Source organism: Vanessa cardui, chromosome 19, assembly GCF_905220365.1.
Source record: "Vanessa cardui chromosome 19, ilVanCard2.1, whole genome shotgun sequence".
Classification (NCBI taxonomy): Eukaryota; Metazoa; Arthropoda; class Insecta; order Lepidoptera; family Nymphalidae; genus Vanessa; species Vanessa cardui.
In genome coordinates, this window is record NC_061141.1 from 11,760,020 (window position 1) to 11,881,915 (window position 121,896).

General features: G+C 32.6%; 2 protein-coding genes across 15 annotated transcripts; one reads left to right on the top strand and one right to left on the bottom strand.

The window, feature by feature from the left end:
* Nucleotides 1–8,696: 8,696 nt before the first annotated feature.
* Nucleotides 8,697–24,113, top strand: LOC124537811 (yemanuclein-like). 6 transcript variants are annotated; one of them, XM_047114726.1, is made up of 16 exons: nucleotides 8,697–8,948; nucleotides 11,497–11,631; nucleotides 11,985–12,092; nucleotides 12,446–12,580; nucleotides 12,834–12,968; nucleotides 13,079–13,166; nucleotides 13,501–13,612; nucleotides 14,114–14,245; nucleotides 14,483–14,592; nucleotides 15,116–15,365; nucleotides 16,108–16,389; nucleotides 16,916–17,939; nucleotides 18,694–18,751; nucleotides 18,939–19,017; nucleotides 20,879–20,923; nucleotides 21,466–24,113. In XM_047114726.1, exons 1-15 carry the CDS (start codon nucleotides 8,790–8,792, stop codon nucleotides 20,886–20,888), a joined length of 2,817 nt encoding a protein of 938 aa, XP_046970682.1. In that variant the 5' UTR covers nucleotides 8,697–8,789; the 3' UTR covers nucleotides 20,889–20,923; nucleotides 21,466–24,113. The 6 variants fall into 6 exon arrangements, with proteins under 6 accessions (XP_046970682.1, XP_046970681.1, XP_046970683.1 ...); XM_047114725.1 differs by having other exon boundaries at nucleotides 20,884–20,923; XM_047114729.1 differs by lacking the exon at nucleotides 8,697–8,948 and adding an exon at nucleotides 9,660–9,683 and having other exon boundaries at nucleotides 20,884–20,923.
* Nucleotides 24,114–27,292: 3,179 nt separating this feature from the next.
* On the bottom strand, nucleotides 27,293–119,517 carry LOC124537835 (protein Fe65 homolog). 9 transcript variants are annotated; one of them, XM_047114762.1, is made up of 14 exons: nucleotides 119,293–119,517; nucleotides 101,730–101,908; nucleotides 63,116–63,257; nucleotides 37,964–38,002; nucleotides 37,293–37,507; nucleotides 36,412–36,652; nucleotides 35,835–36,027; nucleotides 35,089–35,216; nucleotides 34,921–34,926; nucleotides 34,073–34,266; nucleotides 33,260–33,462; nucleotides 32,063–32,239; nucleotides 31,168–31,334; nucleotides 27,293–30,912 (listed from the first exon to the last, which is right to left on the bottom strand). In XM_047114762.1, the coding sequence occupies exons 2-13, from the start codon at nucleotides 101,863–101,865 to the stop codon at nucleotides 31,182–31,184; spliced, it is 1,827 nt and encodes a 608-aa protein (XP_046970718.1). In that variant the 5' UTR covers nucleotides 101,866–101,908; nucleotides 119,293–119,517; the 3' UTR covers nucleotides 27,293–30,912; nucleotides 31,168–31,181. The 9 variants fall into 9 exon arrangements, with proteins under 9 accessions (XP_046970718.1, XP_046970726.1, XP_046970725.1 ...); XM_047114770.1 differs by lacking the exons at nucleotides 101,730–101,908; nucleotides 119,293–119,517 and adding exons at nucleotides 71,021–71,196; nucleotides 83,765–83,894; XM_047114769.1 differs by lacking the exons at nucleotides 101,730–101,908; nucleotides 119,293–119,517 and adding exons at nucleotides 71,021–71,199; nucleotides 83,765–83,894.
* Between the last annotated feature and the right edge of the window lie 2,379 nt (nucleotides 119,518–121,896).

Below are 121,896 nucleotides of genomic sequence, written 5' to 3' on the forward strand. Positions count from 1 at the left end.
GAATTTTGCTAAGATTATCTTCAAAAACTAATTTATTTTCATTTACCTGAATGGGCAGAGTTTTACAAAAACAAATCACATATATATGTGTGTCATATAGTATATACATTACAGCCTATTATTACTTAACGTTAATCCCATCTTAAATATTGCTAATTAATTGAAAATTACGGTATGAGCGTCTACAATTTCTGCGTCTTGCTCTGGTAAATATTAGACATAGCTGTATAAATAATCCAGCTCGCTACTAAATTCCAGAAGCGTTGTATTGTCCAAATATAATTTTAGCGTAATTGCAAATTATTGTGGTACGTAATTTACTCGGAAATTATATCTACGAATCGTAAATTTAGTCAGATTATTTACTTCGAAACCAACGTCTTGAAATAATTCATTTGAGTAGTTATAAATGTACACTAGTTTTAATTATATTTTATCCAAATTTTGCACTATTTATGAAAGCTGAGATGGCCCAGTGGTTAGAACGCATACATCTTAACCGATGATTGCAGATTAAAATCCACGCAATCGGTATTAAATTTTCATATATTATTTGTGATTATTATTCATTTAGTGCTCGACGGTGAATAAAAACATCGTAAAAAAACTGCCACATATGAATCCTCCAAACCGCATTCAAACAGCGTGCTCCGAACATTCCTTCGATATAAGGAATTAAAATAGTCAAGCTCATTGGTTACTTGAGAGTGTTACCTCTTGTGATTCATGGAATGTTCCTCGGAAATCGATTATCAGATATTGAATATCTGATGAGGCAAAGTATATAAACAATAATATTTCAATTAAATATTATTTCATTGGAATGCACCTTAAAAACAAAACGTACAACAAACATTTCGAACACAACCCAAGTTTCAATCAATCCAAAACGTTTCTAGCGAAATTCATCTCAAGGAAAACATCGACACTGTAGATATGGCAGGTAAAATAAATAAAATATTGCGACCCTAGCCTAAGGTTCCCATACCCGAGTTATCGGATGTTCCTCTATCTCAGGGCTCAATTGAACTGCAAAATATCCAATGCAAATATACCATTCAGGTGTTGGAAAACAGAATGTTAGGATGCGGTATGTCAAGATAACATAAACAAATATCGACAACCGTGCGAAACGCCCCGGCTTCGCACGGGTTAATTGTACCTATTTAAATATACTACAGAATTTGTGTATTTACGAAATCACATTAGAAATTTGACAGCATTTCTTTACAATTTTGTTCATGTATTACATGCAAAAATCTTCCTCGCGAATCACTCTATCTATTAAAAAAACCGCATGAAAATCAGTTTCGTAATTTTGAATATCTAAGCAAACATAGGGACAGAGCGATAAGTAGCTTTGTCTTATATGTACAATGTAAAGATAACTACATTTGTAACTTATATTAAAATATGGGATATAAACGATATATAAAAAGCTCAAAATTAATATTCGATGTTCAAACAGAATATTTTTGTTTCACTATATAAAAATATATTTCGTTTTAAATTAATTATAAGACATTACGATATGTATAATTTCATTTTGATATGATATGAATATTTTTTTACGACCTTCGTCTAACCATAGAAGAACTACAGATTATTATATGTTAAGTATAAAAAACTAAGAGTGACTTGGACTGTATAGAAAAGAGAAATTAAGTTTATAAAACTGTTCAGGTATATATATCACAACTAAATGTATATAGGTTTGATTAATGAAAATCTCTTGAGTTTCTTGACAACTTTCCTCGGTTTCCAGGTTACGATCTAGTACTATCTTTACATCAAAGTTAACCCTGTAAAATGATGAATGAAAAGTAATCAGACATTCATACACGAAGTAGAAATACAAGTACTGATTAAAGAAAAATATTTATTAGGATTTATATTTGAGTGTTAACGCTGATTAAAAGGAATGCCACGTCGATATTTTTTTCTCACATCTTAAATAATTGCGAAGTGGCGTTTGGAAGAAAGGGTGGAATTTCAGTCACGATCCAAGCAGGGAAGCTCTCATAAATATTGTAATCGGGCGCAAGTGTATTTCGTTCATGATGAAATTTATTTAAATGACTGCTTATATTGAATTCGATGCATAAATGAGTTATTAATATTCCTCAACGGGATTTATGGTTGTGGCGATAAAGGGAATATTTCGTGAAAAGTTTAGATATACCTGTTTCGTTCTGTGCTTCACGTAAAATATTGTTACTCTGTATGCAATACAGACAAATAAAGTTGTAATGAAATTTTAATTGAGAAATAATAAGTATGCACTTATATTTTTTTATCTGTGTTGGTATAAGTGATTATTCTGATGACATCCATGGTCGAATAGTGTGTACACTACGGTTTTCATAGGTACACACAACACTTCGAGTTCCTGGGTTCGACTAACGCCCGAGTCGATTTAGAAAAAAAAGTCATTAGTTTTATATGTTATCTTGAGTTTGGATGTTTGTGGTACCGTCTTTAATTCTGATTTTCCATAACACAAGTGATTTATCTACTCACATTGGAAACAGAGTAATAATATATGTGATGTTTTCAAACATTTATTTATTGAAAAAAAATGTTCATATAAAAGCATGATGAGTGTATAGTCAAAACAAAAAGTCCTTTTTAATTGTAAGTCTCCTTACAATATGACTTTTGCCAAGCAAAAAAATAACCGAATATTTACACTTACAATATTTGACAATGTCCCATGGCAATTAAATCAAGAGCTAATGAGGGACATAATATCTTAGTTAACAAGATTATCAATATGCCTATTTGTTAATAAGCTTACCAATTGAAATTAAAAAAAAATACAAATTCAATTTCATTATCACTTATCCTACATGGGAAGAGCAACGTGTCACTCTTTCATCTTCGTCAAATAAGCTTGAGGCTTTGCTCTGTAAGACATTTACGGATTGTTACGTAATTATAATCTCTCACGTTAATAATTATTGTAGAACAACCGTAATACACACACGGGTGGTAAATTTAATAATCGTTTAATTAATTGTACACAAATATAAACTTGCAAACAGAAAACTTAACAAGTGTACAGAGGCGGATTAATCCCAATCAAGGGATCAGTTCCAATTAAAGTTTAAGATGCCGAGAGATGTTTTTTTTTTTTTCGTTAACAAGATTGTTTTTTTTATACAGACTTGCATTCGTGCCCAAGTTTATTTTTTCTATATTGCACGAAGTTTTATTAATAAAATACGTCTTAATCAATGAACCCAGACAATCACTGAATTTTCATGTACTTCATTTGTGTTTAAGAAATTGACGGTGAAGGAAAATATCGTAAGGTATCCTCCATTTGATAAAATGTGCTACATGTGTGTCCAAACACATATTGGAGCAACTTGTTAAATTATATTTAAACCTTCATATTTTGCGAGAGTTTGGAGACCCAATAATAGGACTTTTACAGAGTGTTACTTTTATTTATAGTATACAAGAAACATAAAACAGACGTACTCTAAATATTGTCTATTATTATAAATATTATTATTGAGATTATATAATATTGAGATTGTCTAATTTAATAGTTATTATCTCTTCTCTTTTATCTGCACCTACCGGTTTCTTCATCAAAACTTCTACCCCCAAAGGTTATCTTTGAACGCTCTTTATATGCGATAAAATCGCCTTTGCGCACCATTTGTTGATTATTATACAGCTAGGTTTCTCACGACATAATTGTCAACTAGCTGAATCTGCGGAAAACCTCAATTTATCCATTACGAAATTTATAAAACACAAACCCCGGGAGGACTTTCTTATAATCTGTTCTTAGCGAATCTATACCATATAAGGATCTTATCTGCTCAATCTCAAGTTTGTAGGTGTTAGTTACTAAGATTCCGTGATTAATATATACGTAGATTTATATGGGTACTAGTGGTTGCTAGCGGCTTCGCTCGTGTTAGAGTGTTGATTGTCATGTGTTGGGCAAATAAAGTAGCCTATGTCCTTTCTTGAAGTTCAAGTTTGTTTCATACCCAATTTCATCAAATTCGGTTTAGCGGTTTGGTTGCGAAAGAGCGCCAGACAGACAAACAGAACTACTTTAAATACATATATTGATACGAGGTTTTTTCCTTATCTTATGTAATGACAAAGTTCTTGAAGTTATTTTAAATGAGCCATTCCGAATGCACTCTTTAACTGCCGCTCCCTATCTCGCGTCTGAAGTTTTTTAACGTCCCCCGTTATTTGGCAGGCGTTCGTTATTTAAATGAACCGTTAAACCAAAGATACGTCGTTTCGATAAATTGAAATGTCAATTAGAACCGCAGCATTTCGTTAAAATTGTTCATTTTCATTAAATAGTGGTAGGAAATAGAAATGATTTATTCGTGTGTTCGCGAGTTAACAATTTATGCCCAATGTTTGACAGCTCCCTAAATATGTGGTGTTCTCAGTTCTTTTAGCGTCACTTTCTATGTAAACCACGGACGATATACGTAATCCAAATTTTAATATGTTTTGTCTACAAAAAATACGAAGATCTTTTGGGAAAACTTAGTAATACCTACTGTTAAAGTAACGTAACAGCCTGTAAATGTCAAACTACTAGGCTATTGCCTCCTCTCCTTTTCGAAGATAAGTTGTTGGAGCTTATTCCACTACGCTGTTCCAACGCCAGTTGATAGAAACACATGTGGTAGAATTTCAAATTAGATTTATGCAGGTTTCCTCACAACAACTTTAGTAAGTATGAGATCATCATCATCAGCCCGTACCCGTCCACTGCTGGACATAGGCCTCTCCAAGTGCATGCCACTGTGGTCTTTCTCCGGCTACTCGCATCCAGCTCCTGCCGCCTTGCGTAAATCGTCACCCCACCGTGCCTTTTCAAAGTATGAGATAAATTACATGAATGTACTACTTGCCTGGGTTTGAAATCGGAATCATCGACTAAGATGCACACATTCTAATTACTGGGTCATGTCGATTTTGACTGTACTGTAATAAAAATACTGAACAATTAGAAATGTAACAATCTTTGCTAATATTTTAAACAGGAAAGTAACTCTGTATGCCTCTATTACTCTTTCACGGCCTAACCCTGAACATATTTTAATGTAATTTTTTATGTAGCAAGCTTTAAATCCAAGGAAGTAAATAGGCTCCTTTTATGTCTAGCATTTTATGGCGAACACCTAAAAGCGAGCAAAGGAGAGAACGACAATTGTAAATAAATATCATAACGCATCGCAAGCGCCATCTTTTAAATTACTAGGAAACAAGATTTGACAGCTAGTCGGTCTGGTGAAGCGTCGTATCGATGGTTGGCGGGAATATTGAAAGCCGCCATTATTTTGGGGTAGTCAACTGTAAGCTCTACCACGTCTGCAAAGAATCACCTTTATTCCTCATAATTCTTATCCTGATAGAGGTGATCTGCCCCTAAATATATTCATTAAATTAGTTTAACTAAAAAATAATAAATGTTCAAAAAACAAAAATTTAGAATCACTTTTTTCTAAGGAAGATTACATTTATCATAAAATAATCTTGGTAATTCCGTGTAAATGACCCAAATTAAATCGCTTTCAACTCCTGGGCGCCGTTTCAAACCTAAAATAAAAGGGAATCCGTTTGAACAAACTAGGTCCATAAATCGACCTTTAACGATGATTCAGAAATTAAATCGAGGTTATTTCCGTGAAACCAAATCGCGTGATGATAACATTTTGAGGATTTCAATCAATTTACTGTTAAAAATTCCCTTCACGAATCTTCAAAATTTTCGCCGCAATATTGGGACTCCGAGCGATTTAATTTACAAATAATTTAAAGGCGACGTTAAAATAAAAGCTATTTTAATATACGAGATCATTTTGGCTATAACTAAGAGCTTGATGCTGGTAACAAAGTTCTTTATTAACATAAGAATTAACAACATTAAATGCTTTTTCTCAGAAAAATCAGCTTTACGAACCGTTGGTAACTTTCATCAAACGTACATTTATCTATTGACATACGAATTATTAATATTAGGTCCTTAAATACATTTACTGTTACATGACTAAAATGCGCTTTATGCCTTGAATAAAGAATATTTTGAATTCGACTTTTTTTACTATTGTCGTTTAGAGAAGAAACTCAGAACTCATATAAGTTCACTTCACGGTCAGGATTCACGTTCCGAAACACTGACAGCTTAAACTAAATATTTTATGAAACTAAGCTTACAAAGTGCTTGTGAAAACGACTACAACAAAGTTGTCGTTTTAATTCGATCATTTGAATTAAATTTATCCACGCATGCATTTTATTTTACACAAGACGATAACTTTTATCTAACATTTAACTTAAGATCTTAGATATCCGATGACTATTTCCGAACGGTGAAACGATGGTATAATAACGCGGAGTTGAGGCAGAATTTCATTTTTCCTAATGAATAATATCTGGAAACGCCACCGTATATCTTAGAATTCCTAAAATAACGTCTCCTTTGTGCTTTGTTTGAGTTAGGTATATTTATTTACTTGAAGACTATGTAATAAAATTAAAATAAAATTATTGTGGGATACATATAGATAATTATTTAGTATTTCAATTATTATTTTTAAAAAATTTGGTCTTTACTTGTCTTTTAAAATTGCGTCTCCACTAAAAGGTTTTTTTTTAGTTCCTTGTTAAGAATAATAAGTAAACGTTTCTAATGTAACGACTAACTAAAAAAATATATTTTACAGTAATATCTATTACTCCTAAGGGTAAAAGTACAGTTATTTTTACCCTTAGGGCTGGTATTTTTTTTACAAATTTAAATCGGGCTAGTGAGAAGTACGTACATCCTACCAAACCAAAAAAATAGATCAATATATAAAGGAATTTTGAGATAACATACATTAAAAAATAAAGCCGTAATAAGTTGAGCACCTCCTTTTTTATAGTCAGTTAATAATAGGTTACTCGCATCTAACTATCGCATCTACTAACATCCAGGCACTGGAACGATCTAAACGAGGCCCAAGTGAGACTAATGTCCTTTATCTTAATAGGAATCTCGGCTTCATAATGTCCAACTCATCAACGTTTTCGAAAACCCCCTCCTTAAGACACCCCATTTTGCTGATAGTGTCCCTTTTTTTAATAACCACACTCCGTTAAATCTGAATGGAGTTTGTAATTACTCGAGAGCTTAGTTTTTTTTTCCATTAAGAGCTCAGTCGCGGGCAAATTGTTGGATTAAATTGAATTTTATTTATTGTCACATTTATTGGACGAATTTGCCTGAATGTTAATCAGTCTAATTTTTTTTTATTTAAAATATATTTTTGTCACACAGAATAAAAATTATGAATAAAAAAAGACATGAAATATTCACGGCCAAAGATCAAAATATACTATATCGCAAACAGACAGATGGAATATATACATCTTATAATCTACCAAAATTTATCCGTATATCTACGTTTTCCTCAGATCCATCATTGCAGAGCTATCACCACTTGAAACGTCTAAAATGATAATATTATGCACGCTTACGTCCGATGATATATATCATCCGTATATAGGTACATACATTCATACATATATATAGCTTGTCCGGTACATTAAAGGAAACCTAACAAACAATGTCAAGGCGTTCTCATCAACTACCTCATAAAAAATATGCTTAGGTACTACCTAATCTTCGTATTTTGCAATTTTAAATAAAAGTACATTTTGTTTCGCATTATTGGGCACTGTTTCCACAGACTGCCGAAATATTCTTATTTTAAATTATATTTACAATGTAAATTAAAATAATTATAATAAAAAAATAATAAACAAATTTATTATACCCTATTGCACCTAAGGGAGACCTATAGATTAAGGTACTTAATTATTATCATCATATATAATACCCTTAATTATCATTTTACAATTATCAGATGAGGAGCTATTTTGCATAGGTCTTTGGTAGATATTTATATTAAGCTGCCTTTTTGCATTTTATAAAAACATATATCATAGTAGGTATGTCCCGAGATATAAAAAAATTCTAAGGACTTTTATACAATATACATTATATCTAAATGTAAATAATTTTAATATTGTTTGTAATATATATTATAACAACTCAGGCAAAATTATACTCTATACCTATGTTTTTAGATAAATATTTACTCCTATCTCAACTCTCAGATACAAACTCTAAGTCAATTGTTAAACTATTTAACTGAGCCGCCCATTTAGGTACTATAAATACTAGTAATTAATTATTTTAGAATAAAAAATACACTTTTAAGAATTATCGTAATTAAAAAGAATTCATTTAAAAAAATGTTTTTAAAAAATAATATTAAAATCGGTAAAACAGTCAGACAACACATGACACATAAACTTAAAGTGCCATCTATTTAAATATTTATGAATTAAAAGGGTTGCTCAAGTCGTATCGTTTGACATATGTGGCTCATATTTAAGCCCTTTTTGAAAAAAAGCCATTATCAGTAGGAACATACCAAATGAACATGAAATCACGTGCAAAATTTTTTTTAACTAAAAAAGCATAACAAGGGTTACCTCTCCAAACATATTGTTTAAGATTATTGCTATAAATTAAAATAATGTGGTGACATCTATCGTAAGAAATGAATATTTTTAACGACATCTAGCGGTGGTACACGTAAAATAATGCGAAGTTCTTATTCTGTCCGTAGCGCTCAGAACCCAAACAATAAATTCCAACATGGTGGCAATGTGGTACACAGTTTGAAAATGCAGGCCGTGTCATGCTTTGAAAAAAATCATTTTATACTTGAATTTGGTGGAAAATGTCGGACCCTAAACGTGCTACTCTTATAACAGTGGGTGCTCCAAAAAGTGCAAAGAATAATGTGAACAAATCAATGAGATTATTTATAAATTTAGACGAAAGCAACGAAAGTAAATATCCAGAGCTGAATTACAAGGAGCTACTCTTAGCAGCAGTGGTAAGTTATAACAGAAAATCATAGTAATTTACGCAACCATACTGGTTTTTCAGCTCTTTGTGTCGTAGGGAATCATGTGAAAAAATCTAGCACTGATATCATATTCCATTTGGCGGCTAGAGACAGTTGTAAACGAGCCCTGATGAAATCGTTTAGGATATTTTTTGCTTACGTTACACAGCATTTGCATTAGGTTTGTTACATGATTTTGCGTCCACGGACTGTGCGAGAAGCCCAGATATCGGTCGCCATGTTTGCAACAATCTAAGAAGAACGTTGTCAACCTAGGACATCTTTTAGCGTAGGCAATGTTTTGATTCGTGACACAAGTGACTATCTCATTTTTATGCGAAAACGAATAACTTATTAAAATGAATGCCCTAAAATTATTATGCTGATTAATTGCTGACGACACCGGTAGATTATTATGATAGCTAGCCAAGCGAAAGTAGAAGACTTGGATGACCTAGGTTAACCCGCCTCTAACATTGTTGCTTCCGGCTAAAGAGCCTATTTTTAGGTTACATTCTAATTATGATTAAGTTTATATTATTTATGCGGATTTTATGAAACATATGTAGGCACTTTTTTATATACCTACGTAAATGGAATTCATTAAAAGAGATAGCGTGCGGATGTGTGCGTAAATATATTTATTTACGTGTGGCAGAACTGGCGCTACTCTGATGTTGGAATAGGGGATTATTTTTGCAATAATTCGAGGCTTGATTTATGGTAATTGTATTAGCACTTTGTATGTACTAGGTATTATGATTGTGCATTTGTTGGAAACTTGATTTGCAATGTTGCCAAATGCTGTCATAGCGAATACATACTATTTCGCTCGGGCAGAATGTTTAGCGATCTTTGTGTGTAGATGAAGCTTTTTGTGAGCCATTTAACTTCAATCGATAGATCTTTTAGGTAAATAACCGTATAGGTTATGATATATTATATTACGTGTGCAATCTGTGTATGTGTGTGTGATTCTATATATTATGTATATTCGTGTGTTGTAGTGTTTGATGAATTATAGTTCTGTTGTATATTGGTGTGCGTTTTACTGCATTAAATAAACTTTGGGTTGTTTTTTTACTTTTGTGTTTGTGTTATTTATAGATAAATAGTGTCGCGCGCGCTTCGTAAGAACTTTTGCATTTTATACAGAGTGTTTCTTTTCATTGTTTTTTCGCTGATAAAGAATTCTAATTAGCATTTCTGTTGTAATTACGTTTGAAAAATGAGTAATTATGATACAACATTTTACATTAATGTTTTTTTTTTTTCTTTTGCACTGTATAGAAACTAATGTTATATAATTTTTCGGAGTTATTTTTATTGGACGGCTTTTACGATTATTGATTGCAATTCTATATTTTATTATGTGTTTTTTTTTATTATATCAACTCATAGAAGTGTTTTGGTATCTATCAAGATAAAAATTTTATCGTATATATCTATTTAAATAATATTTCTTGTCTTTTCAAGTAAATTGATTAGTTGATATGTATTATTTATGTTAATTACATTGAGATGTGCATTTTTATTCTTATTTTGTTTATTTTTTTATTTAAATCTTTTATGATAAATCAAATATATTATATATTATAGTGAAAGATTTATGAGTTTCTTATGTTTATCTTTTACGGGAATTGTTTTTATTTATATTTTTATGTAAATTAAATTTATTTTGTCCAAATAAAAATCTTTTTTTATTATATTTTGTTTTTAGATTTTATACCTATTTATGTTCTTATATAAATATGAATATTGTTTATATTTTGGTTAAAATGAAATATCTAATATTACACAATTATTTAATCCAAAAACAAGAATCAAGGATGGCATGTACCATTTTTAAAATGCATGAATTATATATTACATCTATATAACATAAACCTAAAGAAGGCTTCTGACTGTTGACTATATATTGTTACAGAGTTGTAGAGGTTTAAAAGTATAGTATAATGATAATTATTTGATAGCCTTTAATTGACACAGATATTCATTGCCGTAGTAAACTTAGATTTTAACATAACATATAAGATTTTTTTTTCAAATTAAAGAAAATACCTTTTTCTTTACATATACACAGTCACAAAAATTGTTTTAAATTTTATTCATATTAAATATTTACATTTTTTTGAATTTGCTAACCTTTTATCAGATGTAATTAATTCATTAAGCATTTGTAAATTTAAATCGCATTTTGTATGAAGTTGTTATCAGATCTCTGGAAGTATAATGAAAGTGTATCAATAGTTAATAGTGTTGTATCATAAGTGTAGTATGTGTGTATAGTGTATGTATTAATTAAAGTTGGTTTGTAGTGTATAACATAGATGAGCTACTGAAAGAACCATGTCTAATGTTATTATCTAATAGTTGTTTATCTATATACTATAAACTGATGATATAGTACAAGTATAACACATATACATCAAATAATAATGATGTATCTTTATATTTAATCTCATATTGACTTAATGAAATTGTTAAAAGTAATGATTGAATAATGTATTAATGAATTGTTTTTATTTTTTTACAGAATAAAGAGAGACAACTAGATAATCGTCTTTCTTTATTTAGTAACTTGCCAATAAGCAAGACAACAGGGCTGGACCCGCATTCGGATAATGATGATGATGTCGAGAGAGTTGCAAGGAAATTTGAACAGAAATATGTAAGTAGTTTCAATAGTAATATATTGGCACAATATCAAATTAATTCTACATTCATATTTTTTATAACATTTAATGACACTAGTATAATTATAAAAAAAGTTTAAAAAAATAGTTTTTTGTTTTTAGTATTAATTTGTAGTTATATTGGTCTTGTCTTGAGAGAAATGGTTGCTTATGTCACCATACCGCTCTTATTTGAGTCGTAGATTACTTAAAACCTTGTGCAGAATGTATAAAATTTATATTATGTATATAAACTAATTACTAACTGGCTGATTATTTAGTTGCCAGAATTGATAATTAGTGAAATTAAATGTATTAATGTTAATAAGTAATATTTATATTTTTACAGGGTGGAAAAAGTACCTACGGCAGGAAGGGTCGATCTAAATATGATGAATATGCAGACATTGGTGCCGGTTACGATGAAAATGATTCTTTTATCGATAACACTGATGGTGTAAGTTAATCTTATTCTATTTATCTTGAATAAAAGTGTTTAATAATAAAACATGTATGTAAATAGATATTTTGGCAATAATTAATAATACTATTTATTAAAAAACAATATTGTTTTCTCACGTTACTAAAACATAAATAGACAATGTGATTTCAAATAAAGTAGTATATTTTCGAGAATTTTCACAAATTATTATGTTTAAAAAAATAATTATACAATTCAAGCTCCATTTATTACTCGACTATATTGACAGTACCGAGTTATAAAATTCATGTTTCAAACAGAACTATGTTCAAATCCAAATCAGTAATAGAATGTTTATTAGCTATAATTACTAATATTATTTCCATCAGTACGACGAGATGATCCCGCCGGGCAGCGACACCTTGTACGGTGGTTTCTACATCAACTGTGGCTCGCTAGAATTCAAGGCTGTGCCAGAAAACCAATCAGCTGCTACGGAAAGAGATTCCAACAGACGAAATAAGGTTCATTTACATTTATTTAAAACTTAGAATTATTTTCTTTTTAATATAAACAAACATATAACATATATATAAACATAAAATTTTCGTACAGAATTGAAATATGTTTTTACAGAGAATATGAATGATAATTTCACACAGCTTACCTAGGATAAATTCCAGTTTCAAATCAAAGATTAAGTGTTAAGTTTTCTATATAAGTTGAAAATAAATTTTGAATTGGCAAACTTACTAAATGCATGTAATTTTTCAACAGCGGGCACATATATCCTCGAGCAGTAGTGAAGCGGATTCGGAAAGTTTATCAGATTCAGACAGTCAAGAGCCAAAAGATCCGAAAGTCATCACTAATGGAACTGTAGACTCGCATGAGACTGAACATCGAAAGAAGGTATGTTATATTATGAGAAATATATCATGAAATTTTCATAATTAATGTAATAACTAATATATATTTTAAAATTTGGAAACTTTATATATAATTGTCTTTTTCTATTTTAGAAAAACAAAAAGATTGATAAGAAAAAAGCCAAAAAGAAACGCAGAACAGATTCTTCTGCAGCCACTTCCTGTAAACATACTTCAGATGGTAATTTACAAATTTTCTTTATTTCATATTATAGAGATAGTCATTTAATTTCCACAGCCTTAGCCTTAGGATGTGTTTTCTAAACATTAAAAATACATTAGTCACCATAGCTTTGGGGTATAATGGTAAGAGACTATGGTATGGTACGTCCCATAGGATTTTCCAGCTATAGCATCCACGGACAGACATGACATCACTAATTGCATATTCTTATTTTAATAATAATAAAAGTTTAGTTGTATTGTATATACCATAGTTCTTTTTAACAATATATCAGAGCAACAAAAAAATAACTTTCTGACATTTTCATGAGTGCAATATTTTTGTGCTACAGATAATGCTCAAGGCGACGCAGAGAGTGCTGACTCACGGACTTCCCAGTCAGACTCCTTGACTTCGAAGCCTGCGCCGAGCTCTGAGAATGCCATCACATCCGACAGTTCAAGGTCATTGGATATTTAATTATTTATAACCAGGCTCTTACTCTTATTTCAATCTCACACATAAAAAAGAACCACGTTGAAGTAAATGAAAAAAAATATATAGTTCGTGAGCGAAGGAGCGTTAGCAGAGAATTTTTGAACAATAATTATACGACTTTGTAAAGCCTGACTACAGCACTGGCAAAGGACCGTGCCTGCCTCAGTCGCAAAAGGTCGTATAATATAGTGATCGGGTGCGGATTATGGCTCTTCATAAAAATTCAGCTTAGCTATAAGCAAACTTGTTTAAGAATTTTTGATGATTTAATTTACATGGAATGTGTAAATTAAAATATAGTTATTGGAATATAGTTTAGGTATAACCTAATAACTATACTCCTGTCTTCTATGTTTCTAGTTTGTATATAATTTCAGGTGGAACATAAATTCCTTAATCAAATACATTGACACATAATTGTGCATGGTATAGTTTATATAACTAATATATCTTATTTTTTCAAACAGAGATGCAGAAGCAAAGGTTGATATGAAACTACCAGAAGCTGTGACTAAGGTCCTAGAAGAGTTGGAAGCATTTAGTCAGCAATCAAGAGACAAACCCAAGGATGATAACAAGACTGATCAGTTTATTAATATGTAAGCCAATTTTATTTATTGTAATTCATTAATATTTTAAAAATTTAATAAGTAAATTGCATAATTTTAATTTTTTTTTGAAATTCTTATTCAATGTACGTGGTAATGTACATTGACAGACCATTAAGCTACTTTATTACTCATTACATATTGGTAATTGTTATGTTAGTGAAAATATTATTTACCACCAATTGGTAGCTTGTTTGTCGATGTCTGTAATGTGTCGCTTGCTGGCAGGCTGGAGCGCGCACTGCGCACGAGTGGCGCGTCGGGCGGCGCGGCTGCGCATGCGCGGGCCAGAGCTGCGCGCGCCTTACGCCTGCCCAGCGCCGCGCTGCAACCCACGGGTGAGGTCACTGGCCACAACAATGGCCATATACCTCAACTTTTGCTATTTCACTAAATAATTGTCTACATCAAGTAGTGTACCGTCTATGGACGGTTCAAATTAACTGCAATATACTTTTTATATTATTATAAATTTTCTCTTTGCATTGGGGTAAATTGGAATTTTTTTGTAAATTTAATGCTAAGGCCCTTTAGAGCCAGCTTAAGAAGCAGTTCATATGATCTTTGGAATACAATAACTATGCTATTTTCGAATTTCGACATCTACTATTATTTAAACTATTTCAAATTAGAAAATAAACTAAATATTTAATTGATTTTCTTAGCTTTATTACAATTTTGAATATCTGTTCGATTTTGTTTATTTATATCAAAATATATTAAGTAAATTGAATACAATTAATTTTATAACCTTATACAATACAAAGCTACATTTTTCAATTGGGAAAATGTATTAAAAATATTCCAAATATTAATTATTAATCTGTTTATACTATAACATATATGTTTATTCTTTTACAGCCGTACCAACAACAACTACCTCTGAAATTGCTCAATCCAGTACTGCCAATACAACCACTACTATCACCACTACCACTACAACCACAAGCTCTACAACCAATAATACAACTACAACAACAACTACAAGTGTTACTACTACAACTAATATAACAAACAATAAACGGAAAGCAGAGGAATTGTTGGATAACATAGACATAAGTAAATTAACTCCAGATGAGAGAGAAGCAAAGATTGTGGAGACTTTACAAAGGTATGATTGGTTTTAAAGTAATAATGACATTATTTGCTCAGTGATGAGGAAAATTTTTGTAAAAGTTATTAATAATAGGACACATATAAATTGGTCTATTTATTTTGTTGTATTTTCTTACATTTCTAATATTATTTAAGTAGTTCAGCAGTATAGATCATATATATATGTGTTATTTATAGTAGTAGGTTACATAAAAATGTTATATAATTTATTGAAATTTCTTCAAAAAACTGTCATTAAAAGTGGAAAAGAGTAACATCGAACTGTGGTTCTTATCATTACAATAAACTTTTCGAACTGATAGTATTTCTCAATTTAAATCAATATTATTACTTATTTTAGTCGTCATGACTAAAATATGCCTCTATGAGTCTACTAGAATAAAGAATATTTTAATTCAGTCATGCAAGAATAATCTCGTACCGTTTCAGACTCGAGAGTCGAGATGGCCCAGTGGTTAGAACGCGTGCATCTTAACCGATGATTGCGGGTTCAAATGCAGGCCGGCACCGCTGTTTCATGTGCTTAATTTGTCTTTATAATTCATCTCATGCTCAGCGGTGAAGGAAAACATCGTGAGGAAACCTGCATGTGACAAATTTCATAGAAATTCTGTCACATGTGTATTCTACCAACCCGCATTGGAACAGCGTGGTGGAATATGTTCCAAACCTTCTCCTCGAAGGGAGAGGAGGCCTTTAGCCCAGCAGTGGGAATTTACAGGCTGTTGTTGTTTCAGACTAAAGGTGTTAATAGAGGAGCGCAAGCCGGGCATGATGGCGTCGTACAACGCGGAGTGCACGCGCGTGCAAGAGGAGAAGAAGAAGCAGGCGGCTCCCAGCGCGGACCGGCGCCTGCCCAAGCGCCGCTTTCCGTGGTGCGCTCGTGCGCGGGCTCTTTTGGTGCGCGCGGCGGCGCTGGCGGGCGCGCCCGACGCCGGCGCCGCGCTGCTGTGCGCGCGCGCGTTGCCGCTCTTCCCCGCCGGCTTCGTGCGCGTGCCCACGCTGCTGCGCCAGGCCAAGTGAGCACTGCCCGCACTACTAGTCGCCATTTAATCGTTCACATGTTTCTCTCTCTTATCCATCCTCATACACTATCTATTTCTTCTTATATCGTTCTCTTCCTCTCGACGACCTATCTATAGTACGACACAAATTAGATGTAGCATCGGAATATGCAATGGAATGAAAATAAAACCGATTCATGCCGATTTACACAACCAATAGAAATAGCTCCCTATCGCACCATTCGACGCTATTCGTCGCTATGGATTCTCGCGTCAAAGAACGCAAGTGCATTCGACGAGTCAAATTGACGAATATATTAGATCATATGATATTACAAGTTATTACGTTTGTACAAAGATCATATTCGCATGAGAAATAAATATTGATAGTTTGGAATAGCGTGCTTAATTTGGATGTGATCGGTTTTACGAATTTTGCCGATGCTACATCTAAGTTGTGTCGTACTATACGCTAATGGTTTCATCAATTTAATTGGTTATGTTTTAAAAATAAATACTATATTTTGTTTTTTGTTTGCAGTTTAAGCAAGGATGTCAAAGCGTCAGATCTCAAGCGACAGAGGGTCGTGCCGCCTGCCCAGTCCGTTATAACGAGCACTCAGTTCACGGAACCGATTCAGTTTCCCAGCTCCCTGACGGTTACGACGTCGGTGAAATCTTACGAAAAACCTGAGGAGGAGAAGGATTCAAAATACAAAGTGAACCCTGCAGCCGTCTTTGGATCCATAATGAATTCCTACACCCTTAACAAGGACCTGGTGATAGAAACGCCTGAAGATCGAAAGAAGGAATCAGATAGAAGTAAAGAAGACTCATACATTCCAAACAACATTGGCAGTATAACAATAACTCCCGTTGTAAACAATCAAAAAGACAAAAAAGTCAACAGTACAGTGAATGATAAAGGAAAGGAACCCCTCATACGAGTCAAGTCACCGGCAGCTCTTAATGAAATGATTCATAAAAAAGAGAAGGAGAAACACAAAAAGCCAGAGAAACCTGCTCCCCCTGCCCGTGAGAAGAGTGTACAATCTCCCCTTCACATAGATACAAACTATCAAACCAAAAAAAGTTCACCCAGCCCAAAAACTAAGGATGAAATAACTCAGAAGCAAATTGAAAGTATGAGGATAGCAGAGAATAATATACCGAGACCTGGGTTAGTTTCGGTAAACCATTCACCAACATTCGCTAAACCGGACAAGAGGCCTCCTGAAGTGAAGAAGAAGAAGGACATTGTAATTATATCCGATATGGATCCATTAGCCGATGTCCCCCAAGAGCCACTGGCTGTTGACGACAGTAGCAGTGATGTTGAAGTAGTCGAGGATAAATCGGACAAGATTGAACTAAAAGCTAGTGAGAATAAGAGTGTTACAGTGCCTTTGAAGGACAAAGTGAGTGAAAATCATCGGAAAGTGAATAGTTTGAAACAGAAAAGTGAAAAAAGTGTTAATTCTTTTAGGGAGTGTAGGAAGGAGCAGTTAGATGAAGCAACTAAGGAAGATTTTGATGCAGTTATGAGGAATCTCAGAGAAATGGAGGTATGTATTCATATGTATCTAGTTATGTATCTAGTTATGTATCATCAGCATAAGTTAGTTCTCAAATAGAGTTTGTTCCTAAAAGTCTGAATAACACATAAATGAAATACTTGTTGTAGTGAACACATTTGTAGAATTAAGTGCTCTTATTATTGCATAATAGTAATCTTTTTCCTACATTAAATATTAAGTTCTTTAAATGTGTTTTATAATTACTTTAACATTGAAATGATATTGAATGACATCACTGGAGGAAATAGTTAAGTGAATAATATTATATTGTAAATAGTGATATATTCATCAACAAATCATTACAATGCATAACACTGCAGAGATTTAAGCAAATCATATAAAATATGTGATTCAAAGGTTTTATTATTTTTAATCATACAATTTGACTAGGCTTTCTGTATTTTCCAAATTTGATAGTTCTGTTAGGTACTGAGATTATCTTCACATTTAATCCAAGACATTTTACATAACCCAACCCAGGTATTGATCACAGGACTGTACTCTCATTCTCATATGGTGTATTTTACACTAAAAATGCTAATGTCCTTTTTTTCTCAGATATTTCATCTATTAAAAAAGCTATATTCGCCATTGTTAATAATCATTTTTGAGGTATAGTCAGCAAAAGAATTATAATTATAAAAAAAAAAAAATAGTCGTAATCAAACATCTTTAATAGTTCCCTGAGGATAAATAATTGTTTGTACAATGTATAATTTAAAATGTCATTATACCATTTCAGCATTCACAAGAGCCAACGAAGTTGAACTGCAATTCATATGGAGGTGTTATAACTAGTGGTGAGTTCTATATTCGACAATATAAATACACAATTATTTTTTAATAAAAATTCAAATCATATTACAAATCGAAACGAATAACTGTAAAACATCGTCTTAGATATATGAAAGTATTTTGTTTAAAAAAAAAAAAATCGAATTCGAGTGTCAATAATACAAAGATAAATGAGTTGTTTCTGTCGCCCAGCTAAGCGCGAGATGTCTTCCAAACAAAAGTTCAGCCGGCCCGCCATATTCGGCGAAACGCGTAGCGATAGAGACAAGTTGTAAGTCTGGCTGGATTACTTAACGGCTAACGCCATCTGTTGAGGTAGAGACAGATTTACACGTCGGCGCGACTTCGATTCCCTTACCTTACCCTTGATTAAGATTAATATTATACGACTTTGAAATTTGATAATAAACAAAAACCAAGCAAGTTTCCAACTTTTAAAACTTTATAAATGGTAGTTGCTTATATGTCTGACAAACCTAACAAGTTTTATATAACGTTATTTATTAACGTTACATAATTTTTCTCTAAGCCCATTGTAGTTATATACGTTTATATTTATATTATTCTCAATAATCTGAAAGAGCTAAACCTATTAATACTAGTTGAGTTAGATGGTCGATAAATTTCAAAACTAATTGTCGTCTGTAAAGCCTGCGTATATTGCTATATTTTTCAATTATTAAAGTACCTAATTGTGTCCCGTACTTATATGATCGGTGAGCTATTAATTTTTAAGGTCATTTAAAATTTGAATAATAGCTTATTATATATTTATATCGGCTCATAATATAAAAATAAATGGAAAATATCGACGCATAATCAATATGTCTCTACCTCAACATCCAAAGCTTCCCACGCACTGTCCAATCAGCCTTGCATAGCACAGAAAGCTTTATTCCTTCTCGATAAATATCGTCTACTTCATTACTTATGGCTTTTGTAATACCGAAACCCTATCATGGCTTCAAAGAACATCCTCTATAACTATTTCTATTATACTTCATAACGTTACTCAAAAATAACGAATTCGTGTAACGATAACTACAATATCGATTGAGTTTCGTTACAGAGTAATTTTTTTTAATTTAATTTATTTAATTGTGATAAAATGTTTCATCATTCTGCTTAATTAACATTTGCTTTAAATCCCTATTTTATATCCATCGCTTCGTATTTAATATCTAACATTAATAATAATAATAGTAACTTAAAAAAAAATCAATATAACTAATTAGTTATTTCTACATTATATTATAACGTCGTATATTATCGCGTAATAAGTTTTCTTAATATAAAGCCGGGTATGCGTGCCGTTTTAAAATTTAAAAACATAAATATTTACTAGTTATATCCCGCGGCTCCACTCGAATTTTATAAGCTGATTGTCAGGTTGGGCATAGAAAGATACTTATTGATTTTTTAACTAGATACTACCACCGGTTCGGGAAATAAATCAATATAATATAACTAAAATTAACCACAACCAATATAGCTGATTTTATAGTACTAATATAACTCTTATATATATATATATACTTATATAATACTATAAACTCTTTGTGGTGGTTGTGTGGTGATGGTTCTTCATCATCTAAATTTCTCAAAGTTTTTAGTAGCAGTCGATAAAGCCCAATCAGTAAAACGAATAAAATCATAAATAATATAATCAAATATTAATAAAAATAACTCCAAAAGTACGGTCGCGAATTATCGGAAATGTGTTAATTAGTATATAATAAGTAATATTTAAATTTCGAACCCATCCAGTCCAGTAGCCTTTCGGTTCTAGCGTTTATCCACACCGATCAAAGTATTCGTCCGCTTTACATTTGTCAGTGACCCCGTTAATGTTAATTACTGTGTGTTTTTTTTATCATTGTGAAGTTAACAGTACAAATTTTTCGTCTCGTATTTCTTGGCCTTCTGTGCAATACGTACGTCGCCATAAAAAATGATTATATCTTATAAGATACATATTTTTCAGCGTAACGTATTTAATCGATGGCTTTTGATAAATGATATATGTCGTGCGATTTCTATCACGCTTTTTTTGTAATTCATGTTTATGTAATGTTCATTTAGATGTATGTATATATAGTAAATAGTTTTCTATAGATGGTCAATTGTTTCAGCGCAGAATGAACTTCTTTGAACAAAATGGATGGATGCAGCCAAAGGTTTGTTTATTTATATGTATTAGTTTAAACGTGTAACGATAGATGGCGTTGATAGTAAAAATTTAATTGTACTAAAATTTTATGATTTTAAGGTAAATGTCCTATTATAGAGGTCAAAAGTTATATTTATTTAAACTTGAGCTATGATATATATCAATAGCTCACAACTAAGCTCTTTAAGTACATAAAATTATGTAACTGTGCAATTGCTGTTAAAGATCAAGAAGACCACTTGAGTTAGACAAGATTTGATGCATATTTTGATTACTTGAATAACACGGAATCAATTTAGCTACCAAATATACAAACTGCCATTTCATAGTCTAGTTGTATAAATCAAAAGAAATACTGATTGCTAATTGGTCCAATGAGTTTATATAACATTGAATTATGTTTGAAAAACTGATAGTTCATGGTAAAGAACAACTTCTTGTTTCCTTGTTAGGTTCTTGTTATAGATTTTTTACATTTCACACTACTAGCAGCTATAAATATAATTTATTTTCTAAGAGCATATTTCATAATGTATACTTTTGTTCCAGGCTGACGTTTAAACATAGCTGCGAGGTGAGGAGATCATGAAATGATATAATTGTTAACAATGATAGTATATTTATAAAAGATGGCCGCTTATCACTACAAGATCTATAAAGAAAAGAATTATATTAACAAGTGGTTTGCCGAGCTCTTGTTAGCAAAAGTATTATATATTAATAAGATAATACTATCACTGATATCCTATTATATAAGGTCAAATTCTTTTAATAGTATTTCAGTGTTAACAGAATTTGCAGGCCTAGTGCTAAATAGGGACAAAGCACATCTTACCATTTGCCAAATTATTTAGGATAATAAAATAATTTGTGCTAATAATTTCATAACCTTAACATTATTAATAAAAGTATGCTAAAGGGCATATGTTATGTCAAAGTAATACTTGCTTATTGATTGACACAAATTTAGCACCAATTCTAATATAAACACTTCAGACTTGTGATAAGGGCCAACATCTGATTAGTTTAAAATTATTTTGAATTAAAAACTTAGTTATTTTAAAAAGGGCAATATCTTTAACACTTGTTGAAAATAGCCCTTTTTTAAGCAGTCCACAGAATTATAAATATTATTTTAATCATCATGTGTAATATTAACAAATATAAGGCTTAAAGAAAAATAGATTATAATACACAATTGAACTTTAGTCAGTTCTGTTTACATTTAACAGTTTATTATTTTATTATTATATTTGCAAGGGATTTTGTCCAATCAGTTCAATTTAAAACGTGATTCTATCTTTATCGATCACTGATTGGTCCTCTTCTAATGTCATTTGGTTGTGTCAATGAGCCAACCAATCACAACGCGCCTGACCTATATCATCCTAGTGTTGCTATTAATAAGTAACAATTATCCTAAGAACCAGTGTTGATGTCAGATGACAATGAATTATGTATAGCGTCGTAGTCATTAAATCGTCATTTTAAGGAACATATGAATATTCGTTTGAAGATCTTAATTTTAAGTTTGTATTGAAATTTACCAAAATTTGTTGTAATCATATATGAATAAACATGTACATTTTAGAGTATATTATTTTTTTTACTATTTAAGATTTTGTCGCCATTGAGTCAAGTGTTTGTTCCTCGAGAAAGTCACTAAGGCATTAAATGACCTTGAAAAATTTGTCAGTCACGTGATTCGCGGATAATTTTTGTTCGTAGTGTAATTAGTAATTAATAAATAGTGCTTTCGCTACGAGCTCGGCCTATAAGGTAGTATGTAACTATAAATCTTTTAGTTTTAAGGTAATATAAGACCTATTTAAAACCGACCGCAACACGTGTGCCCCACTGTGCCATATTTAATTATTCAGAGCTTGATGTATTACAATTTAATTTTAAACTAAAAGTCGTTGCTTTATAAATATAAAAAATATAAACGTATTTTGATTATACTTGTGTGATCTGATTGTTAATCTTTCTTTTCTATTTCATACATAAATACTACCTTTCATAGCAGTCGATAATAATGAGTCAATTTGTATAAGTAACATATGTTTGTATTAAAATTGTTGAGAACATTTTTGAAAATATAAAATTAATATTGAATTTATTAATATGGCGCAGTGTGTGACTGGCAACATTCAACCTACTCTTGTCTCTGGCTGTACTAATTTTATAGCAATAAACAATGCCTTATTTTCAATCTAACCTACACGTGGTTGAAACGAATGTGTGCTGAATGTGGTCGGTTTGAGATATGGTCGAGGCAAAACTAAGACGCTTACAACAAGGAAATACAGTAATAAGATATTGCAAGATATGTTCCTATTGCGTCTTGATAATGTTGGTATATGATGAATGATTTTTTGAACCAAATTACTGTACACATGCGATTGATTTTTATAAATACTAGGCCTGTATAGACTACTGTATTTTGTATAAAAGGTTAGATTATATAGTTTTACAAATTTTCATTTTGAAACACACTGTATAATAGATGTTCGCTGCTCCACGTTTAAATTCACAGTTTTTCCTATTATTTTATCGTAATTGTCTTAATTTGAGATATTGATAAATAAATATATATGTATATACATTTTTCATTCCTTGATATTGTTTAGATTCTTAATTGGAATCTTAATAGATTTTGTATGATAAAGATATGTTTCTCTTGTTCTGATTTCGTTTAGTGATTTAATTTTTACATAATCTTGTCTAGTTTGGAATGTATAAAGCCTATATAAGATTATAAATGGAAATGAGGAACGGTTAACTGTCGTACATATAATTGTTGTATATAAGCTTGAAAGTTTGTTTTAAATATTCGTTTTTGGCTTTATATACTTTAATTTTTTCTTATTAGGAGTGATATAAATAGAGTACATGTATTGTCTTTCATTTTTTTTAGTGGTATATGTACTGCCTTAATGTGTATGTACCATAATGTAGTTGACATTTTGTTTTTTTTTCTATCTCTTGTCTCTTTCTAATTGACACTGCCAGTATTCTCCCTCGTCCAAAGCAACGTGGAGCAGTTTATTTTAATACTTATGCGAGATGTTATAAAGGTTTATTTATGGACGGAATATTTAGGTTCAGTTTGTAATTATGATGTAAAGTTTTTTTAACCTGAAATCCCAAATTATGTCCAATGTAATGTAATGAATAAATATTTATAATGAATAGAATTACTGTGGTTTGTTTTTTTTATGTCCACCCGCTAACTTGATATTGTTAAACACGTTATTATTAATTTGTGTTGACGTAACACGTTCAGTGCCAGCGACACGCCTAGCGTGTTCATGCGAATTTCTATAGCCACGCCGCGAACACGCTAGGCTTGTTCTAAGAATTTCAGTGATATCTTAAAAACTAGGCTAAATTATTCATTCAAACTAATTGTGTCCAATCTTCAAGCGATAAGCTACTGAGTTTTTAAGTTAAAAATAATATTTTTTTTTTATTTTACAAAAAAATGTCTTTCGTAATGCCGGCGACACGCTAGGCTTGTTCACTTATTAAGGATAATCATAGATTGTCAAACTGTTTTTTCAACAAACCACATTTTATTTATGGCTTATTACCAATTTGTTGAAAATTGAACTAATTTTGTTATTGTTTTCTCAAATTTGCGGAACTTTGTTACATTTTTTTTTGTACAAATATCTATTATTATAAAAATTTATACACCTTTGTAGTATAAATAAAAATTTTAACAAAAAGAAAAACCGACTTCAAACAAAACACTATTTTAAAACAAATTAATATGCACGAAAAAGTAATAAAAATAATTGCGTATTCAACATATTTTTTAGAGTCTTCCTAAGTTAAATGAAATGAAAAATATTAGACTACTTAAAAGTCGATTTACGATTATATAATGTAGTTATAGTTATTGAATCGAATTGATAACCTCCTCCTTTTGGAAGTCGGTTGAAAACTATATAAGCCGTAATTCTGCCATTCCTATTTAATGACAAAGTTTATACAAAATTGTCTTACTTTGTGTTATGTTGATACTGATTATGTATTACAAGTACCTATATGTTAGTTCGATTAATCATTAACTACCACATACATACACCAAATATATAAAATTAAACACTAAATAAGGCTGATTTACCTTAAAAATGTAAACTCATGTCAACTTCAAATTCGTGTTACAAGAATTGAAGTAATGAAACAATAAAACGAGTTTAGCTTACAAGAAGCTTGATTATTTTTTAATTATTTGTTTATTAATTATAACTTATTTAATTGTTCTTTATTATTATATCAAGACATGTGCACCGAATCGATATCCTATGACCTTTGAACGTTTCTAGCAACTAATAAGAAAGTGAACGAAACAAGTGAGATAAAAATTGATTTTAGAAATTAATAAGTATGTATTTGAGAAAACAAAAAAAGAAGGTGGATTTTTATGGACACTTTATGAAGCGAAATTTAAACTCTGTTTTAATTTGTATTGAAAGTTCTATTTTATTTTATTTGATTATACCTTGCTAATTTCAAACTGACCCGCGTCCTTTGCAGGGATACAACAGTAGATAACAGGTAACAGTATATATCATGAACAATTTTTTATTGAAATACGAACTAAATCATAACGCGATAAAAAGTATATATCAAATTCGACACCAATATAAATATGATATGTGGGAATTTATTAAAAAGTTTTACAACCACTGATTACATTATGATGTTTACTTACCATAAAAGCGGTTTTTTGTCATAATTCCAGGATAAAACACTGACAACATTATTCTAAACACCTTAATTATTGCATAACACAAGAAATATTAACTAACAAAGACCGTTTTAACAAAAAAATTATCATTTTTTTGTTCCTGTGCCAGTGGACACGCTACGCTTGTCCATGCAATTTATCTAGCGATGCCGGGGACACGCTTAGCGTGTTCGCGGCATTATGTATGGCGGCATCGCTATGAGCATAGGAAAAATTTAGGTGGCAGTGAACGTGTTAAAAGAGGCGACATGGCTCCTACGAACATTTATAGGTAAATGAATGAGGATAGTAAACCAGTATTAATTATTTAAGTTTTAAAATTGGCTTATTTCTTGTAGTTCAAGCTTAAGTTATTTAACATCTTTAATTTTGGTGGGTCATGGATGGTTTAGCCTTGACAGACAGGACTGGTCGTTACCATAAAGTAAAGAGTATATAATGGGAATATTCTTTATAAATTTGTTTCGTTATATAGTATTTTCCCGTTGGGTTCGTCTGAAGTCTCACCCCGAAGTCAAGAGAATACAGAGTTACTAGGTCATACGCAGTGGCGGCGTTAGGCGTGGGCGGTGCAAAGGGCCTCGCGCCCGAAATTAAAAAAATGAAGGGCCTCGCAAACTCTAGCCCACATTAAGATTTGTGATCACGATCTTACGGCGCCACTGGTAACAAAGAGCCACGGCCTCGCGCTCGAAATTTGAACAAGTACAACATAACATTGGGATCAGAGTACTGAAGAAAAGATAAAACATGGGTCTCGCAAACTGTGTCTTGCCCACATTAAGATTCGATCTTGCACCGCTACTGGTAATACGGCAGCCCAGACCTTGAAGATGCTAGTAGAACTGTACTCCCGTGTTAGAGAATGCACATATATATCTATCTACTTGGCGCGCCTTTCTACGGTTATTTATTATTATTTTTTAATGAAATTGTGTTGCACATTTACACTTATATAATATTCTCCTACGCGGTTAACTCTATTAAAAATATAATTTATCATCAGATGATACCATGATTAATATACATAAATTTTATTTTATTTAGGTTAGTTTATTTTGAAACGAGCATATAAATAACTTGGCTTGATACAGTTACACAGGTTTTTCTGGCTTATAAGAAAAGCGGATTTGTTTATTGAATAACTGGGAGAGCAGAGTCGGATTAAAAGGTCTGGGGGCCCCCGGGCCACAAAGTAGTCGGGGTCCTAGACGAACAGAAGCGTGAACAACCTAATAATTATATTATCATGAATTAATTACTTTTTTATTTCAATCAGAAAGCTATGATTATATGATTTATTTACTTGTATCGTTAACTTTTAAAATACTAAATAATAACATTATTATAATTTGACTATATCTCGGTTTTTGTTAACTTGCTGAAAACTGTGGCCCCCAGTGATATGTGGAGGCCCCAGGGCAGTTGCCCCGGATGCCCTCCCCTAAATACGGCCCTGTAGTAGAGACAACAGTAACTTAACTTTTTAACTTCTTAACTTTTTGGATCAAACCAAGATTGTCTTTCGGTGATTCTTATTTCCCTACTACATAAACGGCCATAAATGGACCAACTAAACGATTAATAAATCAAAAGGAATAAAATGAAACAACAGCGTGTGTTTATAATTATTTTTTTATTAATTTCACAAAATTATTTATTAAAAGCCACAATCTTTAAGGCTTTTAAGCTGTCAAAGCGATGACGGTTCGAATTTTAACTCCCATCATTACCAATCCATCGGTGAGCTAGAAACTTGAATTGTAAAGCTATCTATAAACTACTTTATAAATGTTTTATATTTTATAGAAAATATTGACATATACTTCGTCCGATAAGGGGCAGTCAAGCTTGCAATCGACCTATTGCGTAAGGGCGTCCACACGAGCGGCTGAAACGCAGCTTTCAAACGCCGCTTCATAAACGTTGCATTTTCTTTTTGTGTAACGCTGATTTGTTATTTAGAAATATCTTAATCATTAATCTGTGTATTTATTACAAACTTTGTGATTAATAATAGATTGTTTAGTTACTATGAAACTTTAGGCCAGCTCGCGTTGACGACCAGTTATATATGAATATCATCTTGTATAAACAATGGCATTAGATTACTTACTGTTAACAGGTGAATAAAACTATATTTACGTATAATAAGAACAGCTCCGTGTAATCATTTATATTATGACGTATTTATACGACAAGCAACATTGATCACTAATAATAGGTATTTTGAAATATGTATATTTTGAAGCTAATTTGTGATATCTAACGAACGCCTTAGTCTATGTCGAGCCACGAAAATGACCTTTTAGCGAACAAATAGAATACTAGTTTTACACCACATAATGTTTGAAATAAATAATTCGACGGAACACATTCAAGATGGCGGCAAAAGGTCATTGACGCGCCTCTCTACGTACATTTAGATCTATTTTAAGTGATATAGACACAGAAGACAATATTATTATACTTTTTCAGATTCAGTGCTTTCAAATTTATTCGCTTTCGGCTTTTGTGGGTCCCACATTGCTTTATATACAGAAATAATTATTCGCTTGATTTTAGAAAAACTATTTAAGCTGTTTTAATGCAACAGCTGTCATTTAATTATCGTTTTGTGTAAACTATTCACAAAATGGTGTTTAGAACATTTTAGCTTGTATCTACATATCGCGAATAATTTAAAACTTTTAATACAAATATATAATTATTGAAAGCTCAACGATTTCAGACACCCTTGTAGTATGAGGCTTGCGTTATAAAATATCTTTCTGATTCTAGCCAAATTTAGTGTTGTACCGACACAAACACTTTGAATACCTTATTTCTTGAACTAAACTATTCGGATGGACAAAACTCGAATAAGGAATTCGTTTATATATTCTAAAAAATAAGAGTCGAATGCTGAATCGAGTGATAAATTGCAACTTTTTGATTTTGCTTTATAGTGCAATATTTAAAATAGGACTGATTATATTGATTTCAGTTTTATGATAATTATTTTATTATTGCATTAAGGAACTCGATCGTAATAATCGATTCAGTGAGGCGACTTCTAGGATAATTATTTTTAAAAAGTAAAAGTTAGGTGGGCATTCGACTGTTTACGTTAAAATATTAACTGTCAAAAATGTCTGTACGGCACACCACTAGCCTAATTGGCAAATAAATAGATCTGTGAACAGTTATTAAATATTACATCGTCTGTATATGACATTTTAATGTCAAAAACTAATTTAGATAAGCTACGCGTCGTAAATATATGAATATAACGATATCCATCGCGATGTTTTACCAAAAATATTTATCTTTTGCAATTCAATACATTTTTATACAAGCCTAAGCAAAAATAAACTCTTTACCTATACACGTAGGGTCCTATTTGTATAAACTATTCTACATCCAACGTGAAATACCAATCAGATTTCAGAAATCAAGAAAGAGTGAACGCTTATTAAGCTACTGATGACAATTTTAAGAACATTTTTTATTTGACTAATAAAATGTAAAAATAATCAAAGAATTTCGAATTTCGAACGAATATCTAAATAAATCATTAATTAAATAATTTTTTAAATAAACGCAATCAGTAGCAAAATTCGCGTCCACCCTCAGTGACAAAATTTCTTCATACCGTGCTCACAATAAAACATTTTCGACCGGAAACATCAAAACACTCGTGACTTTCATATTTCCAGTCGAAAATTACCAAATATCAATCCATTAGCTACACTAAAATTATTCGAATTCCATCCAAGCTTACAACTGTATTTACATTCTCCCATCGCCTCCATTTATTATCTATCCATATTTACTGACTAATGTCCATTTTTATAATTATTAAAACATGTATTAAATACTGCAACTGTTACATCTGTGCATTTGAGTGGCTGAAATTTTGAAGTTCTTACGTGAATAGTCAATGTTCAATAATAGACGACATTTAATCTTCTTATTTGACATATGTCAAATATTCTTTTTAATTCTTTCCCTTGAAAAAGGCAAAGATATTACACTGAACAGACAATACCAATTCTTCTATTTAAATGTCAAATATTTATTTCAAGTGACTATTTATATTACTTTAGATTTATTCTGTATCTATTCGACTGGACCAATACGAATAGAAATATCGTTTAAAATTATTTATATCGCCTTAAAATTTACAAAACCATAACGCTCTACGACTAGTTTATTATAAGGTAACTATTATGAGACCAACTTAATATGAATGCAATATTCCTAAACACCAATGCATACGGCAGATTATTATTACAAGAAGTGACATTGCAGGCTTTTTACAAATAGGCTAAAATAACGCGTGGTCGATATCGAAGTGTGAACGAATCCTAACTTTGTGTGAAAGCGTGAGTCTTGTGAATGATATATGTTTATATAATGCTTATTCGATTACTAACAAAATTAATTTATCGTATTATTAGATATGTATATAAAATGTATTTAATCAAAACATTTCGTATGAATACATTTATAAATTATTTAAATTTCAATTTTGTATTGTTTTAACAATTCATTCAAATTCTAGTAATATAATTTGAAATTCGAAGAACAGCAAACGGCATGATTGTAAACTTTTTATTTGTGCTATAATAACTTATCCACACTTGAGTTTTGTAACAGGAATGCGCAGCAAAATCATAACATAACCCGAAACTATTTCTGACTTACTTTTAAACGTTGTTTAGCAACTGTTCAATTAAACATTTATCCCTTTCTTTAAGCATTGATTTGACATTCAAAAGACGGAGACAGCATTATTTCATAAGTCATCATCAAAACAACATTTAAAGGTTAAGCCTTTATGTTTAAAAACGAAACAATTAAACAAGTTTGCAACATTTGGAATACAATCAGTCACAATTATTTACTTTATCAATTACAAATGTCAACAAATATTCAAGTTCTATATTTAAAATGTATATTATAAAGCCCTGAAAGATTATTAATATATTTTGATAATACATTATATCATACGGTATACCGCGTACACATTCGAAACGAGAACGTAAAATTATTACATCGGTATATCATTAACTTATAATACTAATATCTTAACCGCATTGATGGTACATCGTGAAATAATAACGGAGCGATACTTGTCGCGGGAAGCGAGTCAGCGGTGCGGCGCGAGGTGCGCGGGAGATGCGCGGGAGTGGCGCGGGAGTGGCGCGGGCGGCTACGCGGTGCGCTCCTCGTCGTGGATCGCTGGGAGTTGACTGGGAAAACATGCTTTACTTGAGTATTGAAGTCGTTAAATAACTAAGTACTCTTTCTTTAGGGTCGTCTGGTAGAGATCACTGTTCAGTGATAAGACCGCCCTTTGCACGCTTTGTATGTTTGTGTTAAGTTTGCTTCTTGCTGTATCTGTGTGACTTTATTTGATTGTATTATGTGTGCAATAAAGTTATTTATTATTATTATTATTAAGTACTCATCGTCGACGACTAGAGGTGTGGTGGGCGGCCTCTTACCCGTCAGTCGCCGCTCAGGAGGCGCGGCGGCCCGTGAGCGAGCCCACGAGCGACTTGAGCGCCTGGCCGAGCGACGCGCGCGCCGCGTCCCCCCCCGCGCCCGCCGCCGCCGCCGCGCCCCCGCCCGCGCCGCCGCCGTGCGCGTCCAGACACTTCTGGTAGCGCAGCTGCGGGGACACCACGTTACCAGGGCCGTATGTGGAGGCCCCGGGGCAACTGCCCTGGGGCCTCCACATGAAAGGGGGCCACAGTTTTCAGCAAGTTAACAAATACTGAGATATAGTCAAATTATAATAATGTTACTATTTAATATTTTAAAAGTTACCGATACAAATACGAAACAATTCATAGCTTACTGATTGAAATAAAAAAAAAAAAACTAATTAATTCATAATAATATAATTATTAGGGTGTTCACGCTTGTTTGTCTAGGGCCCTCACTGCTTTGTGGCCCCGGGGCCTCCACACCTTTAAATCCGACTCTGCACGTTACCATTACTACCATTGATTTTACGACTACATTCTACAGTAGTAGAAAATATTTTTAATGCCCTAATAAATTGACCCCTTTTTATTATTTTTGTCACTAGAAAAATGAAAGGTAAATTCGAATCCAATAATGAAAACGCTAACATTTTTGGAGGAGCTTTTGCTTCCTATCACCCATCATGCAGGTCCCCTCGATCAGGTTTACCATGAGATGCGGTTATAACATGGTAACAAAAAAAAAAAAAAAATAACAGAAAAAAAAGACCCGCTGAGTTTCTTTCGCCGGTTCTTCTCAGGTCAGGGTGTTCCTTTTTCCGAACCGGTGGTAGTGTTTATTTGACAATCAATAAGTAAGTGTAATGCTTTTATATTGAATAAAGGAATTTGAGTTTGAGTTTGAACAGACCTTGCAGGCGGCCTCGATGGTCTTGCAGAGCGCGCCGGAGGAGGGCTCGGCGTGGAAGGCGTGGGCCACGAACTGGTCCTGCGGCGTGTGCACGATGAACGCGCAGCGCCGCACGTCGCGCCCTATGCCCAGGAACGACAGGTAGCGCACGCGACACTCCACCAGCGGACTGCTCTCCTGCGAGACCACGGCATGTTAGTCACTATAGTTTGCGTTAAGAATACAGTGAGTTGTCATTGTTTACCGGCTTTACTCCGCCCCCTTTGACCAATCAAATCTTTTCAAATTACAAAGTCAAGTTCACATTTAATTAATTATTAACTGATATTTTTATTTTTATAATTTAAATTTTGCAAACAACAGTACTAGGTATTGTTGTGTTCCGGTTTGAAGGGTGAGTGAGCCAGTGTAACTACAGGCACAAGGGACATAATATCTTAGTTCCCAAGGTTGGTGGCGCATTGACGATTTAAGGAATACTTAATATTTCTTACAGAGTCATTGTCAATGGGTAATGGTGACCAATTACCATCAGGTGGCCCATATGCTCGTCCGTCAACCTATACCATAAATACTGTTGTCATTGTTTACCGGCTTTACTCTGCCCCCTGACCAATCAAATCTTTTTTAACAGCAGGGTGAAGGTGTATGCATATTTGTGTTAAAATTACAACAAATTATATTTGTTTTAAATACTAAGTATAATGAATTTAAAAAATACACATTAATATAAAAAATCGAATCGGGGTGTTTAATCAACAAAATTCTTAACACTATATACAATCGTTTGCGAATCTCCCCATCGCGATGTAAAAATTTACATATTTTGACATAACGTCATCTAGTAGCTAGAGGTTACATTAATTATTACGTGTACAATTTGAATATATTAAATATAAATATATAAATAAACAAAATTTAAATTATAAAAATATCAGTTAATAATTAATTAAATGTGAACTTGACTTTGTAATTTGAAAAGATTTGATTGGTCAAAGGGGGCGGAGTCAGGCCGATAAAGAATGACAACTCACTGCATTCTTAACGCGAACAGACTATAGTATTAATAACATTCACCATAGGATTTAATCGTTGTGGCGTTTTTCCTTTCAGTCGTTAATGAAACCATGGTAAACACAACATCTATCTTTTATATGAGTTGTACATTTTGATAAGTGACCGGTTACAAGGACTCACCCCTTCTTCTGTAATCGTGATCATGGAGGGTGCGACCGCGACGGCGACCGGTCTCCAAGCAGAGGGCGCTCGGGCCGCCGCCAGTCTGTCGATGGCGTCGTTGAGGACGTCCATTCCAGTGGCTCGCGGGACTTCCGCGCTGCCCAGATATCTCGCCCTCACTGTCTTCCGTGGCTCCTCCATGGGAGTTGGGAACGACGCTCCTAAATAACAGTAGTCTTTAAATAATCGATGCTCACGATTTTAAGGAGATTTTTACAATAAAGAACAAGATTTCTGGTTTAGAAAATCTCCAGATTGGTTGCCAATTATGATATATTAAATCTCATCACGTTACTTACTTGGTGGTAGGGCTTTGTGCAAGCCCGACTGGGTAGGTACCACCCACTCACCAGTTATTCTACCGCCAAATAACAGTACTCAGTATTGTTGTGTTCCGGTTTGAAGGGTGAGTGAGCCAGTGTAACTACAGGCACAAGGGACATAACATCTTAGTTCCCAAGGTTGGTGGCACATTGACGATGTAAGGAATAGTTAATATTTCTTATAGCGTCATTGTCTATGGGTAATGGTGACCACTTACCATCAGGTGGCCCATATGCTCATCCGCCAACCTATTCCATAAAAACAAAAAAAAAAAAAAACAAAAACGTTACATATATGTTCAGCACCAATGAATATAAATCAAAATATTATCTCAAGTATAAGATCATCTTATGGTTTGTCGTGATTTCGGAATGAGGTAAAGCTTAAGTCATCAAGTAAGCACTAGGCTTACGTTTGGTGTTCGACCAGTGTGATTAAAGCACTAACCGGACAGCGGGCGCGGTCGGCGCGCGGCGGGCAGGTCGGTGGGGCGCGGCGGCGGCTGCAGCGAGCGCTCGATCATGATGCGCTTGCAGATGTCGCGCAGCGCGTTCGCGATGGAGCGCGCGGGCGCCTCGCAGCGGAACACGTGACACATGTGCTTGCGAGTCACGCGGTCGCGGGCCACGTACGCGAAGTCTCTGCGTTGAGACATTCGATAAATAAGTAAGGATCAAGAACTGATCATGAAATCAAACAATTATTTGTCATATTAACAATTCGAGACCTTAATATATACTATTATGCAGTTTCTCAAGTTAAATCTAAATTCCTACAATCTTAATTTGGAATTTCGGTATTTACTGTACTGATTTATAGAAAGCACATGATTTCAGCGTTCGGATTGTAGGTGAAAATTTATTGCGTTGAATCATTTAATGATTTGGTAATTAACCGAAAGCACTTAATTAATAAAGAAATATTACTATTATCAAGTAGCTAATATAAATGAGTTCTTTTTTAGTATTTAAATAATTTATCAAATAACGCCAAGGTTTGTGTTTATTAATTGATCCATAAGACTGAACGCGAACTGAAAAATACGTCCGATAACAATCAACATAACCTAAAAACTTTGATATCGAAATTTCGTCATCATAAATAATGACCAGCTCAATTATATTGGACACTAATTTCTGAGTATAGTAAAAAAACACAAAGTAACTCTGCTATTATTTTCATTATCTGTCAAAATTAAGATTTAAACGATTTTCGTCTACTGGGACTATCACAATATCTTCATCTACTGCGTCTACTGGATGATCTCTACAAACTTTATGCATTTTATTTCATACCTTTCACTAATCCCAGAATGCGTAATGAAAAAGATTTTTATTAGTCAATTAATTGCAAGTTTATTTCATGACAAACTAAGGTACAATAGCTGTTTTATGGTAAGACGTCACAAAGTTTTGTCTACTTAGCTGACACAGAAAACATTATAGTATTCTTGGTCTATTCACCGTCCATTATCCCTGCCCACTCCCCACACACGGATCGTGTGTATGGGTTGTGTGTGCAACGTGTTCAGACTCTCCGGGTCGATCAACTTAAGGGCGCCGTCATCTAGATCCATGAATAGATCCTTGCCCTGAAATTAGAAGAAAACGCTCCAGCTTATTCATCAGCTACTTGGTGCCAAAAGCAGTTACATCTAAACTAAACTAGTTACATGATAATTTATAGTTGCAGTAATAAACAGGTATATTGCTTTTTTGTTCTCCTATTAGTTCAATTTGCTAAATATGGTTATACTACTTTAACAACAGTTTTCAATTTTTCATTGCAAGTAATTAGATATGTCTCATCTTTTAAGTTATTCATTCACCCAATGTTTAATAGTTGGAGTAATAAACAAGTACATTGCTTTTGTGCTCTTACTAGTTCTATTTGCTTAATATGGTTAACCTTAATTTAACAACAGTTTTAAATTTTTCATTGCAAGTAATTAGATATGTCTCATCTTTTAAGTTATCCATTCACCCAATGTTTACTATTATACGAAGTTAAAGAGTTTGTTTTTGTGAATACGCTATTCAAGGATCTACCAAGACGATTTAAATATAACCTTAAGTTAGATGTCCCATTATTGACTATACCACATCAGTCTACAACTTATGAAGATGGAGCTGTAACTTTTCAATACATATCTAGATAATAAAAGTTTTAGCGTACAGGAAATTGGGTAAGTCAAAATCTATCAACTCACATCGCCCCAGCGGCCGACTTGATCCAGCAAGTCATTACGACCGAGGCTCAAATCCACGATACACTTATTAACTGCACGACTTGAGCGCTCCGGTGTGAGGTCAGCCTCGGAGATCTCGACCCAGCCGAGAGATCTAACGAAGAAACGTACAGCGCGCCCATCTTGCTCAGGACGGACGGGATAGCTGCGGCGTCTATGGATAGAAGAAAATGCCAAAACCAATTACTATAACGTCCTTTACTGAAAAGCAAACAATCAGAGACACATATTTATTTATACTTGTTGATGAGAAACTGTCTTTACTAATTAATATATTTATTTATTTTCATAAAGGTAAAATAATGGTGAATTGGGTCACCTGATGATAAAGGGTCGTCCAATACTGGCGCTGCTCACTACGGGATTAAAGATAATATATCTTCGTTGTGCTATTTAAATAAACTGGCTCACGCGTGAGCCAGATTGTGGCGATAGAATAAGTTAGTGGGTAGATATAGGTCTGCACAATGTAAAACTATGTAAAAATTAAAGGTCAATTAAGACATTATAGAGAAGTAAGCTTCAAGACCATACTTACTTGTAAGCTACTTCCTCTCTTCGTTTCCTTTCATAATCTTGATCGACATGATCCAAAGCACCACTGGTGGTACTCCTGGTGACGGATGACGTCATAGCCCCTTCATACTTGATATCTGACAAGTTAGAACAGTCTCGCACCATGGATATGCGAGACTCCCTGGCCTCTATGGGTGGCATTTTTGGTATTTCTCTCTGAATGGTCCCACTTTTTATGTGCCAATAGTAGGGACCATCGTTGTCTGTAAACAAAGAAAAATGAATACATTAAGGAATACTTTATGATTGTGTTTCGATATAACTTCCACATTGTTTAGCTAAGCGTTGCTCCATGTGGCTGTGAACCGCATATTTTGGCCTTGGTTTACAATTCTCTTAAATTCATTGGAGTTAGAAATGAGACTTGGCAAGCATTTTATGGACCTGAACTCTATCCTATCCTATTGGTGCCGTCTCCGCAAATTAAGAGACAGAAAATAGGAAGAGCATATGTGTTTATATGATAATATGTCCTAGTGTCTGTGTGTTTTGAGCAAAACCGGCCAGATTTAATTCGGTCATAAGGACATCATTATCTATTTGATATTGAACATTTTAATTGTATTTGGATAAATTTTTTCACAAAGATAAGTCAATGTGACTTCGGCATTATTTCACTCGAGGTTCCGCCATAAGGCCGAGATATATTATTCAGTATTGTTGATACGTCAAAAGTGCAAATCAAATCTTAATTATTTTATTTATCGCCGTATTAACTGTTTCATTACTACACGCTACCGGGATTTCGTATTCGCCTTTGTGTTTAACTATAATGTTGCGAGCGCTTCTTATCTTTTGTTTAACAATTTTTTTGGTAAACTGATTATTTCTGAAATTTATTACCTTCATGTTTCTCCCATCCTGGTGGCAGTGTTTCTTTCTTGGGACGCAATTTGACTGGTATGGCGTACAGGTCGTCGTTGGGTCCCTCCGCACAGTGGGGGACTGGACCGGAGTGACTCTTTTCATTGTCCTCCTGATCAGCCCTCTCTTTTTCCGGAGGGGGAGAATCCCCGCCGCCATTCTGTTGGGGCGGCGTGATGAGGCCGCTTTTGTCGCTGTAATAAATTAAAAAAACACATTTCAATTATTTTGTTCAATATATATTAAGATTCTAAGAAATGGTGACGCTATTGTATCTAAGGAATTATAAATGGCTCCTATTCATGTACATTTATAATCAGGATTAAACGATTGGATATATATGTACACCGGTTTTCATGGGTACGCCATACCGAAATCCCAGGTTCGATTCCCGGCCGAGTCAATGTAGAAAATTTTCATTACTTTTCTATGTTGTCTTGGGTCTGAGTGTTTGTGGTATCTTCGTTACTTCTGATTTTCCATACCACAAGTGCATTGGGATCAGAGTAATGTATATGATGTTATGTGATGTGTCCAATATTTATTTGTTTATTTATAAACTATGGAACTACTAAGTTGTTCATGCCGAGAGATGCCTATTTCTGCATATAGCATTAATGATTAGACTAATTAGATAATAGATTACTCACTTTACTTTGTTAACGGGCGAAGACGCTTCGTCTTCGACTCTGGAAGTAAAGAAAACAATCTATTAATATAGATACGTTTTTAATATCTAACCCTCAATTTAAGCATAAAGCTGATACTGTAAGTAAGAGAAAAAATTCCAAAAGAACGCGATCGAACTACGATTTTTATATCGCATGGCAGTTCATAATCCATTGCTCTATTAATCCTTTATAATAGGTGATTTTATATAACAGATAAGACGATGAACATCGATTATAAAAATTGGTATTGATTACTGTTTAGTACGCTCACTTTACGGATTTGAGGTAGTGAACTTGAGTTCTACTCCACTAAGTACAGAGAATGTGTGTTTGTTATTTCTGTACCATAATTTCGATGGGGGACAAAAGTCGTTATCATTACGAAATTACCTTATATAATATAGACGCTTATACACGTTTAGTATTCTTTTATACCTATGATATGTAAATTTAATACGTTATTGACACACTCTATAACTAAAATGGTAGAAAAGAAGAACTACCAAATTTCTTAGGTGGTGGTGGCGGCGATGGTTTATCTAATTCAATGTAATATGACGATTTAAAGGTGCCTTTATGAGCGTACTTAAATAAAGAATACTTTGACTTGGTACATATTACTTTAGAAAGACTTTCAGATAATCCTTATACAAAAATAAACGATATATGTATATAATAGTTATGATCTTTCTGAAATGCGATTACTTCCAGTATCAAATGAAAATGTCCTCAAAACATTGCAAAAGCGTGGTGGAATTAATTACCAATCATTATTCTTAAATGAGAAGTAAAATGAGACTTGACCAGAAGTGGGACACTTATGAACTCTCGCACTTCACAAAAAGTTAAACTTATATTTCCATTCATAAAAATTAACGGAAAAGGTTGGTTCAAACATTATCTGGTCAGCTAATAACACGAGTTGGGCCAACTTAGGCCATTCCCAAACGAACAGACCGCCAAATTAGCCGCGTACCGGCTTTATTACCAATCTGGGTGTTAATGGGTCCAATTTGAACATTTTATGAGTGTACAGTTAACAAAAACGCCAGCGAACATGTCCAACAATTAACGGGACAGGGGACGGGACGGGACGGGACGGGACGCTTAAATGTTTATTTTACTTTTAAACAGACGATGCTGTGGATGTTATATTTACTGCTTAATTTGTTTGAAGTTTGAAGTGTTATGTGTTAAGAGTTTTATATGACAAAGATTATGGATGTTTGATATAAGGTCTGTCTGATGTCCTTTTGGACATTGATCCAGTGTTCTATCATTAAAATCCTAATATAAAAGAAACTACGGAGCCTGAGTCTGAATATTGTATGTTTTTATAATCCTCACCCAGTGTTCTGTAGATTTTCTCTTCTCAAGCTATGTACTATTAGTAAATCACAATCAGATATCCTAGTCTACATAATTTACATAAAGACTGCAAACGGATACTACAGTTGCATAATCCAAAAATATTTTCATCTAAATAATTTTCTCCAGTCACCTTTCTCAAGCGTGGGCTTGAAAAGGATAAAATATTCAAATTTTTATTTTATTTTGGTGGAAATAGTTTTGAACTAATTAAAAATTAAGTTAAGATCTATCAATTACGTTATAGCTTATACAAAATAATCTCCCCATATGTGCCCCTTTATAAAGATACATCGATTCGATTCGGATTATCGAGGAAATCTCGTCCCGACAGCGTGTAAGCGTGCTCCGTTTTTATGTCCGCAGTTTGCATAGAAACAGGTCGTAAACGGACGCAGTCGAGGAGCATTCCGCTTGAATTTAACACAGGATGCACGTTTGTTTTGAAAACGCCAGCTAGAATTTTTGATTCCAATGCATACTTAATCAGGGGGAATGTTATTTCGTCTGCTTCCGCCTACATATATATAGTATTATGTACACATTAGTATAGCTGATCGTCTATCATAATAGTATACGCTATGCTAATACTAAGTATATGATGTATGTGTTTTATTATCATAAATACAGACATTGTAAAGGGTGCTTTATCATTACATAGTAAAAACACAGTCGCTCACCGCTGTCTGTCCCTATGTATGCTTAGATCTTCAAATTACGCAGGTGTATAGAAATATACACTGATTATTTTACAGTTTCTAACGTGATGTCGTAAATAAGCATGTTTATTTGCACTTACATTGCAAACGCTGCCTAACCCTACGAAATAGATAACAAATAATTGATGTGCTTCAGTATTATACACTTAATTTTTTTTTTAAGTCAGCGATAGTATCTATATCCCTATCTTCTAGGGGTAATTCATTGGGGGGCAAAAGGGGGGCATTTTTTATGTTTTATATATATCCTTCTGTAGTATATTTAGTATCAGTATTGCACCTGTGCGAAGACCGGGCGGGTTGCTAGTATCTTTTACAATGTAGAGGATACTATTACACATATGTTATCTTTCTTAGATTTTCATATCACTGCAATCGCGACATCTGTGTGTTTCTATAATTTCGATGTATCGTAATATTTTAAGTGCTTTTAACGGTTGTATTTCCAAACACAATGACAAGCTAAATATAAGATCTTTGATGACTTAACAATTTTGAATTTAAACGTATGTCTTAGGATTTGAGGTGTTTTTAAAAACTTTCACAGAATATTAACTTTTTTAGTACTGACTTAAAAAAGTAAAAATAATAGATTATAAATATCCCACACATGGACCAATATCTCGTCTTCTTTGAAGAAGAAGATTTGGAACTCAGCCTAGTATGCTTCTCCAATGGCGGTTGGTGAAAACACATGTAGAAAACTAATTAATCACAAGAAAACACAATCGTGTTACATGATTTGAACCCGTAGTCTTGGGTACGATACACTGGAGCTTCTCGACTGGTATCTCAATACACGTGTAAGATTGTACTTTATATGTAATGATCTTTAACAATTTACTGAGAGATTGGATGCTGTTGATGTGACGGCTATAATGACTTTTTGATACTTGAATGCGTTGTGATAGTGATAACTGTCACATGATGACATTTCTCTTACACGCGAGTCATTAGGCGATGTAAGGTATGTTTCAAATTGTTTATGTCGTGTCTTTAAGAGCAGTGGTGATACTTACCATCAGATGGGCGATTTTCTATTAAAAACTTAATAATATCAACGATAGCAAATCGAACTGAAAAATCCTTTAAATTACCATCAATATAGTTATTTAGTAGAGTTGAGTTGATTTTTCAGTAGAATTAATTGGGGACAATAAAAAAAAAAATTGAAATAAATAATAAAAAATTGTTAATATTTAATTATTGTCTGTCACTCTTTCACGAACAAACCGTTTAACCGAATTTGATGAAATTTGGTATGAAGCAAACTTGAAGAAAGAACTCCAAGAAAGGACATATATATACATAGGCATAGCCTATATATATATATATATATATATATATATATATATATATATATATATATATACATATATACATATATATATATATATATATACATACATATATACATATATATATATGTATATATATATATAGGCTACTTTTTTGCCTGACACGTGACAACCAGAATGCCTAATATGCAGTTAAATTTATATATTATGACAATATACTTATTATACTTCAAATAATTTCATATGTACAGAAGTATACCTAGTTATTGTATTGTGTGCCGATTATATGATATATTTTTAATTGTTCTATTTGTATCTCAACAGACATATTTAATTTTACTTTAATTTGCTAACGAAGTTCTTTTAACACAACTTATAGAAATCATCATGCAAGGGAAAAGCGTTATTTCAGGCGTTCTTTCCCTATTTTTCACAGACATAAAGATATTTGTCTCTTTCTTTTATTTTGTTGTTATTTTTTTGTTATTTAAATTTATATATACATAATATATATAGCGAAAGCATGTTCGTTTTAACCTCGAACCTTCGTCTTACGACAGATTCCTTTTTTTCTTCTGTCCATGTATGATATTATTATGCAATATAAATATCTGTCTGCAAAGATATAGATTCCGGACGACATATTCATTGTTTCGGAATGTGCCCTCGAAGGGTTGTCATTTGTCTTATTGGTATAATGGATTCCTTGGCCGGTCTGGATGGAGTCCGACCTGTTCGATTATATGGAATTGATATAATTCAAGTGAGAAATATTAACAAAACGATAGCAACTTCATAAATTGTTATGTTGAATATCGTAAGAATATATTAAAGGAAAATACATATATTTTCATGCTCGCGTAGAAAATAAGAATATATTTACAAATTAATTTAAAATACTACATTGATGTAAGACCTCTTTGTTTACAAAACTTTTTTCCAATTAAAACGTTGTCTATTCTCATTCTCTATTTGTGCACCAAATTCCATTTAAACTAGTTCAGTAGTTTTAGCGTGAAAACGAGACAGACACACAAACAGGCAAAGTTACTTTCGAATTCATAATATTAGTATGTATTAGTATGGATAAAAATTATTCGATTTTTACCAAAAGAAAAACAGTAGGAGAATTAAACATTGATAGAATTCACGTAAGAAAAATGCTCATCGAATATTTACTTTCAACTCATCGCTTCCGATATGGATTGTTATGTAAGCAAGAAAGCAATGTGATGTCGTATGCACAAAGCGTTATCCGATCTCCCTTGTGCAAACGCACGCTTGCAATTTATATCAGATGAAAGTTTATTTAAAGATCATTTAGTGAATTTATTTTGTAATACGTGACCAAATTCTGCAACACATTATTTACAATATGAGTCTAGAGTATTATGAGAACGGAAGGTTTTTTAAGATTTCCTGAACGAATTCTTGACTGATATTTTGTCAGAAAAACCCAATGACTTTTTGATGACCCTATTCGGTGTAATAGGTCAGGATATCAGGATCTGCGGCCTTCACTAGATAGTGTAATTTCAGTAGTTCGGGATGGCCAAAATAATATTATCGTTATACAATGGTGCTCCAATCTCTCTATCTTTTGTTGCAATTCCACGCTATCGTCCAATTGTTTTCTAAAGACAGCTCAATCATATTTAAAATAAGAAATAGTGTTACATGCCAGTATTAAATGCTATGCTATATAAAATAATATTAATTACAGTTTTACAAATTATTGATCAATTAATTACAATAATAATTGTATATAATAAAGTAAATTCAATAGCCACTGCTATATTTATAATATGCAATAATAATGTGATATAAATAATATATTGAATTAAATGTCATAACACCAATGATGATCTAGTAAACAGATATGTTATTAACGCGCTAAAGGGGGGACTAGAAAACGTCCTAATTGGGACGTTTGCCTTTAATCGTTTTCATCGTAATCATGCCAGTAATACGTTATAATACATTATAATTATGTAGTAATACGTTTTGCGTGATTAAAACATCTAGTTATCCCTTTTACTTATTGTTTTTATAAAGCTATCCTTTTTATTTTTAACGAAATGTAAAATAAGCGTTCCCCGGCGCGGCACACTTTTTTCTGTTGTTTAGTATGGGTATAACATATCTGTTTATTAGAATATCATTGCATAACACCGTATTTAAGGCTAAGGTTGCTCTCGTAACACTAGCCAAGTAGACTAATGAGAAAGTTCCTCTTATACCTAACATTGAATACGCATTGATATTCAGTTGACGTAAGTCGATTTGTCTCATCGGATTATTTTACAAAGAAAATAATATATTACTCTTTTGACATCGGAATGACTTTGATTTCTTCTTTTATATAATTTAATACTAGAATAAATTAATGTATGTCTTAATAATTGTATTTTAGTACTTAGTTAATTGTTTAATCTTTAAATTTACGTTTACTTTTAGTAGTCTAAATATCAGTACAAACTTTATTTTTTCTTTTGTTTCTTTTTCGTTTTATTAACGTATGTTGCCGTAGCAAGCAATATTAGTAGTAGTAAGTAGTTAGTAAGATAATTAATGTCGTGTTTGATTTTAAACGATTTTACATAATCTATGGATCTATAAATGTATATTTATGTAAGAATGACAAATCAAAAAAATAGCTAGCAAACCATTATATTACACATTATATTAAATAAATAAATACACAATTGTATTTATCTTAAGTGTATTCTAAGTAATCTGAGGAATCATTTCTGCAAGTCATTTACTTATTTTACGAGTATCTTTACCATCATTACTTAATCTTATGGTGACTATGAAAATGATTTCAGTGATAAGTCATATTTTGTTACTCTTACAAGAATCACCTGCACAATTTTAATAAAATTCTTTATATATTACATAGAAGCATTACACTTGCTAATTGTTAGTTAACATGTTAACACTGGTACAGAAATAAGCTTACCGGATTTGCGAAACTCAGCGGGATTTTTTTAATGTTTTATTTTACAATTACTCTTTTCATACAATCATAAAAAATATTTTTTACGTTATTTGAAATAGTCTAAAGACGATCTTATTTTCAAGGTGTTAATAAACTAAAAATGTATACAATATTAGACTATACTTAAAGACTTAAATCAAATCAAATATATTTAAAGTTAATAACTCATATTACATACATTAAATAGTCCCTGTACCCCTAAAACAGAAACTCCGTATCCTAGGGGCCAGTGGTTTCCCAATCAGTGAATCAGTCTTCAAAACAATGGCAAAAACAAAATACTATCTGCAAAGATAAATTGTATTATTAATTTATTTATTTATTTTATTTTAATGCTTTATTGTAAAATACAAAAGTATTAACAAAAGGCGGGCTTAATGCTACTGCATTCTCTACCAGCCAATTATTATAAGGATAATATATCATTTACAGTGTGAAGAAGTAGCACATTTCAAATACAAAGCAAATCCTTCACTAATACGAGTAAATATTTCACTTTAAGAGTATAACATATTAAAAAGGGGTGGATCGCTTCAGATTCTAGGTATAAATTGTTTGAGCTGTCGAGGAAACAAATGGACTGTTTCCAAGAGATATGTAAAAAAATAGTCTGGAATCAAGGTTTACGGAGCTGTAAATATCACTGACGACGAAAGATTTACCAAAGCCTTCGATAAATTCAATCTTTTGTGAATTTTGTATCAGTATTCAAATTAAAATACATATAATCATAGTTAAAGTGAAACTAAATATTTCGCTAATCAACATTGCATTCTTTATGTCCTTACATAAAACTCTTCGATATATTACGTGCGCACGGTTCAAGCGCCAAGGTACCGATAATGACATTATTTCATACACAAAGATAGAATACCAAAGTGCATCCGAAGATATCTCGCAATAATATTCTACAATGTTCATTTCCAGGCAATTTTCCACTGGCTTCTGATTGCGTTCACGTTCCGATTTCATTTCAGAGGGCACCCGTGGCTGCATTTCGTAATATAGATATTAAACTTCACCATTGGCTGTCTGGATCTGTCTAATTTATGGCTTGAGTTTTGATATAATTTCCTCTTTGGTTTCGTATTTCATTGGTATGTATAGTTATTAAACTATACGGGAAAAAGTTTTGCTAATTAATTCATTATTTCAATGGTAGTTTTTTTTCGTACGGCTTCTGACTAGCATGACCCGGCGCTTATACCTTTAATAGATTGATTTAAGTTGGTAACAAAAATGCCTTTTTGAAATCAAATAGAGCTCATTTCTCGTACGCCCCTACATTACAATACAAAACTTTTTATAAATGTTTCTGGTCTAAGTGTTACAGAGACAGTGCGACTATCAGTCATTTTATAAATAACTTTTGGTGGCAGAATAGAAAATCCTAAACACTAATATGAGGTGCGTACTTGAGTTATAATGGCCAGAGTTATATGTATTTAATAGTCTAATAATATAACAATAAAGACGCGACTTAATGTCTATATCACTATTGATTTAGTTGACTACTTGTAGTATCAGGTGTACTAATATATATTAATAGTTGAGATGGCCCAGTGGTCAAACGCGTGCTTGACTAACAATTTACGAGTATGTGTGCTCAGCATTGAAAGAAAATTCTTGAAGAAACTTGTATGTGAGTAATTCTAATGACATTTGTCATATGGGTCTACCTACTCCTATTTTAGCAGCATTGTCGAATAAGCTCTAAAACTTCTCCTTAAAGAGAGAGTAGGCCTTAGCCCAGCATTGTTGCATTTATATGCTGATTCTTTACGTTGTAGAAAAGTGTAGTAAAAATACTAAGTCTTCTCAAAAGCATATAAGATATTTTAGAAACAATATATTACTTGCTTATCATTCCTTACTTGTTACAATACGAATTTGTTAACATAGAAAATGAAAAACAAACATATTACTCTTCACGTCTATGTTATACATAGTTTCAAAACAAATATACTCTGGCACGCAGTAAAGTAACTTTAACAGTTATCGGTAGCAACGGCAGTGCCAGTAAGTTCGGGTTAAGTAAACAGTCACATAAATTTGCAACCCAATTTAAACTTCTCCGAAAATAACCTCAGAAACACCATTAATATCGCATTCGAAGTGAAAAGGTTCTTTCTTATTTAAAATTTCATCACTTTTATAAATTAAATTGTAAAGTTTTATGTATTTGCAATTAAACTTTTTTTATTTGCACATGCCTTCTAGAAGAGGGTTCATCGAGGCAGTTTTAATTTATACTTATTAATTTTTTTGCAATGTCGAATTGAAAAAAGCTACTACACTACGCGTTCATAACAAAAAACAAAAGAATTTATTATCTTATTTGTATATACATATAATTTTAACGTCTTTATTCTTACAAAATTAATAACACACATACTAAGGCATCTTATAATTCCGGGCTTCACTATATAGGTATATATATATTTAAATAAAAATTTTAAAATTAGAATTTTCTATTCTCGATGGAAGTCTACCCTCAATTATGTTAGCATGTCAAACGAGCTGGATTTTTTAATACCGGTGCAAGTTTTAATAAAAATTTACGAGAGATCGTAACTCGTAGCATTACACTAGTCGAGGGTAGTTTGAAGTTTGTTTAAAGAGGCGGCGCGCTGTAAAGCACGTTTTGATTGCGATAAACTTTTAACACGTTGATTTTATATTCGACTTATATTTAATACAGTTTCAAAGGCAATCAATTACGTTGATATGATTACATCGTTTTTAATTTATTAGTCAGCAGCCTGTAAATTCCCACTGCTGGGCTAAAGGCCTCCTCTCCCTTTGAGGAGAAGGTTTGGAACATATTCCACCACGCTGTTCCAATGCGGGTTGGTGGAATACACACGTGGCAAAATTTCTATGAAATTTGTCACATGCAAGTTTATTCACGATGTTTTCCTTCACCACAAGCACGAGATAAATTATAAAGACAAATTAAGCACATGAATCAGCGGTGCTTGTCTGGATTTGAACCCGCAATCATCGGTTAAGATGCACGCGTTCTAACCACTGGGCCATCTCGACTCTTCAATTTATTAGTGCTTAACGCAAATTGAAATAATTCGTTGAAATCTGGATGTATAGACAAAGATGCATACACAACACACAACACACATGTCTATTAATGTCATATGCACCCTTTGTATTAAGTAGTTTTGGAGCTTATTTCATCAAGACCTTTCTAAGGGAACCATGATACAACTTTTGTTGGTCTGACTTGTTTTGGCGGTAGAATAGGTAATGAAGAACCAAGTTACTCTTGTAAGAAGATCTAACACCGAGTTACTTTAACAAAAACAAAAGTACTAACTTTTGTTTAATTTGTAAATTTTATATAGAATTTTTTAGAAGTTAAGTAGGCATTATCAACGAACCAAGGTATAATTATTAACTTAGATCTACTATAATATTGATATGTATGTTGCACGAAATATGTCACTTTTAAATTCGAATAAAAACTCAAATTCAACCTCTATATTGACGAACAAACATACAAAAAACATTCATTACTATTTATTAAGATAAATAATTAAACTTATTTTTAATTTCTATTTAATTTATTATTCGATTTCAATGAACTCTGACCGTTTTAATTACATAGTCTTTTCATAAATATGTAAGATTATATTTTGAATATCAAAGCAGACTAAAACAGTCTATAGTTGGAATATTCTGAAGAACGCCCCTGTACATTGAAAGGAGTCTCGGCGCGTACTCTGTACCGTGGAACGTAAATAGGACACTCACAAGTCATAAGCGACGAGCGATTTAATGTAATTTGATTGTAATTAATTACCTTTAATTAATCTGCATATTTCAATATAATTATTATTGATATACAATAAACAAACCAATACTATAAATATGTTTTTTTTTAAATAATTACTCATAAATTATACTAAGAGTAAAAATTTTTTTTAATAAATTAGTAGGAAAAAGATGAATAATCGATGATATTGAATTTTTATAATCAATTATAAAACAAATGATAGTAAAACTAATAATAGCATCAGGTAATTTTCTATATTTTTAAAGGTAAGTGATAGAATAGAATCTTTGTAATTATTTTATAATTCTTCAAATCAAAGGAAATTCATAAAACTAAAACTCAAATTGTTTTATTCAATATAGAAGTATTACACTTTTTTATTGATGGTCAATTGAAACAGTTCAACCAACGGTTCGGAAAAGAAAACACCCTGACCTGAGAAGAACCGGCGAAAGAGACTCAGCGGATTTTTTTTGTCATATATTTAGTATTTAGTTATGGAAGCATTATGTTATTTATTTATTGTTAAATTAAACACTACCTTCAAAAGTATATACTGTAGCTACTACTAGGATCTACATAAAACGTTTTTATCATAACACATATAATTCCATCGGTTTACGCGGCGCACGCAAGTAAAGCATTATCAAAATTACGTTATATTTCAGTCAAATTATTATTCAAAGATTTATACAAATATACACGCCTTCCTCATAAGTCACTCCATCAATTTGTAATAACCGTATAAAAATCCATTCGGTACTTTTTATTGGATTATTATTTCAGACAGACAGAGGCGACCTGGTTGGAATTTGAAGTGACTTAAAAAGAAATTATAGGATATTATTATTTATAACAAATAAAAACAATATTTATATCTACTCGGTAATTAGAATTAAACATCAAGGTAATCATTATAATTGTATACTAGTATCACAAGTGCCTTATTTAAGTTCACCTCTCGTTTATATAAATCTATATATTTCGTTAGTTGCGATACTATACTGCTGCATTGAAGTAGTTTCCTGTAGTTTGCTGAAAGGCTTAAGAATCTAGTTTCCAGCGCATCGTCACGTAACGCAATAAACTGAGATAAGCCTCGTACAAGTTAAAAGCGACTAGCGATTTATATCCTTAGTTAAAGTTCTAACACTGTAACCACACCATTACAATCTATATATAAATACAGATAATAAAATAGTCATGATTATAAATAATTGTAATAAAAATAAAATATGTCAGCTCATTACAAAAAAGTATGTTATTAAATTGTGGTATTATGTAATGTAAAATAAAAAGTTACAATTAATGATACTTGTTCGCGTTTCTCTAATCGCTATAAGCTTACAACTTATACGGTCGCAACATTATATTCTGCACCAGCGGGCACACATCGGTCCGGATGCTTGGGGCCATTAAATGGGCTTAGCGTCAGTTTTATAGGCCGCCAACTTAAACGCTACCAAACAACGTTGCACGTTGCATATTTTTATCGTCTCTTTACTTCCATAGACTTAATTTGTCAAGGGCGTTCGAATTTCTAATTTTAAAAAAGAATTTCGAACGTTTAAAAAAAAAAAAAACAAATGAATATTTGTTTAATACAAATCTGTTCGATTATATGCAAGTTCTTTTTGTTTTCATATTAAAGCAATAATAACCAAATGTATTACCTCAATAACCTAACCAAGTAGACGAATACATATCTTCGTAACACCGGTAGTCCATAGTATTGCGTCAAACACATCGGTCTGGAGGCGGTGCACTGGCGATCGATGCACTGCGACTGCGCAGTGCGCAGGTCGCCGCACCCGTGACGTAATGGGCGCCATTGTTGGAGTATGGGTGTAAAAATTGCATACGATATTTTTGGTTACCGTTTTTTAGGTTATGTTGAACCTTTCAAGGATTAATCGATCGCATCGGTTTCATTGTATTTTCGATTCAATAATCGAACTCAAAATTTCGAAAAATATTTTACAATAGCTTAGGACATGTATACATTTGTACATAATTATATGGTCAACTGGATTTATGGAATTTACACTAATTATTTTTATAAAAATATGAGTTATATATTATAAAATACATATAACTTTGTATCTATGTAAGAAAATATATTTGTCTCACTCTTTTAAAGGTAAGCCAGTAAGCCAGTGACGAAGCCACTTGATGGTAAATTGTCACCGCTGTAACCATTGGATTTCCCCCATATTAACCAATGGCGTAGTTAAAGCCTAGCCAAAAGACCGACGGCGGTAATTTCAATGTTTCGCACTCAATAAAAATTCAACCAATTATGACATTCATATAATTAATAAAAAAATTACATAGCTCCTATTTATATGTGTCCTGCTCATTTTCATTTATATTAGTAGGCGTTTACAAGCTTTTTGAATGTCATTTAACAACGATATTAAGTGAAGCTACCACCGATTCGGAAAGCAGATTCTACCGAGAAGAATCGGCAACATTACTCTTTCAACATTTTAAAGAGCCTTTGATTCACTTTATGAAATGTATGATGCGTAACAGTATTGCAGTGTATTTTATCGTAACTTGGAGTTGTCAGGAAAATCAAACATGGGCAACCAATAGAATGCACTCAGGGAATTGAGAATTTATGTTGCCCCTTGTAACAGTACACTGGCTCACTTACCTTTTAAATCGGAACAAAACAATATTACTATTTAGATTTAATTACGAATGGTTGGAATTCCCAGACGAGTTTGAACAAAGTCAAAATAAATTTACATTAGGAAACGAAATTATGTTTTTTTTTTTAATATTAAAATAAATACTTCTAAAAAAAATATACAAGTAGTTTACCTTTATATTAAATAATAGCAGTTTATACGTTATTCGATCACAGCCGCTTGCAACGGTTTGTTATAAGCGCTTTACGCTCGAAGGGATCAATGAAACGTTTGATCGTATATTAATAACGGTTGTATATCTGCTTTCTTTACGGATTTTAAATAGTGAGGTATTATGTTTGTCTGTATGTTTACATATGTGTTATAAATATAATCGCACTCAGAAACAAAGTAGCTTGCGATTGGATAAATTATTTTTTAGAATTACTTCATGAGATTACCAGCACATACAAAAAGACAATTTCTACCTCTTTATATTATTACTATAGACATAAAAAATAAAATATTAAGGTTCCTTTCGTCAGTTTTATCGATGCTAGATGTTGCCACATTTAAAAACAACTGCTACAAAAGCAACTTGGAACCAGAGCCTCTACTACATCATCGCAGAAATCATTCCAACCTTAAGCCCAAAGCGGCAAATACCAAATCACTGCGTACATTACAGTATAGTACACGAGTACTTACAATCAGATTGGAAGGTTAATGTGACAGAGATGCAAGTACAGAACTTTACGAGGCATTATGTAACACTGTCGTCCTAGAGATTTTGTTGATTATCTACAGGAAAGTTTTCAGACAGCTATGACATAAACAACTAGTTGTTACCCACGGCTACGCTCGCGTTTTAGGGGTTTAGTTATCATTTTTTTTATGGTATAGGTTGGCGGACGAGCATATGAGCCACCTGATGGTAAGTGGTCACCATCACCCATAGATAATGACGCTGTAAGAAATATTAACTACTCCTTACAATGTCAACGTGCCACCAACCTTGGGAACTAAGATGTTATGTCCCTTGTGCCTGTAGTTACACTGGCTCACTCATTCTTCAAACTGGAACACAATAATGCTGAGTACTGTTATTTGGCGGTAGAATAACTGGTGAGTGGGTGGTACCTACCCAGACGGGCTTGCACAGAGCCCTACCACCAAGCAGTGTTACGTAGTGTAGTGTTATCACGCGTTAGACTATCTCATTCCTTGGAATTCTTGGTTGCTTCATAACAACTTTCATCAAATTTATTTCAGCGGTTTGGTATTAAAAGTGCGACATACAGGCATAAAGAGTTACTTTCATATTTATAATATTAAGTATAAAAGTCTATACTCATTTAGAAAATGTATGAATTGGAATCTCATTGCATTATAAAAGCAAATTAATTAACTATTAAAAGATAATGTGACATCACTTTTGACCTATTATAGTACACTGTAAAATGTTGGACGTGCTCCACCTGCCTTGCTCTATATGAGATTGTAAAATACACATAACAAAATATAAGCTTCAACAAACAAACTAATTTTCACATTTATATTAGTAATCAATAATGTTATGTGAACAGTGTAACGATATATAATTGAATTACGTGTTCTGATTGTGGAAATCATTAGTTTTAATGATATTTACTAATTATAATGATTATACGATTTTATAATATACATTGTGTAATATTAATCATTATTTCGTTTAAATAAATTAAAAATGACGACCTTCGTGGTCGAGTAGTGTGTACACCGGTTTTCATGGTTACGCCATACCGAGGACCGAGGTTCGATTCCCGGCCGAATCGATGAAGAAAAATTTCACTAGTGTTCTATGTTGTCTTAGGTCTGGGTGTTTGTGGTACCGTCGTTACTTCTGATTTTCTATACCACAAGTGCTTTAGCTGCTTACATTGGGATCAGAGTAATGTATGTGATGTTGTCCTGCGAATATTTATTTATTTAAATTATTTAAACAGTTATGCTTATTGGTCACAATTTTCAGCAATTTTTTGTGCAGGTTGGTTGGGAGAATTGTAATCGTATTTAAGTGTCGGAAAATAAGCTTTAGTTTGACAAAAAAGATCTGCTGAGTTTCATTCGCAGGTTCTTCTAAGGTCAGGGTGTTTCCTTTTCCGAACCGGTGGTAATATTTAATTTGACCATCAATAAGTAAGTGTAATACTTCTATATTGAATAAAGAAATTTGAGTTTGAGCTTTGTATAACTAAATAAATATGTGCGATCCAATTTCAAAAGGTTATAATTCACGATTTTGAATCAAACGAATGAATTGTTTGAGAATTTCTAGCAGAGTTTAATACAAAGGAGTTTATACATTCGTTTTTATTATTTCTCCTTTGTGTATATTGTTCAATAGGTTCGCCAGTTGTGAAATTCTTTTTTTTTCGTTAGTATGCTGCCTTTTATAAAATAGGCGGTCGAGAATACGCCGTCAACCTTGGAAACGAAGATGTTCTGTCCAGTAAGAATAAGAATACTAAGTATTGCAGTTTGGCGGTAGAATATCTGATGAGTGAGTGTTACGTAACCAAATTGGCTTGCACAGCGTCGTATGACCAAATTAATGCTTATTTTCAAAAAGACATATCGCTCATCCAGAACGACATCGTCACAATTGCAAATGACAAATCTCTAAAATGACTGATGTTATATAGATGTCAATCAAAAACTATTGAAACAATAATTATGACAAAATTACACTAGAAAGTATGTACGAAATGAGATCGTTTGGAATGAAAAAGTCATTTTAGAGATTTTTGCTCGTTCTGGATGAGCGATATGTGAATCAACTGCGCGACAAAAATCTGTTAACATTTCATAAAGATCCCAGCCCGAGGTTTAAACCTGGGAATCCCCTTATTAAGTGCCACCGTGATTAAAGTCTAACTAAGAGTCCAATAGCGACAGATAATCGTTTCAACGTGTCGTGTTTAAAATAGGAACAACTAATAATGACGATCATATGTGTAAAAAAAACTGTCAGAGGTCTTATTTATTCGTGTCCTGCTTTAAAATGATATCAGCTCGATTCACGCTTGAGGGCCTTTATTAATTGTTTGACACGTAACGGTATTGCAGTGTATTTTGGCTCAACATAACACACATTACATTGTCTAACTATTGATGTACATAACGATATTATGATTGGTGTTCATTTTGCTATAATAATATTATAAATGTGAAAGTAGCTCTGTCTGTATGTCGCTCTCCACAACCAAACCAATGAATCGAGTTTGATGAAACTTTGTGTGAAGCAAATTTAAACTTCAAGAAAGGACATAGGTTATTTTTTTTTGCCTAAAATATGGGAAAAACCCCTAAAACGCGAGCGACAACTATTCTTACACATTTTCGAAATACCCGTATAAAGGGTCTAAGAAAAGCTGAAATTCTTGGATTTTCTTTACTATAATATGCATTTGTTAAATAGTAATCCTTCCTCTTGAATCACTCTATCTATTGATGAAAACCGCATTAAAATGCGTTGCGTAGATAAAAAGATCCATGTGACCAAAGGAAAGAAGCGACTTTGTTGTACAAAATTTTGTTAAATAAAGTCATATAAAATCAACATTTATTTAATTTAAGTAAGTTCTCTTGTACAGTCTCGTCATCGTTCAAGATAAATTTCCAAGTAACCACTGCTTTGGAAAGTAGGTTCTATCAGGAGAAACCGACAATCAATTCATTAGTTTCTCAATAATTAAGTTACTTAAGTAAAACATACAGAACACTGATGTCCGATAATACTATTATGTTTTAAATTTGCAATAAGCCTATTTATACAAATAAATATGTCCTGCCTACCATTTTACCCATGGGAATGTTATTAGAGAAATTATATTAATTTTTATGAGATACCTCACGTAATCAGTCAGGCAGTTAAGATTATCTGATGCGTATACGGAAGTCAAGGGTCACTTAGACAGGCTATCTATCGGGGCGTCATGCGTGGGTAAGCGATACGGTGGCGTCCCATAACGACAAGGGTACCGTTTGTTTTTAGAAGGTTGCTGCTACAAGTCCAGGAATTCCCCCATTCCTCATCTGTTAATGTCGGTTGCATAAAAGTAAAGTTAATTTGAGTCAAGTAGGCCCAGTGCTTAGAACGCGTGCATCTTAACCGATGATTGCGGGTTCAAACCCAGGCAAGCACCGCTGATTCATGTGCTTAATTTGTCTTTATAATTCATCTCGTGCTCAGCGGTGAAGGAAAACATCGTGAGGAAACCTGCATGTGACAAATTTCATAGAAATTCTGCCACATGTGTATTCCACCAACCCGCATTGGAACAGCGTGGTGGAATATGTTCCAAAACCTTCTCCTCAAAGGGAGAGGAGGCCTTTAGCCTAGCAGTGGGAATTTACAGGCTGTTGTTTTTGTTGTTGTAAAGTGAATTTGCTGTTTCAAACGTCTTATTAGCTGAGTATTTTTTTAATAAACGAAATAGAACTCGAGAAATATCTTCTAAATTTATAAGACTTGCATTAATTATTATTCACCAAAGTCATATTAAAGATCATTTTGCAAGTTGCCGAAAAAAGGACTAAAAAGTGTCACATCCATGGACAATGTTATCGCGGTAAGGGGGTCTTGGTAAGAGGAGTGATAGCGACCGTCATTCAGGTGGCGAGTGAAGCACTCTCCAAGCGAAGCTGTGTAGTGTCATCGATAAGACTTTGGCCTCATCTATGTTACTAAGCGAGATAACAATGAAGTAACAATCGCAAAGGTGTGCCTCTTACTTTAGCTTTACATAAATGATCAAATGATTTAAGTAAGTAAATCTTTATTTGGGACATAAATATTTGACAAAAATTGAAGACCAGAAATTTCCTATGTTGGAAATAGTATTGATTATTTGAAAAATGTTTAATTAACAATGTCCTATGTACCAATTCTCGACTACGACGGAAAATCTTAGATACTAGCCCGCACAGGAGACATTATATACAGATTTAAAAATCGTTTATATTATTTCTTTGATTAGATCATTTTTTAACATTGTTGACAAGAGTCATAAGCTTACAAAATAAGTAGGTAAATATATTAGAATTAAAATTATTAATAAACTTACTTATTATTAAACTTATTAGAAGTCTAAAATTTTCTCGGAAAAAAATTGAAAACAGCACCATATTAAGGTTAGCAAACGTCAAATTCCGTGAAACTGTTAACCGAATAAGGCTGAATAAAACCAAACATTGCCTTTGAAAGGTAGAAAGCATTTTTTATTCTTTGAAAACCATTCTTCTAGTTTATATAAATTAACTAAACTTGGAATGTTATAAAAATATTTATTAACCACCGCAATGACGTCAACGTTTTTATTTCAAAGGAAGGCAATGGCAGATAGGCCACATAGAGGTATAGTACGACACAAATTAGATGTAGCATCGGAAAATGCAATGGAATGAAAATAAAACCGATTACTGCCGATTTACACAACCAATACAAATAGCTCCCTATCGCGCCATTCGACGCTATTGGTCGCTATAGATTCACGCGTCAGAGAAAGCAAGTGCATGTAAATCGACGCATCAAATTGACGAATATATTGGGTCATATGATATTACAAGTTATTACGTTTATGAAAAGATCATATTTGCATCAGAAATAAATTTTGATAATTTGGAATAGCGTACTCAATTCGGATGTGATCGGTTTTACGAATTTTGCCGATGTGACATCTAAGTGGTGTCGTACTATAAATGGTCACTATAGTAGAGTTTGTCATTGTGAATATTAACCATCCCTTACATAGTAAATGAGCTACCAACCTGGGAATGAAGATGTAATCTAATTCTTTCCACCCTCAAACGGAAATCCACAGAACACATATAAGTTTAAATCTGCATTAAATCCTAATATTTAAATATATTCTGTATTTTATGTAAACTGTTCAAGTTACTCACTAATTGCTTTGCAACCCTGAACTTAACATTTTAAGTTATTCAAACAATCGGCATTCGGAGAACGGAATCGTTCAGAATGTTCGTGCGTCACAACGATTCAAACGTGCATTTCTTTTAGGTCATGAATGAATCATGCGATGTCAAGGGGCAATATTTAATTAAATAAATACATTTGTACATTATACCAACTTCATCCTTCCTGGACGATTACAAATATGGGGATTTGTTTTTTCGGTCTCCTGGGACTATTATAGTCCCTGAAGTATAATAAATACCATATTTGAAAATTATTTATATGATACTTATTTTGGTACTAGTTGTAGCCCGTGGCTTCGCTTACGTTTTAGAGGTTGGTAGTCATGTGTTAGACGAAACCAGTAGCCTATGTTTTTTGGAGTTCAAATTTGCTGCATACCAAATTTCATCAAATTCAGTTCAGCGGTTTGGTAGTAAAACAGTGAAACACAGACAGACAGAGTTACTTTCACATTTATAATATTAGTATATATTAAATGTTTGTGTATTATATACCATGCCATATACTATGCCATATACTATGCTGTATGATTTCCGAAAATAAATAAATAAATATTGTATATGTATTTATATATTCAAATTGAAACAATATATTCCACGTGTTGCAAGACAATTTTGTGAAATGTTGGTCCTCTCTCCCCGGATGTTAGTGCTATAATCCATTTTTGGATATCCCAGAGCGCGAATAAAACAACCGACTACTTAAAATATTATGCAACACTATAGCTGATATGTTGTAGTTATATATAAAGTACTGTTAGATTTAAAAGTATAAGTTGAATATTATTAAGAAGAATATATTTGTTCTCTGAAACTACTCTATATATTGTAAAAGACTTTCAATTTATCTGAATCTTAAAAAATAACAGTGTCTTTAAACCAACATGTGCTAATAAATCAGATTCTTATCAACATTAAAACATACAAATTTAAAACAACCCTAAAAGCCAAGGGTGTAATGTCGTTAACCCTTCACGGCTTTATTAATGATGTGTGTACGTCCAAAGTCAACTTTAAAAAAAAAGTCAAAATAATGCTTTCATACTCGATTTTCTTAAACTGTAAATAGAAGGTTAACGAACTTTACTATTTTCATTTACTTTTTTGAAGAAGTCAAGTCATTGAGCTGAAAACAGTTATTATAAAAGTAACTTAGTAGTTACGCTGAATTCCGGTGACAAATTTCTTTCTATTTAGTAAAATAATTTTAGTCGTACAGATTTTTTTATCGATTCATATTCACAATCTAAATAAATCAAGTGTTCAGATGATCGAGAACACGATCCAATTGCAAAAGAAGTTGAAAAGGTCAAGTTTATAAAATATGTTAACACAAAAAGTATTAGTGAATCAAAATATGAATTGCGAAATAGCTGCCAAAACTGAGATCTTGGAACGTTTTTCTAGGTCATTCGTGAATCATGCTGAAAACATTTTTAACTTTAAGTGTAAAATTTAATCTTTTGTAAAAATTCAATCAAATATCTATTTACTCAATGCGTTTCTAAATCATTAATCCGATTCAGATGGAAATTTCGTGTAATGAAAACATACTGTATACGCCGAAGGCAGGTAGCCCAAAAATATTCAAGGTTTTATTCTTTTTATATTTGTCCATTAATATAAACGTTTTATGGAGATCCTTATTCTATCCGTGCATTAATAAACCTCTTTAGCTTTTTCTTTGATCCATGAACAAAAACGAGAGAATACAAAATTTCATCTGAAATTGTTCCACCCAAACGATTTAACAATTATTTACAACAGCTGACCTCCATATACTAATAGGATATGTTAAATATGAAGGCTCTACAACAAAGCCACTGCAGTCTACAACAGTGTAATTAGTTATATAAAATGTAAGACGCACTATCTTGTTATTACAAGTATGACCACTTATATTTCAGCACAAGTTATTGGCAAACCTTACACCGGAATATTGAAGATCAGCAATAGACTGATGGAAAATTAATATATGATGAGGATTTAATGATGTCCATTGAGTTCAGTAATAATTGTTACAGGAAATCGGAAGGTGTGAATTATTCTTAATAAGAATTGAAATTGGTGCACGTTTCGAAGGTCAAAAATAATATATTTCAATAGTATCATACGAAGTTAAATATCTCAAACTGTTTGCGTCAAGACGATCGATCGAGGGGTGCGGTATAAAAGAAGGACAAACAAACTTACTTTTACATATATATATTTTTTGCTGGCGTTGCCTAAAAGTGGTAAGAAACTAGATTACTTTATGCGTCAACTTCTAAACATTAGTCTGAACCAAAGGTATGTAATCGTGAAACAATGCATCGTAAAGAAAAACCGCTTTAGAGAAGCGTACCTTTTCCTCAAAAGCTCAAAAGGACATTAAAAGGCTGTTAATTTATTACAATATTTGTTATAAATTTCACTTGAAGATATAAGAATTAATATTATAACAATATATGCATTGGATTGCATTGTTAATTCGTAGAGAAGAGTACTTTACGACGAAGTATTTTTTCAAAATGAAAAAGTATCCATTCCAGGCCTGCATGAGGAATTGTTCGGATTTTCCTTTGTGATTTCTCGTTCTAGGTGGGATTAACTCGGCTTGCTTTCAGGAAGTCAGGACACATTGGCTAGAGTCCAGCTTAGTCTGGGAATTTTGCATTTCAAAGTAGTTTTCGGATAGCATCATTCAGGTCAGTATTTACGTATCACCTTTGCTTTTTCTATGTACATACATATATGTATGGATTTCAAAAATTACATGTAAATTAGTGCCTTAAGGATACGGGTACAAGAAGGTTACATTGATAGCTACATTCACAATAGAAGGGAAACTGTAGCTGAACATTTTGGCAAATGTTTGGAATACCAATTTTTAAGAACATTTATTCTTTGCACGCTTGTCGTAATTTTACGAAACTAAGCATAATAATACATAAAATCCAGAAAACAGTGTTTGTTTAGCTAAATTTCCTAATACAAAATTACAATACATAAAAAAGCCGACTTAAGATATACCTAGTAATTTCAACTTATATTTGTTTTTCGCATTTACCAAGTTGTTTTTTTTTAACTGGCATATACATAAAGCGAGAGGTACAAAAGAGATGACCCTGGCAAGGTGCCAAGTAAATATTACGAAGAAAGTCACCTCCACAATACGTATAGGCTTTATTCTTATAGGCCTTTTATAATTACTCTGTAATTACATGACTAACGAGCTCGTGTTCTCGACTTGGCATACGAGTTGAATATATAGAAAAAGAAAAATATTTAAAAACCGTGTTGGAAGTAGTAGAATGGAATCCTCGTACGTTCAAGTGATGCATGAGTTGGTCCAACTTTAGTTGGAAAAAAAAGACGAAATTATGTATTTAATTATATAACTATATTTCTGAGTCTACTCTAGATTCTACGTTTCGATGATTTGTATTCAATTTCATCTCGTAGCTTGTGATTTTAATGTGCCTTGAATATTTTAATTTTGTATATAAAGGTTAAAAGCTGTAAGGTTTGGTTAGACATATCTTTCAATGAATATTTAATAACAAGGCGCATAAACACTACCAATTTTATTTCTTTAGTAAATCTTTAGCAATATTTGTAACAAAAAATATTCTGATAGCAGTCAATAAACTAAATGAAACAAATATACAAAAAAATCCCGAATGAGTTACCATCAACATAGTCAAACTACGTATATGTCCAAAGATTTCAAACTTCGAAGCATTGTGATTAATTTACGGCTATTTTAATGTATTTTTTCCAAAGAATATGAAACTGTACTCAAAAATTATTTAGCTTAAACGAAACAAACAGTTACATCACGATAAGTCTATCCATAACGATCGTATTGTTAACGGCATTAGCCATTACTGACATTCCTAATGCGCTGTTGAGCGTAGGATCTGCTTAGCCATCTATAATTATACCTTATCGCTTTCTGTAACAACTCGGCTTAGTACAGAAACTAAAGTAGGTGATAAACAGCTAAGTCACTACCAAGAGGTGATCCTCTGTGTTTAATTATTTATATTCATACCAGTAGTCGCCCCCAGCTTCGTTCGCTTTTTAGGGTATTATTTGTCATGTGTTAGGCAAAAAAGTAACTTATGTCCTTTCTGTCTTCCTTTGAGTCGAGATGGCCCAGTGGTTAGAACGCGTGCATCTTAATCGATGATTGCGGGTTCAAACCCAGGCAAGCACCGCTGTTTCATGTGCTTAATATGTCGTTATAATTCATCTCGTGCTCAGCGGTGAAGGAAAACATCGTGAAGAAACCTGCATGTGACACATTTCATAGAAATTTTACCACATGTGTATTCCACCAACCCGCATTGGAACAGCGTGGTGGAATATGTTCCAAACCTTCTCCTATAAGGGAGAGGAGGCCTTTAGCCCAGCAGTGGTAATTTACAGGCTGTTGTTGTTGTTGTTGTTGTCCTTTCTTGAAGTACATATTTGCTTCACACCAAATTTCATGAAATTCGGTTGAGTGATTTGGTTTAGTGTAAGTGCGACAGACAGACAGACATTCAGTCTGTACTTTCACATCTATAATATTAATATAGATAACATAGATTGATATTAATAACGTTACGAAAAACAGCATCCATTGGCGCTACATACTGTTACGAAAGCTGTATCTATTATAATAACGAGACAAATACTTATTGAAATTTACACAGGCTATTTTGTTTGGTCAAGTTTGACATTTATTGTTATTAACATATTACATGTTATGTCAATACTAAGTATTTCTACTTGGGCGGTTGGATATATGATGAGTGGGTGGTACCCAAACGGGACTGTCTGCCCTGACACCAGTATAAAATGTCATTGTATAATGCGATTAAAATAAGAATAAGATTATTTTTATTGTGACGTCTTTGAGAGAAAAATAAGGTATGAAAAACGAACCTAGAGATATTTTTTTTCTTCGACTCAGCCAGTTTCGTGCACTTTTGATAGAAACGATTCCTAATCAGATGTGTAAAATAAGTGTTTCACCCTATTGTCTATTATATAACTTTTTGTAAAATCCACAATAGATTCAAATTTTAATATAGATCCGTATACAGCATAGATTTTTTGCATGTTGTACACGCCTCTAAGTGGCATACATATTAGTATTTAAGACTTCGATGATTAAGATTTTATTGTGAATGCTGTATATGTTATGCTGTTGGTGTGTCTAAGTAAATAAATAAATAAAAAAAGAAAGTGTGAGCACTGATGGCCCAGTGCTTAGAACGCGTACATCTTAACCTATAATTACGGGTTCAAACCCAAGTAATCACCACCAAATTTTCATATTTCCCATCATCGGTTGACTAAATTCAACGAAATTCTGCCAGATCAAAATCCACCGACCCGCTTTGGAGCAGCGTGGTGGAATATGCTCCAAACCTTCTCCTCAAAGTGACAGCGAGGCGTTAGCCCAGGAGTGGAAAATTCACAGGCTGTTTTTATTGTTGTTATAGTATGAGCTGGAATATCACGTACAATTAACGTGATGTAGAAAAACATAACGAATATTTCCTTGTTTTTTGTGCTAGGATTAAATCATAAAGATCTTTGTTTATTATTTTGCGTTTTTAAAGCAGCACAATCGTGCTTGTTGTATGAGACTAAAGTAACATTTTACTCGGTAACATTTTCGTAGCTAACTTCCTTGATCGTTAAATTACATATGACGGAAATGTAAATGCAGCATTATTTCAGTTTTAGTAACTTATTTTAGTATCAGATTTTTTAGTTCTTATAAATCCTTTTTTATTTATATCGTTTGTAATACATAAATTTTGAACTCATTGATGAGAAGATATACTATATTATTTCGTATTAATTTTGAGACATGTAAAGTAATAAAATAAATAGTATAGAGAAGATGATTCTTCTATTTTTTTTTTTCAACATCACATTAAACTTATTTTTACTTAACTATATTGTCTGTGCTTAATATACAAAAATCTTCCTCTCGAATTTACTAAAACGACCGCATCAAAATCAGTTGCGTAATTTTATGGGTCTTTTCTGTCCCTATGTATATGTATGCTACATTGTTTTTATACAATGTAATATTGACTCATAATATTTAATTGGCAACGATTTAGATCAGAATGCTAAATTATAGCACCTGCATTTCAAAAATCGAACAACTAGAGAACAAAATACATCTCATTGTTCGATGAGAATTATGCGAGACTAATCCGGCATGTGAGCCAATCTTAAGAAATGGTTTGGCCAGTGAAGGTCACTCGCATTAGCCAATCAGAGCACAAGGGCAGTTACCATTGGGAGTTCGTTTCGTGGAATGAACTTGTTATTAAAATGTACTCACCTTCTATTGTCGAGGTAATTGTCGTAATCTAGAGGCATGTCTTTGTCGTCGTGCATGTCGTAGAGGTCGCTGTATATCGCGGACTCGAGGCGCGCCGGGTCCAAGTGGTAGTTAGGATTCTCGTACGAGAGTAGACCATTCTCTGTTGACAAAATATTTTTATAAATAACAATTATTAAAACATTTCGTTATGATTATTTTTTAATAATGATACGGGTTTTTTTCGTTTATTATAGACTATCCTATATCGCATATATACGGTATTGTGCTGTGGGGCAACGCAGCCGCTATCCATACTATATTTGTGCTACAGAAGAGGGCTATTCGCGCAATCTATAACCTAGGAGCTAAAGAATCGTTAAGGAATAAATTTAAACAAATCAAGATATTGACTATTGCTTCTCAATATATATTCTGCAATGTTATGTATGTACGAAAAAATATTAATGATTTCATGAGAAAATGTGATCCTCATAGCATTGGTACAAGGAACAAACACAAACTTGTTAATCCTGTTACTCGACTACATAGAGTCAGTAACTCCTTTGTGGGGCAATTTATACGGTTTTACAACAGGATCCCAGAAAGCGTTCAAAATGCCTCTGTTGACAAATTTAAAAAAAAATTTAAGGAACGCTTGTGTGCAAAAGGTTACTGCAATTAATGAGTTTATGATCGATAGCACACCTTGGGAATGAAACGATCGCCTCCTGGCTATTTCATCTCATATTAAATTGTTTATATAATATATGAGACAAACAAAAAGAAAACTCGCTGAGTTTCTTTCGCCGGTTCTTCTCAAGTCAGGGTATTTTCTTTTCCGAACCGGTGGTAGTGTTTCAATAATTTACGTGTTTCTCCCGCGTTATATGGGACTCGCCGGCGTTCTGGTCGCCGGGTGCACCCGAAATATAACAGAGAATATACCGAAATGTCTCTTTGGCGGGCGCCTCGGGATCGCTTTCGCATACTATCGTGACGCCCCAAAGACTATACGCCCTGCTATAACTTTACCTATATCTCACAAATCGTTATACGTCCTTGCGTCTGATTAGTTATTCAGACGCGACGTGCCAGCACTTGTATGGTTTCATGTAATGTGATGCCGAAGCCAAATAAACGATTTCATAGCAACGTTATACAACCGGCTATAAAGCAATAAGGCGATAAGCCTACGGGCAGACTGCCTACACGTCTCATTGTCAAAAAGCCTATTTGAATATTGTAGGTTTCCTGCATACCGTTTTGTAGTTTTTTGTTTTGTCTGTGTTTAACGTCAAGGTCGAGAGGTCCTTTTAAGTTTTTGCCATTCAAATTAGATTTTATATATACCCTTCCACTGAAATCACCAATGGAAGGATTATAATATAGGTTTAAAATGAAACACGTTGTACAGACCATGTTTTATATATTCTGTACTCTTAAAAAAAACTCGAGAGGCGCACTATCAATACCACTACCTAATACATATTACCAAAGTAGCGAATTCCATAATGGCTTCATCATCAGAAGGTACAACTACACAGTATTGTCATCCGAATCACCTAGTTAACTTTCACATCAATTAGGTAATTAAAGGTAGGTGAAATCGACTTCCGAGTTGGTTGATGGGTTTTATAACAACTGCCGACTTTCAGAATGGATTCAGATCTGATTGCGAGATCTTTGGCCTTAGAAGCTAGCCACTTAACCAATGCAGGTAACGATAAAATACTATTGAAAACCGACAAGAAGTCATACCATAAAAATAACACTGCCCCAACAAGGAGCCGACGTCTCACCCTCGCCAATCTCACTATCTACAAATGACGAAATATATTACTGGCACGTAGCACGTGTTCCGTACACCATTACAGGGCTCCGAAGACATAACCGTTACACAATATTTTGGTCCTGTTACAATGAAGATTGTCGTTTTACACATATAGGTATGTTTTTATAGCCGTATAGTTTAACAATGGGTCCCTGTAATGTGATCGTCCGGTTGATATAAATGCTTTCGTTTAAAAAGAAAATTATTTTTTATTGGCTCGATCCCTAATAGAAAACTCGGAATCTGAGGTCTTAAAACCAATCACATTTTTTAAAGGGGAAATCTTCGAAATACACCAGAGTCTTGAAGGAGTATACATGAGATACAATATTAACTACAACCTCTGTAATAACCAACCTCGTGAGAAAGGTTTTCCAGCTCGATGGGAGGGGGTCACAAACAGAATCTCGGAAACTCCAATGTTGTACATTCATGGGAGTCTATAGCTTTCTAGTTCGATTTCGGGGCACAACCAGGACCTAGTAACTCCAGCCTTACCGGCCACTAGACCAGTCGGTCTAGTTCACAAGTCTACCTAACGGGGCGGAACACTCTTGTGAAACGTGTTAAACGTGTGTGATATTACATCATTATTTATAATTTTAATGATTAAACTGGAAAACGTTCGTGCGGTATGCAATTAACTGTTCAGCTATTTTGAGCAATACCACTTAGATTGCAGAATGCATTTACGAACATGAGCTTTGAACTTGACGTATAGGGCTGTCAATTATTGTCACGAACTTTCTTTTAAATTGCTTATTAGCAGTTCTTACAAAGTTACAAATATGAGGATTACGAAATTTATGATTCTATTTTATTAATATAACAAAATTTAGAGTGTCTGTTTGTAATATTAAAATAACCGCTATAAATGTATATTTCTTGTGCATATGTATGTGTACTTTTACCACTTTTGTCTATCTATGTGGCTGTTTGTTCCGGCTTATCTCTGGTACGGATGAAGCGATTTTGATGGGAATTTCACTATGGACAGCAGATGTAATAAGGCATTTTATTTTAGAATAAGATATATAATAATAATTAAATCACGCTGCAGTGTCCAAATACTGTCCAGAACCGCCCGCAGCCCTCGCACGTGCCACCACTTTACCGTCACGTCAATGTGTTCAACGGAATTAAAATCATAAATATTTAAAAAACAAAAAGGATTTATCATTTACCAAAAAATATATTCATTACTAAAGTCATAATACAATGAATTCAGCTTTTAGGCGCTTTTCAGTTTCTCCTTTAATTAAAATACTGACGACCTCCGTGGTCGAGTGGTGTGTACACCGGTTTTCATGGGTACGCCACTCCTGGTTTCGATTTCCGGCCGAGGCGATGTAGATTATACCATTAGTTTTCTTGGGTCTGGGTGTTTGTGGTACCGTCGTTAATTCTGATTTTCCATAACACAAGTGCTAATAAGCTAAGCTACTTACATTGGGATCAGAGTAATATATGTGATGTTGTCTCATATTAAAAAAAAATAATACTGCTAGTACTAAAATATATAGGTAATAAATTATATAATTATTTAAACCGGCACCGATATTTCCTTTACGTTGTCTTTAGCGATGACAACATCAGGATTAAATTAAATAGCTATTTTTGTAATTAAAGAACGCCTTTATTTGGTATGAATAATAAAAAAAGGAAAATTATGTTATTTTTTAAACAAATAATTATCTACCAACGCGCTATGGAATCGCGTTGTGGAATATGCTATTCTAAAAGCCAATACTCTTTTGAGAAGAAGTTTAAGAAGAGCACAGCCATCACCATATAGATTTTATTCAATTAAACAGTGAAAAATCTATTTCAAGTTAAAACAGTTCTATATACAAATGTCTTAGTAACTAAAAAAACAAGTGTATATCGATATAATGGAACATTTCTTAGTAAAGTAGTATATTAAAGTCAATGACAAAATCTTAATCAATATAGAAGCATTATAGTTATTAATTGCCAATCTAATACTGGTTTGGGAGAATATCAGATCTGGGAAGACCGATAAAAGGACTTCAGCCCTTGTTGTGATTTTGATGTGCTTACAATGTTTTTATTTTAGAAAAGGTCTAATCGGACCGATACTATACAACAACGGTTATATTACTCTCTAGATTCTATTCCGATCCAACTACGACTATTCCTTACAAAAAGTCATAATTGAGGATCAATTCCACTAATTTATATCTATAATATAATAATGATACGATCTAGAATCAATAACGTATCGACTCGATTGGGATAATTTGTTAGTAGAATTAGCGCCCTGGAGGCTGTAATATACATACAAATTATATTTTGAAGTTGACAACCTTGAAAATTACGCCCCATTAGCTCATACAATAGAAATGCAATCGTAATTTTTATTGATTACTGTTATGCTTTGTCAAGGTTTCGAATGTAAAAGTACGAAAATATACATATATATTTAGGATGTATTTGTTATCTGTTGGTCTGGTGGCTAGCTCATAATGTTATATTCCACCATGGTACTCTGATGCACAGTCTATTCAAATTGAAGAATATTGCATATTAACAAACCATAAATTTACGGCATTTATTTGGGTTTGCTAATAACTCAACTAATAAAAATCTTGATTAAACTATATTTATTTATGAGACAACACTATTCCAATCGCCTACTTACTTCTACTTTAATGTGACATCCATTAACAGCTTCATCCATTTTTTTCCAAGATCCATTTTGAATATCGTAGATTATTAAAGTTTTCAAATATTTTTTATATAGCTCTAGTGGTTGGAACAGACTATAAATATACATATGGTCGAAGTTCTTCTGACAAAAGAGGTCTTCGATGTGTTTTTTTTGCTCAGAACACTTTTCTGTAAAGCGTATTTAGGTAGCCTAGCTTATTTTCCTAAGAGAACTTGCTAATTGTCAACTGTATAACATAAGCTAGCAGAAGCTACGTTCTTACATCAATACTCGATTCTATTGCTACTTAGCGGTAGAACATATGTATGGTTACATCCAAACGGAATTGTACAAAGCTCACCGAGACAAATGCCGAAATTATAATCACTAATTAAGCACTTGAAACTTAGTAGAGCTTAATTTAATCTAAGCTACTTACTGGTCATTAAAAAACAAAGTGTAACATGAGAGACATCTTAGTTTTCAAGTCTTTAAGTTAATAAAAGTCTTAAGCCTTCTGAGTCTGGGTATCGATCGCGCGACCTTCCTCGCGACCGGGCATTCTCCGCACGTCGCGTCTCATAATAAAACAGACGTTTCTTTAAATTATGTAACATACTTATATTATGCGGCTTTACTTATGAACTAATTTTCTATTTAGGTTTTCATATCCGCCTTTGTTACAAGAGACAGAGAAGATAAATAAGAAAGAGAGAGAAAGAACGTTTATTAGTAGTAGTTGCCCTTCGATGATGGCAAAGAGTTCTTTCTTGAAAGGTTTATTTTAGTATCTAGCACAATTTGACGAAACTAAATTGTGTTCTGTACATACAGATTTACATATATTTGCAATATTCTTTCATAGTCAAACGCCGCAGTAGAGTTACTCAGTAGACCCAAAACGTTTGATTCTAGTTAGCTAACAAACCACTTTCGAAGAAACGTATATTTAAGTTATTAATATATTGTAATTTTGAAAAATAATATCACTAAATAACATACTATAATTGAAATAGAAAATATATATTCTAATTTTGAATTTATTGAAAATATGTGAACACGTCGTCAGTTTAATTTATATCGTTCATTGACGCCAGTGAGTCGTGTGTGTTTCCGTCATCCTCCTGCCTTTATCCAAATTTTACTTGAGGTCGGTACAGCATGTCTTGTTCCACACTTCTCTATCTGACGTCATATCACAAGTAACATTTATCCAGTCATATCTTTCACATAAACCATCCAAAGATACGTCTTTGGTCCTTTTAAATATATATATATATATATATATATATATATATATATATATATATATATATATATTTTTCAGATCTTGTTGCTGTAGTGCCCTATTGGGTTTGATCGTATATTGCGCCATCAAATAACCCAAAAGAATTAAACATTTTCACATGTATAACTTGGGTTTGTATTTCGCCTAATACTGGAAATCATCAGTAGGAAATCAGCGCAAGCAAATTCTTAAACTATATTTAAAGGCTGACTCTTCAAACGTATACAAGTATAATATGTTAGAGTAGCATCTCTCATTAGCACATGCTATGTTATGTACAACAAGGCATGTGACAAAGGTGTTCTTGTTAAGGCAACACTATTACGAGACGTATGTTATAATAGGCTAAATATATAATGAAAAGAAGAACGGTATATAACCAAGTCACATGGTGGAAATAATCAAAAGATTTGCAATGAGCTCGGATCAACGACCAGACAGTCTTGGAATCAGAATGCCGAGACTTTGAATAACATATCAAAAACATTTATATACTAACTATGCCCGCGACTTCGTACGCGTTTGTATTTAACAAAAAATGTATATATTGTAGCCTAAGTTACTCCTTATTATATCAGTTATCGGCCAGTGACAGTCCCGTCAAAATCGGTCCAGCCTTTCTAGAGTTTAGCCGGAACAAACAGACAAATAGACAGACAGACAAAAATTAACAAAAAATGTTATTTTGGTATATGTACCGTGTATACATATGCATTGAGCAAATAAGGGCTATTTTAATATTACAAACATACACTCCAATTTTATTATATGTATAGATTAAAAAATTGTATAATGTTTACCTAATTATTATTTTATAACAATACAAATTCTTTAATTTATATAATATAAAAAGGTAAATATTAAAAAATATTTTCACAAATAATGAGCCCGAGTAATGGTGGCAGGAATGCTAGCGTTTCCCCATTGAATCGCAATTCAATTCACTGAGCGAGAAATGAACGAGCGCCGTCTGTCATCTGTGGGGGCAATGGGGTGTTAATGTAATTAAAAAACGGTGACTAGTTCGAAATAAAAAAGGCTACGTGATGTCATGATTAAGAGATGTCACATTGAACGAATATACTATAGCTCGCAGTTGGTTTACACATTTCGGCGGTAGAAAAAGTAGCCATTATTTTATGTAAAAGGTATTTTGCCAGGCCAATGGCCAATCTGAACGCCAATGCGCCACCAACTTTTAGGACCAAGATGTTATGTCTCTTTAATATAGTTACACTGGCTTATTCAATCTTTAAACCGGAACACAACAATAGTAAGCATTGTTATTGGCGGCAGAATAACTAGATGAGTGGGAGGTACCGGACGGGCTTGCACAAAGTCCTTCCTTGGAGTTAAAGCTCGATTCATACTATATGTTATAAAATTCAAATTTGATTTAGCCGTAAAAGCGTAACAAATAGACAGAGTTACTTTCGCATTTAAAATGTTATAGGGAGGATTGGTTTTTTATTTAAATGTTGGAAAAGAGTACCTACTGAGTTACTTGCCGGTTCGTCTTGGTAAAATCTACTTTCCGAACCGGTGGTAGCTTCACGTATTAGTAGTAGTTAGTATTGTATTGCTATCACCATGATATTTGTAGCTCGACAAAAAAATAATTTAGAGTGAATTAAAAATGTCAAAATAAATTTAACGTTGATTAAAAAGCTCACTTTTATCATTTCAGTTGTTATTGCCTCGAGTTTAATTCGCCTCTGATTTAATATGAACTTGAAGAAGAGTAATGTAAAAATCAAAATAAACTTTATTCAAGTGGGCTTTTAAAAGCACTTTTGAATCGTCATTTAACAATTAAGTGAAGCTACTTATATGGAAATTAATATCTATTATGAAAATCTAAGAAACTAAACAATTTACAGGTTATACAGGTTGTTTGAAATGATACTTATATATTATTATATTTTTTGATACATCCTGAAATAAAATAAAACAAATATACCAGTCATATTTTTTTATCTTTCCTGTGAATACGAACGAACACACACATACGAATTAAAATATTTACTTTAAAAACGGTGTGTGTAAAATAAACAAGTGCTAATGTGTGAAACATTAACACTCGAAGGAAATAAAAAAAAACGTTTACACAGCACAAAGATATTCGATACTCACTTTCTCGCTTGTGTAGACCCATGTTGGTTTGATACACTAACACATAGTGTTCTGTACACTTTCACATCTCATGCACAACACTATACAAAGTGCAATTCGAAAGCTGAAGTCACACCAGCGTACGAAATTATTTTGTCACTTTATAATTACTGGTTGAATAATTTCACCAAGAGCACCTGCTTTATTAAATTTAATAAATAATATTTAATTGTACGTTAGCGAAGTTAATTTTAATTGCCCATAAACCTTGAAATTATAATTTAGTCTACAAAAGTTTTTATTCCTTTGTGTGAATAATATTCGCTTAAAACCTGACACATTTAGTTTATCGAGGTTTTTGTTTACATATGATTCTGGTTTTAACCGCGATTATAGCTTTTTTATTTAGTCTGTGGCCGTGATAAATGCAACTCTTTGGTAAAATCCGGTAATATTAAAATCTGGGCAACCGAATCGATCTTGCGAACACAGGTACAGCTGTTTGTGTAAAGGATATGTATATATTGTTTAAGTTGAGCAATATCTACGTTGTTGCTTTTTCTTTGGTAGACCTATTTTTAATGTGATGTAATTTGACAATTTTATTTTTATTTATTAAGTAGATGTTTGGTAAACAATTTTTGCAATGTTACGTCTGTAACTGTCTGTACACGTCTAATAAGGTCTTCACAGACTATTTTAACGTTCTGAAGTGGTGGTAACTCTACCTCTAAAACAAAACCTAACGACGAATCAAAAGTGCTTTTGTGAGCGTACTTAAGGAAAGAGGATTTGGATTTTATGTTCAACATATCTAGAACATTATGTAATATTGTTACCTGTCACAGAATAAAAAAAGCAAAAGGTTTAATTTATTTGTCGTGACTTTGTAATGTTGTTATTATTATTTTCCACAAAGCCATTATTCACGTGATCTGTTATTGAAAAATTAAACTAGCTATCAATATACTGAAGATAAAACATTGCGAACAACAGAGGGTCAGACGGCGGAGGCCTAGGGTTCCACCCTCGGGCAGCGAACCCCAAAAAGGTTTGATCGCGTTTAACACTCGTGCAATATATAATATATGTAAATGTATGTATAATATTGGAGTGTTTTTGTTACTGTTTTATTTTAATTACATGTGTGTGTATGTGTGGTAAATTTATTATAACTAAATGCGTCAAGTTAGATTATAAATACTTAGTTCTCAAAAACATCAGATTGTGGGTTTAAGTCAATGATGTTGTAGTAAACAGATATGTTATTAACGCGCAAAAAGTGAAGACTAGAAAACGTCCTAATTGGGACGTTTGCCTTTAATTGTTTTACATAGTAATACGTTATAATACATCATAATGACGTAGTAATACGTTTTGCGTAATTAAAACATCTAGTTATCCCTTTTACTTATTGTTTTTATCAAACTATCCTTTTTACTTTTAACGAAATGTAAAAAAAAAAAAAACTAAAATAAACGGTCCCCGGCGCGGCACACTTTTTTCTGTTGTTTAATATGGATATAACATATTTGTTTATTAGAATATCATTGGTTTAAGTTTTATTTGATTGGTCTACTTTACTTTAAACACGTCCAAGTTAGTTTCCAATATTTCACGCGTAATGTGAGATGAGACTCTTACAGAATATCGCTGTTGTTCTCTTTGTAGTTGAAGAATACAAAGTTTAATTTTCCACGGTGATCCACTTCGCATTGACGGAAATACGTCACAGAATTACTTCCGATTTGTATTTCCTCGCGACGTTTCTATTCAACGTCAAACGAGAGAAATTGTTTATTTAAAATTGTATCGGTAAATCTTTCTTTGGATTTATATTTGTTAGCAGCTTTTATATTGAAACATATCACAAGAATAATTTATATCAATTTTTGAACCATAATTTATTTTTTCATTTAAAATAAATTCACAAATCATGAAATGTATGTATGAATGAATGAATGGAATATACATTATTGTATACCACAAATAAAAATAAAGAAAGGCACAGAAAAAAAAGTAAAACAAAATTAGTAAAATAAATAAATCATATATGTACTTATAAAGCAAGTTTATAAATTTTAAATTTAGATCTTTAAAAAGGTAGCATCAGATACGATTTAAGGAGGTATTGGGAGGAGCTTTCACACAAAGCCTTTGTTCTTTAAAGTAGGCAAAATGAAAATTTGATAATTATTTCAACCATACTAGGCAAGGCAACTAGATATAGATGATATAAGATGAAATAAATTACTTTAATTTAGATTAAAAAAAAAGTGCAATAAATTATACTCTGTTCAGTTAATAATTACAGGAAAAAACACACGTTGATTGACACAGCAAAGCGACTTCTCACGGTATTATGCGATGCGTAATGTAATCGTGATTCATCTCGATAATGACTTTATCTTATGTGAAACCAGTAATAACTGTCAGTGGGACATAATTAGATTCCGATTTGTCATGTCGCTGAAGCAGAACTCACGATACATCTCACTCGAGAATCGTTGAAAGCCGACGGTGATACACGAAGCTTGTACCTCTTAAATTTTATAATTATTACAGTATTTCGCATATAAATGTCTGAATGTTCGCGTTTGTTTACATATATCTTTAAGGACAAACGCTTGGCGATAAATGACCGTTGAAATTGTATGAGTTTTGATTCGCAATTGATGATTGATTAAGATAAAACGGATCGTATGAGCTATCATAGGTACTGTACCGCCCATAGATATTTACAGTTTCTTATTTTATACAAGTTGTCGCTCGGCTTCGCTTGCTTTTTAGTATGCTGATCTTAAAAGCCTTTGTTATTCATTGGAGTTTAAGCTTACTTCAGACCATATTCGGTTCAGCGATTTGTGGTATAACATTGAAACTACCAAAGAACGGAAAAGAAAATCGCGAAAAATGAAAATTATTCAAAAGTGCTTATAAAAGGTTACTTGACTAAAGTAAGTTGTTATGTTAAAAAAACTCTAGTTTTAGAAATATTAAAAGGATGCTGAATACATTGAAATTATTATAAGCTGGAGCTTCGAAGCCATAATTTATAATCTAGGTCAAACATTACTTATCTTTACAAATAGCTTGACCTGGATTTATTTGAATTAATATCGGATTAGTGCTGAGTTAGTATAGTCAGGTATTTTAAAGTTACACCATTATAAATAATTAAACCAATGACAATAGCTCGTGTGAAAAAATCAGAACTAATTTTGGAAATTATTTTTTTGAAACAATTGAACATACCTCTCTCAGGCAATAAAAGTTTTTTTATCCGTTAATGAGATCTTCGCTTTCGTTTTTCTCTTAGTTTTTAGTTATTATTAAACAGTAACAGTCCGTAAACATCCCACAGCTGAGCTTGGAGCTTATTCCATCACGATGCTCAAATGGAGGTAGATGGGTAAACCTTGAGCAGAATTTTATTTGACACATTTAGGTGTCGCTGAATAGGAGTCGACTTATTTACACAAATTAAGCATACGTTAATTTAGTGCTTGCCTCAGTTTGAACCCGGAGTCTTTTGTTAAGCCATTGGCCCATATAATGTGCTTCCAAAATCAATTGAAAAGCATCGGTTATTTTACAGTCATTAGCTAGCGAGGTCGCAAATGTCTAGGCTAGACTGAGAGGCGACGCTTACGTTAAACGCGAACAAACTTCACGTGACGTAATAAACAAATCTAATTTAATATAATTTTATTTTATGCAAATTACAAGTCGAGTAAAAATATTACTAGGTAATAAAGTCGTAATTTTAAAACGTCGTATATATTTAAGGAAAGTAATAATTAAATTGACTATTTGACATTCGTCAATGTCATACGAACAAAAAATTTGAGACTCGTCTTAGGTAAATTTACATTTATAACGATACCAGCGGGAGCAGGTGCAATTTATTAATAAAGACAATCAAACTCAAACTCCTTTATTCAATATAGAATAATTACACTTACTTATTGATGGCCAAATTAAACCTTACCATCGGTTTGGAAAAGGAAACGTACTGGTCTGAGAAAAACACGCGAAAAATATATTATTTACTTACATTGAATATTGAAAGTAATTTGACTTGGATTTTGAGCAATTCATAAATGTGTAAATAATATTGCGTTTATTAGATGCGATTATTTGTCGATATTTGATCGATAAATAGTTCATTGTTATTTTATTGAAAAACGAAAACGAAACGCTGTTAAAAGTATTAATATTATTGATACTTTTTACAGCCTAACTATTATATGAGTCATACCATTTATGATAAGTATAGCTAATTTGTAATAAGAATAAACAATGAATGATCACTCTTCTGAATACTACGATTTGATTGCAAGCAATGATATGAATCCAGATATTTCCTCATTTCTAACCATCCTTTGATTCAAAGAACCGCTTGAGTGAACTCCCTAAGCATTAGCCATAAAAGGTATTTAATCCAGCGCTTTAGTGCTTTCAAACTAAGCATGTATTGACCTAGAAAGCTGGATACTTGGATATGGAACTGCGGTTTAGTCTTTTCATTACATTTCTTAAGCGTATTGTTGTTGTTTAAACGTAATTTGTTAGTTCTAGAATTTTAGTTAAGGATTTTAAAAACGGTAGCTGGTGGTAGTTTATTTCAGAATATTTGTTTCCTCCAATAATTCTTCATTTTAGTAAGCTAGACCTATTGTTGAAATGTCAATTAAGATAAAAGCTTTCGATATAGAATTGAGATCTTCTTTTAGAAACTCACTTCAGAATTAAATTCTAGAATTCTAGTAGGATTAGAGAGTATGGTCTTCTAGAAAGACAATTCTGAGACTCGTTCAATAAACTGTCGAAACACTTCAAACAGAACACTAAAATAAAATTTGTTAATGAGCACTACGTCAACGAATCTCAACCATTTAGGGTATCAGTCTGGGTCTCCTCGAAAGATTTCTACCCACGCTCAAAAAATATCACACAAATAAACGCTAAGCAGACATTTTTCAATAATTCACCTTAATTATTAAAAGGAACTCGTTTGTTACTACGCAAAGACATTAAAACAACTTTCCGTGCAGAAGGTTAATTCAATTCAAATTATATTAAGACTTTCAAAACGATTGTCCTCTGTGGCCTAAGACCTGTCTAGCGACACCTGCCTTTTAATTAAGCGAACCCGGATTTCGTTTTAGCGGCTCATTTTTACCTGTTCTTTTTTTCCTGTGTTCAGTTTGAGAAGTTTAACAAAAGAGGTTAGCTTCGGAAAATTTGCATAGTTATAATTTGGAAAATTCTCTTCTTAAAGCCAAAATATAAGTGTATATAGATCGTATAATATTAGACAATATTGGAAAATATTGAACAACATCACAGACATTACTTTGATCCCAAAGTAAGTAACTAAAGCACTTGTGTTATAGAATATCAGAAATAACGACGGTACCACAAACACCCAGACCCAAGACAACATATAAAACTAATGAACTTTTCATAGAATGACTCAGCCGGGAATCGAACCCTCGGAGTGGCGAACCCTTGAAAACCGGTGTACACACTACTCGACCACGGAGGTCGTCATATGTATATGTTTGGGATTGCGGAAAATAATTTACTTTCCAGGAAAATTCATTTCATATATTCGATTCGAATTACAAAAACAAGCGACTCAATGGGTAAAACTGCTTTATAATTCAATATTATTTTTCCTATATTCTTAACAAAAAAAATAATAAATAACGTATTTTGTAAACCCAGGACCCAATTATAACAGAACATAAAATAATTCATCACATAATACTGAGTGTGCTTTCGAAAGTATTCATATCCAAAAAATAAGCAATTCAGATCTATTTGTGTCAGCGTTTTCAGTCAGACTGGAGTTAGTATACCATAAATAAAAGCTGAATTGTTATTGTTGGGGAGTCAACGAACTTTAACTGGATCATGGGATCCAGATTTCTATACATTTTGTAGGCATTTTCCTCTGTTGAATATCATATTCATTTGTATAAGGCGGCCATTTCCTGGAGCATACTAGCCTCTTAATTAGGAAGTGACTTTAGTGAAATACTAAAATTACTGATTTATTATAAATTAAAATCCTGAATTGAAAAAAAAATATGTTCTTTCGTGTAATTGGTTTTCTATCGCTACCTATTCTTACGCAGGTACCGTTTGAACAAGCCCATTGTTTTTAACAAGTTAGTCAACTCAACCCTGAAATAGTTCTGGGTTCTATAACCGAATCTAAATGACTTTGTTGTCCAGTTGCTACGACTATAACCGTTTTCGCAGTGTCATTGACCTCTGTAACAACCCTTTGTAGTATCACTAGCATGTTTCATATTTGGAACCTGTTTTCGTACTGTAGAATACTAAATCCGTCCTTATATCCGACCTAATACTAAAGTCTTCCCGGGTTTCAACTACTTGAAACTGGCTATGTTTTCTTTAACCAAGATACTCACACCTTTGATATAAGGAACTCGCTATCAACACCTTCAGATTAATACCAACAAAGGTTATTTTTAACCGTATTGCTTCTGAGTAACAAGATCAATTTGCTGATGTTTTTACATAGTTTTAGGTGAATATGAACTACGAACTGAAGTCGAAGACTGAGATGTACCAGCGAGGACGTAGCCAATTTCCATTTAGACGTTTAGGTTAGTAGTTAGTTAGGTTGTTCGATTTTTATGCAGAATACTTAATAAACAACACAATAATACAAAAGTGCTTATCTACTCGTACAAGTCTGCTTGAATTAAGGATATTTTATTTCTTAAACCAAATGAACACCGACAAAACTGAGTTAAAAGTCATTTCTATATATTAGTTGAATCTGTTTACTTTAAATAAATAATTTGGTCCAATTGAGCTTCCACCAAAGTAACGTATAGTAGTATGTATCCAAACACACACAGACAAAAAGTCTCACGTACACACGTAGACGGTAAAGAGAACCTCTTTCTTTTAACTTAGTGCTATATATTAAGGTCAGTGTCAACACTGCGGAGTGGGGTCCTGGTTACTTATAATAAATAATCAATACGCAACACGAGTACCTCTTTCTCATACATAATCATAATATCGGACAATATTGGACAGATTACTTTTATCCTATAGAACTATTATCATATCTGATGCCTCCGAGTGACTTTACTGACTGGCTGACTGACTGAAGGATTATACTGACTTCGTAGACTACCTCATCCAGATTAAACATTGAATCGATGGTAGTGTATATTTGATAAGAAGACAAGTCAGCTATTTAAGGAGAAAGGATTGACGGAAGATAGTGTATCTGGAAGTTTGAGTTACCTTTTTAATTTGTAAGGTTAACCAAGTTCTAAATCTGTTTTAATAAACGTTATATAAAAATATAAAAGAGTATATACAATGTAACGTTAAACGTTTCATTTACATCACGACGTAACATCAAACTAAAACTTTACGAGTGTATTAAAATTTTATTGATGATAGAAACCGAACTGACTGGATCAATAAACATCGTTAAACTATTTATAATTTATCGTCAAATTGCTCGGCTGACGATATAGGTAAATATTATATCTTGTCATTATACCATTGAAACAATAACAAAGATAAACATCTTAGTGAAAACCCACCAGACACCTAGCCGCATATATTTCAACTGACACCAATTTATTATTTACCAATAATCCAATTTGAAACTAATATGAATGAAATGAAATATTGAGCAAAGAAAAGGAAATCAAAGTCATCAAATTTGAACCCAGTTATCATTCATCAATCAGCGGTCGTTGCACTGTTAGTATTACTCAGGAATGTGTCAAAAACAAATGATTATCTATTTGAAAATATTTGGAATACCTTAATGTATTCTAATTATAGGATCGAGATTAAAGCCTTTTTGGAATCGAAGCAAATCAATTCGTTTTTAATTAAGATGAAACATTGAACTGTTGAACTCATTTTCTTATATCAAAAAAAGTCTATTGAAAAAGATTACGCAGTTGTTCTTTAAAAAAAAATAACAATATTTTAATCAAATATTATTTGGATATAACCTCATTTGTCAAAATAATTTATACCATTGCAACATTTGCCTCATAAACAAAAATAAACAGGGGCAATACATTGGCTTTCAGAATTTCGTCGTAATCGAAGGTAAAACAGTGGAATTAGTACGTCAACACTACGGAAGTCTGTAACGTTATGAACTCGTATGTTACCGGGGTTGAATCGAAATCAATAACGAGCTGGCAATTCTGTTATTTCCAGTTCAGCGGATATCTAGGAATATACTCGTATATTACGAAACGTAAATAGGATTTTAAAAGACATTATGCATGTTTTATTAATAAGAAAGTGGAGTCTATAATTGATGCGTAGTTGCTGCAAGCTTCTGCTGTTGCTTTTATGAAAACGTTTCAATCTCATCCTTCTTAAGGACCTCTTCTTCTTTATACTTACGTTATTATTTTGACAGAATTTTATTTAACTGCACTGATTAGTTGGTAAGTCAAATTGCAGCTGACTTTTAATCTTTTTACCAAAAAATCAGTTTTACCAAAAGATTTTAGTGCTCGTGAAAATAAAATCTATTATAGTAAATTTAATTTAGTCAATCATTTCAATTAAACAAAAGTAAAACAACCTTTTAACTGTGAATTTATTATTTAAATCAACATTTTAAGCAGCAGAAATGCAAGCATTAGTTAAATGTTTGAAACGACACTCGGCTTCAACTGTCAGAATTAATAATGTGATTGTGAGTGCTGACTGCTGTTGCCAGTATTATTATTAATTAGAATGGAAAATGGTCATGTTAATCATTAGTACTATTTGTATATATATAATTAACATTATATTTCAAATATTTTGAAAACTTAAAGCAGTAGATAAAACCTCAATTTCTTTCTTTATGATATAGTTTATCGAACGAGCAAATGGCGAATAAGCCACCTGATGGTCACCACAGACCACAGACAATTGGTATAAGATAAGAAATATTAATTTACAATTAATATTGTTCACCAATCTGCTGATTTTCAGTAAAATATACAATGAGTGGGTGGTATTTACCCAAGAGGACTTCTACAAAGCTTTAAAACCAAGTACCACTACTTAATAAATAATTTAATAGGTAAGTCGATAGTTAATAATAAAGTTATCGTAGATATTTCTCGATTGTATCGAATATACAATATACGTTACAATGTATATAATATAAAAGTAGATCCGGTAGTACGGTTTAGAGGATCGCTAGTAACAAATTTTTCAATATTCGAATTGGAATTCGTTTTATTATATGGATACATCATATGAGTCTATATGGATAAATCATTGAAATGTTGGCTAGTTGAAAAGCCAAACCTATTTTTTTTAATCTAAGGCATGATTACTCAAGCGAAAATCCATTTAGGTTTGTTCGATAGTGCATTCCCAATAAATGAATATGATCATATGTTTGTCCGGGTATTATGGGTACATATACTAATAGTTATTGGATATTATTCTTTACGTTAATTTAGAATATTTACCATTGAAGCTTTACGAGACACACAAATTTTATGTACATCATGTGTGCTTTTAAAAAAATACTTTTGTCATATTTCGGTTTTTGCTGTAGTATTTAATAATATATTAAAAACATACTCTTCCAACAGAAAATGTAGTACAAAACCTATAGTTGAATGAGCAATTATACGCACGCAATAACTTTAGGTAATTTTGGGTCAGAGGCCTGATACTCAGAACAACAAAAATTAGAAATAGAATCTAACGCATATTTAAACAGAAATCTATTGGTGGGGACAAAATTATATTTTTTAACAAGAATTTGTAAGTACATAAAAAATGAAATTGTAATTAGCAAACCTTACTTACGCTGTAAGTACAGAAAAGAGTACGAACGTTAAGTATTCTATATTAGGAAGTATATCAAAGGGAAGAGACTTGAGGCATTAAATACAGCAATAAGGAAACCAGGCGACAGAATTTTGTCACACATCCAAGTTTTGTGCCAATATTGTCGCAATTTATCGATATATTTACGATTCATAAATCTCAAACTGCAGTTAGTAAGCCTTTGAGTTGATACTCGAAGGTTAGATCTATATGACCTTATAAACAAAATGTGACATCACCGAGAATTTAATATTTTAACGCAAAGTCATACCAATAGATTTTCTTAAAATTACGATTCAAAAAAGGATTTACCATGGAGGTGTTTAAAGCAGAAGATCAACGGACTTATGAAGATAAATACATATATTTGGCTTTGTTGATATTTATGATATTATATCGTTAATGATTTAACACAGTTCTTATCATTTACAAAACTAGGCCTGGATATAGGCCTCGCATATGTCATTTCTGCAATCTTCGGTCTATGTACGAATATAACTTTTTGATCAATCATCACGAGCCCATTTGGTTTTACTCCATTTTATTTTAGAAGTAATCCATCATAATACACGTGTTCCGTCGTTTTTGGGTCACTAATGTACGTGGATTTACACGGACGGTCACGTGATCAATTGTAATGATATTGACTTTAGGGAACAGATTTGTTAATAAGGATTTTACGTTGAATATATGACATATTTATATGACGTATTGATTTTTGTCATGCTTACGATACACTGCCTTCCTGCCTGTCAGTCCTCAAGCATCAATAAAATATAGAAAAAGAAGTAGCAAAAAATGATGCGCCTTCTATTTCATCACCATTGTAATCAATTGGATGAAAATCGGACAAGATCACGGGCAAATAGAGTACAGGCGCTGGAATATAGGATTGTAACGCTATCAGTATTAAATTGAGAATTTGTTGGCAGAAAAACTCAGAAGCTACAAAACTAAGTCCTTGGTATTGTCTACGATAATTAATTAAACGAACAATGAAAACAATTATAGATATGAAAATAAAGACCATGGATTTTACAAATGACCTGATTTTATTAAGATCATGGATGTCTAAATAATATTACCAAGTCAAATGCTGCTCACTAATCAGGATGTCTTCAAACTATAGCCTACAATTCAATCTCGATCGGAAGCAAAGATATTCAAAGGAAAATCTGTTCCGACAAACAACATCTTTGATCTTTCGTTTATCTTAAGAGATTTAACACGGTCGAAAATTCGATGATTAATGTTAAAAAATGCATTAGGTTAATTTTAAAGTTGAGTCTAAATCTAATCTAATAAAAACGCGTGCGAAATCACGGGCAGCTAACACATTAATGGTAATTGCCTCATTGGTCTATTGGATATAATTTATATATCTGAATATAATTTCACAGATTTTGAGATTCTGAGTTCAAATCCCAGAAGGTACCGATACGAAGTTATCAAGAAGGATCTATTGAAAAATTCTCAGTAGCAGCCTTGAGTGTCCTGTACCTCGGAAAGCACGTAAAGCTGTCCTGCATCTGAACTCAGAAATCTTTCCAGTTGTATAGGATTTGTCATCCAATAGGATTATGATAGTGAGGGATCAAAGTACACCAGTGAGTGCACACACTTGTTAACTATAATAGGTATGTTTAACGTAATTCGTTAGCCATTGCTATCCATTACGATCTGGCACCCTGACCGTTATTAGTCAAGACGAAATCAATAGTAATTATATCAAAATATTTCACACAAGCTCTGTCATGAAATATCTATTTGACTGAACAGTTAATGTTTAAAGTAGTCTTACTTAGTCGGTTTTTGTGTTTAAATTTGATTACAATGCCCTTGCACTTTGAAGTTCTATTATTGAAGTATGTGTTCATATTGAATAATAAAGAAATAATGATTAATATAGTTAGGTGTGAATCGTGACAACAATATATATTTTTAGACTATCAAAATGTATTGTCCGTTTGTAATATTTACGATTAAACAACGATTTATCCTATTTTCCATGAATACATAATACGATAAATAAATACAATATAGGGTTTCCGTAGACCCGGCGTAACCGCTTTACCCGGGTTTAATCCTTAATTAATTAAAAGATTACAATGAATTCTTGTTTCGAAATCCAATACAGATAATAAATGAGAAACTAATATTCGTTATTTTGTTTTAAAGAAATATTTCGACAGACAATATTTTTTCGTTAATGTATAAATAACTAGAAAATACTTAATATATTATGCTTATTGACAAATGATTAATTTAAAAAAAACTGTCGCTTTATTGAAAATTAAATGGATACCTAATAGCACGTCAATTTAAGCCAATGGCAAGAATATATTAGCTTATTGATTTATAAGTATGTGTATAAATAATATTTTGTAGTATTATTTATAAATTAACCTATGCATATTTACGATCGACGGTTCGCAAACGGATACTCACAAATATGTAAACGAAACAAATTACCGGTGTTGCAAAATGATTATTCGAAAATCGAAGTAAAAAAATAATATATGATTTGCATGAGAAACAAGGTTCGGTTAGGATCAATACTCTTATCGATGCATAATTTACATAACAAATTGTATCGGCTTATTTTACGAAAAAAAATGAATATTTTAAATGCACATTGTGATATTACACAATCATATGGGTCAATTTTTTATTACACTTAAATTTACTTTTAACTAATTTTAAAGAATCGTTTGTAATGAATGGTTTAGTAAAACCTTTTTAATGCTGACCTAGACCCGAATAATACTATTCAATCACGCTACTGACACAAACACGAAAATTATAACTACAAATTAACAATAGCAACTAAAAACCTCGTACGTTGGTGTAATCACGAAGAATTTAATTGATTAAAAACAGGTGAATAATCACAGATGATAAAACCGTAAATGTCACTAATTCGACACAGCGGCACTATTTTAAAATGAAATCACTTTAAAATATGACGTTCAGATTAATTATATTATGCTTTTCGGACACAAGTGCATCCACGCGCGGTCGGCTGCGGACTGGCTGTTAGAGCGAGAGGGTGAGAGGGGGCAGGGGTGCGCCCTCCCTGTACAGACTATACGGCTCACACAGCTGATTATACATATTAAAACTTTTTTGGTTCTTTTTCTGTCTCACTGGCCATTATCGTTGAAACGAAATGGAACTATCTCTATTTAGAAAAAAAAGTTGTATTGTTTTGTATAATGATGAAAATTTTAACAGCTCGCTGGGCAATCAAGTATGCAAAACTCAGAAATCAATAACATTGTAGTTATATGTGGCGTTTGTCTCGCTTTGTTTATATAATATGATCTAGCGATTGACACTTTTATTAATGGTTTTATAATTTCATCTTTATATATTATAATGGAATATTTACAGATTTGTGTCTGTTAAGCCATATTTATAAAGTGTTAATCGTGGGTTCATTCAACGCAGATGGTGAAAGATCATATCAGATCGTTTATTATTCGATAGAAACAAAAATGCTACTTAAGTCTTCTGTGATGAGAATCTATAGAAATATATATATTAAGCTATAACTATATTTACAATTATAACAACGGTACACACTTATGCTCACCGTCCATTTTACGTTTTACTCTCAGTTTTTTTTTACATGATTTATTTAATTTTTAGCACTTTTACATTCGCCTAAAGAGTTTTTATGAAACAATCAATATACAATCTATATCTATATAAATCTCTTATTCGAACATAGAAGAATTATATGTGCTACTAAATTAATTTGATAGAATGTTCGAAATTTTCCAGAAAATATTGAAAATATAATGAAGTTCAGCAGATGAAAATCAAGTTTAATAATTAAGACTAGACATTACAAAAATGACATGTTACAAATTATTACGTGTCAATGATTGTGTCTCTTAGTTGTTACGACACGACTGCCCAAAAAAGGACTAAGTTTGCAGGGTCTATGTATGACGTGAATTTCTTTTATCCACCATAACTGCCAACTTTAAAAGTCAGAACAGATTTGGGCGTATGATGTATCTTTAGAATCCTTACATCACCATTTTAAGACTGGCTATTTTATCAGAAAAAAATAATATTGCAACTTGCAAATTTCCATATGCAGAAAATATTTTGTTTAAAAAAATACTCATTTTATAATCGATCGACATTGTGCTTTAAAACAGAAAAGTCTCACATAAAATATATTCAAATTGTCGAGGACTGGAATAGCAGAGCCCTGGAAGTCTGCTTCATTGATTTTAGTCGTTTTAATAAGAAATCTGAACGCAAGTCCAGGAGTTAAATGAATATTGAACAGATGTTAAAGCATACGTTTTTTAAAGCGCTGTCAGCTGGAAACGAAAAGGCAACACACTGGTCGACATTTTTTCTGTTTTGTTTTACATATTCCTTAATCGAACAATCCAGGTCCATATGTGCTTTCATCATTGTTTTTCAAATCATAAAAATTTTACATTTCTTTTCAGTCAGTTGAGCATTGTGTATTTCTTTAAGTCTAGACCATAATTGATACAATTTTAAATTCTCAAATAATAGAAATATTCCAGCCAAATTGAAGAAAGGTGGAAATAGAATAGAAATATATTTTTGTACATTTAGCAGTGATTGGCTTGTGCAAGATCGTCTGGGTAGGCATCACCCACGCATCATATATTCTACCTTTAAAGAACAATAGTTAGGAATATTGTGCTTTGCATTGTTACTACAGGCATCACATCTCAGCTCCCAAGGTTGGTGGCGCATTGACAATGTAAGAAATCATTGAAATTTCTTACAGCGCATCTTTGATAGTGACCACTTACCATCTGGTTTGTATTCCATTTGCCAGTCCGACTTCGTTATAAAAAGAAACTTATATCATAGATATGTTTACGTTATGCAAGTTATATTGTAAAGCGTAAATCGTAATAAGATAGTTCTAACGTAACATCGAATAGATGTTACAATCAATGTGAATAATTAATGCAAAACCGCCGGAAATTATTGATTATCCATTAACGGGTCTTCACAAGACACGATAACGTCAAAAGAACAACAAACATCTACTGCTTGTACAGTACCGAGAAATTGTGATATTTTGAGATGCGTGCGTAATAGAACCAGTTTACAGTTTCCAAGTTTTTTAATGTTTGATTGATTGTGCTAATTTAATTGTATTTCAGATAAAAAATATAAACTCAGAAGCGTATTTTAAGAAGTGGAATTGTTGATCTAGAATTTTTAACTCAGAATGACGATATACTTAAAAAATATATATGGGGATATGTATATAACTATATATAGCGCTATTTAAAGAGCTATGAACATAAATATGTACCAACTAATATTCTAATGATGTATTTGTAATCAATACTACAAAATTCATTTGCTATATAGCAAACAATAGCAGTATTAAATGAAGCCTGTAAAGTAAATGAATGTAGAGAAACGATTTTGTAGAGATTTATAATCAACAAGTACAAAAGATTAATTTAGATTGAAATATAGGTATTACACGACTAATTTCACGCCAAAATAGGTAATAAATTAACAGAAAACAAGTAAATAACATGCAATATGAATTATATTCTTTCATCGTTTTCACTGAAACGTTAAATCAAACACAAATGCGGGTATGTATTTGGGGCAGTGTGATGCGCGTGCGCAACTAATCAACCACGCGTATTTACCCAATACGTTGCATCGTATCTGTACTTCTAACTACTTACTATAATTACAGTACTCACTACGAAATCATATAAAAACTTTTTTTACAATGTTGAATGATAAACAAAAGGCGATCAAGAGAAATTTTATCGTAATTATTTTTGTTTTTTTATTAAAAACTAGCGAGTAGCCCCGGCTTCGAACGGGTGCAATGCTGATACTAAATATAGTTCAGAATGTCTTCAGAAACTCTACCATTGTGGACTTTATTGAAGAACTTTGTAAGGTGTACAATACTGTATAACATTATTTTGATCTATCTCGTAGGATTCAGCTAGCGTTTACAATATAAGCGCAAAAATGTATTTATTTACTATATTTATCCACTACTATTTACACACGTGTAAAGTAATTAGTGTGTAATATATTGTGCGTGTATTGTACATATAAAACGTTCATTTGAATCAATCTATCTATTGAAAAAAAACTGCATCAAAATCCGTTGTGTAATTATAAACATCAAACATACATAAATATATTACGTACATTATGATTTTAAATATACTATGTAAACAAGATATTTGCCATGTTGCTCTAATGACTTACTTAGCTTATAGAGCAAATCTCGAGGCATTAAATTTAAATTTTTAAAAAAAGCATGAGAGGTCCCAGGAAGTTTTTCCAGAGTGGAAAAACTATTATTATAATTAAAAATATAGTCTAACAATAGATAAAAAAACACAGTGGGTTGCCATTAATTTACACTACCACCAATTAGAAAACAACGCTGGTTCATAAAAGCTTTGTTGCTTAATTGTACTGGCTTGAAATGCAAAAAAGCAATTCGTTCCATTCTATTCGATGTTCAGTAAATAGCAATACTATTTTTCCCGCCATTTATAATTAAGAAAAAGCATTTTTATTCTAGACTGTACATTGTGAGTTAAAATAAATAAGAGCAAAATTATTTTGATTAAAAATAAATTTCGATTCGAAAATTTTAATTTCACCATCGCAAAATCATTCCGTTTAACAAATTAAAACGCATGCATAATTAACGAGAGTTGTAGCGACATTTTAATGATAAAACTTTAATATTTTTTTAATAGCGGCTTCGTATGATGTGTTTTTAAGTGCGATGACCTTTTGACAGATTGATTTTACGACTGAAAAAAAGAATTCTACTTTTAAATCAATTTCGTTTTTTTTTGAATACATACATTTAGTCATTGTTAGAGATATTTATTGTACAGTCTACTTCAAACATTTACTGTACTTATAATACTTACTTATTACTGACAAAAAGATTAAAATATAACTTTACTGGAATATTTAAGTCAGCCAGACATGCAAGAGAGTTAAATTGCGTGAAAGCATAAAAAGTCCCGATTTGGCAGCACTGCCTGTGAATCAAGAGTACTTCAGTACGATGACCTTTTGACAGCTGAAATTTCCCGCTTAAATACTACAGCACAGAATAAAAATGACAGTTATTATCCGTCGCTACGAAATGTCACGTTCATTTTATTCAAATTAAGTGCATTTGTAGTGTTTAAATTTGTTAATGTACTTTTATCACGTTAGTAAAATCTTTTTATGTGAAAAATGATATGTGTGTTTGACGTGATGGAGATTCTTTTGTATTTACCCCATTTGCTGAAACGTATATGTGAAATATATCAACATTGAATACTTTCCCTCAGAAAAACAGTCTGTGTTTAATTTACGAAAAATTACAATACGAACAGGCAGATTTGTAAAGTGACAGCTTTGCTACATACAGACAATATGAATAGTATAATATAGACCGAGATCTTCCTAATTCCAATGTTTTGCAAAAGGAACCCATAGGTTGTGAGCTTTTACAAAAATGAAATGGCTCACCTAGTATACGAGGGAAATAAAATTTAAAATTATTTTTTTTTTCGAATCTGTTTCTTGTTAGTTTTATTTTATAGTACTCTTAAACAGTATTTGTAAGAAAACGATCATTGCTATTTTTCGTTATCCCTTTAATTAACGATTTCGTGTAGCTAGTTCATTAAGGAATAAATTAAAAATACATACTACTTCTTTTCTGGTTTATTTCTGGTATAAAACGCGATCTGAGTTGCAGTCGCCACCCACGCGAATCATTGGCTTTCTTTTGATTCCAATTCGAATAACGGAGAGGCAATAGGGTTTTGTGTCGGTTCAGTTAATTTAAAAATACTCATAATATTTCTGAGCTAATGGTTACCGACTCTAAGAAATAACTTATTATTTGTTATTGTTTCATCAGCAGTCAAAGAAGTCTAGGGTCTTAATCGAAATAATTCGATTTAATAAGTAAGCATATTATTAATCACTGGATTACCCATCTCAACTTCTTTGTGACTTAATAATTGCTAAGAAAGCTTTATCCATCATAAGACTTTTTTTATACTGACAGTAGATTTTCGCCATAGTGGCTTACATCATCTACGGGTCCTGCTATATTTTTTGTATTGTGTCTTTGTTAATGACTCTGCTGGCCTTTTCAGCGTCACAAGGCCTTAGGGGCGAGTACTAGATTCAACCTAGAAGCAGAAGTCCTCTCGGGCTCCAAATAAAGTTCATCTGGAGGGTCCCCTATAAGATCTCATACGGATGGATCGGATGAAACGTATTCGGTGGGGTGGAAACTGGAAAGCACCTCTGTTCGTCACACCGTTTTCGTAACGTCACTAATCCGAGACCTCGTTTCTTCGGACGGAAACGGTGTAGGTGGGTGGCGTATATTGTCTTTCTTTTGGGAACGCGTCATTGAGTACATTGTCATTGGCTTTTACAAAATTCACAACAAATCTAGACAGTGCGATTCAGAAACTCCAAAAATATATATCAACGCCATCTAGTGACAGTCTCTGCTTACAGGTTCAAATTTCATTCGTACAAATATTCATGTAAATTGATCATTAACATCCTTTTGTTCGATTTTGTTTTCTATACATTGAAGTATAGTATGTATTTGCAATGATTCACGAATATCACTTCTCAGGTATGACTCTGTAAAGCTTTCATCGAATGTGTGGCGTTGAACTAAATAGTCTTTCATACACTTTTAAATGGAGTTCTTGTATCTTCGTATTTATTTACGTTCTTTAAACAAGTTTTAATTAAAGGCACAAAGCTGTTATGAGCTGTAAGGACTTTCCTATCAAAGGTTGTAAACCTTGTTTAAAGAACCTAAATAAGTATATATTTAGTAATAATATATAGTTATAGATACATAAATAAATAATAAATAAAAAAATATGAGACAACATAACATACATTACTTTGATCTCAATGTAACGGACACTAATACCCAGACCTATGACAACATAGAAAACTAATGATAATCTACATTGACTCGGCCAGGAATCGAGTCCGGGACCTCGGAGTGGCGTACCCATGAAAACCGGTGTACACAACACTCGACCACGGAGGTCGCCTAAAGATCTCCATTTACGAAATACATGGAAACATTTTACAATAAGTTATCAAATATTTTTGGATTACATTAATACATTTCAAGCATTAAAGAATTACTGTAATGATCGATAACTGCCAACTTCCTTTGTAATTAGTTAAAGTGCAGGTTCCTTGTGAGGTATTCTTTTCCATTTTGAATTCAATAAAGGAATTGTCAAAAAAAATTGTCAATAAAGCAAAAGGTTCTATGTGTTTATAAAATATACTAATGTAATACAATAATGTTAGATGTAACACCAAAAATCTAACAGAATAAATATTAGCGGCAAGTACGTCTCGTAACGGCAATACTTTTCGGGAATAAAATTTTTCGCAAGAAAGAAATAATAAGTTACAAATTATTTTTCCAATATATGAAAAAAGGTTTCATTTTTAAAGATTTCTGACATTTCTTAAAATATAATCGTTGTTTTTTGGAAGAGCTAGTACTGTTAATATAATTCGAATCATTTTCCGTAAAATTATAAGAATTAATCTTTTTTTTTGATTGTTTGATTTTTTGTTTTTGATATTGTGTACAGTTTAGGTTTAGCGAGCCAGTGTAAGTATAGGCATACATACGAGAGAAAACTGATCTCCTACTGACTGATGATTATTATTTGACCTAATTTATTTAACGGCACGGTATAGACTCCGCAATCATTCAATAAATATAATAACAAAATTAAAATAATTTAAATTGATGTAGACATAATATATTTCAATTCAAATTCGCATGTAACGGAGCGAAACAAAACAAAAAACAAGCAGTATAAAAATGGCGCGGACAAAAAAAACTGTGGAGATAGAATTAGCAACAACATTAATTTAATTTAATTTATTGCGTCGACTGGCATCAAGGCTGGTATATTTTCGTTCAAAGAATCAGTTTTCATGCAACAGGAAAATGATTCTAACATTTCTGACACATGTATCATGATTGGCTGTCATGATTTGTACAGTAATTAATTTTAATTTTGATGTGTATATTAACGTACTCATTGAAAATTCTTATATATTATAAATCATATTTGTATGTAAATACTTCAATGTACGAAAGCGTATCTCCTTTGTTTCGGGGAAGGATACGAGGTTTAGAGGAATTTGTGCTGTTCCACTGAGGATTGCAGAATATCCTAATATTATTATATTATACATAGATGACTGGAACCTCTCGTTAATCACGTGACTAGATATAAGACCTAAATTCCCGAGATTCTGGCTTCTATAACCATCAGCTCTGGTAGGGCTGAAAAGTTAGTGTGTTTTTCTGACAAAAATTGACAGTCAGCTCGCATTTAGAATTTGGAAATATATACTTCAGGGCCTTGTAATGCTTTTCTTTCATAGTCAAGCCGTTAAACTCAGTTGACCTCTCGAACTCTTTTGGTCGTATTGGATTTGCCACCCCATCGGGTAAGACTGACTGTGAGCGTCTATGAGTTTTGAACTGTTATAAGTTTAACATTGTTGGCTATTCTCCCTGATTCTATTCACCGTAGTTCAAAATGCTCAGGAGGACGACAACAGAGAAGTAACTTCTTAACTCAAAATGGTCGGGATACTGAGCAATGACTTAGGTTTGTATATGTTTCATTTGTTTTTCATTTCATTAATTGCGTGTTTAGCAAACTTATGTACTGGATCACCGGATGGTCACCACTGCCCATAAAATTTGTTACTGTGGGAAATAGCCACTTGTGCCTGTACTGAATGACTCTAATTTCAAATGAAAACACTACACTAGTAAACATTGCTGTTTTGCGGTTCGACGCTATGAGTAATCATGAAAATAAATGTAGACACAAAAACCGCGAACGTCTAAAGGCAGTGCACCATTGGGTTGTTTCAAATCGCATCTGCCTTCGGCGCTGCGGGAAGTACAAATCTACCGCCTGAAGCAGGCAGTCTACAGTCCCACAGCGTTTTACAAAAATCACTCTTGGAGTATAACTGGCAAGACCACGTAGAGTTCAAGAGAGTTTGAGTCGGTTTTATGACAGTTTTACTACACTTATGCATACAAAATAAACCACAATACCAGCAACGTGACCAATCATAGTATCAGAACACAAGAAAAAATCATGTAAAGTTCTATAAATCGTAATCGTACAGCATTATAAGAAATCAATTAATTTTATTATACCGACTAATCAATTCTTAATATTAATTCAGTTTAGAGGAGTCAATCAAATTCAATAGTTATTTATTTGAATAACATAGGTATTATAATAAAATTTATATAATTTTATTATTTTCATAAGTGTGTTTTATATTATATTTCTTTTTTTAAATCTCTACAGGTAATTATTACATGAGTTTCTTCGTAGTTTCAGGGAAACCTAACAGTAAAAGCTAATTCTGAGCATTGATACGATAAAGGGCCACTTCAACAAATATTCTATCAGATACATAAACCAACCCAAATAACGATATTCATTTTTATCTGTTCATTACACGTACATGAACAGTCAATTAATTCTAGATGGTATAAGATGCCAGGAGAGAGACACCTGTATTAATATATATTCAAAAAACTGTATTAGTTTATATTTCAAATGCAGAGTCGGATTTAAAGGTCTGGAGGCCCTGGGGCCACAAAGCAGTGGCCCTAGACCAACAGGAGCGTGGAGATCCTAATAATTATATCATGGATTAATGGATTAGCTTATGCTTTTATTAATTTGAATCAGTAAGTATTTCTTGACTGGAATCGGTAACTTTTAAATTATTAAGAAGTAAGATTATTATAATTTGACTATATCTCGGTATTTGTTAACTCACTGAAAACTTTTGAGGCCCCCACTTATGTGGTGGCCCCAGGGCAGTTGCCCCGGTTGCCCTTCCCTAAATCCAGCCCTGTCCAAATGAATCAAAATGTATGCAACCCAAATGTTTTCTTTGGCCGTTAGATAAAGCAACGTTGTACAAATAAGACCTTGAAAAGTATTTCTCATTGCGCCAAGAACTTTTCGTTCAAGGTCGCGGGTACGAAAGTTGAATTGTTGCCATTAATAAAATAATGCATAAGATTAAAAAGATTAACTAACTTACTCAGTTTCTTTGGAATGTCACACACAAACAATGGAAAAATCAACCATCGACACATAACAGTTTCTTTGAATATCGAAAACGAACCAATCTCTGACTAACACGCGCTTTATGAATGCCTTTGAGGCCTTGCTAGGGAAATGGATTAAAAATGAACCATATTGAAAGCATATAAGGCTCGAAATCCTTTGCTAATATTAATAGAACGCAGTTTTATTTACAGGGTAGAGGGAAAACCGGGTGAGTCATCGCTGAAACTGAAAAATTCATCACGGGTACAGTTTACGTACAGAAATATAGAAATGGCATATTTTTTTTAGGAAAAATTTTTCGACAGCGGTTAAATTTTATTTCAAGGTCGAATTTAATCGTTGCCAGCGTTTCAAACTGTAACTTTTCTCTCACATGAAGCAGCCTAAAAATATGACATAAAATACTAGTATATAGAGGCTTTTGTATATGGAGGTTATTGCCTGTATTCGATTCAACTATATAGCCCAACTACTGGGGGATGTGGACCATACGGCCTGCAGCCAGCCCTGCTGCGGTCTCTCTTGTTGAACAGTTTCCGCCATCTTTTGATCTTATCGACCTAGAACATTTTAACATTGTTATTTCGTTTTCTGTTTTACTATATACTCATACTACATACTGTATATTCATCTTGACTGGAGCTGATGGTTGTTTTAATGGGTTTTATATACCTTTTGGGTTGCCGAGATGCCCCCGTGGTAAGAACGCGTGCATCTTAACCAACGATTGCGGGTTAAACCCAGGCATATAAAAAAATAATGTGAGGAAACCTGCATGTGACTAATTTCAACGAAAATCTCATGTGTATCCACCAATCCGCATTGGAACAGCGTGGTGGAATATTCTGCAAACCTTCTCCTCAAATGGAGAGGCCTTAGCTTCGAGAACTTTACAAGCTATTAATGTGATGTATGTATAAATAGACATATTATATTTATTCATTAAAATTGATGTTTGTAAAATGCCGAAAAGTGTTTCAAATGTTATAATCTAACGTGCCACTTCTATTTTCATTGTTCTTAGTTTAACCAAGTGTAGTGGAACAGTAACACAATTTCAGGTTCATAGAAAATTAGTATGCATTCAGTATAATAGCTGTTCGCCTGAATAGTGAATATTAGTCATGTACGTACATATATAGACGTAATTGTTGATTTATTTGTCATGAAAAAGTGGATGATCTGTTTGCATATTAAACACGCTTCTTTGTAATATTTTATTGGATTTCCAAATGTTTCATCAGTATATATGGCAGCCTTATAGAGTTAATCATATCATAGAAAAGCCTAGACCTAAATATCTTAACAACAAAAAGTATTCTCAAATTAAATCAAACATCGTCTTGGTACATAATACCAAATCATCAGATGTTCTACCACCAAACTTCTGTAATTAGTATTGTTGTGTTTTTTGTTTTGAAGTATGAGTCAGCCAGTGTTACTTCTGGCATAAGGATGTTCTTCGTTAGTGGCATAATGGCTGTCCATTTTCATGTTACTTACAGAATACTGACAGAATAATAGAAGCAAATAGAATACGTACTAAACTTAATTACTACGTTATTATATTTCAATCATTTAAGTTAAGCATATGCATAACATAGCTTCGATTTTATGTTGAAAAAACTTAATGTATGCAGCGAATTAGGTCGCAAAAGAACAAATCAATAAAAGGAAAAAAAGTAAACGTTTCTTGGAAATTTTCCATTGTGAATCTTTCTTAATCAACGAGAGGAAACTAAGAGTTCCAAGTTCAATGGACTCCGATTGTTCGAATACTCCTTAAGTCTTCGCGAACACGTTTCCAACTGTATTCCCTAAGAGCACTTAGGAATACTAACGGATCTAGAATTTATTCCAATTTTTTGTTTATCCAATGGATTTGAATTTGGAATTTGAGTTAAAACCATATTTGTTTGGATGGAACAGTTGTTACAAACGTACTATGGAATTATGGATGAAGCAGTTATTTGCACAACGGTCCCAAACTACGAAATACTCTCAGTGTCACGACAGAATTGTATTTACGGAACTAATAATAAAGTTCATGATTTCAAAATATTCTCTATGTACGTTGTAACATTGCATCGGGCTCGTCGTTTTTGTTAGTTTGACAGATATGAAGAACATAACCATACGACAAATTAATGGCATTCAAACCAATAAAATATTCGTTTTCTACAGTAATTAATTTAAGATAATGATAACTCCTCTCATTCACCCATATTTTATTATAAACAAGAGTGAGAAAGACAGTAAAATAGAGGGCATTAATGTTGTTTGCTTGTAAGGGCCCACTGACATGTCGAAATGTCCCTTAATGGACCAAATTTCAAGACGGTATTTAGCATGCTTATCCGGTAATGCTATACGGTCCAGTAAGACTAACAATATTTATGCAATTAGAATAAAAGCAAAGACAGACAGGTTGTGTGTCATCAAATATCCGTCAAGGACAATCAACGCATATGCGATGTAGAAGCTTTTTTTACAGTTTTCACAGATGTTACGCATGCTTAATAGCACCTCATTGTCAGATGTATCAAGTGTCCGTTGCTGACGTTTATAAAATGAAACTTAGATATTTTAACTGATTATAAAACAGCGGTACAGCGTTGTAATGTCTGTAAAATGTAGAATGTATTTTCACAAGAGTTTATTTAATATATGTATATATAATTAGTATATTCTTTAATTGATCTGTTATTAACCATGATTATTTCATGAAATTAATGAAAAGAGTAATAAAGTACCAGTTTATTATTCTAAATTAATCGTCTAAGATATAAAAAAATATAGATTAAAAAAATATTTGTAAATTAGCGGTGTACGTTTTAATTATATTAAAAAAAAATTATACTTACACTATTCTGTGTAGATATATAATTCTACACTCTTAAGTTAGTAAACACAATTGTTAAAGTCTGAAGCAAGCCTTACATACGACACTTACGTATATCTTGAACTCTCTCACATAACGAATGTAACATACTTCAAATAGTTTATATACAAAGTGTTTCTCGTCCACAGTTAAGTTTTTGGCAACGTTTTGTGAATTGGGAGAATTTATGTAGCCTAACATATTAGAATCTAGAGGTTAAATTACGCAACGAGTCAAACGAAACATTCAATCGATAATCGGGTTTCGATTTTTGTTACTTACCGATTCTTGATACAATTACCGAATACAAAATCGATTATATTTAATACATCAATGTTTTTAAATGCATTTTGTTTATTACTTTGGTTGAAATAAGCTACAAGCTAATGAAAACATACCCATTAAATATATCTTTTAGTGCGTCTTAATCAAACGAGTCAAATTTCCTTTTTTTTTCTTAGAAATGTCTGAATAAGAAATGTGAAAACATGATCCTGATCTCAGCAGTCCACTTAACTCAAAATACATCCTAAGATCCTGTCAGGTCCGCTTTGAGCTACGAAATCGTCGTCGAGTTATTAGGCAGAAAATAACTATATATGAGTAACTTAAACGTCTGCATGGAACGATTTATAAAAAATAATAATAATATTTAAGTATGTAAAAAAATTCAAAGAGGCACTGGAGAAAACTAGGAAACCCCTTAACTTACGGGCCAGTGATTTCATCATTGCTTAATATTGTATCATAGTAATTCTCATGCGTTCCCCTATTAATTTGGGGTGAAATTTACCAAAAAGGATTTATTGATCTACCTGACTTATTATTATTATTGAGACGTATTAGTGTCTGTTTGATGCGTTATAAGAAAATTCACTTGCGTGCCACCCACAAGTTCAGATTTGGTTTTAATGTGTGAATCACACGTCTATCTACTAAGGGGTCCCGGAACTGTTGCTTAGGTTAATATTAAATTAATTTTACTCTTTAAGCGAATAAAATAACCTCGACAATCGATTTTATATCAGTAATACGAATAACCAGTTCATTTCGTCAAAATGGCTGCCGGCTCACGCGAGCGCTATCTACAGACATCTTGGCGCCGTACCCCCTTCCCCCCTACTGCATGTTTAGTGCGGATTTTCTAAGATATATGATATCTTTATAATGCTCTTACTATCTAGACCGAGTGAGGACTGAAATTACATTTTGGCTTGACCCTCATTAGTGACTAGTCTTTTTACTTTTCCAAATTTGGAAGTTATTAAGTTTCAAATATGAGTATTCGTTGCATATTTTTTGTTACTACGAAAAGCGACGCGGGCAAAAGCTTATTAACAAACAGCCAAAAATTGCGGACTTGAATTTATTACCTTTTTTTTTCATGATTGTATTTTTGGAGTAAGTAGCTTCAGATACCATTAGAGGTTAGTTTTGACGTACTGAAATTGTATTGATAAAATTTATATCGCCATCAGCGGTCGTGGGGATTTTGTATGAAGATTTTGACACATCTGTATTCATTGGACTGCTGGTGAGAGCATCGTGGATAAACCTCAAATGTATTTTGAAACAAGAGCTTACGTTCATCAGCGGAGTATTTGCAGTTACCAAAAAAAAAAAATTGATTCTTTTTTTAATTTTGTTCTAAGTCATTTATGAAAGGACTCAACTGAAACTAATTTGTTGTAAAATTCTACTATAACAAGGTTGAATAACAACATAAGTTTTAAGATAAACATCAAAGTGAGTGTCCCTGAATATATAATAGAATAAGAGACAGACACGAATATAATACGGCATAGTTATTTGACCTTCTTACATTGGGATTTATACAAAAATAAATAGAAGAAAATTAAAATTTATAAATACAGACTGACATACAAATATGTAAATAGATGATCGCCCTCGAGTTTATTTGCGTTTTGCGGGTTGGTAGTCAGGTAATCAGGTGTTAGGTATAAAGAGCAGCCTTCCTTCCTTGGTCTTCATGCCTGCTTTGTACTCAATTTCATTTAATTTGGTTCAATGGTATGTAAAGGCACATATCACTTGTGCCTGTTATTTGCTGGCTCACTCTTCAAACCAGAATCTAACAATACTGATTATTATGCGAGTAGGCGATATAGTATGTAGAGGCTCGCTTGCTCAAAGCTCTATCTTCAAGTAACATAAAAGTAAAATAGTTGTTACATAGTTATATTTATTTTTCAGAGTTCTTGTCTTGTATTTTTTGTTGTCTTGTCTTATGATCAGATTCCTTTGCGTCTTGATTTGTCAAAAATAGCCGATAACACGACAAAGCTTAATTTTTAAGTAGTTTACTTACTTAGTTAGTATGTAATTTGTAAAAAAAATGGAATATCGAAAGTGCATGAAAAATATAGATCTATCGTAAAATTAATAGTTTTGAAATCTTTTTATTTTTTTGTGTCACATTCTATCGTTGAAAAAATAAATACAAAAACCATAGGTAATAGTATTCACCTTGATATTTTAATGTACATTTTAAAATGGTAAAAGTTCAGTTGGTCTACTTTTACGATGGAATAATAAAATGTTTTTGGCCAATGAAATCGTGACCAAACTCCCGAATCGAGACGTTCCGTGTACATTACGAGTATAAAAGATTATGTAAAGTTGAAAAGAAAACTTCGAAAGATAAAAGTTAGCGTCATCATCTTTAGTTCGATAAAGATATTTTATGAATTAAAGATCTATTTTAATTACAAATTGATATCATTTGTATTTAGATCTTGTCAGAGTTTCTCTACCTCTCAGCACGAAATGTTTGACTTGGGAAGTATCAGCTACTCATCAAAATATATGCTACCGCGAAGCACCGATTATTCTGTTCTGTTTTAAAGTTTGAGTGAGAGAGTGTAATTATAGGCACAAAGGAAGTAACACCTTAGTTGACAAGATTGGTGTATTTGTTATGATTTGGTCTATCTACAGTGGTTAGAACGCGTGCATCTTAACCGATGATTGCGGGTTCAAACTCAGGCAAGCACCACTATACATATGTGCTTAATTTGCGTTTATAATTCATCTCGTGCTCGGCGGTAGTAAGGAAAAAAAAAGTGAGGAAACCTACATGTGTCTAATTTCATCGAAATTCTGCCACATGTGCATTCCACCACCCGCATTGGAACAGCGTGGTGGAATATGTCCCAAACCCTCTCCTTAATGGAAGCGGAGGCCTTATCCTAGCAGTGGGAAATTTACAGACTGTTACTTTACTTTTTTTTTACAGTGGTGACCATATACCATCAAGTTGCCCATTTTACTGTCCACTTACTGATGTCAATTTGAACTTTTACTAAAACTACTTTGACAAGATCTGTGTACTGTAATGGTGTTATAATAGAATGACATTTCAAACGAATCGACTGCATAGAGTAAAAGGGGCTCCCGTATAAAAAAAAAACAGTATATTATTAATAACGACCCAAACCCCAAGAGTTTTAATTTTAGTTTCTTTATCATAGTTGTCACCCGCGGTTTCGTTTGTGTTTTAGTGCTTAACCAGTATAAGGCATAAAGCCTATTTGCTCCGAAATTTCGAAACAATTGTTTTGAAATATTTTTAATTTCATTTTTGTGTAATGTTCTATCAAAATGGATTGAATTAATAAGTACAAAAAGTATAGGTAACAATATTCGCCTTGGTATTTATCTTACCTTACTTTTATCTTACATTAGATTAGTTGTTCGGTTGCATTTTAGTGGTTGAATGTCAGGAATATAGCCCTATTTCCTTCCTTGGTTTTCAAGCTTTTTTCATATCAAAATTCGGTTCAGCAGTTTGGTCATCAGAGAGCAACAGACATAAATACTTTCCCATTTATAATATTAGTATTTGTTATGTGTGAGTGATCTATTGTTAGCTACTGATCGGTATATCGGTGTCCACATGACATAACTCCAGGTCATTACGACTGTTCTAGTTTCACTAAATTATACATTAGCATTAAATTATGAACCATATCGTGGATAATCTATTGAATCGATATCCTGTCGTGGTTTGGAAATACTTTTACATCTTCATCGGTAACATATGGCAGATCCTATGTAAATGAGGAACAGGGTCCAAACTTTGTAACTTTTCAAGTTGTATACAACGTACTTAAATAGACATTTTCTTAGGATATTTACTAGATCGATTTTAACGTATGTATTCCAATGGTAACGTGTAATTTTCTGATTTTTGAAATCAAATTTGAAATTTGTGATTGTTCAATATATACTAATATAAAAAGAATTTAATTTATTTGTATGTAGAGGGCAATCTCTGCAACAAATGATCCAGTCAAAAAATATGTACCCTGTACCAGGTATATATAATTTCGTAACTTATACGTATTTATAATCAGAACTGGATGCCTTGGGCATATTAGGATAATGGGAGCCCAATGACAGATGACTATTTTGTTATAATGGGTAATAAAGCAGATAAAGGTTATTGATTTATTTTTAATAACAATTATATATTTATACTATACTTATTTATTTGATCGTTGGGGGCCCTATCGATCGAAGGGCCTTGGGCACTTGCCCAAAGTGCTCAAAGTGAGAGAATGGTCTGTTTATAATATAAGTATAGTCCGATATGTCGATGGTTACGCTTAGCTTAAGCATTGCTTGCACGTAGCACATACCTAATAAGGGCAGAAAGGGAAATTGTGATTTAAGTTTTACATTAAATAGTTCATTAAAATTAAGTCCCTATTAGAATATATGATTGTGTAACTTTAGATTTTACTTTTAGTTAGTTAGTTTGTATTCGTTTTATTATGGGTTAAGTTAATTATTTAATTATTTTCTTTGTATTTTTTTTAGATCTTGACTATCATTTGCGCTGATTCATTTAAAATTATAAGTAGTTGGAATATTCTCCCATTGAACAACACTCGTAATCAACATTTAATTTTTTATTTTTGCCTCGTACCAGTTTTGTTTTATTTACTTTTATCTATGTTTATTCCTACGCTTTCTCTATTTTTATTTGTGGTGTACAATTTAGCATATTTCATTCATTCGTTCATATTTCTATTTATGTATACTCTATTCCTACAATAAGGGGAGAAAAGCCAAATAAACAGCATTTAGCAGCAAAGAGCGATGTAATTGAGAAAATTTGATCTTAAATAGTTTTGTGATTGTTCTTAAGGGTTTTTGGTAGCAGTTATTTTTTTATCTAATTGTAACTATGTTGTTTAAAAATAAAAACTAAAAAAGAAATCCATGATTTTCACTACGGTTTTTCGAAAGAATGGTGTTTTGATCGTCGTCAAAACTGGTACCAGACATTTAGAAGTAAAATTAAAGTAGATATAAATAGTTAAATGTCTTATTAGCTATTAAGGCATTTTAGTCATAGACAGTAGTGCATATAGCTGAGTGATTAACAAATCGCTTGAAATACTTAAATCGAAAGTTATTGTTTATTGTTTATATGCTTTTGATCTACGCGTCTTTCTGCAGAGTGTACTGGCAGAAATGATCACATCAGGAAAAAGGAATTTATACGTCAGGAGACGTTTCTATTTCTCTCTCTCTCTCTCTCTCTCTTAATTATTTTGTTGTTATTGTTTTAATTCACACGAGAATATAAATAACAGTTTTATTTCTTGTCATTTCATTACTTTCAAATATTGTAGATTTAAGTATTACTTTTTATCCGTTATTTAATTCATATTATGACAAAGGCAACTCGAACTGAAACTGTGGTCCCATGAGGCATTTCTTTTTAGACACTTACCTATGAAGCTGGAGTCATCGCTGGCATGCAGAGCGTGCATGACGAGCGCGGCGAGGAGGGCTGGGCGCGGCGGCAGCGGCGGCGCCAGTCCGCGCAGGCTCACCGGCGCGGCTGACCAGATGGCGCCGCAGAGCATGCCCTAGCGCTGCGATACGAGCATCGCCGCTCCACGCCTCGCTCTACAAAATACATTTTATAAATACACTACTACATCATTGAATAAATCAAATATTTATCAATTGCTGCTGCCTAAAAGATATGTAGTTTAATGGGTAAATTATATTTTAATTTCTTGTCATTACAAATAAACATAACATCAAAACCCAAATCAAAATATACTTTATTTAAGTAGTCTTTTACAAGCACTTTTAAATCGTCATTTAACAACTATACTAAGTGAAGCTACCACTGAGCTGAAGCTGAAACATGTAGGCTTATGAACGATATTTTTTTTTTATGGTTTAGGTTGGTGGACGAACAGATGGGCCACCTGATGGTAAGTGGTCACCATCACCTATAGACAATGACACTGTAAGAAATATTAACTATTCCTTACATCGTCAATGTGCCTGTAGTTACACTGGCTCACTCACCCTTCAAACCGGAACACAACAATACTGAGTACTGTTGTTTGGTAGTAGAATAACTGATGAGTATATACTAATAACCTACCCAGACGGGCTTGCACAAAGCCCTACCACCAAGTAGAAAATTATGATTTTTCTGAAATTATCCCTTCAGGGAGTTACTAGTTTATTGTGATATACTGAAACGAAGTATTAATTTAATTCATGCGAGTATCAATATGCTCAGTCACTTGTCTATTCTTGACATTACTAGTTATTCCACGTCGAAAGTTCAAGGTTCAAACGAGTATTAATTGTGGTGCGCCAACAAAATTGATGGCATTTCAACATTCGTTGCGTGAGTCACATAAATTCCTGTGAAGAAACTTTTAACCTTAGTTATGGTCCGGGAGGCACCGGTGAATTACATAATCATTTTATGACGCTTGATAATTATTGCGATTTGTTCCTCACAGAAAAAAAAGGTGAATGAAACATTTAAAATGATTTCGTCCGTCCAACAAACATGTACAATAAATTTAATTAAGTAATTATTATTTTTCTTTTATATATATACACATAATTGTTATTTTATTCATTAAAATTGTCATGTTCTAAAATAATGGTCCTTTTGGGTAAATAGGTGAAAAGGGCATTTAAAATAATTTCGTTTGTACAAAAAATATGAAATGAATATTTAAGTTATTCTTTTACATGCACATAATTGTTATTTTATTCTTTAATAATCATCATGTATTATAACAAGGCTACTGAAACAATGTATTTAAAAATACAAATTCAAGTAGATGATACATTTTCCTACACCTATATTCATACCACCTATATACAATATTAGTTTTGTTTCCTATGCTTACAAAACCGAGAGCTGAAGGATTATTATATGAGCTAGACTAGGCGGGCATTCCGTCTTGTAAGCGTTGTACGATTAAATTTATATTCTAAATAATGATGTTTGCGCTTATATTGTCAGCTAACATATTTTATAAAAATATACAACAATATTTTCACGATCCATTTGCATCACTATTTATATTCTACTAGTCACTCGCCCCGACTACGCACGGGTGCATTGCTGATACTATGTTTACTACTAAATTTGTTTTTTTTATAACAATACTAAATTCTGTACTATATTGTTCATGTATGATATAGAATGAAATATTTTTTATAAAAAATAACACCGACTTCAAAGTGATCAACAAAAAGTAATAAAATAATTTGATTTAAACACGTATTATTGAAATCGGCCGATTGTATGTAAATATTTCTACATTTTGTATTTCACTCAAAATCGTCCGACGTTACATATAACGATGATGTTAGTATCAGTAAAATAGTCTGACAAGAGCCATTTATTCATCCACTGGTCCTATTAAACGTATCAATCCTAATGAAAATTGAGTGACATAAATTCAGTAACAAAATCCATCGCCGTATCCCGTACTAGACGCAATACTAATTTACTGTTATTTTTAAATACTTGAAATTTTTGTTTTTTGTTAATAATTATAGAGCAACGTGTAATATTTTAAAATAGAGGATAGTTTGAAAATAAGCCTAGATATTGATTACAGTTTTTAATATTGGTAGAATTTTGAGAAGACTTTATAAAAATACTTTTGTATAGTAATTTAAACTGTTTATACTATCTAACTCTATACATCAATCTGTCTATGCGTTACTTTTTTACGGATAAACCATTGAAACAATTTTGGTGAAGGTATTTTAAACTAACTTATATAGGTAAGTGAGTCGAGATGGCCCAGTGGTTAGAACGCGTGCATCTTAACCGATGATTGCGAGTTCAAACCCAGGTTCACCGCTGATTCATGTGCTTAATTTGTCTTTATAATTCATCTCGTGCTCAGCGGTGAAGGAAAACATCGTGAGGAAACCTGCATGTGACAAATTTCATAGAAATTCTGTCACATGTGTATTCCGCCAACCCGCATTGGAACAGCGTGGTGGAATATGTTCCAAACCTTCTCCTCATAGGGAGACGAGGCCTTTAGCCCAGCAGTGGGAATTTACAGGCTGTTGTTGTTGTTGTTTATATAGGTAAGCACCTTTTTTCGACTAACATCTGACGCTCAACCCCTAAAACGAAAACAAAGACGCGAGAAAAAACTAGCATTAAATAATTATATACGGACATTGTTTGTCTGTATATCAGAGACCTTTTTTCTTTATATAGAAAAGGTAAGAAGATATTCCACCACGCTGTTCCAGTTTCCGGAATTTCACTTAATAGGCAATTTCCTCAAGATATTTTCAGTTGGAGGGTGAACCAGTGTAATTACAGCCACCAGTGATATTACACAGTACACATGACTATTGATGGAAATCAATCACCCAATATAATATGTATGTGCTAAAAACTTCTATAAAAACTTTTCAGACAATTTTGCATGTAAAAAATAAAGGAGTACAAATACTTTAATTAAATTAAAAATGTGTAATTAAACATATGTATGTTTTAAATTAAGAATAAGCTACATTTTCTCTTTTCTCATATATATTTTGTATCTCTCGTTGTTTTATTTACCTAAATTGCGATTCAAAGGAGAAACGCTGCATTCTTCCAACCATTCCACGCGGTCATGATTTTTACAGTAACTATTTTTAATTGCTATTTGTATATAGTAAAAGGCTTAATTTTAATAATTCTTATTTAAAGTCAAATGTTCGTAATACTATAAGGGAATGTTGTAGATAATTATTATTTATTTTTATAATTGGACCAGCTATACTACAAGCTGCGCTGGGCAATAGTTAAATTAAATTTGTAAATTTTATTTTGTTTTTAATTTTTGATCATTAACAGTCTACAAACAATGAAGGAACAAATCAAGAAACATGCAAGTTATAATTATAAACTATAGTGCAAAATATGTACATGTTTTCGTGGTAGGACGTTGTGCAAACACGTCTTGATAGGTGCCAGTCACTCATCAGACATTCTATCACCAAACAGCAGTACTCATCATTGCTGTGTTTCAGGTTGAAAGGTGAGTGAGCTGCTTTCGAAACTATCACATTTATGATACTGGTAAAGTTTATAAAAGTAGTCACAAGGGTAACTTATACCATTAAATTCATAGTTTTATAAAACCAGCTAGGTGAGTTATGAGGAGAGTGAATGAGATGAGATTACAGGGGAAATGAGACTAATGATACCATAAAAACATGGCAATTTACGTAATGCCCCATGTACCTGTAATTACACTGGCTCACTCCCCCTTTATTACCTATTAATGTCTGTGTAGTTGTGTCAACTTGTTATTAGGTCGCGTTCATGCTGTTCCACTTACATTTCTTTATGATAAAGTCGATTAATATCTAGGTTAGTGATTATAAGCGTACGTCCATCATGGAATCCTTACAGATGATTCAAATTTCAATATTATTAATTACTAATTTCATAATTTTAAATTAAATGATGATAAATTATTTAAAAGATATCACCTGATGTTAAGAGGTCACCACCGCCCACAAACATAGACGCTGTAAGAAATATGAACAATTCCGTAAGAATAAAGATCTTATGTCCCTTTTGCCTTTAGATACACTGGCTCCCTCAAGTTTTAAATCGGAATACAACAATACAAAACATTACTATTGTCAGTTTATTATATTACAGTAGATGAAGACTCACAAAACTAATATAAATATACTAACTACCGTGCCCTGCAACAAATGATTATTTCGAACGCACTTTTTGAACGCACCCGTAAACGTCAAACATGGCCGCCCATTGAGGTGCCATGTCATGGATTAAATATAAAAGTATCTCGATTATACGAATTTTGCGGATATATATTACCCTGACCTGTAAGGAAATATTAATAGAAATATAAATAGTTACTTTAAGTAAACACGCACCAAAATTATTATACTCATTTTTATTGCGATTAAAATCACACGTAAAGTGAAAAAAGAACCGTTAATGGTGTTGTTTGAAATTCCTATTACATTAAAACAGCAATTAGTAGTGAACAAATACAAAACTAACATAAACAGGGAGCGGTTTGTGAACGAGATCAAGTATTTAGAGCGACCTCTTTACATCTTGGTATATAAGTATATGTATATACTAAGATATAAGTGCGGGTACTGTAGGAGTAAGCAAGTAGGTTTGAAGATTAATTACGTTTTACGGAAGATATATTTCAAATGAAAAATAAATTAACAGTATGAGATTGAAATGTATTGACCTAATTTTAAGAAGATATTGTATATAGGTGTTTATTTCGGAAATTTCATGTCATTAAAGCATCATCTTGTTTCAACGCGGCGATGCGGTTCTTAGGCGATTCTATAGAAACTCAAAAGTTACTCTTTTCCAGAGTAGTATTCCTATATACTACTATTACTCACCCGCGGCTCTGCAGGGGCATTTTAAGGTGGTGGTTGTCAGGTGTCAGGCAGTAGATACCCTACGTCCTTTATTGGAGTTCAAGTTTGCTTAATACCAAATTTCATCGAGTCCGGTTCAGCGGTTTGGTTGTGAAAGAGCGACAAACAGACAGACAGGTACTTTCACATTTATAATATTATTAATAATATAGATTGTAGAACGAAAACTGAGTGACGTGGTCAAGGAAGTGACGTCACCCTTCAGACGTAGTAAATGCAAGGGGCATCCAACTTGAGTTGTCATGGTGGAAACAAATTTGTGACGTTCAGTTACATTTTGGATGAATTGGATAATATTTCATTGATAATAACTGAAACTTACTTTTTAAGTGTCCGTCGATATTTTAAATATTTATGTATTAGTCGATACACAATGCAGAATTTTTAAATACAGGTCCTCACGATGTTTTCCTTCTCTGAATTTCAACACAAATTAAGCACATTAATTCAATAGTTCTTGCCTGCATTTGAGATCGCAATCCTGATGAAAACGCAATTAAAATGCACGTGTTCCAACAAATGGGCCATCTCGACTTTATAACCCAGTAAGCTATTACCAGCAGATATTTGAAAGGCTGAAAAATCTGAATGTAAAAAAAGTTACGAAGAATAATAAGGTCTGTTATTAAAAGGATGTTTCGAATGAAAAAAGTCGTCGTGAAATAGTATATTTCCATGAGCGTAAGTGGGACGCGCTGATCACAGAGCTATCATTACTTTGTGAACATTTTTCCGTCGCTGAATGTTTATGGGTCACTCTGGATGCTCGGATTAATAATTTTTAAATTACTACATTCATAATTGACGACCTCCGCGGCCGAGTAGTGTATACGCCAGTTTTCATGGGTCCCTTGCTCGATTCCCGGCCGAGTCGATTTTGAAAAAGTTCATTAGTTTTCTATGTTGTATTGGATCTGGGTGTTTGTGGGGAAAATAGATTTTTAGCGACTTCCATTGAGGTCAGAGTCATGTATATGATGTTGCCCAATATTTATTTATATATACCATTATCAAAGTTTATAAGATATAAGAGCTGAGATGGCCCAGTGGTTAGAACGCATGCATCTTAACCGATGAGTTGGGGTTCAAACCCAGGCAAGCACCACTATATATATGTGCTTAATTTGTGTTTATAATTCATCTCGTGCTAGGCAGAGAAGGAAAACATCGTGAGAAAACCTGCATGTGTCTAAATTCATCGAAATTCTGCTACATGTGCATTCCACCAACTCGCACTGGAATAGCGTGGTGGAATATGTTGCAAACCCTCTCCTTAATGGAAGAGGAAGCCTTATTTCAGCAGTGGGAAATGTACAGGCTGTTACTACTATTAAAGTGTACAATTAGGAGCGTAGTGCAGGATGATCCAATTTAAATTCTAAATCGAAAACCAAGAAAAAACGCTCTTTGATTAAAAAATACATACTGCAATCGTCCCTTTCGTATCACCACAAAGTATAAAACATGTATAATATAGTAACGGAGCACTGATAATTTTAGAGGTTTTTAATGTGATGTCATAAATAAACGTATTTTGAGCTTACGTTGCAAACGCTGGCTGAAGCCTAAATAAATCAAAATAATGTGCGACAGTATTGTTCATTTTAAAAGTATCAACAAAAATATCTGCGGTTTTATATGTTTTGTCTCTTAAGGATAATAGCCATTTTTTATAATTTACTTTATTGTAATGTATGAATATGAGCTGAGAAGATGAGGATGGGAAGACGAGGAAGGGAGAATGAACATGCCTAAGCATGCTTATTGCCCCAATATAGCCAAGACAGTAGTCTTTGATTGCAGAGATAACAGTAAGATGTTATAGCGTTAAAAGTTTTTGCAGTAAGTTTAAGTTTTAAAAACGTACGTAATTTTTTATGTTATAGGTGGCAATCGAGTAGAAGGTTCACCAAATAGAAAGTGATTACCACTGCCCATTGACATCTGCAACACCGGGGGGCGTGTACATCGGTTTCTACCGCCAGTGGACAACACTTTGGGGATTGCAGGTGCGTTGCCGGCCTTTAAGGAATGAGTACACTCTTTTCTTGAAGGTTCCCAAGTCGTATCGGTTCGGAAAAACCACCGGCAAAGCTGGTTCCACAAAGTGGTTGTTTGTTTTGTTGTTGATATTAGAGTCTTAGCCATAGTCAATTGTTAGAGGTGATTTTATTATGACATTGAATAAAATGGCAGGATTTTGTTTATAATATTATATGAACATACATATGAGTCATCTGCTGGTCAGTGGATTAAGAAATATTAACCATTCCTTACATCGCTTATGCGTCATCGACCTTGTGAATTCAGATTTTATGTGATTGTAATTTTATTGGCTCACACCCTTTTAACGGGAACATAACAATAAGAAGTATTTCTATTTGATGGTAGAATATTCCAAGAATGCCACTCCACCACGCATCGCTTTCGTACCACCAAGTAAAGCAAAAACCATCTATGTGGCGACATAATATTTTCATAATAAATTTACTTAGTATAATTTGTGTGTAACATACATATAATAAAGTAAAGTAAAGTAACAGTTTGTAAATTTCCCACTGCTGTGATAAGGCCTCCTCTTCCATTAAGGAGAGGGTTTGCAACATATTCCACCGCGCTGTTCCAATGCGGGTTGGTGGAATGCACATGTGGCAGAATTTCGATGAAATTAGACACATGCAGGTTTCCTTACGATGTGTTCCTTCACCGTCGAGCACGAGATGAATTATAAACACAAATTAAACACATATATATATAGTGGTGCTTCCCTGGGTGTGAACCCGCGTTCTAACCACTGACCCATCTCGACTTTTGTATTATTTCAATTTGATGGTAAAATATTCCAAGAATGCCACTCCACTACGCATGGCTTTCGTACCACCAAGTAAAGCAAAAACCATCTATGTGGCGACATAATATTTTCATAATAAAATTTAAAACTAAAACTCAGTATAATTTTTGTGTGTATAATAAATAAAATATTAGAAGGTAATCTATACTAAGGTAATGTTATAAATGTGAAAGTAAATCTGTATGTCTGCCGTTCTTTCACGACCAAACCAATGAACCGAATTTGATGAAATTTGCAGATGAAATAATTGTGCAGCAAACTTCACCTTATAGAAAGAAACACATGTCAGCTCACCCTTAAAACGTGAACTAATTAATCCTCGGGCTACAATTAATACTTACATATATAGATTTATCCTAAAGAAGCTTTCTACAATATTTATTTCATACTTCCGCTTATCTTGATTTCGATCCGCAGGAGCGCGGACTAATCTCCAAATCTCCTTCTTAACAGGAAATACTTTTATCCACTTGGACACTAAGAGGTTATTACTGATCTGATCTTCAGCACAAATAAATTTGACTACAAACAGATTTCATACGATGCAATCGATGTCACAAATATAACATCGTTCTTATTCAACATATATTAAATTAATTTATTCATTGGTTGATTGTGTAAATTATTTATTATCTAGACATATAATAAAATTTAAGTGTCTGTTTGTAATATTAAAATAACAGCTTTTTATTAAATGCTTATGTATTGTATTCAAACAATTTTATTAACATAAGAATTAAATAATTAATTAATTAATTGTATTGTATGTATACAGTACATATGCCAAAAAATAATATTTAATGGTTTTTGTCTATTTATCTGTTTGTTTGTTCCGGCTAATCTCAGCAACAGCTGGACCAATTTTAACGATACTCTTATTGGCAAAAAGCTAATGTAATAAGGAGTAGCTTAGGCCACGATAATAACTTTTTTGTAAAATTCAAAAGTGCACGAAGTCACGGGCGTATGTAATATTAATATTTGGTTGTATTTCAATAAGGCGGAAATAATTAATTTCATTATATTGAAATCCAATCAACATATAATGAAATACTTTTGTTCTGGGTTAATGATTCGTTTTAATCTTTTCATGTGTTTGCCAAACAACCATAGCAAAATATATTATTATCATTTTTGACTGCGTATTTCGTAATATTTTATAATACCTTGAAAATTCACCGCAATACCCTAATGCTAGGCTATACTAATTGGTGGTAGGGCTTTGTGCAAGCCCGCCTGGGTAGATAAAATCAAAATCAAAATCAAAATAAACTTTATTCAAGTAGGCTTTTATAAGCACTTTTGAATCGTCATTTTACAATTAAGTGAAGCTACCACCGGATCGGAAAGTAGATTCTACCGAGAAGAACCGGCAAGAAACTCAGTAGTTACTCTTTTTTAACATTTAAAAAATACAACGTCATGTTAATTAAATACAATTATTTCAATTAATGTATCCTGCTTGGAAGTCAACAGGTATTAACTCCACGCTTTTTTATCATCTACAAAATCTTGTATCGAATAATATGCTTTTTCTACCAATGTATTTTTTACAAACGATTTGAATTAACTAAACGGCAATGTTAAAAATTTCGTCTCTAGCTCCAAGATTATAAATAAACCGAATTGCTCTCTTTTGTAAAATAAAGACAGATTCAATATCTGCAGCGTTACCCCAAAGTAATATGCCATATGACATAATACTGTGAAAATAACCAAAATAAACTAAACGAGCGGTATCAATATCAGTTAGTTGTCCAACTTTTCTAACCGCGTATGTTGCGGAGCTGAGTCTTCCTGTTAGGGATGATAAATGAGAAGTCCACTGAAGTCTGGAATCCAATTCTATTCCTAAAAACACCGTAGTATCAGCTACTTCAAGACGGTCACCATTTAAAGATATGTTATAATTTTGCTTGCTAACATTAGGTAGGGTAAAAACTACACATTTTGTTTTTTGAGCATTCAAAACTAAATTATTTACTGTAAACCAATTGTGTATCTGTGATAATGCACCGTTCACATCGTCATAGTAATTTTTTTTCCTGTCAACCTTAAAAATCAGCGAAGTATCGTCAGCAAACAACACTATATCACAAATACCCTTAACATAGAAAGGAAGATCATTTATATATACTAGGAATAGAAAGGGACCCAAAATTGAACCTTGTGGAACTCCCATTTTTAACGTAGATCCAGAAGACTTTATTCTATTAATGAAAACTTGCTGGATTCTTTGACTTAAATATGAAGCGATGAGATCAAGAATTTTACCTTTAACAGCGTAAAATTTGAGCTTATAAAGAAGCGTTTCGTGTTCTACACAATCGAATGCTTTAGATAAATCACAGAATACTCCAATAGCGTTCTGTGATTTCTCCCAAGCATCGTAAATATGTTTGAGAAGCGCAATCCCCGCATCAGTTGTCGAGCGACCTCTTCTAAAACCGAACCACCCACTCATCAGATATTCTACCACTAAACAACAGTACTCAGTATTGTTGTGTTCCGGTTTGAAAGGTGAGTGAGCCAGTGCAACTACAGGCACATAGCGTCCTAGTTGCCAAGGTTGGTGATGCATTGATGATGTAAGGAATAGCTAATATTTCTTATAGCGTCATTGTCTATGGGTGATGGTGTCCACTTACCATAAGGTGACCCATACGCTCGTACGCCAAGTTATTCCATAAAAAAGACTTAAACATAGGAAGTACTAAGCCTCATTTACATTTTGAAATGACCCAGGTGGAAATGGACCGTTAATATACATCACCAATACTCCACCAACGTTGGACACTGATAAGATACTTTTTCAGACATACAAATCGAAACACAATAATTCTAAGTGTTGTTTGGAGGTAGAAAAGTCACATGGTATACAGAACACCACAAAGTATAACTGTAATCATATTACAAAGTGACTTTTTACTTCTGATAATAACAATGCTGTTCACCAGTTTGATCTTATTTTGAATGAATTTTTAAATATTCAGCTATTCGAGCCAGAGCTCTGAATATTATGCAAATTACAACTGACCTTACTTGCTTAGAGCGCTTTTAATTTGTAGAAATCCTCTTCTATAAGGAATAACAGCTCTATGCATAACTTCGTTAATTCATTAATTTAAATAAAATACTATGAAAATTGCACTAATATTCAACTTTATATGTGTATCGAAAAAATACAATTTTCCAAATATCCCTTTGGTCTGTGTATTGATCATCCCATCATCATCTTGTTTAATATATGAGCTGCGGCATCATTTTTTTCATTCCCCCAGGAAAACTATCGTAATACCGGTAAGGGGGCTATTAGTCCCCGTAACGTTTAAAAAACTAAAACTCGATGTGATGTGATGATGTGATGCGATCAAATTTTATTTCTTCAGCGCGGTACATGATTAAAAAGACCCCGTATTAATATAGGAACAAAATAGCATTCGGTTTTAATTAGCATCATGTAAATGTATTTATCACTTGCCTACAATATATGAAACACGACACAGAAATCTATGTTTTTTTAGTCACACCGCAAGGGCATACGAGGCATGTTAGAGCCCGCTTCGCATTGAACGTGTTAAATATATTTTGATAAAGATGGCAGTTATTTCTTACAAATTCGAAAATACACATATCAGTTGACAAAGGCGTTTTTACAGCATGGGGTACATGCCGAATGTCCTAACAGTAAAGACGGTCATTTGTAGACCCAAGTTTAAAATAGTGCAGTCATTTTTCAGAACCGCAATAATGGATATTAGCAAAATATATAGACACGCTTAATGTAGTATCACATATTAAATTAACCTAAAATAGACCACCTTTGCGCGGGGTTAATAACATTTCCCCCATTTCACCATCAAAAGGTTTTGTAAAAGCACTTGACGAGTAAAGTATGCCGTGTAACCTCTTGATGACCCGGACGTACGAGGCCTCCAATAAAAGCCTTCTAAAGCCTACAATGACGCAAAATTGGGTTGTCTCCTGGGATTTTAAAATACGGAAGCGTTACGTTTCTTCGTTAGCCATAATTTTTAGATGTTTTCTGGAAGACTTGAGTTAAGCTTTTGATCTTTTTTTATGTTATAGTTTGGCAGCTGGGCATCTAATATAGGTCACCTGAAGGTGGCCATCAAGTAAGTAATAATGACCATAAATTACGTTACCAATGAAGCACCAATTATGGGACAATGGACACCCTTTACACCGGAATACAACAATATTGAGTATTGCTGTTTCATGGTGACTTATATGTTCATATATGGTTTTGTATATCTAGAAGAACGTATCCGTCGCGGGAAAACTACAGCAAGAACAATTGACGATCGCATGACACCAAGAATAATTAACGTACATCTTTACATAGTATAAAACAAAGTTTGATTAAATATAGTAAGAAATTCTGTCCCATATCGCACCCTAACTGTGAGCCGTATAGGAGTTCTATCACTCCATAGTATAAAAACAAAGTCGCTTTCTCTGTACCTTTATCTTTAAATTTATGCGACGGATTTTGATGAGGATTTTTTTAATTGATAGTGTGATTCAAGGGGAAGGTTTTTGTATATAATACATGAACAAAATAGTAAAGAAACACTGATAATTTTAGAAGTTTGCAATGTGATGTCGCAAATAAACAAATTCTGTAGTATATATAGAATGAGTATTGCACCTGTGTGAAGCCGGGGCGGGTCGCTAGTTGATTATAAGGGTGAATTTATTTTAGTCTTCATTTGCTTGAATAAATAAATCCGACAGTCAATTGAAGAAGAAAGTATTGAGCGGCCAATCGAACGAAAATTGTTTAAAAAAATGTATATCCCTTAAAAAATAACAAACAATTGCCTAAATAATTAAGGAGTTCGTCAAAACAAAATTAGATTACAAATTAACAAATCCCATTAGGTACATTTAATTAATTGATTTGGTCCTATTGCAAATACAATCAGCATTTACGATTTCAATGTAATTTATTCATTAATTGGTTTTTATTAGACCTAAATTAAAATTACACAAATGAATACGTTTGATTTTCCAAATACGAGTATATATTGTATGTATTCTATGTCAAAAAATTTAAAATTCAATGTATTATAAATAAGATGTATTATTTACATATGTTATCGTATTAAATTACATAACTTATATTTATAATGATGAAAAAGAGTAACTACTAAGATTCTCACCGCTTCTTCTTGGTAGCATCTGCATTTCGAAACTGTGGTAGCTTCATGTAAACGAGTTTGTTAAATGACAATTCAAAATGTATAGGTAAGCGTTGAATAAAATTTTGATTGTTTATTTTTTTATATATAAAGTAATTACAGTTTTAATATATACTTAAAAGAAATAATCTACAGGTTGTTTAAGTATCAAGCCTAGTATAATCATTTGGACTTTTTCAGAAAGAAGAAACCTGGTAACCTGTCTCACTAGTAGACCATAACAATTAGGAATTAGGTAAGCAATCCCACGATTAAATTATTCATAAGCGATGCGCCGTTAACTGTGGCTTTGTGTTACATAAGAAGACATACAAATGATTTGTTCAGTTACTTCTTGACGTTTTATTGCCGTTAATGGTTTTGTAATTAAGTACAAAACGTGTGTCAACAACTATTGTAACAAAGATTTTTTTTTAAAGAGAACAGTTTTCAATTAACTTTTTTTTGGTAGATAGACCTTAGACGTTATGGCCCTTGTGCTAATTACACTGGCTCGCTCTTGTCAATTGCACATCTTATATTAAAAAACTTTAATATATAATAATAATAATCAAAGTATATTTTACTCACTCGGTTCATACAAATATGTACTTTACATTTACATTTGACTTTTTAAAAGGATTTGACCGGATTCAATTAAATATTAAACTACTATGAGAACGGAATGTGGTTTAATGGTGGTAGGGCTTTGTGCTAGCCCGTCTTGGTAGGTACCACCATCTCACTCATCAGTTATTCTTCCGCCAAATAACAGTACTCAGTATTGTTGTGTTCCGGTCTGAAGGGTGAGTGAGCCAGTATAACTACAGGCACAACGGACATGGCATCTTAGTTCCCAAGGTGGTAGAGAGTAAGAGTTAATATTTTTTACAGCGTCATTGTCTATGGGTGATGGTCCGCCAACTTATACCATAAAAAAAATGTAGATTCTACAGGGTCATCCTTAATGAAACTTAGCAGTTATCGTCAATACCACACTGCTTTGCTTTTATCCAAGCAATTAAGTCATAATTTTAAGTTATAAAGATTGATAACTTAGGCATATTAACTTAATACAAAATTGTATTAATAATTTAAAAAAATCGTTGACTTAGTATTTGTTCATTTTCAGATAGGATAAATATAAATTTAATTGTACTTTATTGACATAAACTCAGTAATTAAAACGGTCAAATATAGTTACTACTGAGCTTCTATCCGGTTCTGTTCGGTAGAATCTATCAACTCCTGCTGGTTTTACCTTTTTCTCATTGTAAAGAATATTTAAATTCGATTTTATATTAAAGCTTGTCGACGGTTAATATCTATGAACAATTTTAGCAAAAAGGTCTCGTGTACAATGCTTGAACTTACTTTAACTAAATATTCAAACTTCAAACAATTGAAGTAACCTAATATAAGCGAAACAAAGCTAATTAAACCCAGACGAAGCCGAAAAAACAACTAGTACCTAATCCACTTTGCAAATACAATTACAAGACTATTTGTTTATCTGTTCTCTCTTTCATTTTGTACGTTATTATACTTCTGTCTCGCTTATACTCGTGAAGGACAATCGATTAATACCCGGAACAAGAAATAGAAGTAAGATTAAATATTCTTCGTCGGTTTATCCAAGGTTCAAAGAATTACTTTTGTTAATGTTTCTACTTTATCGTAGTTAGATGTAATTTAAAATATCTGTTTTCTTTTGTTTTAAAATAATTATTTTTTCATCGCTTTTTATTCCAATGCTAATGCAATGATAAGGAATTAAGTTACGTTTTGGTTTTGCGTTAATTAATAGACACTTTTTTTTGTTTGAACACAGTCAAATTGCTTACTAAATAAACAAATGTTAGTATTAGTAATAGGTAATTAGTAAAGGGTAACATGCTGAAAAAGCTTGAAAGCTAATAATTTGATTTTTAGTTAGAAGATATTACATATAATTATATTTAACTAGCATACCTTTGTATTTCAAATGTTGGCAAAGATTAATTGCTTAGTTTCTTGAGGTTTGCTCTCGGTAGAATCTACATTCCAAATCAACGGTAGCTTTTCTTTTAAGAGCTCAGGTGGCCCAGTGGTTTGAACGCGTGCATCTTAACCGATGATTGCGGGTTCAAACCCAGGCAAACACCACTATATATATGTGCTTAGTTTGAGTTTATAATTTATCTCATGCTCGGTGGTGAAGGAAAACATCGTGAGGAAATCTGCATGTGTCTAATTTCATTGAATTTCTGCCACACGTGAATTCCAGCAAGCCGCATTGGAACAGCGTGGTGGAATATGTTCCAAATCCTTTCCTTAATGGAAGAGGAGGCCTTATCTCAGCAGTGGAAAATGTACAGGCTGTTACTTTACTTTACTTTTACTTTTTTCTTTTAATATATGTTTATAACAACTATTTCAATATTATATTTTGTTGTGATTTGATCAGTGTTTGTGTTTATAATACCTAGCGTGGATAGATGAAAACGAATTCACGAGAGAAAATCAGCGAATGCCATCAATACAATATGCGACCACTAGCCTTGTGACATAAACTGCAACCTTCTTCTTGGGAGAGTTTTCAGGGGAAGACACGTCTACACTTAAAAAAAATTCAGATATTTTTTCAAACTAAGTATTTATAAATAAATATACAGATATGAAAAAAACAAGAATGTTTCATTTTAAAAAAAGAAAATGGACTGTGAAGAATTCTATTGTAACAGGCTACACCATCATTTTTAAGAAAGGTATGATTAGGTCCTACGATACCACCAACTCATCAGACATTTTGCCGCCAAGCAGCAATACTTGGTACTTTTGTGTTCCGGCTTGGAGTTAAGGGTTAAGGGTGAGTATGATAGTGTAACTAAAGGGCCAAGGGACGTAACATCTGATTTTCCTAAGGTTGATACCACATTTGCGAAGTAAAGGATGGTTAATATCTCTAATAGCGCCAATGTCTATGGTAGGTGGTGACCACTTTACATAAACAAAACTAGCCTTATAACCAGCCTCAGCTTAATCATAACAAAGTACTAAATGTGTACATTTATATCGATTACAATATGAACCCAATTATATTCCGATTAGTAAAGGAGTAAAACGGTTGAAGGATAATGATTACGTGTCGATTTTATTGCGATAAAGTATCTATTTGTAAGCAGAATTAGTACGGGCCATTCAGTGGTAGAAACGGGATGTAATAAGTAGACTCAGGCTACAACAATAATTTTTTTGTTAAATTTAACCGCGTACGAAGTAGCGGGTATAAACAGTACGAAATTAAAATCGTGAAAAAGACAAACTATTGAAAGCCGGTTCGTCTCAGTAGAATCCACTTTCCGAGCCCGTAGCATTACATATACTGTATCATGAAGATTCAAAAGTACTTTTATGAGCCTACTTAATAGGATCTACGAATAAAGCATGTTTATATTTAGAACGCTTTTTCTTCTGTTATTATACAACTGCTATTAGAAATACACTTTAGGATATGATAAGGAAATTTTAAAAGGTAATATGTAACGACATAGGTTTTTTATGTCTAATAATATAATTACTATGCCCATATCACACCAACTTTGGAAACTAAGACGTTATGTCTCTTGCATGTAGTTACACTGGCTCACTCTCTCTTCAAATTGGAACACAACTAAATATTGCTGTTTGGAAAATAAATGAATTCCATTTCAGAACGGTATGACATAATATATCCCTCTAATCAAATATATATATAGGTAGGCGGTCGAACAAATAGACCACCTTATGGTATGTGGTCACCACTGCTTATAGACATTAGCATCGTTAGCAGTTTTAACCATTCCTTACATCGCCAATGCGCCACCAACCTAGGGGTTTAAGACGAGAACTGTTTGGCGGTAGAATATCTTACAACTGGGTACCTACGCACTTACAAAAACATTTTTGATGTTGGTCTTCTTTAAACGTCTTTTACAAACGTCTACAACGCGAATCAATTAATTAGAAACTCGTACATATATAAACTATACACTAGAATGCAAATAGGTCACATCATACTAGTCTTTTTAACAGTATGTGCATCCTATTTTGATCTTTAAAGTCAAGTAAACTCATATATTACGCTAACATAAACCCCGAGCAGACTTATAAATAAACAGCCATATTTAGCCATTATTTGTAAAATAATCTTACGATATATTATAAAGACATTTAATGTACTAATTTGTTTGTACGTTGATATTATTTTCAAATAATAATAAAATAGGTCTTGTGACGTTTTTCTATAAAATTTATATAACTATACCTGACATTATTATATTTATAGCCAGATTGTTTTCTTGTATGTATGTTTAGAGAAAAGAAAATTAGTCTTTCTTCAAAGTAAAACAGCGTATGTGCCACATACACAAGACAGACACATTAATTAAAAATCAATGATATGATACGACTCTATTCCTCATACAACGCGATATAAAGGCTTAAAACGAGCTTAATATTATAAAAAATGGAATATTCATTCTTACCTTACAGCAAAAACTTTCCAATCTTCTTGATAAAAAAAAATATTACGTAATTCTTGATTGATAGTTTTTTTTTGTCCACAGAACGTTTGTCCAACACACCACTGTGCAAATTTTCATGTAATAGTCTTAGTTATCGTGTAATCTTCGCAACGAATGTTAATATTTTGCGTTGTAAAAGAGAAATAAATGAAAAATAAAATGGAGGCGCTCGGCACCGTATTACGATTTGGGGTTACTTTGAGTTTGAGGGTTCTACGCATGCGTTAATGGCGCTTCCCTTTGCGAAGTCGTTCAGAAACACCCTCTTATAACATTCCTAAATTAAAGACAGGACAGGGAGAGAATTAATCCAATTGCCTCGCTTAAGCGTGCTTTCCAAACCTTACATTTTTGACTTTCTTTGAGTCTACTTAACATATCGCGTTTTTTATAAGTAATTAATTTATGTTGTATGAAACTGGTATCGTTTGTTTATTTTGAGTCACGTGCACTTGAAGCTATTCCGGTTGGTTGTATGGTTGTATGTTCTGCGAAATTAACTGAAAAACTACTGTTTGAACAATTATATTCTACTTCGCTATAAAGGATCAAAGAAACATACCTTTATATAATGATGGCACACTGGCACACTTCGCCTGTTTAGAAATGATATTAATTCTAAGTATTGATTTTATATTCAAATAATTTTCAACGTTTAATTAATTAAATAGTTATATTTATGTATTGTTCTCGTTCTTCCAAAATGTTGTAATGTGAGTGATATGTTTAATGTAAAGAAAAAACAAAAAACACAATAAAAATTCAATTATTTTTGTTAAAAGGTTGGGTGTTAATAATTTGGGCGCGCCTTCTTTTGAAATAGATGTATATTTTTGTATGTTTTATTTTGAATGATAATGCAGAAGAACAAATATTTGTGTTGTGTTTCTCTAACCCTGGGAACTTTGAAGTTATGTCCCTTGTGCCTGTAGTTAAATTATCTCTAAATGTATATTCGAAAGTTCTCGTGTCTGTCTGATTGTGATCTGATTGTGATTTTATTGAAAAATAATCAATAAAATGAAACATATTATTGATTTGAAACCAATACTGCCAAACAATAAGTCAAAATAAAGATGGAAAATTAATACAACGCGAGACGAATTTTTTGTACGAATGAGCGAATACATTTACAAATTTTGTACAATGGAGAAAAATAAATAAAAAAAATTAAATGTTATACGTATATATTTTTTATTTTAATTCTAATATTCTTACTTCCATTCAATTTCCATAATTCTTACATTAACTATTTTGAATTTAGATTTTTATATGCGCAATATGTTATGTAAACTTTTCAATAAGATAAACTTTATCATTATTTTATATTTCATTTATTATTAAATCCAGTTTGAAAAAAATCTAAAAGAAAAAAAATATAAACAACAAGCTTAAACTTGACATTGCGACCGTCGACCATCCTTAAAAACAATTATAGCTATTAAAACAAGTACAAAATACTTTAACCATTTCAGTCATAGTGAATTAAAACGAGCGCTTGTTTTAATTTCAGCCTTGAATTTTTAATTCATTCGTGTAATGCAAAATGTATTTCGCATTAGTTCATAAGATCATCCATCTAATACGTGCACTTACCTCTGCTTATATAAAAAGATCGTAATATTACGATGCTTGTATGACATTTTGTTACTTTTTTTTAATATCGGAGGGACTCGCCTTTTAATCCTCCTCGAACGAGGAAATGACTATTTGAGCACACAAAATAAGCCGAGGTTATCGAAATATGCTGCATCTGTGGTATTTCTCTAACTGTATTTTTTTAGTACGGGTAAAAATATTTATTTAGGTCTTTAATAATAATAATAATAATAATTAAGAATTTAGAAATAAAAACTAGAGTCACGCTAACTAAACATAATTATCACCATCCGAAATCAGCTATAGAAAGATTAACGTTGAAAAGACAATTAGGAGGAAGAGGGGTAGTTGATTTAAAAATACTTTGGCAAAACCAAATCCATAATATTCAAAATTTTTTCCACAATAAAGCAAATACTAGTAAGATACACGCAGCTATAGTAGAAGTCGATGATAATTTCACACCTTTAAACCTTAAAAATAATAATAAAGAGTTTAAAACTATCCAAGAACAAATAAATGAAAAAATTAAAGATTGGAGAAGAAAAGAACTACATGGTAGGCATATCCACGATCTAGAGCAAAATTTCATAGATTTAGATGCGTCAAATAAATGGTTACAAAAAGGTTACCTGTTCCCCGAAACAGAAGGCTTTCTAATTGCTATTCAAGACCAGGTTATCAATACAAGAAATTATAAAAAATATATACTTAAAGAATCAATAAAATCAGATTTATGTCGAAAATGTCACAGAATGCCAGAAAATATACAACATATTACAGGAGCTTGCCCTACTCTAGTTTAAACAGATTACACCCATCGCCACAACCAAATAGTTCACTACATACATCAAAAACTTGCACACAAATATAACTTCACAAATACTCCACTAAAACCTTACTATGTATACCAACCCAACCCCGTTTTAGAGAATGAAGAAATAAAAATATATTATGATAGAGCAA

Excerpts from the sequence above, each read along its gene's own strand:
- LOC124537835 (XM_047114762.1), bottom strand. The coding sequence starts at position 101,865 with ATGCTCTGCGGCGCCATCTGGTCAGCCGCGCCGGTGAGCCTGCGCGGA. Across the intron at positions 63,258-101,729 it reads CGATGACTCCAGCTTCATAG|AGAATGGTCTACTCTCGTAC; the intron begins GTAAGTGTCTAA and ends TTTTGTCAACAG. Across the intron at positions 35,217-35,834 it reads AAGTCGGCCGCTGGGGCGAT|GGCAAGGATCTATTCATGGA; the intron begins GTGAGTTGATAG and ends TTCTAATTTCAG.
- LOC124537811 (XM_047114725.1), top strand. The coding sequence starts at position 8,790 with ATGTCGGACCCTAAACGTGCTACTCTTATAACAGTGGGTGCTCCAAAA. Across the intron at positions 13,167-13,500 it reads CTGTAAACATACTTCAGATG|ATAATGCTCAAGGCGACGCA; the intron begins GTAATTTACAAA and ends TTTGTGCTACAG. Across the intron at positions 14,593-15,115 it reads CGCCGCGCTGCAACCCACGG|CCGTACCAACAACAACTACC; the intron begins GTGAGGTCACTG and ends ATTCTTTTACAG.